Consider the following 142,909-nt stretch of genomic DNA (forward strand, 5'->3'; position numbering starts at 1 on the left):
TAATAAAGTCAGGTCAGTTTTGGCTAGGCACGCTGAGAAATATCACGAGGTGAAAGCCATTGACTCCATGATTTTTTTTTTTTTGTGTGTGTGTGTGTGGTTTTTGGGTCACACCCGGCAGTGCTCAGGGGATACTCCTGGCTCAATGCTCAGAAATTGCTCCTGGCAGTCACGGGGGACCATATGGGACCCCGGGATTCAAACTGATGACCTTCTGCATGAAAGGCAAGCGCCTTACCTCCTCTCCTGCCCCCATGATTCTTTCCTGACTGGCTTGGTTTATTAATTCTTCATGACTACACTACCTGCATCAGATCCTTCAGTCTGGGGTTGGAAATAAGGTATGTGGGGTGATCTCACAACTCGTGTAATTTATTTCACAGGGAGTGACACCTGCATATGGCTATGCTAGGAGAGATTTGGCCCCTGAGTGTACCAGCACTAGGAGGGCTAGGGGGCCGGGGAAGGAGAGGCACCTGTGTGCAATGTTTCGCTAAGAAGCAAAATGACTATGGTCTCCCTCCGGGAACAATCTGGGTAGTATTGGGCTGTGCTGAGGAGAGGGATGGAGATGCCAGCTTGGGCAGTGAGGAGTGGAGATCCAGGTGACAGGATGACATTGCAGACCTGACTAGTTTGGTGTGAAGATCAGCAGGGGACCACTGTAAATCTCTGCATGAAGGCCTTGTGAGACCTGTGATTGCCTTTTCAAGTGTTTCCAAACAGGAGGCAGATGTGGCTCACACAGTGAAACATGCACAGCATGTGAGGCTTGTATGAGGTTCTGGGCCAGGCTCAGCTCCATGACCAGGAACAAAGATCTCCAGGTGTGACCAACCCCCCAGACACACACAGTACACAGACACACACTTCCAGGCACACATGCACATAGTCACCTGCACACAGGTTAAAAACAAAGTTTTCATATTTAAGAGTTCCTTTATGGACAGGAAACAAAAGGTAACTAACTGCCCAATGACATTAGAGCTTTTGTCCAATGAGCCATGAAGATCTGTGGACACACAGTACAGCCAGGGAGAGTCTTGATGTCAGCAGTTTCCGTGCCTACTGGAGCAATAACCACATGTGGGGAGACAACTACAGGGAATGAATGTGATGTGGGAGGCACCAGTGAGCCCACTACCGCACCCCCTGGTGATAGGAAAAACATGCCAAGGTCATGCGACTGACCACAAAGTCAAGCACCTTTTCTGCAAATCCCGTGTCTGCCAGGGTAACTGCAGGCTTTAAAACAAAGCTTAGACAGCTGGTTCAGTTATTCCCACCCTGGCCCCAGCCTGGACCACAGACCCAGTCTGCCCAGTGCCCACAAAGAAGAATAGTTAATATGTTTCCTAAGAGTTAAAATCGAGAGGAGAGAGGGCCCAGAGAGATAGCACAGTGGTGTTTGCCTTGCAAGCAGCCGATCCAGGACCTAAGGTGGTTGGTTAGAATCCCGGTGTCCCATATGGTCCCCCGTGCCTGTCAGGAGTTATTTCTGAGCAGACAGCCACGAGTAACCCCTGAGCACCGCCGGGTGTGGCCCCCCAAAAAAAATCGAGAGGAGAGAATTTTATAACATGTGGATGCTGAATGATGCCCAAATGGAAGGGCCCCAGAGGCAATTTAGTTGGAACACAGCGCAGCAGGAGGCAGAGAGATGGATGCCCTTTGACTCTTGACAGAAGATGCTAGAAGCACCAGTGGAGCCTGCTGGTCTGTCATTCAGGACTGTGAGGGAGGGAGAGACGAGCTAAGGCCAGAGCTGAGGGTGGTGAAGGCCCAGGTCTGCTTTCAAGTGGCAGTGAATGGAGCGGGGGGGGGGGGGGGGGGGTGGGGGGGGGACGGGACGGGGACTCACCTGTCCAGCCACTGCAACCTTGAGTGCAGGTGGCTTGGGACCCACGCCAACACCTGCAGATTTTTGACCAGCTGAGATGTGTGGCTTCCCCTCCCAGAAAATCATGGGTCTAAGTGGTTCTTCTCTTTCTACTTGCAGCACCACTGTACTTGGCGGTATATCTAGTGGTACGAGTCACAAATCACCCTCTGTCTTCTGCCTGAACTCGGGTGGAAATGCCTCCTCAGGTCCTGGCTCCATGTCCCTCCCTGTGGGGTCTACTGTGTGATCCCCAGTCCCAGAGCTTATTTCTGCCAACTTTCTTGGTTTCTGTGTGTCCCGCATCAGGCACAAACCTGGGATCTGTGCCCTCTTTCTTTCCTAGTGGGTGGCACACAGTGGTACTCAGAATTGCACTTGGTGCCTGGGACTCAAAGTCAGGGCCAGTGTTCTGCTGCTGAGTAACCTCAGTGTGGTGCTGGGGTGGGGGTGGGGGGTTGTTCCCAGCTGTGTTCAGGGATTGAGCAGGCTCCACTGCTGCCTGTTTCGATCTCTGGTGTCTTGATCTTCCAGCCCACAGCACTATCAGAGCTAACACTGAACAGTTGACTGTGTGTATAAACCATATGTTTGTTGGCCTCCCCAGCAGTGCTTGGGATCCCAGGGCCTCTTCCAGTGTTACCCTGACAGTAGGGTTCAAGTACCACCAGACTCACCCCTGCAGTGCTCAAAGGGTTCCAAGGCCACACCCAGTGATGCTTGGAAAAGGCAGGAATTTCGGGGGATCAAACTGGGGTTGGGGCAATCTCTGTACTGATTCCCTGGCCCTAGTCCAGCTCTCCTTCCCTGCCATCTGCTGTTGGGCATTGGGACTATTCTCAGTCAGTATACAGGGGCTTTCAGCTCTTCTGCCACTGCTTTGTCTTTCAGGGCATACCCAGAGCAGGATATGCAGATTGGCAGCAATTTCTGTTGTGTTTTGAGGACTCTTCTCACTGCCTGTATATGGTTTTCTGTAGTAGAGGCAGCTTTGGGGCTGCCCTGGGCATCTCTGCAGGTGGTCAAGAATCTGCAGGTGTTGGGGGGTAGAGAGAAGAGAGGCTCAGGTTTGGTTTGGGGGTTGCAGGACACTGTTTGCTGTGCTCTTTCCAGTGCAATCAGGGAAGGTTTGGGAGAGACCCCAGGTTCACTGTGGGGGGCCAGCTGCTGTAGTGTTCTGACTGTGGATCAACTTTGTTCTGAAAACCAGTTTATCAGGACCAAAGCCTAATGACCGAGGGTGGTTCCTCTGGGGAAAAACAAAGCCATTAGCAATAGTTACCATATTAATTGCAGAAAGTGCCTCTTGAAGTTTCTGTTGGCAGCAAGTTAGGACTCCTAGAGTAAGTGAAGTGTATCCAGGCTCCATTTCATACCTGGCAGGGCTGGGGCAGTCTTCCCGCCTTCGTTGTGCCTATTACCGCTGCCAAAAGCCAAGCTTGTAATTTACCGTCACACCTACGTGCTGAGCAGTGGAGAGTGAACCCCAGACAGAAGGGGAGGCCCAGGAAAACAGCTGTGGAGTGAGTCCAGGTCATGCAGGGCTGTCATCCAGAACATTCCCAGGCATGGAAGAGACTACCCCACCACCATGCCACCCCCAGAGTACACCCACATTCAGAATCTCGTACTCTCTGGTGCTGCCTCAAATCTGTGTGTTTACTGAGGGACACTGGAGGGAGGGTTAGGATGTGAGTGTGGTTCATTGTGCAGCTTCACTTGGACTTTGGGGGGATGAGTTTGGTTTCTAGGGCCTTGTGCAGGAAGAACATAACAGGTGAGGTGACACTGGGAGTATCATCAGTACAAGAACAATTTTATCCTGATCTAGAGGTTCCTAGAAGGTCCCAACAAAAGATTTGAAGCACAAAAGTAGGTTTCCCAGAAGGACATCTTTCCTTCTGGGGCTGGGGAGAGTAATAGAGGGGAGCACAATTGTCTTGTACATAATTGACCTGAGTTCCATCCCCTGGGCATCACTGAGTATGGCCCCAAACAAAAACAAAAGGCATAGTTCTACCTCAAGATGCCAAGGCGGCCTGTTTTGTGCATGATTCTGTATGATTCCACATTATTTGCATGATTTTTCATGATAATTCTGTGATGATTCTGCATGGTTCCATGTGATACACAATATTCTACAGAATTCCTTGTGAGTTCAAGCACCAGTCTTCCTGACCTTTCATTATCTGACCTGCTCGTTACACTGATGGTTTAACAAGCCCCTTCCCAGATATCTGCTCCACAGCAGGCAGGTATAGACATGCATCTTACAACCAGATCTGGCTTTTTGGAGAACTCTGGCAGATGGATATTGACACCATCTCCAACTGGCATCTTTATTTTGCTTTGTGTTTTTTGTTTTTGGCATCTTTATTTTGTTTTGTGTTTTTTGGTGGGGACATTTAATCAACAGGGATTTCCAGTTGATGCAAGGATCTTATGGTGGAGGACCTTCAGGGCCACACAAATAGGTGCTTTGGGAATGGTGTGGTGTCAGGGACTGAACCTGAGCTGGGCCCTGTGCAAAGTCTGTACCTTTAACCCTGGTGTAATGACAATGCTTATTTCTGTGAAACTTTCAGCACAACCAATACCCATCAAGATCTCTAGATTCTTTGGGAAAGAATTTCAGCCATACTAATCAGCATTCAGGGCTGACTTCTGACTCTGAACTCAGGGATCCTTCCTGGAGGTATTACTGGGGCCTATGTATATTAGTTATGGGATCAAACTCAGGTCAGCCACATGCAAGGTAAGTGTTCACATCTCTGTCCTGTCTCTGGCTCCAAATTCTGCAAGTTAGTATAAAGGATGGAAAAAGAATGAAGATAGAGGTAATACAGGAGTTAAGGTACTTGCCTTACACTCAGAAGACTCCAGTTTGATCTCTGGCACCGCATATGTTCCCCTGAGTCCTTATTAAGCCCTAAGCACTGCTGGGTATAACCCAACAAAAAAAAGGAACTACAAAGAAATGTGAAACATCATCTAATATCATACATATATACACATAAACATTGGTTTTGTCACATCATGCAAATGCCTGTCTGGCTAAGAGGAAGCTATATGGAAGAAAATGAGTCTCCCTGAAGGGCAATTTCTCTGAAATTCCATAAAATGGTAAGTCCTGTCCAGCCACATTCCTGCTGTGACCACTCAACTCCTTCCCAGCTTGAGGAAATCATGTTTTATCAAAAGCTGTCAGCAGGGTCAGTTCCATTTTCTTTTTACACATCCAGGAGAGTTGGGGAGCACCAAGACAAACTCTTTTATTATTATATGGGTAGGTTGATCTCCACCAGAAATGCTCAGGGGTATGTGTCGCTATCATGGTGGGATAAATGTGGTGCCAGGGATCTAACCCTGTGTGCAAGGCAAGTAATCCCTTTGCCATATCTCTAGGGCACTCTGGAAACATGAAGAATTTCCCAAGGTAAATTTCATTTTTCCAAAAAAAAAAAAAAAACCCTTCATTTTTCCAGATCACTGTCCACTTTGCTCTGTAATTGTTCAATAAGGGTTCCTTTCAAAGAAGGGGGAGACGGAGATCTGAGAAAGATAATGAGGGGCCTGAGGGGTGAGCTGAGAATCCTGTGCTGTTTCCAGGTTGTGTCTCTTGTAGCACAGCAGGTCTAGACAAATGTCTGTCCAGGAGCCCTCATGGTCTTCCCTCATTCTGAGCTCACACCCAGGCTCCCACAGCACCACAGGCCTGATCTTAGCACTTTTCTTCTCTAGAGATTCTGATTCCACTTCTGAACTCAGAAACCTCACGATGTGAGCAGTGTTGTAAGTATTAGAAGATGTTTGGTACTTGTAAAGTGCTGTGGAAATCCCAAGAATCAGGTGTGGGAGAACCAAGCTGTGCTGGACTCTCACTGTATTTTACAATGAGCTGACAACCACTTTCTCTCTTTGCACTGAGACAGTTTCACTTGCATAAATTCTGTTTCTATTGGTCCATGGTATGGCAGTGGCTTTTTTACTTTGGTGTTTTGCTTATTTGGGGGCCACACCCATGGTCCTCAGAGCCTTCTCCTGGCTTTAGGGTTGCTCCCAGCAGTGCTCACGAAACATGAGGGTCTGGGATTCAACATGGGTGGGGCTCCTGCATACAAAGCACCTGCTACAGCACCTTGGGTTCTCTCCTAAGTCCTTGACATGATGTCTTTGATTTTACTTTATTTCCTTATAGACTTATTGATTCTTGGATCACATCCAGTGGTGCTTGGGCCTTACTCCTGTTTCTGAATGCGGGGATCCTTCCTAGCATGATTTGGGAGATCACATGTGTTCTGGAGATTAAACCCAGGTTAGCCATGTACAATATAAGCGCCTTAGCTCCCTGTACTATCTCTCCAGCCTCTAGTAGGACATATTTTAAAATTTTGGGTGGTTTTTCTGTTGGTGCTAACATCATAAGCTGTGCTCACACAGACTGATACCACAGCCCATGGTACCAATGAGTGGTATGGCCTACTTTCTGTTAGGACTGCCCTTCTATGTCTGTGAGATGGAGACTTACAGCATCTCTGGCTGTTGTCAGACATACAAAGTCAGAAAAACCATGGCAGGACATGATCCCCTCTAAATGCAGCTGTAAAAATCCTTAACAAAATCCCAATAGACCAAAAATGTGGCACCAAAATACAAGGATGGTTTACCATAGACCAGTAGAGTGTAGCCCTGGAAAGCAAGCAGGGCTCAATACACAGGAAAACAGATACACGTGTTCTTATTTACTATTTTATCAGTGCCAGGGGTTCAAATCAAGGCCTCACACAGGCAAGACTCTAGTGCTAAGTCATCTCCCGATGATCATCTTTAACCTATGCAGAAGTAAAATATGAAAAAAATTCACTATTCTCGGGGCTGGAGAGATAGTAGAATAGGTAAGGCACTTACTCTGTTTCTGGAAATTGTATCTGAATCTGAATGATTCCTGAACACAGAGGCAGGACTAAGCCCTCAGTACCAGCTGTGTGTGTGTGACAGACAGACAGATGGTTCCCAGAGCACTGCCAGGAGTAATCCTTGAGCATAGAGCCAGTGTGTGTGTGTGTGTGTGTGTGTGTGTGTGTGTGTGTGTGTGTGTGTGTCAGACAGACAGATGGTTCCCAGAGCACTGCCAGGAGTAATCCTTCAGCATAGAGCTTGAACATAGCAGGGTATGAATTAACTTCTCCCTCATATAATGACTGTATGATTCGGCAATTTTTCTTCTGGGTATATGCCCCCAATAATCTAAAGTACTATCTTGCACAGGTATGTGTGTTCATAGGTTCATATCTCTGTTCATAGGTATTCTCTGTGCCTGAAATGTGGAAGCTGCCCACGTGTCCACCAGTCATGAAGGGATAAATCAAACGTGACATGTGTGTGTACAATTGACAAACCCATTATGGAGAAGTGGGGATAGTTTGCAGCCAGCTTCACAGTAGAGGAGCCTGGAAGGAATATTTCATAAATGGAGCTTCACAAGGGTGGTCTGGGTTCATCATTGTGGAGGCTGAGATAGTTAGTTTACCCTGAAATGGAATTGGAGCAGAGATCAGGGGGTGCTATCACACCCTTCTGGGCAGCAAAGGCTTGGGTCTAGAGTTCGTGAACACTTCTCACGTGGACACTTGTCAGACCCAGTATGTACAGGAGCCAAAGTCCAGGGAGGATGTGGAGGAAGGGAGGAAGATTGGAAGGGCTCAGATGGGGGTGGAGGCAGGTTACTGTGGGAGACAGCAAGAAGAAACCTGGGGGCATGTTTTACCCTGGACATGCCCTGTGCCCTCACTCACACCTGCTCCTATTTCCATATGTCAGAGAAAGTCTCTGTCACTGAGGGACCGAGATGACCCTGTCCCCAAGGAGAGGCACACTAGGACCAGAACCCAGGCTACATGAAGCTGGTCCTGAGAGGGGGGTCTAGAAGAAAACGGGTGCTCAGCTGTGCAGTTGCATGGCAGGAACATCACTGCCACCTTCGGGCACACATGCTGCCAGACCAGATGGGTAGGGAGCCCCAGGAGCAGCTCAGCATACACATTCACCCAAATCCAGCTCTGCGACTTGTCTCTTAGCGCTGCCTGGGGCCTGGCAGGTGCTTTTCTTAGTCTTGTAACGTATTTATATAAGTTTATAGAGTAGCTTTTCTAAAAAAATTATACTCAGGGGGCCGGAGAGGTGGCGCAAGCGGTAGGGCATTTGTCTTGCTACGCGCTAACCTAGGATGGACTGCAGTTTGATCCCATATGGTCCCCCAAGCCAGGAGCGATTTCTAAGTGCAGAGCAAGGAGTAACCCTGAGCATCACCGGGTGTGGCCCAAAAACAAACAAAAAAAATTTATATTCAGGGTCATAGCACAGCAGGGAGGGCATTTGCCTTACAGGTGGCCAGCCTGGGTTCAATCCCCAGCATCCCATATGGTCCCCCTAGCACACCAGGAGCCAAGAGTAACCCCTGAGCACTGACTGTCAGGTGCAGTGCCCAAACAAACAAAACACTAAAACAAATAAAATCCCACTGATGCTAAGGAAATTAAAAAATAAACAAAAGTACCCTTAGACTCAAAGACTTAAGGAGGTCAAAATATACAAACACATTGAGAGAGTAATATCCTTGACTTTCATTCTTTTTTTGTTTTGTTTTGTTTTGTTTTTGTGTCACACCCAGCATTGCTCAGGGGTTACTCCTGGCTCTATGCTCAGAAATTGCTCCTGGCAGGCTCAGGGGACCATATGGGATGCCGGGATTCGAACTACCAACCTTCTGTATGAAAGGCAAACACCTTACCTCCATACTATCTCTCTAGCCCCAACTTTCATTCTTATGTGTGATTTATTTTTGTTTTGGGGTCATACCCAGAAGTGCTAGGGTGCCCAGGGATGACTCCTGGCTCTTCAATCAGGAATTACTCTTGGCAGTGTGTAGGGGACTGAGAATCAATCCTCAAGCTCCAAAACCAGGACACCCAAGTGCTACTGGGGGAGGCCCCAACCCCAAATTAATAATAGCAGTAACAACAACAATAATGATATTATTATTATTATTATTATTATTATTATTATTATCAACCCAAGTTCAATCCCTGGTACTCCATATGTTTCTTAGAGCACTGCCAGGCATGACCCTTGAGCACAGAGCCAGGACTTAGCCCTAAGCACTACTGGATGTCATTCTATAAAGGTTAACTGTTGGGCTAGAGCGATAGCACAGCAGTAAGGCATTTGCCTCGCATGCGGCCAATACAGGATGGACCCCTCTTTGAATCCCAGCATTCTATATTGTCCTCCAAGCCTGCCAGAGTGCCTTCTGAGCGTAGAGCCAGGAGTAACTTGAGCATCGCCGGGTGTGACCCAAAACAAACAAACAAAAAAAGGTTAACTAGAACTTATTTATCTTATTGTTTGGGGGCCACACCCAAACCTAGAACTTATTTTGTTTATATTCTGTTTACCATGCCAGGAAGATATGCTGCAATGCTCAGAAACTGAGCCAGAAATGCTCAAGTTACTTAATATCTGAAATTCATCCTAACATGCCTGGCACTGTTCTGATTGAAGAAACACAGAAACGTTTTCTGAAAAATGTGTTTTTCAACAATAGTTACAAAGTCCTCAGCCCTCACAAATTACTTGAATTAGATCAGAGATTCTTCCTAGAAGCTACCCTATTATTAACAGGGAGATTATTTTCTTACTCACATTTAGGATAAAAGGTCACAGAAGCAGTATGTATTCTTGAAACTGATCTTAATCTATTCAGAGGCTGTCTCTGCGACCATTCTGTTCTCCACTTCAGATCGAGGGGCTCAGCCTTGATTTTCTCTGGTACCTGGTGCCTGTTTGCAGGAGCAGAGAGGAAGTGGTGGTGGTGGTGGTTCCCACCTCAAGACATGCCAAGGCCACACAACTGTATCTTGAGCATCTGGTCCTGATACGGCCCACTTAGTGTCCCTCCTGCTCTTCAACCAGCACCTAATCCTGCTGGCACTGTCTTTCACCCCCACCCCAGAGCTTCTTCTATCTACAGGTGACAGAATCCTGCTTTAGAAGCCTCTTGCTTTTCTTTTTCATTGTTCGTAAGTCTATTTGTGTCATCTGGGGGGAAAGTCTCCCTTTGGAATCCCATGATTCTCTCTACCTCACTTATCATTAGATGCTCACAGTCTGGCAATTAGGACAGACTGGTATTTGTCTAGTGAATAGAAAAATGCATGAAATGCATGAATAAATTCAAATTCAATACTCTCTATTTTTTTGTTTATTTTTGGGTTACACCAGGCGGTGCCCAGGAGTTACTCCTGGCTTCACGCTCAGAAATCACCCCCTGGCAGGCTCGGGGGACCATAAAGGATGCTAGGAATCAGACCACTGTCTGTCCTGGGTTGGTTGTGTGCAAGGCAAACACCCTACTGCTGTGCTATCACTCCAGCTCCATAAATTCCATACTCTCTAAAAAGTCCTTGCTAACTTCTCCTCCCAACTAGTCACAAATCCTCCTTCTAAACACGAGGTACTGGGGGCTGGAGCAATAATATCACAAGTGCTATTAGGTACTGATAGGATAGCAAGTCTTAAACACCTAACCTACAGCATCTCCTATGGTCTCCTGAACCCACCAGGAATGATCCTTGAGCAAAGAGTCAGGAGTAAGCCATCAATGACATTGGGTATGCTTCCAAAACCAAATAAATAACTAACTTAAAAAGTAAACATGAAGGGATGGAGAGATAGCATAGCAGAAGGGCATTTGCCTTGCACTCAGTGGACCCAGGATAGATGGTGGTTTGAATTTGAATTACAGCATCCCATATGGTCCCCAGAGTGAGCCAGGAGCGATTTCTAAGCATAGAGCCAGGAGTAGCCAGGTGTGACTCAAAAATAAATAAATTCTTTAGTGGACAGAGTAATAACACAGCGGGTAGGGCATATTTGCTTTGCAAGCAGTTGACCTGGATTCAATCTTCTTCATCCCATATGGTTCCCCAAGCACCACCAGGAATGACCCTCAGCTTAGAACCAAGAGTAAACCCTGAGCACCACCGGCTGTGACTCCAATGAATCCTACTCCCAAAAGATTCTTTCACTGAATCACTGTGAAATAAATATTTACAAAGTTGTTCATGACTTTCAGTCTTATAATGTACAACTCTTCAGTAATGCACATTTCTCTCTAAGAATGTCCCCAGTTTATTCCCTCTCATCCTCTCCCCTGCCTGTCTCTGTAGTCCTTTTCTCTCTCTTCTCAAGGGGACATTAGAGGTAGCAGGTTTGAAATGCATTTTGAAATGATATGATTCATTGAAACAAAATTATTTTACTTTTTAGAATAAAAATTGTTTTGCTTATTTGCAGTTCTGGGGATTGAACACAGGCACCATGTGTGCAGGTGCAGAGTAAATCCAGTCCCTGGAACATAATCACTGACTTGTTTTTTTTTAATAACCATGGCAGGTGGTGCCAGGGCTTGAACCTGGGGCTAAACCTGCACTCCAGCCCTTTGAGTCATCTCCCCAGACCCTTGACAATTTTATTTTTTTTAATTATCTTTATTTAAACACTGTGATTACAAATATTATTATAGTTGTATGATTACAGTCATGAAAAGAACACCCCTCTTCACCAGTGCAACATTCCCACCACCAATTTCCCAGATCTATCTAATCCCCACCCCACCCCCACACCTGTACTCGAGACAGGCTTTCTACTTCCCTCATTCATTCACATTGTTATGATAGTTTTCAGTGTAGTCATCTCTCCAACTGCACTCATCACTCTATGTGATGAGCTTCATGTCATGAGCTGCTCCTACCAGCCCTCATCTCTCGTCTCTGAGATACTGTTAAAAATGTCTTTCATTTTTTTTAAACCCATAGATGAGTGAAACCATTCTGCGTTTTTCTCTCTCCCTCTGACTTACTTCACTCAGCATAATAGATTCCATGTACATCCATGTATAGGAAAATTTCATGACTTCATCTCTCCTGACGGCTGCATAGTATTCCATTGTGTATATGTACCACACTTTCTTTAGCCACTCTTCTGTTGAAGGGCATCTTGGTTGTTTCCAGAGTCTGGCTATTGTAAATAGCACTGCAATGAATATAGGTGTGAGGAAGGGATTTTTGTATTGAATTTTTGTGTTCCTCGGGTATATTCCTAGGAGTGGTATAGCTGGATCATATGGTAGCTCAATTTTCAGTTTGTGGAGGAATCTCCATATCGCTTTCCATAAAGGTTGGACTAGACGGCATTCCCACCAGCAGTGAAAAAGAGTTCCTTTCTCTCCACATCCCTGCCAGCACTGCTTGTTTTCCTTCTTTGTGATGTGTGCCAATCTCAGTGGCGTGAGGTGCTACCTCATAGCAGTTTTGATTTGCATCTCCCTGACAATTAGTGATGTTCAGCATCTTTTCATGTGCCTTTTGGCCATTTGCATTTTTTCTTTTCTTTTTTTTTTTTTTTGGTTTTTGGGCCACACCCGGTAATGCTCAGGGGTTACTCCTGGCTATGCGCTCAGAAGTCGCTCCTGGCTTGGGGGACCATATGGGACGCCGGGGGATCGAACTGCGGTCCGTCCGAGGCTAGCGCAGGCAAGGCAGGCACCTTACCTTTAGCACCACCGCCTGGCCCCTTGCATTTTTTCTTTTACAAAGTGTCTGTTCATTTCTTCTCCCCATTTTTGATGGGGTTAGACGTTTTTTTTCTTGTATAGTTCTGTCAATACCTTGTATATTTTGGATATTAGTCCTTTATCTGATGAGTATTGGGTGAATAATTTCTCCCACTCAGTGGGTGGCTTTTGTATTCTGGGCACTATCTCCTTTGAGATGCAGAAGCTTCTCAGCTTAATATAGTCCCATCTGTTTATCTCTTCTTTCACTGGTTTGGAGAGTGCTGTTTTCTCCTTAAAGATGCCTTTAGTCTCAATGTCCTGAAGTGTTTTACCTACAGTTGTTCTATATACCTTATAGTTTCAGATCTGATATCAAGGTCTTTTATCCATTTGGATTTTACCTTCGTACATGGTGTTAGCTGGGAGTCTGAGTTTGCTTTTTTGCAAGTGGCTAACCAGTTGTGCCAACACCACTTGTTGAATAGGCTTTCTTTACTCCATTTAGGATTTCTTGCTCCTTTATCAAAAACTAGGTGGTTTTATGTCTGAGGAACATTCTCTGAGTACTCAAGCCTATTCCACTTATCTGAAGGTCTGTCTTTATTCCAATACCATGCTGTTTTTATAACTATTGCTTTGTAATACAGCTTAAAATTGGGGAAAGTAATGCCTCCCACATTCCTTTTCACAAGGAGTGCTTTAGCTATTCAAGGTTGTTTATTGTTCCAAATGAATTTCAGAAGTGTTTGATCCACTTCTTTGAAGAATGGCATGGGTATCCCTAGAGGAACTGCGTTAAATCTGTACAATGCTTTTGGAAGTATTGCCATTTTTTTTTTTTTTTTTTTTTTGGTATTTGGGTCACACCCGGAGGTGCTCAGGGGTTACTCCTGGCTGTCTGCTCAGAAATAGCTCCTGACAGGCACGGGGGACCATGTGGAACACCAGGATTCGAACCAATCACCTTTGGTCCTGGATTGGCTGCTTGCAAGGCAAATGCCGCTGTACTATCTCTCCGAGCCCGGAAGTATTGCCATTTTAATGATGTTGATCCTGCCAATCCATGAGCAGGGTATGTGTTTCCATTTCCGCGTGTCCTCTCTTATTTCTTGGAGCAGTGTTTTATAGTTTTCTTTGTATAGATCCTTCATATCTTTAGTCAGGTTGACTCCAAGATATTTGAGTTTGTGTGGCACTAATGTAAATGGGATTGTTCTCTTATTGTTCATTTCTTCCCTATCATTATTGGTATATAAAAAGGCCTTTGATTTTTGTGTGTTAATTTTGTAGCCTGCCACTTTGCTATATAAATCTATTATTTCTAGAAGCTTTTTGGTAGAGTCTTTAGGGTTTTCTAAGTAGAGTATCGTGTCATCTGCAAACAGGGAGAGCTTGACTTCTTCCTTTCCTATCTGGATTCCCTTGATATCTTTTTCTTGCCTAATCACTATAGCAAGTACTTCCAGTACTATGTTGAATAGGAGTGGTGAGAGAGGACAGCCTTGTCTTGTACCAGAATGTAGAGGGAAGGCTTTTAGTTTTTCTCTATTGAGGATAATATTTGCCATTGGCTTGTGGTAGATGGCCTTAACTATATTGAGAAAGGTTCCTTTTATTCCTATCTTGCTGAGAGTTTTCATCAAGAATGGGTGTTGAACCTTATCAAATGCTTTTTCTGCGTCTATTGATATGACCATGTGATTTTAATTTTTCTTGTTGTTGATGTTGTGTATTATGTTGATAGATTTACGGATGTTAAACCATCCTTGCATTCCTGGGATGAAACCTACTTGATCGTACTTGATGAGGCATTGGATCCTGTTTGCCAGGATTTTGTTGAGGATCTTTGCATCTGTATTCATCAGGGATACTGGTTTGTAATTTTCTTTTTTGGCAGCATCTCTATCTGGTTTTGGTATTAAGATGATGTTGGCTTCATAAAAGCTATTTGGAAGTGTTCCTGTTTTTTCAATTTCATAAAAGAGCCTGGCCAGGATTGGTAGTTGTTCCTCTTGAAAGGTTTGAAAGAATTCATTTGTGAATCCATCAGGGCCTGGGCTTTTGTTTTGGGGCAAATTTTTTATTATGGTTTTAATTTCCTCGATAGTGATGGGGGTGTTTAGATATGCTACATATTCTTTATTCAACTGTGGAAGGTTATATGAGTTCAGAAATTTATCCATTTCTTCCAGGTTCTCATATTTAGTGGCATAGAGTTTCTCAAACTATTCTCTGAATACCCTTTGAATCTCTGCAGTATCTGTAGTGATCTCCCCTTTTTCATTTCTAATACGCGTTATCAAGTCTCTTTTTCTTTGTGAGTTTTGCCAATGGTCTATCAATCTTGTTTATTTTTTCAAAGAACCAACTTCTGCTTTCATTGATCTTTTGGATTGTTTTTTGGGTTTCCATTTCATTGATTTCTGCTCTCAACTTTGTTATTTCCTTCTGTCTCCCTATTTTTGTTTCCTTTTGTTGATCATTTTCTAAATCTATAAGCTATTTCATTAAGCTATTCACGTATGCTCCTTCTTCCTTCCTGATGTGTGCTTGCAAAGCTATAAATTTTCCTCTCAGTACCATTTTTGCTGTGTCCCATAGGTTCTGATAGTTTGTGTTTTCATTGTCGTTTGTTTCCAGGAAATTTTTGATTTCTTCTTTGATTTCATCTCGGACCCACTGGTTGTTCAATAGTAGACTATTTAATTTCCAGGTGTTAAATTTTTTCTTCTGTATCCCTTTGTAGTTCACATCTAACTTCAGAGCCTTGTGGTCAGCAAAGGTAGCCTGCAAAATTTCTATCTTCTTGATATTATGGAGGTATGTTTTATGTGCCAGCATGTGGTCTATCCTGGAGAATGACCCGTGTATGTTAGAAAAGAATGTGTGTCCAGGTTTCTGAGAATGAAGTGTCATATATATATATTAGGAAGGAAGGAAGGAAAGGAGGGAGGGAGAAAAGGAGGGAGGGAAGAATAAAAGAGAGAGGGGAAGGAAGAAAGAAGGGAGGAAAGAAGAAAGGAAGAAGGAAAGAAGGAAGGGAGGGAGGGAAGAAAGAAAAGTGTGATGATGTTTTTGACTGTTGATTCTTCCTGGAGATTTTCTTCTTGAGTCTCTGGGACTCCAATGATTCTTAGGTTGTTTCTGTTGAGCTTATCAAAGACTTCTATTTTCATTTGCTCATATTTTTTGAGTAACTTTTCCATTGTCTGATCATTTGATTTAAAGCTTTTTTTCCAATCTCTTCTGCTGTGTGGAGTTGTTATGCATCTCATCTTCCAGCGCACTAATTCAATCCTCAGCTGCTGTTAACCTGTTGGAATGCTCATCCATTATGTTCTTCAATTCGTCTACTGAGTTTTTCAGACCAGTTATTTGACCTGATATTTCAGTTTGGAGTTTTCTGATTTCTATCTTCATATTCTCTTGATTCTTATTAGTGTTCTGATTTATACTTCGAGTTCTGTGAGCATCCTCCATATTTCTTCTCTAAACTCCATATCTGAAAGACTACCTAGGTGGTTGGCTGTTGTTGGGTCATCAGTGTTTCCATCTTCATTCTCTATGCCTGATGTTGGTTTGCGTAGTTTCCCCATTGTCATGCTTGTGTTGTTGGTTTTTCTATGTGTTGTGGTGGTATTCATTGGCTAGGTAGAGTGCGAGGCCGCGAAGTGAACGCTCCTCTGCTTTGATCCCTTAAGAGGTGAGCTTAAGGAGTCAGCTTTATCCGCAACTCCGGCCCAGAAACACCTCAGCCAAGGCAAGTCATCAGGGGATGAATGCCAGAGATCAAAGTTTCCAGGTTGAAGCAAGCCGGGGGAAGCCTCAAAATGTCTGCCGAGCCTAAGGGGCCCAGCAGAGTCTGACAATTTTCTTAAGTTTTGCAGAATCTATGTTCTTATGATTCTCAGTCTAATTAGGTCTAATATAGGAGCTACTTTAGCACAGTCCAAACATAGGCCCTCCTTCAGCCTTTACTCCGTGGTTCCCAGTCTCCATCTATCTGTGAACTCAGTCCAGTTTGTCCTTCTTAGAAAGTTACCATGATATTACTTTTCTATCTGGAAAGGTTGTTTTTTTTTTTTTTTTTTTTTGGTCACACACAGAGCACTCAGGGGTTCCTCCTGGCTCTACGCTCAGAAATCATTCCTGGCAGGCTTAGGGCATCAGATGGGATGCCAAGATTCAAACCACCATCCTTCTGCATGCAAGAAACACCCTACCTCCATGCTATCTCTCCAGCCCCATCTACCTGGAAAGGTTTTATGTAAGTTACTCAAGTATCATAAAATAGTGATATAAAACAAATTTCCATGAGTCAAGAGATTACTCTAAGAATAAACCTACGAGAAGTTCAGAAATTTCAAAAGTTGATTTTTGTTTTTGGCCACACCTGGTGATGCTGAGGTTACTCCTGGCTTTGTGCTCAGGAATTACTTCTGGCAGTGCAGGGGGCAGGGGGAACATAGGAGATGCCAGGGATAAAATCTGGTTCAGATGTGTACAATGCAAGAGCTCCTGCTGTCCTATTTTTCTAGTTGATTTTTATTGAGTAACATATCTTCTTCTGGCAGCTATAAACAATATCTGGAGTTTTTTTCTTCCATCAAATAGCCAATTCTGTTCCTCAGAGCTTAAAATTTCCTGACTACTCTGACCATTTGCTATTTGAACTTCAAAAGGATTTAAACAAATTAGTAACAATTATGGTACTTGATTCAATGTGATGCAGGTTTAGTCTTTTAGGTTTTTTTGTTTGTTTGTTTTTTTACTCTCCCCTCCCCTCCTTTTAGGTACTTTTTTTTTATCCACTGAGGAACCTAACCCTATGCTAAATACTAATATATAACTTTCCTGAGCTCAGGAAAAATGTTTTAAGCAGACTAGGTCTGCTGAGATTATCAGCCTTGATTATTCTAAATTTCTTTATTTTAGACACTATTGTTTATAGAGTTGTTTATAAATAGTTATTTCTGGCATTCAATATTCCCACACCAATCCTACCACCAGTGTAACATTCTCTCCAACTTTGTCACCAGTTCCCAACCTCCCAAAGCCTGCCTCTTGGCAGGTATGAATATTACTTGATATTGCTTGGTACAACTAAATGGTAATGTAATTATTGAAAATAACTTCTTGAAAAAGATCTGTGAGAATTGTCATATGTCGCAATGGGGATAATTATGTCACTGTCTTAAGGTCTACTAAGCTATATTTTGTTAGTTGAGAGTTCTATTACTGGCTTTGTTTGTTGAGCTTATGTGGCTTCTATGATAGTTTGGCATCTAATTTGGTGTATTCCTGCTGGGAAATCAGTATTTCAAATTATGGTGGTGTTGTACAGCTGATGCGGCTGCACAATCTATGTCTGAGGATCTGTGCAGTTGGGCTGATGAGCTCATATAGAGACAACAGTTTGTGGAGGTCCTCCAAAGGGTATCAGTGCAACCAAGGTCAGTATGCCAGTAATCAAGGCCACACTGCAAGGCCAGTCTGTCCATGAGCTATTCCTGTTAGCTGGGCCTCTTTTTTGAAAGTTAGATGAGGCTGGCATTGGCAGCTTGCACAGACCTCAAAGGCTCTGGATCTTGAGCATGGCTGCTGGGACTTCTGGAAGGACAGAAGCATGGTGGGCAGGGGGAAAGATGGCCTGCCTTGGCTCCAAACCATCCCTGGAGATGTTCATTAGCCTTGGTTTTTAAAAACAATCACGAATTTGAGTTATCCTTACAAACATCACTAAGTTGCTAATAACATTTTTCATCAAGGATTCTCCTTCTTAAGGGGCTCAGTGATAGCATAGCAGGTAGGGCATTTGCCTGCAAGTGGCAGACCAGGATTCTATTCCTAGCATCTCATATGGTCCCCCAAGCCTACCTGGAGCGATTTTTTTTTTTTTTGGTTTTATGGGCTACACCCAGTGATGCTCAGGGGTTACTCCTGGCTGTCTGCCCAGAAATAGCTCCTGGCAGGCACGGGGGACCATATGGGACACTGGGATTCGAACCAACCACCTTTGGTCCTGGATCGGCTGCTTGCAAGGCAAACACCGCTGTGTTATCTCTCTGGGCCCATGATTTCTAAGTGCATAGACAAACGTCTCCAGAGTGCTGCCAGGTGTGGCCCAAAATCCAAAAAACAAAAAAATAAAAACAAAGAAAAAAGAATTCTTCTCCAATTGGCCAGAACAATATAGGGTATTTGCCTTGCATACAGTTGACTGAGGTTTGATCCTCAGGATCTCGTGGTTTCCTAAATTCCACAAGGAGTAACCCCTGAGCATTTCCCAGTTTAAAAAAAAAAACAAAACAAAAACAAAATCTTCTCTTAAGTCCTTTATCCCAAGAATATAATAAAGTATAAAATAGTTGGTGATAATTAAGGTTTTGTGTGTGTGTGATTTTTCTTTTTTTTTTCCCACACCCATTGGTGCTCAGGAATTACTCCTGGCAGGCTCAAGGGACCATAATGAGATGCTGAGAATTGAATCCAGGTCTGCCTCGGCTTGGTGAGGTGCAAGGCAAAAGCCCTGCTGCTCTACTATTGCTCCGGCCCCCAATAGTTAAGATTTAAAGGTGGTAAATGGCATGCAAGAAAAATTTAGCATATAAAATAGAATCATGTAGAAATTAGAATTGGTGAGGTGGCTTTAACTTCCCTTGTTCTCAGATGCTCACAATTAGGATCATTATGTGCAAAACGAATAAAACCTGCTAAGGGTGAGATATAACTTTAAACCGTAAAGCAAGACATGTGTATTCACCAGACTAGCAACTTATTTTCAAGATTTACTGTATTTTTCATTTTATTTTATTTTTGTTTTGGGACTACACCCTCAGGGCTTACTCCTGACTTTGCACACAGGGATCACTCCTGTTGGGCTCAAGGGGGCTTTATATGGTGCCAGGGATAGACCCCAGGTCTGCAATGTGTAAAGGTCCCTTAGGAGGAAAATTGTTGTGGTGCCCTTACTAGTGATGGCTCCTGAACAGAGCAAGGCCAAATGACAAAGATGCATGGGGGGGTTCCTTGGGGTCATGCCTCTGGTTATTGGAGGACCAGGGGTGGCTTAAAAGAGGAAGAGGGAACTGGGTTTCCCTGCAGGATTTGGGCTTTACCTTTCCCACAAGGAGACATGCATGCAGCCTTGGGAGGGGAGAGACTTACTCTGGAACCTCTTTCAGAACTCTCTGTAGTAAACACCACCTCCTGGCCACAGGTGACCAAGGATATTCTGAGCCTTCTCCCCACTTACAAGCTGTATTTTTTTTATTATAGATGTTTACATTACCTATTAACACACAATGAAACCTACAAACTAGAAATTATTGCTGGAAGTTCTGTTATAAACTAGTGTCACATTTGAGAGAAGGACAGCTCTTCAAGTACTCTTCAAAAACAAAAAGGTGGGTCCGGAGAGATAGCACAGCGGTGTTTGCCTTGCAAGCAGCCGATCCAGGACCAAAGGTGGTTGGTTCGAATCCCGGTGTCCCATATGGTCCCCCGTGCTTGCCAGGAGCTATTTCTGAGCAGACAGCCAGGAGTAACCCCTGAGCACCGCCGGGTGTGGCACAAAAACAAAACAAAACAAAAACAAAAAAACAAAAAAGGTAAGAATTTACACCCAGGGTCCAGTAGGTACCCAAGAGAAGGCCACAATTGAATGATCAAGCCAGTTCCTTATTCACATAAGTACAGGCAGCTTCAGGAAACAGACAAGTGTAATATCCAAAATCATTTTACTTAAATACCTACAGGAATTGCCAGCTAAAATTAAGCTGTTGTGATCTGAGATAAAAGATTTGAAGATGTCTCCGGACTTGTAATTTTACAGGTAATTACTGAGTATCCATCTCGGACAGGTACATGGACACGCACCGACGTGCTCAGCGACACTGTTGAGGCCAACTTCTCCGCAGGGAGAAGACCGTTTCATGCCCTATTACAAGGATGTGGCTTCGAGATCCTCAAGAAGAAATAAGGGTATCATTAGCGGAAGGCTTCAGAAACAGCCTGCACCCTGCTCCGACCTGTACAACACCCCTGTTCTACTAAAATGGGGACTGGGGCTATTGAAAAGAAGGGTCACGGGGCGTTAGTCTGTGTCACATGTTCCATTTCTCTGCATTGCAAACAAATGAGAAAATTGGTCCTCGGGATCCTGTCAGCTTCAGGTTAGGTGCTAACCAGTCCACACTCCCCTCTGGTAGCACACACATGGAGACTTTTGCAGAACACACACAGGGGACTTCTGTAGAACACACAGACACACATACACTCCTCTGTTGTGACATGGGGGCTTCTGTAGCACACACCCCCCTCTGCAGCTTGTTGCGACCTGGGGACGTCTATAGAACACACACACCCTTCTGCGGCTTGGACTTCTGTAAAACACAACACACACACCCTCACCCTGCAGCTTGTTGTGACATGGGGACTCTGTACAACACACATATACCTCTCTGCAGCTTGGACTTCTGTAGCACACACACACACACACACACACACACACACACACACACACACACACACCCTCTGCAGCTTGAACTTCGGACTTCCGTAGAACACACACACACCCCTCTGCAGCTTGTTGCAACAGGGGGACTTTTGTGGAACACACACACCTCTGCAGCTTGGACTTCTGCAGAACACACACCCCCCTCTGCAGCTTGTGCATGTTGTGTCCTTGGTCCCCCCACTTCTCTCGTCCCCTGTAGAACACACACGCCCCTCTGCAGCTTGTTGCAACAGGCGGACTTTTGTAGAACGAACACACACACACATCCCTCTGCAGCTTGGACTTTGGACTTCCGTAGAAAACACACACAGCCCTCTGCAGCTTGTTGCAACAGGGGGACTTTTGTGGAACGCACACCCCCCTTTGCAGCTTACACTCACACAGACAGACACACACCCCTCTGCAGCTTGGACTTCTGCAGAACACACACCCCGCTCTGCAGCTTGTGCGTGTTGTGTCCTTAGTCCCTGTAGCACACCCCCTCTGCAGCTTGTTGCGTGTTGTGTCCTTAGTCCCCACTGCTGTCCCCTAGAGCGGGCATCGCAGCGCGCCCGTCCCGACGTCCTGCGTTCCCACTGCGAGTGCAGCAGCAGCAGCAGCAGCGACAGCGACAGCGGGCCGGGCAGCCAGCCAGCCAGCCAGCCAGGCGGGGAGGCAGCGCGGGGCCCGCTCGGAGCCCGCGTGGGCCGGCCGGCCGGGACTGCCCAGACCGCGCGGGGGCGGGTGGAGGCGCGTGCTCGCGGCAGGCGGGGCCCCCGATGCACGTGCACGTGTCCGAGCCGGCCCGGAGCGGCACGAACCGGCGAATGCCCGCGGCGAACCGCCACCAACCGTCACTCGGCTCGTGGGGGGCGGGCAGCGCGCGCTCCGAGCGTCCGCCTCTTTGCAAACCTTTACACTCCCGAGAGGATGAGAAACGAACCCCAGAAAGTCGAACCCCAGAAACTCCCGAATCTGGGGGGGACGGTGCCACCTCGGTATCCCCTAAAACCCGCGCAGGTGCGCGCGGCGCGGCGCGACGCGACGCAACCACAGGTTCCCTCAGCACCGTTTCCTCCTCACCTCAGCGGAGCCCACGCCCACCCTCAAGACCACGCCCCATTCTGATGAAACCACGCCCCATTTACGGGCCGATCCTCTTTAAGACCACGCCGCACCCTACGAGACCACGCCCCTTCTGCGGCCCCGTTGGCGTTTGTTTACGTGACGTCACGCTAGTAATCAAGCCCCGCCCCCGGGGGGCCGCTCCGCGGCGCGTTTTTCCCGCTCGGCGCTCGCCGCGTCTCCCTTAAAAGGACAATAGAAGCCGTCGGGAGCGCGCGCGCGGACGGCCGGGCCCCGCCCCGTCCCGCCGCGAGGCGCGCGGCCGTATGCAAATGAGCTCGATTGAGAAGCGAGCCGCTTGGCCGCGGGCGGCGGGCGAGCGCGGCGCGCGTGCGCAGTGGCGCGCCCGAGCGGAGCGACACCTTCCCGGCCGCGGTGGCGAGTCAACTGCGAGCGAGCGAGTGTGAGGTGAGAGCGAGCGGCGTGGAAGTGGCGGCGGCGGCGCGGGGTAAGCGCGGGACAGCCCGGGAGGGGAGGGCCGCCTCGCGGGGACGGGGGCGGCGGCGCGTGCGGGGGCCTCTCGAGACGCGGCCGGGCCGTCCCGCGCGGGGCCTCGGCTCACTCAAGCTCGCCTCGCCTCCCGCGTCGCGAGGCTCCCACGTGGACGGCGACTGCGGCTGCGGGGCGCGGGCGGCCGCTCACCTGTGGCCACTTCCGGCTCGGGCGCGGCGGCGGCGGCGGCGGCGGCGCCCCTGCAGCCCCCGGGCGGGCGGGCGGGTGGACCGGCCGAGCACGTGCGCGGCGGGCCCGGGACAATGACGCGATGGCGGCGGCGCTGCAGCCCGGCTGTCGTCCTCCTCTCCCCCGGGGATCTGCCCCATCCCCGCGCGGGGCTCGCCATCGGGAGACAAAGAGCAGCCAGCCGCGTGCGGGCGGCCCTGCCCAGCCCTGCCCAGCCCTGCCCGGCCCGGCCCGGCCCATGGGGGTCCTGCCTGGGCTTTGTTCCAAGTCCCCCGCCGGGCCGGCTCTGCTGGGTCTGTCTGGCTTTGTGCGTCCCGAAGGGAATTCGGGGCTCCGCTTCTGTTGGGGTGCACGGCTCCCCAAACTGCTTCTTCACTTCACTTCAGCAGCAGCGGCAGCTTGCAAGGAAACTCGGGGCGCCGCGGAAGGCAGCCCCGAACCCACGAGTGAAGGCAACGCGACGAACCAACGAAGCACCTGTTTGGGGGCTGCATTTGCAAGCGCTTGCTTTTGCACTTTGGGGGGCGCTTGCTTCTTTGCACTTTGGAGGCGCGCGCGCACACACACACACACACACACACACACACACACACACCACGGCTAGGAAGTTTTTGTTTTTGTTTTTAGGGCGAGTGGCTGACTCTGGGTGTTTTGGGGGGGAACCCACCCACCCCGCAATCCGGCGGGGTCGGGACCTTGGTTGGCGGCGCCCATCTCGAGCTGCTCGGGTGTATATTTATTATTTATCTCCGAGCGTTTGGAAATCTGGCGGATCTGATCTTCTCCCACGACTCTTTTTCTTTCCCCGACCGGCTTGGCTTGGCTTTGCAGACTTTTTTTATGGCCCCCCCGATGCCCGGTTGACACATGCCACGGATGGTATTTGGGGTTTGGTATTTTGGGGTTTGCCCGCAGGCTAGAGCAGACACCCAAGAACCCGCTGCTGCTGCTGCTGCTACTACTACTACTACTACTACGTGTGTCCCGTGGGTGGCATCATGGGGACTCAACGGACAGAAAAGATGCCACTCCTGTATGGGCTCTCCCCTTCTTCACCTCCCCAGCCTTCCATCATCGCAGTGTCTTCCTTCTCCCTCTCCCCTTTATGTGTCTCCTTAGTCGTAGTGTGTTTCCTTAGACACGTTTCTGTATCCAGTTTTGCTTGACCGAGTTTCAAATATCTACCCAAAGGCGGACCACTGTCAGTGACAGTCCTGTCCTCTTCCACAACGACTCTAGGACGACTTTGAATGGAATACTGGAGGACGGATAGATAGCTTTTATTCCGGCAATTTGACTGGACCTTGCATTCATTCAAATCGCCGACGAGGTGCTTTGCAAATACACTCTGCATTCCTTCATTTGCTTTTCTAATTAGTATTTTCAGAGCCGAGTTCCTGCTAGAATTTTCAAATATCTATGTCGTGGTTGTTTTGAAGCGATTACTCGCAGAGACTGGTTTATCACGGTGAGTTGAGGCGTTCGTGCAGTCCGGAGTCTTTGCTTACCTGTTGAATTTGGTTTGTGACAGGCTGGAGTTGAACGGTTGGTCGGAGCATTCTAGAATGTTGGTGGCCTAGGCCTCCAGGCTGCAGCAGCAGCCTCTGGATTCTGTAACTTTTCCTTGGTCTTATCGGAAGGAGGAAAACCTGGGTCATGGGGCTCCGACTCAGGCGGATTTTGAGTCAGGAAAGCGATTTGAGACTGATTTTCCATGTGACTCGGTTTCTGGTGGAGAAAGTTTAAACTGGAAATCTGAGGCTCACTCTTGAGGACAGCCACTTAACACACACAGTAGCTTTTAGTACAAACTCACGCCTGTGTGTGTGTGTGTGTGTGTGTGTGTGTGTGTGTGCTTGTTTGTGTTTGCTTGTGTTCTAAAGAGATGGAAGGCATCAAGTTGTCTGCACAGCAGGTTGATCGGATGCCAGTTGTTAAGAAGAATCTGGGGTTGAAAAGCCTAGATTCTGGAGCTCGCTCACTCATCCCAGATCAATAGGCTTGTTCCAACTGTGGACTGTGCTAAGTGTGCTCGTCTGTAAAATAGTAATCCTGCCTCGTTGGTAGGTTATAAATAATTAAACGTGTAGTGTGCTTGGTAATTCTTGGCCGCCGTTGTCCTGACAACTCTGCAAAGTGGACGGACATTCATTCCCCAGGCCTTGGGAGAGTGGGTCGGTTACCTGGTGCGGAGGCCTCAGTAATCTGCCGCGGAAAGAATGAGCGCCGCCCCGCCTCCTCCACCTCCAGAAACCGGTTCTGGGAAGACACGGCCTGTCCCTGCTCATTCAGTTATTTACATCCAAAGGTCTGGTGGGAATCTCGAAAATGTCGCTTGCTTGCTTGCTTCCTGGTTTCTCTTCTCCACGGGGGTGTCCTGGCTCTTTCTTTCCCAGGCTTGGTTTTGGCTCTGGGGGAGGATGGGGATATATTCACTAAAGATCTTCTTTGGATTCTGTACCCATCCCTCCTCCCTCCCTTCCTCTTTCACCTCTTCCTCCCTTTCTCTTGTTTTGTTTTGGGACCAAACTCTGGGGTGCTCAGGGGTTATTCTGGCTCTGCACAATCATTCCTGGCTGGCTCAGGGGACCATAGGGGATGTTGGGAATTGAAATCGGGTCAGCCGGGTGGAAGGCACAGACCTTACTCTCTACTGTCGCTCCCACCCCTATTTTTAAAACTTGCGTTTACAGCTGAGATTTTCTGTAATACTGACTCTATATAGAAATGTATCTAGTCCAGAAGCAGTGCTTTCTTTTTGATTAGAAATACAGAAGTCGGGGCTGGAGAGATAGCATGGAGGTAAGGCATTTGTCTTGTGTGCAGAAGGTCGGTGGTTCGAATCCCGGCATCCCACATGGTCCCCTGAGCGCTGCCGGGTGTGACCCAAAAACCAAAAGAAATACAGAAGTCAGTTCTGCTATTACATATTAAGGACAAAAGTTACCCTAGAACCAATTTCTTTTTTTTAGCCTTTTATTTCTTCTTCTTCCAGTTTCTGGGCCATACCTGGCTGGTTTTAGGGATAGCTCCTGGTGGACTTGGGGGGGGGTTTATATGGGATGTCGGATATCAAACCCAGGTAAGACAATGAAAGGCCAGTGTCCTACTTCCCTACTCACTCTGGCCCCCTCCCTGCTTTTTAGCGTTGAAGTGAATATTTCTGCATTTCTTGGTTGGTGTTACCAGTATGCTGAATTTAAGTAGCTCATTCTGATATTATTCAAGCCCATTTGATTCTCAGTATCCCTTCCCTTCTCCCTCCATGCTTGTTTGACATAAGCAAGGACTATTTCTTCTGACAGTGACTATGAAAGCTTTCGATTGTTTTTGTTAGTGACCTCTAAGGAAATGTATTTAGTTTACATTTTATACTAAATATTAAGGAAAGGTTACTCATTTTAAAACATCAGTTTTTTGCTTTTGAAAAAATTCTTGAGCCACACCTGGTGGTGCTCAGAGATCACACCCTACCACTGTGCTATCATTGCTCTGACCCCCTAAATACAGGTTTCAATATGTGTCTCTGTTGGTGGACACCATTTCCCATTTCCTGCCCTTTAAGATACCAAAGGTCTAGCTCTGTGTGGGTGGAGTAGTTGGCAGTGCCCATCCTTTGTGTTCGCAGTTAGTCCCTGCTTGTGTGGCCAGACGTGCATGTTCCTTTGCATGGCTGACGCCATGTAGAGATCACACTAACTACATTAGTGTGAGTGATCGTCTGTGCTGAGTATTTTAATAAAGCCATGCGAGTGCTTTCTGTGGTGAAGTGATTCTGAAAGGATTTGAGCTCAATGGGTTGAAGGGGAAGCCAGCTTAGACAGAGGAGGGGTAGAGATGGAGTTGACTGTTAAAGCTGGTTTGACACTCCTGGAGTATCACAATTCTAGTTCCTGAAAAGCTTTTTGTTTCTGTCAAAGGAGTTGAGATGGCATTTAAGCTGGAAAGTACCACCTGATGGAAGGGCATTGGGGAGAGGGGGTTGGTGGTGACTCTAGCTGGAGGGAGACCAGAGGTCAGGGAGTGGTGGTGGTGGCGGCACAGAACTGAGTTCCTGCTGAAAGGCACAGCCTTAAATTCCGTTACCTAGCAGGTAGTGTTTGTGTGAGAGTGACAGGCAAGACAGGTGAAACACAAAAGGAAGGTGTGCAGGGGAGCATGTGAGCATGTCAGGTTTTCCTTGGAAGGGGTGATTACTCCTACCTGATGGTGCTCATGAAATCATACCTGATTATTAGGAACCTGATGGTTTCCAAGGGCTCTGGGGTGCAGGGGATTGGATCTGGGTCAGCCAAGTGCAAGGCAAGTGCCTGTTCTGTCCTGGCTTCAGACTTCCTTCATGAGCATTGCTGCTGCTCCAACATATTCAGAGAAGGAGCTTTATCGTAAACAAGGAAGACAGGTGTAAGCTAGTATAGCCCTTTGGGGGACAGTGAAGCCTCCCACAGCAGGGGCTACTTTTCCTGACCTTACAATGAGCTCCCTCAAAAATCTAAGTTCCTCTTCCCACATGCTTGAGTTTCTAGTAAAACTTGGGAGATGATGATTCTGCAGCTGCTGTTAGCTGTACCCAGGACACACACAGAGCCTTGCTCTTAGAAATCCAGAGAAGTCCAGGGCATGCGCGGATCTTCTTCAGAGCTTCCCTGGGGAAGTAGGAGTGAGGTGGCACCCCCGCATCACAGGGGAGGTGAAGTGAGAAGTGACTTCCTGTTCCTGTGTAGAGAGATGGCACTGGAATAAGACTTCAGAGTTGAGCTGGCTTCAGGCCACCTTTTTCATGACTCCCCAGGATAATCTTGTCTGAGACACTCGCCTAGTGGTGTTTTTAAATCATCTGCAATTCAGAGACGGCATTTGTGCTCGTTGTAAATGTTCGTTGAAGGCCGGTCTGACCCCTTTCCTGTAGGATGAATTCCGAGCTGTGGCTTCTCAGGAGGCCAGAAGTGATCAGACACGAAGGTCCTTAGACCCTTCTCTCTGTTGTCTGTAGGGAGATTTTTGCTCATTGTGGTGGCAGCGAGGAAGCAACTACTTGTCCCCAGCTCTCCTGAGTGCCGAGGACACTGGCGCCTAGCCTATTCCCTTTCCCCTGCCGGCAGCCTTTGTTTCTGAGCCTCCCTTTCCTCCCCACTGGTCTCTGCTCTTTCCTTCCCGCTTCCCGTTCTGGACTGTCCTCGTGTGTTTGTGTGTCTCCATGTATGGAGCCCTGAGGAAGTTTGTCTTGGGTTCTAGATTCTTCAGAATCCTCTTTATTTCCACGGGTACTGTGAGGTGCTCTCTGAAGGAGGAAAGTGAAAGTAAGCTCTGGGCACCCTCCACACCCTCACCGGCCTCTGCCATGTGCTTCTCAAAGTCGCTCTGTCCAGAGGTCTCCTTGCTTCTCTCAGCCCCACGAGGACATTCCACCCCAAGGCCTCGGTTTGAAAACTTGTCCCAGGGCTTCAGGCTCTCTGGAAGGGGTCACACCCAGACTTCTGCACATCAACTTGTGTTCTCTGTGATCACGCTACATCATTGCTTCATCCTGACAAATCTGTAATAAGTAATGTGAACCTTATATCACAAATGTATGAGAGATTATTAGAAGCTGAGGGTAGGGTTTGGGCTTATTAATAACAAGGACCTTTCACTTTGGAGCATCTCTGCTAGGAGGCTTCACCCTGTCTCATCAGCTCCCAAATGGACAAGATACCAAGTGAACTGGGAAGCTCACTGGCCACCTTGTCTTTCTTTGTCTTCTGCCCTCTATTACATCCAGTGGCCTTTTCCATTGTAAAAATATAAGATAAAATAGTGATTAATATAAAAAATCTTTACAGAGAAAAATAAAGAATGAAAATGCGGAAGTTATTCTTTATTATGGTGGAATATTAGTGTTCTTTGTTTCATTTACTTTTGAGGGGCGTATCCGGTGGTGCTCAGGGATTATTCCTGCCTCTGCACTCAGGGATCACTTCTGGGGGGGATTCTTGGGGAATCATATGTGGCATTTGTACCTGGGTCCGCCACACTTCACTGTACTATGACTCTGGTGTTCTTAAAAGCATGCTGATAAGTTGTGTCTAACAAATCTTTGCTTAGCATAGTAAAGACCTTTTTCTATTTTCCTACATGACAGCCTCTTAAAAGATTACTAAAGGGGCAATGGAAATGGTAGTAGCTCAAAGGTAGGCTGTTTGTCATTGAGCTGAATTTTTTCCTTCCCTGCCATTTGCCCTTCTAATTTAATGGAGTGTGTGTGTGTGTGTGTGTTGTGTCAGTCAGTCAGTCAGTCAGCCCGGAAACCTACATTTTGTCAAGTATACTCTGTCATTCCAAGCCATCTCAGGCCCACTTTGATTAGTCTTAAACTGTTTTTAAAAACTTGAAACTTTGGCTCACATAGCCAAAGAAATAATGTAAATGCTTTTGTAGTATAAAAGTATTGTGGGATTTGGGGTCGGAGAGATAGCATGGAGGTAAGGCGTTTGCCTCTCATGCAGAAGGTCAGTGGTTCGAATACCGGCGTCCCATATGGTTCCCTGAGCACTGCCGGGTGTGACCAAAAAACAAAACAAAACAATATAAAAGTATTGTGGGATTGCTTTAAATGTTATTGTTACTGGGACATAGTTCTTTTTTTTTTTTTGAGACATAGTTCTGATAGTGTAGTTTCTGCCTCTCCACCAATGCCGAAGTACTGAGGTCAGTTCTGCACGGCACACGTTTCTCTTTGAGGACAGCTCTGCCACCCAGTCAGTGAGCCCTGTTCTAGTTTATTGCAGTACCTGCTAATTCTTAACCACTCTTCCTAAGAGCAAGCTTATTGAGACTTAATTCCCAAATCATAAGACTCACTCTTACAGTGTGCATATCACTGGCTCTGGTTATATACAAAAGTTTCGCAGTCTTCACCACTAGTTTATTCTAGAAGACAAATTAGAGTTTTTAATCAGCATTTTGGTAAATTTCCCCTGATTTTTGGCTTTATCTCAAGCCTTCATTTTCTTCTGCTCTCAGATGCTACTGAATGAGAGATATCTGGGTTTCCCTCTCATCTGTAACCCTTCACCAATTAGGGAGCAGATGGTCTTGCTTCTGTTACAGCCCAGTGCTGAGTGATGTGTGATGTCTATGAGAATAGACTCAAAAGTCAGAAATAGTTTAATGGTTGAGTGCTATCTGAACAAGAAAAATAGATTGTTCCAGAGGAACCATTTAATAACAGACAAATGTGGAACTAGGAACAGCTAAAGACTTCTGAAGAAGTGCCAGGTTTGTGGGAGTAACAGAAACCTCCGGTTTATATCAGGCTATGCTCCACTCATCCGCCACCATCTCAGTGTATCCAGTAACTTAACTGGATTTCAGAGACCTTATGTGTCCTTATTTTTCCTCTAGAGATAAGGCAGATTTTTTTTTTTAATTGGTGGGCTTGCAGATTTTTGTGTGAAAACTTCTAGTTTATCTCTGGCTTCCCAAAAGCTCAAAATGGTTAAGCACTAATTACTGCTTAACTGGGTTGCTGTAAACAAAGCCCAAAATGAACCTCCTGTGTATCCCCTGCAGATCCCCAGGTGCCTCTGCAGTGCAGGAATGGCTCAGAAAGACTTCACGGGTTTCTGAAATAATCATCTGCCACCAGGTTCTTTGGGTGGGAGAGAAGCTTCAGGTCCCAAGCCTGAAGAGGGTTGTACGGCGAGGGTTCCTGTTACAGGCTCTGGGTGAGAGGCCGTTTAGCCATTAGAGGCTTATCACAGAGCAGAGACACTGTCCTGGAGCCTGGGAACAAAACCAAAAAAGAAGCATCTGCCTTTTTGGCTGTTTTATATTTCTTAATGTCTTGGTTTTTTTTTTTTTGGGGGGGGGGGCCCACACCCGGCGGTGCTCAGGGGTTAGTCCTGGCTGTCTGCTCAGAAATAGCTCCTGGCAGGCACGGGGGACCATATGGGACACCGGGATTCGAACCAACCATCTTTGGTCCTGGATCGGCTGCTTGCAAGGCAAACACCGCTGTGCTATCTCTCCGGGCCCATATTTCTTAATGTCTTAAAAACTATTCTTTACACATTGGAGAGGGGCTGTCTTTGGGAACAGTTGACTTAAGTTTTGTGGAGATTTTTGCTACCTCCCCCACTCCTACAAAGGCTGCTGCTGGAGACAGTGGGTTTCTGGTAGCTGCGGAGCAGAAGTTTTGGCTTGGGGTTTATTGGTAGTCATAGCGCTTTTTGGTTTTATGTTTAGTGGTAGCCATAGAGTCTTAAATGCTGGTCACAGAGCGACGCCCAGTCCAGGGACTGCTAAACTGTTGTCCAGGTCCTGATTTGCATGGAGCCTTGCTGCTGCTTCCTATCAGGAAGGTACTGCGACTGGTTTTGCTGGGGTGCTTGTTGGAGGCAGGGGGCTGGGCTCTGTTGAGGCCCACTGGACTGTGTGGCCTTTGTCCTTGCCCAGCAGGGAGACTGAAAAGCCATTAATGAAGGGGAGGGTGATGAGAACCACTGGGGACTTGTGACCTGGTTGTGTGGCTTTGGGGTGGGGGGTGTTAAGGGAGTTCTGAGAGCCACAGATAGTTCAGATGCTTTAAGCCTTTTCCCCAGGTCAGGCCTGTGGATCCTCAAGAAAAAGTCGTATAAATGGGCTGTGACAGAGAGAAGGGCCACATTGTGGGAAGGAGGAGAAGCACTCAGGGAGTGTCTGTTGTTCACATTGTTCTTTCTAAAGCTGTGGCCTTTCTTCTTTTTGGTTTTTGGGTTGCACCCAGCAGTGCTCAATGGTTACTTCTGGCTCTAGGCTCAGAACTTGCTCCTGGCAGGCTCGGGGGACCATATGGGATGCTGGGATTTGAACCACCTTCCTTCTGTGTCTAAGGCAAAAAGCTCTACTGCTGTGCTATCTCTCCAGCCCCAAACTTTGTTTAAAAGGAGAGTTCCAGTGTTTAAATAAAACGTTTACTGTTTGTTTTGTTTATGGGCCACACTTGGCGGTTCTCTGGGGATTATTCCTGGCTCTGTACTCAGAAATCATTCCAGGCAGTTTCGGGGGACCATATGGGATACTGGGGATTGAACCCAGGTCTATCCCGGGCCAGCTGCATGCAAGGCAAATGCCCTACCACTGCTATTGCTCCGGCCCTAATAAAATATTTTCTTAAAAAGCAAATTATAACTAATCTGTCTTTCCTAATCTTTCAATTTGAAACACACACACAGTCTGATAACTTCTGAATCACTTTTCATAAATGCTTGCTCTGTTAAATTAACTGGGATTGGAATGAATTATGCAAGAAATCATCCAAAGAAGGGCACTGAAGTTTTAAGTTTTGGTTTCTCTCATATTTGTGGGTCGCTAAAACAGCTTGAACCGTTGATTCTCTGAAGTTTTAACTTGTAAAACTCTGGGCGCATGTTTAATTGGTGTCAGTATGTTATACTCTTTGCTTGGTGTTGGAACTGATGAAGTGCTTAGGTGGATGGAGCTGCACATAACATTGAGGATTTTTCTGTTTGTCACCATTTCATTGCCTCTTAGCCTACGTGCTCTGGGACTGCTGGACTTGGACGGTCCAGCCCCATTCAGTGCTGTGCAGCCCATAGCTGTTTTTGAGGCTGGAAGTGGGGAGGGATTTGGGGGCTTGTAATGGCCCATTATCTAGTTCTTCTTTAGTGGTTGCTTGCCCTGTCGATTCTTTAAGCCTAATGGACAGGGTCTAATGGACAGGCCTGCATATTTGTGAATTTATTTATAGCCTCTTTATGGTGCTTCAATCCAGGACCAACTTTGTGCTCAGGTGCATTTATTCCAAAAAAAAAAAAAAAAAAAAAACCTTCGAATTTCCCATAGGCCAAGAAGTGTAGGGGTTACTAGTGCCCGAGTTTCTTGTTCTTCCAGAATGTCTCCAGTGAGAACCCACACTTGTGTAAAGGTGCCCAGTAGGAGTACCTCACCTTAAATTTCAGATTGTGCTTCTTTGCTATATGTATGACTTTCATCATTTTCATGAGGTTATGGGGAGAGTTTGGTTATCTGCTGCCTTGCCCTGATCATGGAGGGTAACCAGGGAGAAACTGAGTGCCAAATGGGGATCATGGAGCCCAGAATGCCCTGGGGCAGGAGGCGGGAGGTGGAGGTGAGACTGTCTAACTGAACCTTTACAGAGCTCTTGGCCTTCCTTTGGCTTCGCAGATTGCTGTCCAGAAGGAAAAATGTTCGGTTTCCACAAGCCAAAGATGTACCGGAGTTTAGAGGGCTGCTGCATCTGCAGGGCTAAGTCTTCCAGCTCTCGGTTCACAGACAGCAAGCGCTATGAGAAGGACTTCCAGAGCTGTTTCGGGTAAGTGTGTGACAGCTGTTGAAATGTTCCTAGGCAGGGTGTTCCAAGTACTGTGACCATCGAGGTCATTCACATTCTCATCACTGCTATTTTGAGCTTTTTTTTAGTTGCCCCTTTTTTAGTAGCTTCCTCCAATGGCTTTATCTCTTTTTGGTTTCCCCATCTATAGAAGTATATGTTTACCCAACCTGTTGGGAATAATATAAAGGCTTAATATAAATATTAAATCTGAAACCTGTGGGCCCGGAGAGATAGCACAGCGGTGTTTGCCTTGCAAGCAGCCGATCCAGGACCAAAGGTGGTTGGTTCGAATCCCGGTGTCCCATATGGTCCCCCGTGCCTGCCAGGAGCTATTTCTGAGCAGACAGCCAGGAGTAACCCCTGAGCAACGCTGGGTGTGGCCCAAAAACAAACAAACAAACAAAAAAAAATCTGAAACCTGTGAGGGGGTTTTCATTTTATAGTCACATTCTTCTTTTCACAGTAAACCTCATACAAAATCGAGTTTACTATCCAAATAATACTTGCCTGAAGTAAAATACCACATTTGACCACTATTGTCCTTCATTTTACAATATTTTTGAAGGTTACCAAAATTTCCATCAACCTACTTTTCTTGTATTTTGTTTGGTTTTGGGCCATACCCGCTGTGCTCAGGGCTTACTCCTGGCTCAGTATTCAGATCACACCTGGAAGTGCTCAGGGGCCATAAGGTGTACCTGAGATTGAACCCTTTTCTTCCAAGTGCATTAAAGTTACCCTGTTTATTTAGTTTTATCATTGTGGAACTATGGTCTCATGTATGGCATTTTGTTGCTTATGAAGTTATTGTTTAAATCATAGGGATTAAGATCTCTTCTATGCCTTTTGTTTGTTTATATTTTTGTTTTGGGTTTGTTTGTTTATGTTTTTTGTTTGGGGGCCACACCCAGCAGTTTGCTCTTGGCTCTTCACTCAGGATTACTTCTGGCTTGGGGGACCATATAGGATACTGGAGATTGAGCCCCTGTCAACTTTGTGTAAGGCACACATCCTACCTGTTGTACTGTCACTCTGGTCCTATATTCTTGATCTTTATGCTATTTTATTTTAATGGTTTTGGGCCACACCTGGCGATGCTTAAGAGTTACTCCTGGCTCTTCACTCAGAAATCTTATCTGGCAGGCTCAGGGGACCTTAGGGATTCTGGGGATCGAACTTGTGTTCATCTTGGGTCATCTGTGTGCAAGGCAAATGCCCTACTGCTGTGCTATCACTACGGCTCCTACTCCTGATCTTTAAATGACTAAGTAGTGGTACAAATTGAATCTAGAAGTAACTTGTTTCTGAAATGTATATACCACATAGAACTGGCCTGTCTAAGAACTAGACTGTGGGGTATATAGACCACCAGGCTTCCCGGAACAGTTTGGTGCCTTGGATTGATTCCCCGTGCCCAGGAACCAGCTAACTCACACTCTCTTATCAGGTTGCATGAAACTCGTTCAGGAGATATCTGCAATGCCTGTGTCCTGCTTGTGAAGAGATGGAAGAAACTGCCTGCAGGATCCAAAAAAAACTGGAATCATGTTAGTGCATCTTTCTTCTCTATCTCAGTCACACTTCTGTTATGTGGAGGTATCATTTGTGTTCCCTATTTGAAGCAGTACCATGTTCCTGGGGGTGGAAGCATCTGGGAGAAAGCCAGCTCACTGCTACTCAATGGAGGGAGGCCTAATGTTTGGCCTGTCTGAGACAGTAGCTTGCTGTATCCCGTGTCCCATTTCAGAGATTATCATCTTGTCCCTCCTGCCTTTTGAGACCTAATTCAGCAAGTCCTAACCATTTAGTTGGCGGCAAGACTCTGGCTTCCAGCCCAAAGGATGACATTTATGTTGGTGCTGATGAGCCCCAGGATTTGAACCCTGCCTTTACAAACCTCCGAGTTTTGGGGCTTTGGGCCAGCTACATTTGCTAATAAAACACCAAGTTCATAGCTCCTGGAAAGGCTCTTGTGGAAACCGGGTGATGCCTACAGTCACACACAGGGGTTAGAATGATAGTGTGTAGGTACTTGCCTTACATGTGGCTGACCTGGATTCAGTCCCTGGCACTTCATAATGGATTAAACCCCAAGCCTCACCAGGTCTGACCCTGAAAAACAGCCAGGAGTAAACACTGAGTACCCATCAGATGTGGCCCCAAAACAAAGAGTCCATCCCAGCAACCAATAGATTAGATAGACGCTATTCTGGATTTGATTTAATTTAATTTGGTTTTTTGGGTCACACCCGGCAGCACTCGGGTTACTCCTGACTCTATACTCAGAAATTGCTCCTGACAGGCTTGGGGGGACCATATGGGATGCTGGGAATTGAGCCACCATCTGTCCTGCATTGTCTGTGGGCAAGGCAAATGCCCTACTGCTGTGCTATCTCTCCGGTCTCCTGGGTTTATACTTTAGATGAAACCAAACCAGAGTGTAAATGTGTGTTTTCTCTGTCTTTACACCACTAGAATTTCTTTTTCCTTTTTTTTTTTTTTTTTTTTGGTGTTTGGGTCACACCTGGCAGTGCTCAGGGGTTACTCCCTATCTCTGTGCTCAGTGCTCCTATGCTCTGTGCTCTGCTCCTGGCAGGCTCAGGGGACCATATGGAATGCCAGAATTTGAACCACTGTCCTGCATGCAAGGCAAACGCCTTATTTCCATGCTATCTCTTCGGCTCTTCCACTAGAATTTCATGTGAAAAAAACTTTTTTGATTTATTTTTTGGAGCTATACCTGACAGTATCCGAGGATCACTCCTGACAAGTTCAGGGTACCATGATAGGGCACTGTGGATCAAGTCCAAACCAGAGGCTGATTGCAAGGCAAGTGCTCTACCTGCTCTATTGTTTCTTTAGCCCTATTTGTGAAACATTTTTGAGGACCCCCCCCCCCCCAGGCTGAGTTCAGGGAGGCCTCAAGGACAACTTGTACTTTTGAGTCAACTGGATTAGAGAAGTTTGTGTTTTTGGATCCCAAGACCACACACATCCTGATGTGCTTTAGTGGCCAAGTGGTTCCCTGGCTAGAACCTGGTGCTTGGGAGTGGCCCATGGTTACTTGGTATTCACATACTTGTCTTGCCTCTCCTGAGAGCTGACTCAGTTGCTGTCCACAGGAAGCGTTACTTCATCTTTGGCTTACCCACCTGCCCTCATGAAGCGAGTTATTATGTTGGCTTACCTGGAGAAGAGTCTAATTGCAACATTTGTGTTGTTTATTTTTCTTCTTGGATGCTGGTGGCTTTGTTTTACATCAAGGCAGAACTCTTCAACTAGTAAAGGTGAATGAATAAGAACATAGGCTCTAGGGTGCTAGTGCAAGGTAGCTTATGGCTGACCTCAGGGCTAAAGGTGTGTGGTGAGGGGTAGGTCTATAGCACAGGGGTGGAGTCCATGCTGTCCCCTGGCTCTGGGATTCTTAGCCAGTCTCCTTAGCTCATTCACTAGGTAAATGAAAAATGGTCAGATACGTCATTTTCTCTTTGTATTGTATTTCTTTACTTTAAATAGTTCCTTAGGGAAAAAAATAGTCCCTTAGAGTTAGCAAAGGTCAAATGAAAGTATGTGGAAACTTTCTGTAAATCAAAAACATCATGTAGATACAAATACTAGCTGCTGCTGATAAGGCTTGATTTTTCTTGACCTTAAGTTGGATCCTTTTTACCATTTGAGTCATTCAGAGTGCCCTGCCCAGTGATGGCCTACTTCAGGAGACAACACAAGGCTGTTGTTTGCCAATGCTCATGGTATCCCTGGGCATGCTTTCTCCCTGGGCCCCTTCAAACAGGACTCATTCGTGCCCAGGGAATGCAGGACATCTATTTCTTCAGTTGTATTAACTGGAGTATTTTCTTCCAGGTGGTAGATGCAAGGGCAGGACCCAGTTTGAAGACTACCTTGAAACCAAAGAAAGTGAAGGCGCTATCTGGGAACAGGATGAAAAGCAGTCAGATCAGTAAACTCCAGAAGGAGTTCAAGCGCCACAGTAAGTTGGACATTAAAGGGTTGGTCTGGCAGAGTGTTATAGCCTTTCTACATTTGCAGGGGTTGAAAACCACTGATTTCTGGGAGGTTTATAGTTTACAACTTTTTACTTTCTCAAAATCCTAAGAGTATTTGTTTCAGTGGGATCTTGAAACTATCTTTGGCTTGACTAAAACACTCCCAGGGGCTGGAGAGATCACTCAGTAGGTTGAGCTCATGCTTTCCCTGGGGGAGCCCCAGTTTTGACTTTGGATGCCCCCATGACCCTCCAGGTCTTGCTGGGAGTGGCTTCTGAGCACCATCAAGTGTGACCCCCACAAACAAACAAAACAAGAAAAACTTTCTTTCATTAGTCACTTCTGCAGATCACAGATCGTGCCAAGGCTGCTTTGATCTCTCTTATCTTCATTCCCTAGACATGCATTTTCTTTTTCTGTTTGGTTTTGGGCTTGTACCTGGCGGTGCTTAGGACTGATTCCTGACTCTGCACTCAGGGATTACTCCTGGAAGGAATCAGGGACCATATGTAGTACCTGGGGATTAAATCTAGGTTGGCCAAGTATAAGGCAAGTGCCCTACTTGCTATTCTCTTTGACTTTTTTTTTCCCCCATAAGGAAAGTAAGACTCAGTGATGGGAGACAGATCTGACTAATCAGAGATACAGGCCCCAAAGCCATGTTTCCTGGGAAACAAGGCCTTCTGACGCTACTGGGAGCTTAGCTTTGACCTGTCAGAGTGAAAGGGGGTGGGTGGTGTGTGATGGGAGGTGATGCAACCGAAAAGTGATATGATGGAGAGCAGTTGGTGAGTTTGGGAGTTATGTGTGTGTTTGTGTGTGTGCCAAGCTCAATTCTGTTTCAGAGATGAGGACTGGAAGGGTCATGATGAACCTGCCCCCATACTCCCTCAGAAAGTCATGTCCTGCACAAGGCTTTCTGTTGCTCACTCTGCTCCTGAGAAAGTCACTTTAATGGTATTATTGATCTCTGACTGAAATACCTTAATGTACTCATAATGTCACTTAGAATCTGTTCTAGTGATACATGTTCCTTTTGTAGCCTGCAGTCATGAAGGGGGATTGGAGAGACAAGGCAATATTTCTTCCTCACTGGCTGTTTAATGACCATCTGGGAAACAGCGATTTTCCTGTTTCTGAAGGCTAGAGATTGATCATATTTGTATTCTTAGCTCCTGCTAATTATAGGGAAAGTGGTAATTAACTTAGTTTTTCCTTACCTGAAGGAGTCTGCCCTGTATAATTTTGAGATTCTGGGATAAGCTATGTGGGGAAGTCAGTTACCGACCTGATCAGGTGTGCATGTTTCAGGGTCTCAGGCTGCAAGGCTTGTCCAGGTCCTTTGAGTTTTTTAGCATTTTGTGCAGCCAGCATTTGAGGAACCTGCATTTTTATGACACCAGCTCTCTGCCTCTGTGTGTTTTTGTGCTCTATCCAGTCCTCTCCTGACACTGTCTTGCTGTGTTGCTGTCCAACAGAGCGCGAAGGTGTGGGTACGTTAATTCCTGCACACACAGTGGTATAGTCCAAGTATCCTCTTGCCCTAGAAAGCCCAGAAAGTAAGTGACTAGACTGGGAGCTCTGTGGTCAGTGAAGTTTGGTCCAGAAGGATGCCCCCTAATCTGGCTGGAGAACAACTTCTTAAGAGGAGGGTTTGGAGGGTCTGGCCTTAGGCCCAGCAGAGGTAGTGTAATGTGACGACTTTCAGCAATTTTAATACTTTTCCAGAAAACTCAAACATGACTGTGTGCAAACAAGGAATGTACAAAGAACATGTTGCATGTACGTAAAATGGGGAAGAAACGACTTGAGTGTGGGAGTTGAGTGTGAAGGATACCAGAGGTTGGTGCTGGTTCTGTGCAGTCAGCACTGGCCCAGAGTGACTGCTTAGACCCAGGGCCTCTGAGAAAGTAGTAAGGGGATTCCTCTTTCTAATAGGAAGCCTCTGTTTCAGCTCTCTCTGACCTCAGGTGAAAGAGAAGGGACAAACTCAAAAGAAACGTGCATACATTTGACATTGATAGATCCCGTATTTGTGCCATGCACTCGCACCATTGAGTTGTCTTTTCCAGCCTGCCCACTGTGGCTTCTGTTGTCAAAGATGCATTTGGGCTCTGTTGCCCATGCAATTATGACTCCCTGCTGTGTTATTGGCATTGAGGCTATTTTGCCCAGTGGTCTGGGGCTGGTGGGGGCATTCCTACCAGCAGAGAAATGTTCTAAAGCTTCCATAGTAGCTTTCCCTCTGTCTGACAAGTGAGTGTCCCAGGTGAGGACCCTCTCCTTGTGCTTGCGGGGTTCTCTGTGCAAGGGCTGTGTCTGGTGGGCCCTTTGGGCTTTGCTGGGCTTCTTGGTCTTTGAGTCTTTAAGGATCTCTGCTGCCTTGCCCTCTTTCACCCTGCAGGGCACATTGCAGATGTGTGCTACTGTCCTGCAATTCAGACCTGAAGTCTGGATGTTGCCTGGCTGTGCCTTCTCCCTCCACTGAGTCTCCTGTTACATTTATTGCAGGGGTGGCCATGGGCCTTTTGAATCTGCTCCTGGTTTGTTTGTTTGTTTTTTTTCCTTTCCCGACTGACAACTGCTTCCCAGCACTTTGTTTTTCACATTTCTTTCTTTTTTTTAATTATTTTTTTTAAGTTTTTGGTCACACCCGGTGTTTGCTCAGGGGTGACTCCTGGCTGTCTGCTCAGAAATAGCTCCTGGCAGGCACGGGGGACCATATGGGACACCGGGATTCGAACCAACCACCTTGGTCCTGGATCGGCTGCTTGCAAGGCAAACACGCTGTGCTATCTCTCCGGGCCCTGTTTTTCACATTCAAGATGTTTTCAAGTTTGAATACACCTTGAAACAATGTCAGCAACTTTATTTCACAAGAGAAAGAGGGAAATGTGTCTCTTCTTTTGAGTTCCTGAAAGTTGTTATCAATTGTTTTTAGTCCAGGCCAGGACTAATGGCTCAAAGGTAAAGCATTTATCTTACATATGTGAGGTCCTGGATCCATACCTGGCATCACAAAAAGGGAGAGAGATAGATTCCTTAGGCTTCATTGGAATAGAAAGGGGTTCTGGCCTGTTTGGTTTCCAGTCACTGTGGTTTTAGTACTGAGGCAACTGTCAACTGTCTTCTCTCCTGCAGACTCTGATGCTCACAGCACCACCTCCAGTGTCTCCCCCGCCCAGTCTCCATGTTACAGTAATCAGTCGGATGAAGGCTCTGACACAGAGATGGCTTCTGGCTCCAGCAGGACACCCGAGTTCTCCTTCCTCGATCTCACCTACTGGAAACGGTGAGCAAAAGTGTCCGCAGGCCTGTATGAACTCCACGCGGTGTGGGTTGATGGAGTTTGGTGAAGAGTTTTGCTTTTGGTTGTGTTTTGGGGTCACAGTGGCAGTCCTCAGGGATTACTCTTGGCTTTGCACTTACTCCTGCTGTGTTCAGAGGACCATATGGGGTACTGAGTATCAAGCGTGGATCAGCTGCATGCAAGACAGCACCCTACCTGCTGTATTATCATTCTGGCCCATAGGATTTGGTGTTTTTCTTACTAAATCTCATATAGAATAGATCTTTAAGTCAAGAGACCCGGAATCTCCTATCATGTGAAGTTGTTATTCTATTTTGTTACTCAGCTTTTTTTGTTGTTATTCAACTTTTCTATGATAAAACGGAAGGTAGGGCATGGTTTTATTTATTCATACAACAAGTATTTACAGGGACTGTAGAATAGGCTCAGGGCTGAAGGTTAGTTTGTGTGTGGGGTTATTGGGTTCCTTCCACAGCAATTGTGTGCTCTCCCTCCCTTTTGTTAAGAATGAGACCAGGGTCAGAGTGATACTACTTGGGGTTGGGTATTTGCTTTTGCACAACAGCCGACCTGGATTCAGTTTCTGGTGTCCTCTGGTCTCCCGAGCCTGCCAGGAGTAATTTCTGAGCGCCACCATGTATGGCCCCCAAACAAAAAGAATAGAGACCATGCATGCCCAGTGGTACCTAAGGGTACCTAAGGGCCCCAAGAACTACACTGGGTATTGTGCTGCCTCAGGATTTGCTGGGGTGGGAGAGGGGAGAGGTAGTGTGTATGTGTTAGATTTAAAAATGCTAAATAAACTCAGAAAATGTTTTAAAAGAAATGGGTGAGGGGCCAGAGAGGTTGGCACTATAGGTAAGGCCTTGCAAGCACTGGCCTAGAACGACTGTAGTTTGATACCCCTAGTGTCCCATATGGTCCCCTGGAGCCAGGGTCGATTTCTGAGCACAGAGCCAGGGTAGTAACCCCTGAGCGTCAAATGAATGTGGCCCAAAAACCAAAAAAAAAAAAAAAAGTATGTAGTACATTTGAGCCCGAGAGATAGCATGGAGTTAAGGGTATTTGCCTTGCATGCAGAAGGACGTTTCGAATCCCAGCATCCCATTTAGTCCCCATGAGCCCTGCTGCTTGTGACCCAAAACCAAAAAAAAAAAAAAAAGGAAGGAAGGGGAGGGGAGGGAGGAAATGGGTGAGGTTTTTTTTCTTCAAAGTTGAAGTCTCAGTGTGAACAGCGGCCAAGAGATAAAACTCAGCCTAGAAGCCATATGTGTAGGCCAAAAGTCAGAATGAGGGTACAAACATTGCAGCTAGGAAAGAAACACTGCTGAACTAGTCTTACTGACAAAACTACTACAGGCAAAAGAGATCCCAGACTGGAATTTTTGAAGATAAATTGTTTTTGTTGTTGTTTGTTTAAGGGCCACAACTGGTGTTGTTCAGGGGTGTTTACTCATGGGCTCTGCAATCCTGGGCAGGCCCGGGGTATCATGGAATACCATGAATACACAGGGGTCGGCTGGTGTACAAGGCAAACGCCCTACCCACTGAAGTTATGACTCCAGCCCTATTTTTGGTTTTTTTTTAAGGCCATACCCTGTCACCACATATGGTCCCATGAACATTGCCTAAGAGTGATCCCTGGAGTGCAGAGGCCAGGAATAAGCCCTGAGCAACGCCGTAGCTCAAAACTCAAAATAAATGAAAATTAAAATTCAGCAAATAGGGGGGCCGGAGAGATAGCATGGAGGTAAGGTGTTTTGCCTTTCATGCAGAAGGTCATCCGGTTTCGAGATCCCGGCGTCCCATATGGTCCCCCGTGCCTTGCCCAGGAGCAATTTCTGAGCACAGAGCCAGGAATAACCCCTGAGCACTGCCGGGTGTGACCCAAAAACCACAAAAAAAAAAAAAAAAAAAAAAAAAAATTCAGCAAATAATAGATACAACACAATAATAATGGGGGCCCAGGGGTAGTATAAAGGCTAAGGCACTTGTGTACAGTTGACCCTATTTGAGCCCCAGTATTGCATGCGATCTTCCAAATACCCGCTGTCAAAAAGAAGCACTACCTGGTCTGACCACACAACTAAAAGAAGAAAACAATGACAAGGAAAACAATTTTTTTTATTTCCCCTGGTGGGTGGGTGAGGTGCACTATTCCTGGAGGTACTGCAGTATCAGGTTGATGTGCGGAATGAATGGAGTAAGCTCCTGTCCCTATTCCAAAAATCCATTTAATATATTGCCCTCGGATAGAGGACATATCCGATATTAAACTGATAAGAATAGATACAACACTTGATCTTAGACAAAAGGATTTTTTCTTATCTGGATAATAGACATCTGCAAAAACCACAACAAAACTCCTTAGTATTGTACTTGTGTGATACTGCAGAAAGTACTTTCTCTCAAATCAGGGATAATAAACCAGGTGCTTGATTGTCCTTTGTTTTGGTGGTTCAGGCATGTGAAATAAAGGTGACCTAGGTACTGGGAGAGGCCAAAGGGACTTTTAGTTTCATTTTTGTGTTGGTGGACCATACCTGGCTTGTGTTCATGGGGTTTTCCTGATGGTACTTTCTTGGACAATATAGGTGCCGGAGATTGAACTTGAATTGGCTGCATGTAAAACAAGTGCCCTACCTGCTTGCACTATTCCCATCACAAGGGGAAGGATTTCCTAGTGACATTGTACTCTAAAAGGTGTAAATAGAGTAGAGATCAAGCTTTGACTAGATACCTACTTTTTTCTTTGGGGGCCACTCTCAACTTGAGTATTAAGAGTCAAACCTAATCACGAGTCACTTCAGCCTCTTGAACGCATTAGAAGTCAGGTCACAAAAGTGACGATGTAGTGGTGCTGAATGGAGAGGTAGTAGAAATGCCTGTAATGTTTGGAAGAAAGAGGATGGCACTAGAGTGTAGATGTGGAATCCACTGGGGATGGGCCCCTCTCAGACACCCTCCTGATTCACGAAGCAGAACTTGTCTCTTGTGCTGGAGACAGGCTTTTGGTTTGGAAATGCTGCTGGTTAGCTATAGGTGGCTTTCACTGCATTGGGAAGTCACTGGCTTAGCTTAATGCTGAAAGAAGACCTGACTCAAACAGTAATACCTGCCTGAATCACACTGTGTGTGTAGTCACACAGATTGTCTATCGGAGATGAGTACTTCATGGAATATCTTCATGTATACACTTCAAATATTGCTCCCACAAATGGCCAATGTGATTGTGTGTGGTGTGTGTGTGTGTGTGTGTATATATATATATATATATATATATATATATATATACATACACACACACACATTTATTGTCTGTTGGGGATGTCAGTCACTGAAATCTAAATTTCAAGGCTTCAGTTTAGGTATGTGTATATACCTAATGTATGTATACACTTCAAATACATGTATACAATTCAATACATGTATACACTTCAAATATTGCTCCCACAAATGGCCAATGTGATTGTGTGTGTTGTGTGTGTGTGTGTGTGTATATATATATATATATATACATATACATATACATATATACACATTTATTGTCTGTTGGGGATGTCAGTCACTGAAATCTAAATTTCAAGGCTTCAGTTTAGGTATGTGTATATAAGATAACTTGGAGAAACGCAGAAGCCATGAAGTGGTTTTCTTTTGGTTTTAGTCTATTCCTGGCAGTGCTCAGGGTTATTACTGATTCCTAGCAAGCTTAGGTGACCATATGGAATACCAGGGATAGAATCTGAGTCAGCCACACACAATGCAAATGCTCTACTGCTGTGCTATCATTCCTCCCCCACCCCCCCTTTCTTTTAGAAAAGGAGTGGTCAACCTAAGATTTATTTATAAGGTGGTGTAAGAGATATAATGGAGAGGATTGTATGAAACTGTATAGGAAAAATTGTCCCTCTTGGACAACGTGTTCATGGTTTTGATTCTTTGTGCTATAATATCTATTTGATAATTTTTTTTTTTGATCTTGTTTTTGTTTTATCTGGGAGCCAATACTGGTCCTTTCTTTAGAGTGAAACCAGTCTCAGCACTCAGATGTTTGGGGATCCTACACAGTGTTGAGGATTGAACTTGTGTCAGCCGTGTGCCACCTTCAGACTGTTGTGCATGGACTTTTTCCTGCGCAGTGTGTAGTTAAAGCCATTGCATCAGACAGTTCTGGTGGCTGATTCTCCCACACAGGGAACTGCACACTTTGCCCGCATATTCCCTACTACAGTGAAGCTTTAGGCTTCTGGTCATCTGCTCCTCCTTTATTTAGGACATTTGCTGGTGTAGTGGTCATTATTAAGTCTTTCTCTTTTCTGTTCTGCCTTACTCATGTACTGCACTATTTGTCCTTTCAGGCAGAAAATCTGTTGTGGGATCATCTATAAAGGCCGTTTTGGGGAAGTTCTTATCGACACCCACCTCTTCAAGCCATGCTGCAGCAACAAGAAAACTGTTGCCGAGAAGCCAGAGATGCCAGGGCCTGAGCCCCTGCCCAGCCCCCCTCAGGAGTGGTGACGGGCTGTTGTGGGGGACAAGAACAGCAACAAAACCGGCCCCCATTTCCAACTCACACCTGCTATTCTGCCAAAAGACAATTCTAGAATAGTTGAATGGGTTGTCATTCCTCCAGCTCCGCAGACCTTGAAGCCAGTGTCTGGCTCACTAAAAGAAGAGGTGTACATAATATTTAAGACGCCGAGTATCTCATAGGAAGCTGAATGCTGCTGTAAAGTGCTCTTTAAGTCTTTTGGGTTTTTTTTTTTTTTTAACTCCCCTTCTAATGAACGAAATGAGGGGAATTTCAGGGGACAGATGGGACCTGTTGTATGTATGATAAGCGTATGTAGTTTTAGTTTTTCTTTATTGAAGTGGTGTTGGGGCATTTGTAAGATGGCTGGCTACCTTGTTTCCTCCATTACTCAGTGACCAGCACGGACTATGGAAGAGCAGCAGGGACAAACCCAGCTTGTCCAGCTCCCTTGAAAGGTCTTACGGGGTCTTTTCTTGGTGGCATGTCCCTGTCTCCTCCTGCAGATGACGTGGGCCAAGTTGTAATCTCTATGAAATTCCTAAAGTAGATGTGAAGCCCCTTTTGGGGAGACAGTGGGTGTTGAGCAGCATTTCCTCCGTGAGTAGTACCAAAGCAAAACCATAGGGTTCATATGAGACTTCAAATGCTCTCTTGTCCACCTGGCTAACCGCCAGACCTCTGAAGAGCAGTGGCCAGAGACCCAGCCCACACCATCAGTCTGGGCTCCACTGACCTTTGTGAGGGTTTTATCTATGTTGTGTGTGTGTCTGACTTGCTCGTAGTCTCTTAGGGTTGGGGTTTTTCATTCTTGAAAGGACAGTTCTAAAAGGAAGGAGGTGTGTGTTGGTGCTATGTGGGTTGGCTTCGGTTTGGCTTTTCTGAGCTCGGCAGCTGAACACGAGGTTGGTTGGTCCTCAGCAAGGAGCTCAGTTCCAGAATCTTCTGTGAGAAGTTTCTGGCTTGAAACCAAACCAAAGTACTCTCATTGCCTCTTTTCTAAAACTTCAGGAAAAATATATCGCCAGTTAAGACTTTTTAGATGATATCATTTGTCTACCTTATAGAAACATGACTGACTTAGTGCTTATTTTTTAAACTGGATTTTAAAAAACTTGGATAGTATAAATAACAGTATGGAGTAAGCCACTTTTTATGGGCACCCTATAGTTTTATAGTTGTTGATCTAAACTTAAATTTTTATATTTTTTCCTTTTGGAGAAAAGTACAAACCACCATATGCACAGACTGGTGGGCAGGTTGGCTCCCCACGGTCCTGACTCCCAGCCATAATCTCTTCCTGAGTTACTTTGAAAAGGTGTTTTTTTTTTTTCTGTACATTTTGGCTGCAGTATTGGTGGTAGAATATACTATGATACGGATCATCTCGACTTCTGTATTTATTTATTTATTACTAGACCTCAACCACAGCCTCTTCCCTCACCTCTGCCCGTAGGATGTACTGTATGTAGTCATGCACTTTGTATTAATATAGTAGAAATCTACACCTGTTTTGTACTTTTTATACTGTTGGATACTTATAATCAAAACTTTTACTAGGGTATTGAATAAATTTAGTCTTAATAGAAAAATAAAAGATATGGTCTGTGGCTTTATTTGAAATTTATTAGGAAATGTAAATATTTTTGGTCCTCAGGTGATCCACATAAATCCTTAATATAGAGGAAATAGGAAGAAGCATTTTTTCATGTTAGAAGGGTCATGCGCCGACGTCATAACAAGGTTGAAGGGAGGCACATATCACACAGGTGTGTGAAAACCCAATCATCATGCTTATGAACCGGAATAGGAAAAAGCTTTAAGTGATGGAGCTGATAGATGCAGTAGTTGAGTTGAATTTAAGAGTGAAGAGCCGGGGCCTGGAGAGATAGCACAGCAGCGTTTGCCTTGCAAGCAGCCGATCCAGGACCAAAGGTGGTTGGTTCGAATCCTGGTGTCCCATATGGTCCCCTGTGCCTGCCAGGAGCTATTTCTGAGCAGACAGCAAGGAGTTCCCATGAACATCGCCGGGTGTGGCCCAAAAAACAAAAAACAAAAAAAAAAAGAGTGAAGAGCCATCATATGTCTTATTCGAGTCTGTGATGTGGTTTGATGAATCTGGACACATAGAGGCAAAACAACTGGAGGATGGGGGTTTTGGTTAGGGAGTGGATCTAGCTATGCACCAGGCGTCTTTCACCCTTACTGTGGCTCCACACACGAGCCATTCATTGGGAACCAGGAGGACTGGTTAGCCCAGTGCTCCCAATTTAAGTTCAGTAAGGGAGGAGGCTGGGCAAAGGTGGGCCCTGAGCATCCCTGTCTTATGCTGTTATGCCCCTTGCCAGCCTCTCATCTCTTTTTCCATAGAAAGTACTTTGCTTGCATGTGGCCAACCACCCAGGTCGATTCTTCTTGGCATCCCATAGGTCCCCTGAGCCTCTCCAGGTGTGACCACAGGAAAAAAAACTTTGGTCCCTGCGTTCTAGAGATGGAGTCTGATGGAAGTAGCCGTCTGCCTTGAGCGGAGGCACCAGTGTGGGCAGGAATCACTTCCCGTGGCCTCAGGAGGGAGAGCATAGGCCTGAGGGAAGGGCCCTTAAGGCTTCCCCTCTGCCTTCCTCCCCACATCTCTGTAGGGCCCTTGACTAGTAGGTTGTCTTGGGCCCAGTGCTGGCAGGATGGGGTCCCACTGAAGCCTGCAGCACTGGGGAGACCTACTCAAGGGGCTACACTGAATAGAGGGGTTCTGAGTTGTGAGCTGCTTAGATAGCACCCTGTTTTCCTTAGGGTTCTGGGTATATTAGAACAGGAACTCCCAATGTGTTCAGAATGGGTGATTGAGACCTTGGCTTTTCTGTTTGGACGGGAGAGCAATTGCCTTGCATGCAGCCGATGAACCAGGTTCAATCCCCAGCAACCTGTATGGTCCCTAGAGCCTACCAGGAGTAATCCAATAGCACTACCAGGTTTGGTCCAAAACAAAAGAGCCAAGGCCTGCTAGAGCAGCAGGCACTTGGAACAGGGCCCAAGCTGCCAGTTACTCTGCCCCTTCTTGACAGGAGATGTGTTTCCTAGGGGAACACACCTAATAGTGCTTGAGTTACTCCTAGAGGAATTTGCAGGCCATATGGAATGCTGGGCACTGAACCCGTTTGACTACATGAAGGCACGTGAGTGGGTACTGCTTTATGTAAGGTCCTAGAAGCTGCACAACTTGAGCTCGGGGACCTCATACCTAGTGTGAGGGGGAAAAAAATGGGTGTCCATTGCCTCAGTGACAGTCACTGGTGAGAGGGAATTCAATACCTCTGTATCCTGCTCCACCTTACTGGGTGGAGGTGACATAGTGCTACTACGAGTGACCCCTGAGACAGCTGGACATGGCCTCAAATACCAACAAGTTAAGCTGGAAGGAGTAGATGTGTCCTCTTCTCTTTTATTTATTTATTTATTTATTTATTTGGTTTTTGGGCCACACCCAGTGTTGTTCAGGGGTTACTCCTGGCTGTCTGCTCAAATAGCTCCTGGCAGGCACGGGGGACCGTAACACGGGGATTCAAACCAACCACCTTTGGTCCTGGATCTGCTGCTTGCAAGGCAAACGCCGCTGTGCTATCTCTCTGGGCCCTTCTCTCTCTCTCTCTCTCTCTCCTCCTCTCCTCTCTCCTCTCCTCTCCTCTCCTTCCTCTCTCTCTCTCTCCTCTCCCTCCTCCTCTCCTCTCCTCTCCTCTCCTCTCCTCCCCTCTCCTCCCTCTCCTCTCCTCTCCTCCCTCCCTCCCCTCCCCTCCTCCCTCCCCTCCTCCCCCCCCTCCCTCCCCTCCCCTCCTCCTCCCTCCCCTCCCCTCCTCCCCTCCCCTCCCTCCCCTCTCTCCTCCCCTCCCTCCCCTCCTCCTCTAAAACCTGTCTCGCTTTGTTGCAGGCCCTCCCTCCCCTCCCCTCCCTCCCCTCCCCTCTCTCCCCTCCCCTCCCCTCCCCTCCCCTCCCCTCCTCTAAAACCTGTCTCGCTTTGTTGCAGGCCCTGTGCTCTGCTGCCCATGTGATCAGTGCACTGGCAGTGCCCTATGGCCAGCCCCCTGGGAACAATGTCCTCACGCCCCACAGGCAGCTTTGTGCAGCGCTGGCAGTTCTGTGTGGTGTTCGGTGAACTGGAAAGGAAGAGAAAGCGCCATTGGATCAAAGGCAGATAATTTCACAGGCTCCTGTTCTCAGAAAGGATATGACGTCTGCCCAGCAGTCTCAAGCTGGGTCTGGTTACGGACTGTGGCCAGGGCAGCTGTCCAGGTGTCAGGTGTCTCCATCCCTCCTGGAAACTGCTTGTGTTGAGGAGGGGCCTTGTTAGGCTCCCTCCGTCATGGGGGAGCTTAAACTTCAGCCAGGGACCCCAGAGGCTGCTCCATCTCCTGTCGAGAAGGGGCAGAGTAACTGGCAGCTTGGGCCCTGCTCTAGCAGGCCTTGGCTCTTTTGTTTTGGACCAAACCTGGTGGTGCTCATGGATTACTCTTGGTAGGCTCTAGGGACCATACAGGTTGCTGGGGATTGAACCTGGTTCATTGGCTGCATGCAAGGCAATTGCTCTCCCTACTGTCCTCTATCATGCTGGCCCAATTCTGGCTCCATTCTCTTCCCCTTCTCATTTCAGAACTGGCACAGGTGGCAGAAGATGTTGTCTGTGATTCCATTTCTGCCAGGACTACTGAAGGATTCAACCCTGTTTACAGTATCACGCATCTCTACCAGCTTCTGTTTTGAATAGATCTCACTTGGGGGGCCCACAGTGATTAAATAGGCTTGAGATGTCACTGCATTCACCTCGTACTGCGTCCCTTTGAGGACTCAGCATGACGACTTTGAACCTGTGCCCCTGTGCATGCATACGCCAAGTCCAGCAGTTGTTCTTCCTTTGAGGTCTGTTTCACAGAAGGGAGCCCAGAGCAATTGTTTCCCATTTCCCAAGGCTCCATGCAGCTCCACTGTGGCTGTAGAGACTGTTCCCAATGCCACTTGAGGCTTCCTTTCTGTGAATCCTGGTGTTTTTCTTAGTGGGGGATCATGTCCTGTATTGCTGGAAGGCACCTCCTGACTCTGTTTGGGGGTCTTTGCAGTGCTTGGGGGGACACTGGCCTATGGAATGAACCCAGAGCTCCTGTATACAAAGAATGTATACTTAGCTCTGCGGCCACAGCTGGCCCTACACCTCTCCTGTCCTTTCCCTCTGGCCAATGCTGGAGAGCTAGAAGCCCACAGTGGTTTACTTGCATTTCCCCAGAAATAGGAGATGGTGAGCATTTTACAGGCCCTTGGGACATTTGTAGCTCTTGGGAAATGTTTATTAAAGCCTCCTGTATGCTTTCTAATAGGATTTATTTTTTGCCACTGTATTATGTGAATTCTTTATACATTTTATGTATTGACCCTTTTTGGGGGGGTTGGGTATTTGTTGTTGTTGTTGTTTTTTGGGCCACACCCGGTAGTGCTCAGGGGTTACTCCTGGCTCTGTGCTCAGAAATCCTTCCTGGCAGGCTCAGGGGACCATATAGGATGCTGGGATTCAAACCACTGTCCTGGTCAGCTGCGTACAAAGCAAATGCCCTACTGTTGTGGTATCTCTCTGGCCAAGAGCCTTTTATTTTTTTAAGTTTTGGATCTCACCTGGCTTTGCTCAGGACTATTCTCCACCCCCACCCCCAGGGCTTGTTCTTGGCCCTGCATCAGGAATCTTCTAGTGCTCTCAGGGAACCATATGGGGCCGGGGGATCAGACCTGGCAAGTGTCCTAACTACTGTAGTATCTCTCCAGTCCCTATTGAGCCTTACCAGCAGTTGTGGTTTCATTTTGGATGATTTGTGATCGCTCAGTCATGTCTGATCTGTGGCACCTGGAACAAGCTGCACCTGCTCTCCCAATGTCTTAGAGCTGTTCCCTCATCTGACAATCTTGTGGCAGTTTCTATACAATTGTCCTCTTGGTCTTCAGGAAGACTCACATTTTTTTTCCCCGATGGCACTCTGGTTTTGGGGCTATACCTGGCAATGTTTGCGACTTAATGGCTTTAATGATCTGACATGTCTCTTGGTGCTCATTTCTTGCTCTGCGAATGGTGGTAAATGAAATGGGACCTTGTGTCAATGGTCTCAGGCCTGCCTGCCTAGCATACCACAGTCTACTCTGGCAGTGAGTGCAGGGATCCAGGGCAATGTTGTTCATCTGTGGCTCTATCACCCAGGGCCTGTCCAGGCACCTCGCTGATTATATCCTGCACCAGGCCCAGAGATAGTTCAAGGGGTAAGATGCTTGCGTTGCATGCAGCTGACTTGTGTTCTAGCCCTGGTACTACATATGGTGCACATATACCTTGATCTTGCCAGCACAGTCAGGAATAAGCCCTGAGCAGTGCTAAGTGCACTGCACAATTTTACCAAACAAACAAATCTGCAAAGTGTCAGTGCTTAAAGGAGAGAGTGTTTCCAGGACCACAGAAATGGGTGCATGCAGAGTACCCAGTTTAGTCATAGAATCATTTGATGTCCTCTCCCAGCCCCAGCACCAAGCTTGAGTGTCTAAGGCAGCCCTGGTGCCCCTGGGAAAACCTGGAGTTCTCAGGCCTGCTCCCGCCTCACTACTCAAGATAGTTCAATTCCTCTGCTTCTGACTTACGTTATCTTTTTCTATATTGTCTACCTGACTGACTTGTAAATTGTTGGTGTGTTTTGTTTTGTTTGGAGGGGGCAATCTAGCAGTGCTCAGTGCTCTGTGCTCAGAAATCACTCCTAGTAGGCTCAGGAGACCACATAGGGTACTGGAAAATGGAACTGGGATGACTGCTGCAAAGCAAGTGCCCCATCCACTATACTATAGCTCTAGCCTCTTGTTGTTTTCTATTTTATTTTATTAAGGGGTCACACATCAAGGTGATAGGAAACTACTTCTCCCAGCTCAGTGCTCAGGATACCATGTAGTGCTGGGGATCAAACCTGGGTCTACCACCTTAAACAATGTTCATTCCTTTGAGCCATCAGGTCCTGAAAGGGGTATGTATGCAACAAATATAAGACCTGGGGCAACACTGGTATCAAAGCCCCAACTCTGTGATGCTTTATAGATCTTGGTGCTGGTCTTTGAGCAATGTTCTTTACCTTCATGTACATAAATTCATCCCTTTCCTCTTACGCATGCTTTATCTTCTGTTAGACAGTCAGTAGACTATCTGTGGAGAAAAGGAGTTTCCTGGTTTGTGCGTAGCTGAAGGGCAGGAAATGGAGCAAAAAGGCTTGGATCTGAGGTCAAGAAAGCTTTCTTTTTTGGGGTGGGGGATCACACCCGGCAGCGCTCAGGAGTTACTCCTGGCTTTACACTCAGAAATCGCTCCTGGCAAGCTCGGGGGACCCTATGGGATGTTGGGATTCGAACCGCTGTCCTTCTGCATGCAAGGCAAATGCCACACCTCCATGCTATCTCTCTGACTCCAAGAAAGCGCCTTTCTTAGTGGACTAGGATTGCCAGCTGCCAGCTGTGTTTTTTTTTTGCAAGTTCTTGGTGGTTCCCCTCTCCCCACATCATTTTTTTAGAAGGATCTGGGACTCACTTGCCATTGGGCCATCGGGGCACAGTGCCAGCAAGAAGGATGCAGGTAGAGGGGCCTGCTCAGGGTCTTCAAGTCCCTGTTTTTTTTCACAGTTTTACAGACGTTGGCTAGGTTGTGGCAGGGAGTGGAATTAAAAACCTATCTTTGTGTTTAAAGAAAGGATTGCATGGGGCTGGAGATGTACAAAGTAGAAACTGAAAATTGTTTCAAGGTTTAGCTACACAGAAGAATGAATTTAAACCTTTACTGCCTCCCACCACATGCACCTATTAACCAGGATCAAAGACCTGAATGTCAGAACTAAAACTATGAAACTCTAAGGAAGCGGAGGTGTGAGTGGGTTAGGCAGGAGATTCTTAACTCAGATCCAAAGAATAAGTAAAGTAGCCACAGTAGAGAGCACAAGTCATCGGAAGTTAAAAGCAGTGCTGACCAGAGCTGTAATACAGCAGGAGGGTGTGTTTATGTTGCATGTAACCAACCTAGGTTTGATCCTCAGGAACCCAGAGTCTTCTGTGCCCCTACCCAGCCACCCTACAATTAGGCTCTGAGTACTGCCTGGTGTGACAGTCCCTAAAAAAAAGATCCCAGTAGAGGAAGCCACTGCAACAGCACAGCGGTGGGGCATTTGCCTTGTACGTGATGGTTCCAGTTTTGGTCCTCAGCCTGCCAGGAGAATTTCTGAGCACAGAACCAGGAGTAACCACTGAATGCTGCTGGATGTGGCCCCTTCCTCACCCCCCCCAAAAAAAAAAACACAAACAAAAATCCCAGTAGGAACGATACAAAACAGACTTGGATTTTAGCAGGATGGAGCGCTTTATCAGTCTTCTTGTTTTGTTTTGTTTTTTTGAACCACACTGGCGGTGCTTGGGGTACTCCTGGCTCTGTGCTCAGAAATTTTTCCTGGCAGGCTCTGGGGACCATAAGGGATGCCAGGGATCTAAATTGGCCGCATGCAGGGCAAACGCCTTACAGTGCTATTGCTCCAGCCCCCACTTGACCAGTTTTCACTGGAGTGGTTTGTGAGGATTTGAAACATCGTGGTGGTTTTGTTTGTGGTTCTGGGAAATGGGAGTGTTATTCATAGACTGTAGTGGACACTGGGGGTACTGAATGATTGTCCAGAGGAAGGAGGGTGCAGACAGGTGGCCCCTGCTGTCCTACCATGGCTTCTCCCAGAACCAATCTCTGTTATCACCTATTCTCTTTTTTGTTTGTTTTGTTTTGTGGCTCAAGGGTTACTCCTGACTGTGGGCTCAGAAATCGCTCCTTGCAGGCTCGTTCTACCATATGGAATCTCGGGAATCGAACCGGTGTCCATCCTGTGTTGGCCGTGTGCAAGACAAATGTCCTGCCACTGTGCATTGTTCCAGCCCTAATGTCACCTATTTTTCCTGAGTGGTGGAGTAAACCTGAGTTTACTGTCGTCTACCAGGCTCTTCCCTGGGTTCACATACTGTGTGGCCCCAACACTCAGAACCATTGCTGTTGGTGTTGACCCGAGAAAACACAAAGGCAAAGCATGGCACAGAAGTTGAAGATGCCCGTGTGATCTTGCAAGGAGTGAGAAGCCATGTTGACCCATGCAACATTCTCCTGATGGGTGGGTCTGGTGCACAGGGGCCCTCACAGTTAACTCTCAGGCTTCCTTAATGCACACAGGGATGGTGGGGGCATCTGTTACAGTTACAAAACCCTACAGGGACTGTTGCCAGGGCAGCATGTCCCTTAGGGGAGCTAGCCCACCTGCAGCAGAAGAGCTTAGCTCTCCCTCAGGAAGCCCCCCAGAGGGCTAGAACAAGAGCCCTGGGGGGTTCTGCTCAGTGAAGGTGATTGGGGGCCCCTCCCCCTGCATCTCACTTGTCTCTGAGGAACACTCAGGTCCATAGTCAGTGAGGAAGGGGCTGAGCCGTGGCCACTGCAGCCTAGGTAGGAGCCTGGACATGTCTCTTGGTCTCTGAGACCAAGGGGACACTTTTTTTTTGGGGGGGGGTCACACCCGGCAGCACTCAGGGGTTAGTCCTGGCGCTATGCTCAGAAATCACTCCTGGGCCCGGAGAAATAGCACAGCAGCGTTTGCCTTGCAAGCAGCCGATCCAGGACCAAAGTGGTTGGTTCGAATCCTGTGTCCCATATGGTCCCCTCGTGCCTGCCAGGAGCTGTTTCGAGCAGACAGCCAGGAGTAACCCCTGAGCATCACCGAGTGTGGCCCAAAAACCAAAAAAAAAAAAAAAAAAAAAGAAAAAAGAAATCACTCCTGAAGGTTCGGGGGACCATATGGGATGCTGAGATTTGAACCACTGTCCTTCTGCTTGCAAGGCAAATCCTTGCTTCCATGCTATTCTCCAGCCCCAACGGGAACACTTTTGTACCCTCAGAACTGTGTGAGCGCTAGAGAGAAGCATGGAGGTAGGGTGTTTGCCTTGCATGCAGAAGGACGGTGGTTCAAATCCCGGCATCCCAATGTCCTCTGAGCCTTTCAGAGCGATTTCTGAGCTTAGAGTCAGGAGTAACTCCTGAGCGCTGCCGAGTGTGACCCAAAGACCCCGTCCAAAAAAAAAAAAAAAAAAAAACCCAACAATGTATGAAATAAATTTGAGGCCCCTGCCCTGGTCTGAGAACTTTCCCACCCCCCCTGCTGCAGATGAGGTTAAAGAAGGCTCTGTGTCCATTCCCCAGCTGGCCACTCCGGAAGAAACCCCTTTAGGGCTAGAGGCAGGGCAGCAGGAAGGACAAGCCTTGCACATACTCACTTCCACCTCAGCACCTCTTCATTGCATGGAGACCTCACAACACCTTTACCCTTAAACAATAAATAACCTTGTTAGCATCAGAAGAGTCCCAAGGGGCTGGTTAGTTTTGTCCTTGAAAACTAGACCTGATGGGGGCCAGAGAGAGCGTGGAGATAAAATATTTGCCTTGCATGCAGAAGGTTGGTGGTTCGAATCCTGGCATCCCATATGGTCCCCTGAGCTTGCCAGGAGCAATTTCTGAGTGTAGAGCCAGGAGTAACTCCTGAGTGCTGCCTGGTGTGACCCAAAAACCAAAAAAAAAAAGGTCTGTATTTGTGAATTGGTGGGGACAAAAAATAAAGAGGAAGAAAGAAAACTAGGCCTGAATTGCCTTTAATTATTCCCGGAGGAGGGCAGTCATACTGTTTCCCCAATTTTTCAGGTCAGATGTATTCTGACCATCTCAGCCCCCTGGCTCACTGGCCCGTAGGTGTCAGTCCTGTGTGAGGATTTCTTTCTTTCTTTTTATTTTATTTTATTTTTGTGGCTTTTGGGTCACACCCGGCAGTGCTCAGGGGTTTTTCCTGGCTCCGTGCTCAGAAATTGCTCCTGGCAGGCACGGGGACCATATGAGACGCAGGGATTTGAACCAATGATCTTCTGCATGAAAGGTAAATGCCTTACCTCCAGGCTATCTCTCCGCCCGAAGATTTCTGACAGGTCTTGCCCGTCAGCATACAGGTGAAGTTGCTGCTTAGGATTTCTCCTGCACTTGGGCACGTCAGCACAGTGAGGATGACAAGCAGCTGCTGCTTGCCCTGAGGGTGCACCCCAGAGCCTGTCTCTGAGGATGCCCGGACATGCCCTTGTGAGGTTCCCCCGCCACTCCACCCCCCCAGTTTCGTGCTGAGAATTAGGTCAGGTAGCTATTGCCTCAAACACTTTAAGCTTGACTTAAAAAATTCTGGGGCCGGAGAGATAGCATGGAGGTTAAGGCGTTTGCCTTGCTTGCAGAAGGACGGTGGTTCCAATCCCGGCATCCCATAAGGTCCCCTAAGCCTGCCAGGGGTGATTTCTGAGCGTAGAGCCAGGAGTAACCCCTGAGTGCTGCCGGGTGTGACCCAAAAACCAAAAACCAAACCAAAACAAAACAACCCTAACTATGGAGCCAGAGAGAGGCTCATAGGCTGAAGCACTGGCTGGAGAGGGATGTGGAGGAAACTTGAGTTTTCCTGACATCATATGTGGTTGCCCAGCGCTGCCTGGAGCAGGCCCCAAACAAAAATCAGCAAAATCCCACAACTTCATCAGAAATATTATCACATCCTTCATGGGGCTGGAGTGATAGTGCATAGCCACTATCTGAGTGTAGCCATTGAAGATTTTCAGAAAGTAATTCGCTACCATTAGAGTTCAGAGAGATAGCACAGTAAGTAGATGGGGTGCTTACTTTGCATGTGGCCAACTCGGATTTGATCCCTGGTATCCCACATGATTCCTTGAGTTTATCATGTGTGATTCCTGAGCACAGTCAGAAGTAACTCCTGTCCATCACCGGTGTGGCCCAAAAGCAAAAATTTAAGTGGGACCAGAGTGACAGTACAGTAGTATATAATAAAATATAGTAAAATATAGTACAGTATAGTTTGGTATAGTATAGTGTAGTGTAGTACCTTGCACCTAGATGACACAGCCAGGTTCAATCCCCAGTGTCCCTGAGGATATGGTCCCCCAAGCAACATAGAGTGATCCCTGAGCACAGAGCCAAGAGTAATCCTTCAGCACTGCAGGATGTAGCCCCAAAACAATCTAAGAGTATGATGGCCCTTTGTCTATGGAAAGCAAGTGCTTATTAAAATCCAAGATCCACCAGTTGGCCAGAAAGAACATTTTCACCCTTCAGAGGTGGAGAAATGAATGTGCAGTCCTCCCTCGGGGCGGGGCTTGGTGGGAAGCATTTACCTGACCCTTTGGAAGTTCTGACTCATGGGAGACTGGCCCAGGCTCCATCCCTAATACTGCAGCCTGCCTTGGGGCCGGTGCAGCCACAGGTTAGGGACTGAAGTTCTGACGTCTCAACCTTCTGCTCGGCATCCAGCAGTCAGTCTCTAAGTTTCAGGGTCTCAACATTTGTGACGTATTTGTGAGATATTGATTTTTTTTAATTTATTATTATTATTATTATTTTTTTTTTTTTTTTTTGGTTTTTGGGCCACATCCGGCATTGCTCAGGGGTCACTCCTGGCTGTCTGCTCAGAAATAGCTCCTGGCAGGCACGGGGGGGGGGGGGGGAGGACCATATGGGACACCGGGATTCGAACCAACCACCTTAGGTTCTGGATCGGCTGCTTGCAAGGCAAACACTGCTGTGCTATCTCTCCGGGCCCGACACCGGGATTCGAACCAACCACCTTAGGTTCTGGATCGGCTGCTTGCAAGGCAAGCACCACTGTGCTAGCTCTCCGGGCCCTATTTTTTTTTTTAAATTTAAGCACCGTGGTTACAAAGTTGTTTGTGATTAAGTTTCAGTCATACAGTGTACACCACCAGTGCATGTTTCCTCTACCAATGTCTTCAGTTTTCCTCACACCCTCCCCCTGTCTGCCTTTGGGGCAGATGTTCTCTCTCTCTCTGTGTCTCTCTCTCTGTCTCTCTCTTTGTCTCTCTTCTCTCTGTGTGTCTCTCTGTGTCTCCTCTCTGTCTCTCTCTGTCTCTGTCTCTGTCTCTGTCTCTGTCTCTCTCTCTCTCTCTCTCTCTCTCTCTCTCTCTTCTCCCCCCCTTTCTCTCTTCCTTTTTGACACAGTGGTTTGCACTATTGTTAATGAAATGGTACCATGCACATGTCACTTTATCCTTTCAGCACCCATGGATTAGTTTTTGTCACTCTAATTTCCCTGTTAATTACCCATTGTCACTAAGATAGCTCTTACCCTTGTAAACAGCCTGTGGTGTTTCTAGTAAAAGTTTCTGCACTTGGCACCTTAGTTCTTGTTTGCTTTTCTTTCCTGTGTCTCTGAGTGGTTTGTATTTGACTCAGGAAAATACTTATTGTCTCTACTCCACCTGCACTGACATCTGCTATTGGTTTTGCTAATTTTAATTTTCTTACAATTATGTCTATTTTCTTCCTCTTTTTCATGTATGTTTTTGTGTGACACCTAATGGTGCTCAAGGCTTAGTCCTGGATGTGTGTTCGGGGATTACTCCTAGCAGGCTTGGGGGACCTAATGGGGTACCAGAGATTGAACCTGGATCAGCTGAATGTAAGGCAAGCACCTTATTCACTGGGTTATCTCTTTGGCCCTATTTTCTCTTAGATTTATTATGTTTTCATTTTGTGTATGAAACTTTATTTAAATACTGATTTACAAAGGTGTTCACAATACGGTTGTTTCACATATTCAGGGTTCCAACACCAATCCCACCAACAATGTGACCAGTTTCTACAGTTTTCCATCCACTTCCTCAAGCCTGTCCCCAAAGCAGACACAAAATTTGCTTTATTTATTATTATTATTATCATTATTATTATTATTATCATTATTATTATTATTATTATTTTGGGTTTGGGGCCATACCCAGCGGTGCTCAGGGGTTACTCATGGCTTTCACTCAGAAATTGCTCCTGGCAAGCTTGGTGGACCATTTGAGATGCCAAGGATCAAACCTGGGTTGGCTAATGCCCTACCTGCTGTGTTATCCACTCCAGCCCCTGATTTGGTTCTTTTAATAGGGTCAACAAGGCCAACACTCAACATTTAGGGGTTCAGGTGGTACTGGGATCAAACCCCAAGCCTCACACAAGTGGGACAACGTTTTTTTAAGGAAGGAAAGGGGTAAGGAATTTCAACACTTAAAACTTCCACTCCCAAGAAGCAGATAGGTCAGTGGAGGAAAGCTGGAAATGCATGAGTGTTTTCCTAAGATCCAAGGTTTTTCTTTTGTTTTGTTTTGGTTTTTTTTTTCCTTGGGCCACACCCGGCATTGCTCAGGGGTTACTCCTGGCTGTCTGCTCAGAAATAGCTCCTGGCAGGCATGGGGGGCCATATGGGACGCCGGGATTTGAACCAACCACCTTTGGTCCTGGATTGGTTGCTTGCAAGGCAAACACAGCTGTGCTATCTCTCCGGGCCCAAGATCCAAGGTTTTTATTAGGAAAAATTCAGACTACACCCTGGGGTGGAGAATAGGGAGGGACCTAGTTAAACTAACAACTTCCCCTAAATGACTATAGAAAAATGCAGAAATATGAGGTAAAACCAAGTAATTTGCATCCCAATGTTCTAAGAAAAGGGAGGATGCCTCTAACTTAAAGATAAAAAAGGTTGATAAAATCTTTGCATTGGCACAGCAAAAGTTGGAAAAGTAGAAAGAAAAATCTTTTGGCTTAAAAACAGAGTGTCCCTACCCATGAAGCATCCTCCTATAAGACCAGTTACAGGCTCCAGGCATACTAATTTGTCTAACCCCAAAGTCTTTCTTTGAAATCTCAGACAAAGTCCTGGAACTTCCGTACTAAATAGCGTTTAAATAGTCAAATCATGGTTTTTGCTGTCAGGAATCAGTAATTGGAGATCTTGGTGTTAGCACATATCCTATGTCAAAGTCAGGATGACCTGAGGTCTTCTGATTTCATCTCACTGTTATGTGTAGTCAGGTTAGTGTGAGAGCTCACCCTGGGACAAGTATTTACCAAAACAGTTCCAGGATCCGTCCTGGCAGAAGCTGGCAGCAGTGGCGTTGTTGGCATCCTGGGCAGCCCCATCATTCCGGAAAGTTCTGAGGAAGTGAGTCCCCAGGCGCTGCCTTGTGCAGTGTCCAGTCACCTCCTTAGCTGCTGGGAAGTGAACTCTGAGCATCTCTTGCTGCAAACGCTCTGGATGTCATTCCTGCGAAAGCTGGGTCCTCGGCTCCCAATCTTCCCCTTCCTATTAGTTGTTTGTGTTCTGGGCATATATAAGCAGTCACATTCACTCAAGCTGGGTAATCCAGTAGAAGGTCGATTTCTGGTTGCAGATGCAGAAAACTATACTGGATACTAAGATGAGACCCAAGGTTCCGGGGTGATTGCCGATGCCCAAGCCACTGAAGCCTAGGTCAAGTCACTATGGAAAATGTTTAGGGTGGAAGGACCCCTGTAACAAAAATTTCTCTTTCTCTTCCCTAATGAATAATAACTCCTCTTAGTATCTAATATTTTCCAATGCACCCATGCAAAAAGAATGGTGCCACAGGTTTCTATTGGAGCCTAAGGGAAAAATAACAAACCAAACAATCCCTATAATCTAGTTCTATCAAAATCACAAAACTCCAACAGTTCTATCTATACTATCTTCTAAGAATTCCTACTTGCAAATCTAAAGAGAAGGGGTAAGGGCTGGAGAGATAGCGTTTGCCTTTCATGCAGGACAGTGGTTCGAATCTCACCATCCCATATGGTCCCTGAGCCTGCCAGGGGCGATTTCTAAGTGTAGAGCCAGGAGTGACCCCTGAGTGCTGCGGGGGGTGGCCCAAACCCCCCCCCAAAAAAAAGAGAGAGAAAGGGTAAAATGGCACCATCAGCCTCAGTGTGGCCGCTGTGGCAATGGTGGCATGGTGGCATCTTCTTTCCAGGAGAAAGAAATGGCCATATACAAGAAGGAAGGGCTATATACAATATAGACAAGATTTCATGTACAATACAGATGAACATTAAACAGACATAGAGGTGACCATCACACACATAATCACACACACACACACACACACACACACACACACACACACACACACACACACACGACCAAAATGATTGATCTATATGTTGCATTTGGAAAAGTGATTCTGGTGAAACGGGTCAAAGCACTTCAAAATAAAAAGCTGGCATGCAAGTGAAAAAGTTTTCCAATTCCTTGGCGTAATCAACGTTGATGGAGGAGAACTTTGCTGAAAAAGACTTCATTCTTAATCATAATATTTAAGGCTAGAATACTAAGTTCTATTGTGATGAGCCCTGTAAAAAGACTCTACACCTTGGAGTATATATATATACTATATATATACTATAATATATATATATATATATATATATAATTTTTGGTTTATGGGCCACACCCAGAGGCACTTAGGGTTTACTCCTGGCCCTACACTCAGAAATCTCTCCTGGCAGGCTCCATCCTGCCATATGGGATGCCGGTATTCGAACCACCATCCTTCTGGATGCAAGGTAAAGGCCCTACCTCCATTCTATCTCACCGGCCCCCACCTTGGAGTATTTTATCAGATGTTTTGAACATCCAGGTTCCTTTCCTGAAAGCAAACTGAGAAAAAAGGCATCTGCTGTAGTCGAAAACTAGTATGAGGGCCAGAGAGGTAGCATGGAGGTAAGGCATTTGCCTTGCATGCAGAAGGATAGTGGTTTGAATCCCGGCATCCCATATGGTCCCCTGAGACTGCCAGGAGCGACTTTTGAGTGTAGAGCCAAAAGTAACCACTGAGCGCTGCCAGGTGTGACCCAAAACCAAACAGAACTAACAAGCAAAAAAGAAAACTAGCATGAATTAAAAATAAATTGCAAAAACATACCCAATGACTGAGCACTGTAGCAAGAGTTCATGACAAATGCCTTGTCCAAGGATATCTGTGCAGAGAGGCATTAGAGCATGCAAGCAGGCAAAATCAAATAGAAAATGAATGATTTAAAGTATTAAGACAGTATCATAATGAGCATTGTATTAGGAGTCCGATGGAATATATCACTGTAATGTGAAAGTAGGGTCTCCAAACTATATCTCCAAGGGTCATTGCAAACTTGCCTCTCTGCAGCATCTCCAGGGCTCCTCCTTCTAATCAGATCAGTGCAGGCTTCCACCCGCAATGCCCTGGCGAGTCCTGCAACCCCAGGGCACTCAGAGCAGTTCTTTGAGAGGCCCCTGTGCCTGGGGGAGCTGATTGGCGCTTCAGCTCAGTGTCTCACCTGGGTCAACATTTTTCAACGTGGATTGTGTAAAACAGGCCATAGAGGAATTTCCAGGTATTCCATAGGAGTCACAGCTTGGGAGCCCTTTAGTTCTCCTTCTGGCATTGTCACATAGTCCCACTCACAAGATCTGTGCTGGAGAGTCACCTGTGCCATCTAATGCTGAGGAAAGATCTAATGAGAAGGTGAGGGAGGGGCGAGTTGGTTTGTTTGGTTGCTGTTGTTGCTTTTTTGTCTTTAGATGATTAAATTTCAGCCAACATCGAGACCCAGGATCCAGATGCAGAGAAGAGTTCTTCATGGTGAACAGAGGCAGAGGGTGAGGTTGCCAGAGGATGCCAAAGGAAGGACCTAGACCATCCATCACCTTGGAAGGTGATGTTTAAGTGCAAGTCCCTATGGATCAGACTGATGGGACAGAACCAACACACCTGTGTGGAACCGGATCCAAGAATTTCTTTGTAATCTGTCTTGAGGAGACTATATCAAACTGCAGTCCTCTTCTGATATTTGGGGAGGCACACCTGTTTGACGCTCAGGGGTTACTCCTGGCTTGGGAGACCATATGGGACACTGAGATGCTGGAACTATGGTCCATCCTAGGTTAGCGCGTAGCAAAGAAAGTGCCACCGCTCCTCCAGGAGCAATTTTTGAGAGCAGAGCCAGGAGTAACCCCTGAGCACCGCCTAGCAGGTGTGGCCTAAACCCCCCCCCCAAAAGAATATTTTGTAATATAGGCTAATAAACTCACTCACTAAACTCATAGAACGTTCCATCAACATTGTGTAACACATTAGGCCTGGAATGAATTGTATTATTCCAATTAGTTCTTGTTAAGAGCCTGATAATGACACAGTGACTTCCAGGAAACACTGATCCATATTAAGTAGTCAATCTTGCAGCCTGCAAGGTTTTCAGTGTGACAGGCTACTAAACTGTTTATCTCTGTACATTTAATCAGTAATTAGGAGGAACCTTCTTGCATTCACAAGGAGGAATGGTTCATTCTCTTTTTAGGGTCTTAGGTAGAAAACCCTAAAAGTTCATGTTTTTTTGTTTTTGTTTTGTTTTGAGGCCACACGGTGGTGGCACTTAGGAGTTACTCCTGGATCTGTGCTCAGAAATAGCTCCTGGCAGACTGGGGGACCACATGAGATGCCAGGAATTTAACCTGGGTCCTTCCTGTGTTGGCCTCATGCAAGGCAAACTCTCTACTGCTGTGCTATCTCTCCAGCCCCATGTTCCGACCTTTTTAAGGTAAGTTCTTTTCTGCGTAGGCACCTCCCTCATACATTAGTCTTTTTTCCTTTCTGGATTTTTTGTTTTGTTTTGTTTTTGGACTACACTGGGCAGTGTTCAGGGCTTACTCCTGGTGTTGTGCTCCGAGATCATTCCTGGCAGTGCTCAGGGCACCATATGTGATGGTGGTGATCTGGATGTCCACATGCAAAGCAAGCATCCTCCCCAATGTGTAACGCTCTGGCCCCATCCTTATAGGATTATTTTTCCTTTTTGTTTGGTGACCCAAAATGGTTCTACTGGCAGCTCTCATATGCATACACATAAACCAGGCAGAACTTGGCCATGCACCCACATATACACATGGCCCAGATGTCCACACACACATCCATATAGGGTCCAGCTATGTACACACATACACACAGAGCCTAGTCACGCACACGCACACACACTCCAGGGTCTGGCCATGTACACACACATGCACATGGTGTCCAAACATGCACACACAGAGAGGCAGGGCTGGGCTGTGTACAGTCACACACGTATGCAGGTTCAGACGGTACTCACAAAATGAATGTATGCATGCAGGACCAGTAGAATCTTCCAGGATGCTCAGTGGAGCCAGGTGGGTCCCTCTGTTTGGTTGCTTCAGCCAGTTCTGGTGCCTCATGGTTGGGACTTTAAGGTCATGTGTGTGCTTCTGTGTGCTTGTTGACTAGGCCGTTGGACTTAACAGTTACTCATCAAAGGTCCCCCTGACTTTGCACACATGATTGTCAGCTGAATGTTTGAAGGTGCAGTCTGGGGACAGTGAGGAAAATCTTACTTATTTTACTTGGAAATTGCTGATTCCTTTGTCATTGTGTTTGTAAATTTGGGTGGTTATTTTTTTTTCACTTTAAAGTCCAACCCACACATTAGCCAGTCATCTTTTGGGTGGGTTGAAAGCATCATTTCATTTAAAGATTCTTTGTTGGAATGCAAGACAAAAACAAACAAAGCCCCCAAACCCAGCTGATGCTTTTGCTCAATTTATTTGGTTTAAGCAGCTTGATGATGCTTCAAGATGGAAGCCGAGCCAGGTCAGACCAGGCCAGTTATGGAACCTGGTTTCTGAGCACTGGGTTACCACAATTCCTGGGGCAGACCCAGATCTGAGGGGTTTGCTGTTCAGGGCCAGATGAGGGTAGGAGTGGAGCTGGGATCCTGTCTCATCTCTTCCCCTTTCTCTTTGACTTCCTATAGCTACTGAATACTCAGAAGAGGGCTCAGAGGAAGGAACAGGCACTGAGGCTGGGTGCAGAAAGGAAGCGGTTGTATGCAGTCCTCCTTATCCAATACATTCTGCAGAGCCTATATCACAGCCAGGTGCAGTGGAAGCTCTGTAGGGCCTGCACAGGGCCTTGTACTTGCTGGCCCATGAGCTCAACTGCCTTGTGTGCTTCTCCAGACTAACCTACCCTGAGCAGAGCTGGGCTCTGAAATAAGGGGCATCCCTGTAGGAAAGCACATGGATCTTGAGGGGGTCCTTCTAATGGTCATGGGTGGTGTGTCTTATAGCAAGGTCTGACTGGATGGATTTGTTTAGAAGGGAATCTGTGTTAGAGGGAAGGAAGCCTCAGTGATGTTCAGGAAGTCAAAGGTTCCCTTCTGCCATCATCAGCCAAGAGATCAGCCCAGTGGTAAGAGTGGTGCTGCTCCTCCTGTCTGTGTTGTCATCATTCCTGACCCCCCCAACCCCCAAATATGGCAATGCTTGGGACCTCAAAGGCTGTCCCCAGAAACAGGACCTTGTGGGACTGGGATCAAACTCTAACCCTTGTATTTCTCCAGTCCAGGAAAGTGAATTTGTACAAGCAAATTAATATGCTCTTAAATGAACCACTGATTTTAAAAGTATTTAAAATGTCAGGGCCAGAATGATAGTACAGTTGGAAGGGCACTTGCCTAGTATGTGACCTAGCTGTATTCATCTCTGGCTGTTAGATTATACCCTGGTTCCTTTGTATCTGTTTGTTTACAACTTGGTTTTACCCGAAAAACAGAGATTGTCTTACATGTAAATCTGGGCAAGATTGGCTCAGGATAGCCTGAGCAATTTATCCTTAATCTGACTTTACTCCTCCACCTAGGGGTGGTCTTTGTACTCAGTAAAAATGACAGTGCTGGCAGGCAGCTCGCTCTTGATATGAGGTAGAAGATAGCCAGACTACATGTGTTTCTCCCTCAGCCTGGTTTGGATTATTTCATGTGCAACCCTGCTTCAGACCCATTCACCCAGGGTTAGAAATATGGCACCACAGAGTATTTTCTGAACCCCACAAGGGGTGATCTCTAAATCCCATCAGCTGTGGAAACAAAACAAAACATCAAGTTTTACCCATCTATAAGAATTAACCATAATGTGCATTTTATATGTTCTTAACCATTTTTGGACCACAATCTTGGATTGATGTGTTACCTGAAAGTCTTGCACTTTTCTGAGACTTAAGTGGATTTAACTTGGACAGTATTTTTAAATATCAAGGGGGGGGGGCCATAGAATTAATATAGTAGGTCAGCCATGTGTTGGATTGCTGGTCCCACCCTAATCAATATTCATACTCAACCTTAGGATGTGATCTGGTGATGGGATTATTGGATTATTCCCTACTGGTATTCCTCTCTCACCCTAGGATATGGCCTGGTTCTTGTGAATATAAGCAGGGATCTGAGGAAGCCAAGCACTCAATCTTTGTTCTTCCTCTACTAAACTGCTTTCCTTCTTAGGAGCAGGAGGCTTGTGTACTGGGATTCCGTTCTTGAATGCCACATTTCCTGAACTCGTTCTTGTTCTTTTCACTGTGTGGATTATTTTCTGTGTCAACGTTTGCTTCCAGACCTGCATCTCACCAGATTATTTTGTTTTTTTGTTTTTTTTTTGTTTTTGTTTTTGTTTTGGTTTTTGGGCCACACCCGTTTGACGCTCAGGGGTTACTCCTGGCTATGTGCTCAGAAATTGCCCCTGGCTTGGGGGGACCATATGGGACGCCGGGGGATCAAACCACGGTCCGTTCCTTGGCTAGCGCTTGTAAGGCAGACACCTTACCTCTAGCGCCACCTTCCTGGCCCCACCAGATTATTTTGTTACATGGATGCTGCTTGCAGCCTTGCATGCAGCAGACCAGGTTTGGCCCCCAGCATCCCATATGGTTCTCTGAGCCTATAAAGATATTTTATTTCTAAATTGATTGTCTCCATCACTGTTGCCTGTTTGCTCCTACTTTGTTGTGAGGGTTCAGGGAATATAAATTACTTGTTAGAGGCTGGAGTGATAGCATAGTGGTAGGGCGTTTGCCTTACACATGGCCAGCCTCAGATGGACTCCGGTTTGATTCCCGGCATCCCATATGGTCCCCTGAGCCTGCCAGGAGCGACTTCAGAGCGCAGAACCAGGAGTAAACCCTGAGTACCCCTGGGTGTGACCCCCCAAAAAACAAAAAAAAAAAACCTTTGTTATGAAAATATGATTACAGGTAAATGGAAAAAATAATCTGTCTCTCGAACACAATGATGTGCTCGCGCTGAGATTCATGTTAGTTAAGCTGAACTTGGTGTGTGCTGGAAAACTATGCTGCATCCCCGTGATAGTCTGCAGCCTTCACAGTCATGCTTGTTCTTCATGACAGGCTTGACAGCAACTTTTACTGCAGTGGTGACCTCAGACTCTTCTTTGGTATATGATGCTGTCGCTGTTTTTGGTAAACATTTTTTTGGTTACATCTGGCAGCACTGGGGGGGACTTGGGGGGCTTGCACAGAGCCTTTGTTCAGTCTCCTGGCTTAGCAAAATTCTTGTTGCTTTAGGATCACTTGCTTATATGTGACAACCTATTGGGCATGGATCATGTTCCATAAAATCACAGAAAGGTAGGAATCATAGCTGGTCACATCCCTGCAGTTTCTGCTCTGGTACATTTCCTCCTCAGCATCCAGGACCAGATGGAGCAATCATCCCTGTACTTCTGGGAACTTCTGGAAGGTGATGAGAAAGAGTGGCTGAAACCACCTGTGAGTCTTCTTCTCTACCCCAACTCCTGCAGTTAGCGCAGCACTGGGCGTTTCCAGGTTATGTGAAGGTCAGAGAGGTAGAACTGTGACACCCCTTTGATGTTGGTTCTATATATATATATCCTTTATATATATACATATATAAAGGATATATATATATATATAAAGGGTATATATATATATATATGTATGTATATCCTTTTCTTCTGGGGAGAAGTCTCCCCAGATCCAGTGTGGGAATCACATTTTCAGGACAGAGAAGCAGTTTATGTGCATGCTTACAATAGCTTATGAAGTCATCCCACCAGGGGGCGCTGTTCAGAGGACGTGCCCTAGCTTGAGCTCAGTCTGAGCCATGGAATTTTGTGGGACTCAGGGGCTCAATCTGAACCATGGAATGCTGTGGTTTCCAAATCCCTCAGATTTTTTTTCTCTCTTTGAGAGTTTTTTTTTTCCAGGGCTGTGTTTGAGGGAACCATCTTGTTCTCCTAGAGCCCTAATTACCCGGGGAATTGGAAGCAGTAATTGCTAGTTGGGATGGTGGCAGCAGGTGGGCAAAAGGATGCAGGAGGATTTCCTCATGCCATTTGAGACTTTGATTCACAGTTGAGGGAGCCCAGAGGAATTAAGTGGCTGGCTGAATGTTGGGGTTCTGGCTCATCAGGCCCATTAACTAGGGGTTGTGTATTTAATTCCCCCAGATTCTCCTTGCTTGAATTTGGTAGTGATAGAGCATAGCCAGAACAAACCTATCTTAGGATCTTCATTCTGTGCAATTGCCCTGAGCTCTTAGGTTGTGTGATACTTAAAATTTTCTCTTGCTTAGACAAACACATAAAAAGATCTGCTATCTAAATTGCTACTTGGAAAGTTTCCCATCTCCAGAAATTGCTAAGGAAAAATAAGTGTGATTGAGGAAGAAACAATCATCTGGCTGGAGAAGAGAATGAGAGTTAAAGGTTGAATCTGCTGAAGAGCCAAGTCAGCTGTGACTCCAAGGAGCCAGGTCGGCTGGGAAAAGGTTAGCCAGGAGGATTCAGGTCAGTAGTGAGCCCTGGTCAGCCACGTTAGTCAGAAGCCCTGAAACCCTCACAGGTTTCTGACCCCTAAATAGGCATCTCAGTGGGACATAAATACCCAGGCTCACCTTGTCAGGCCTGGTTCATTGTCTATCTGGGTATGGGAAACTGATCCAGGCTTCATTGCTGCCATCCCCAGAAGGAGAGCATATACAATGTGTGAGTGTATGCATCTGTATATGTGTATGAACCGAGTTGTGATTGACCTTGAAAGGAGTCAGGCTTATGGGTACGAAGACGGGGACTTAGTTTCAAGCAGGAATCCAGTTGAGAGGAGCTGGGCTCTAGAAAAGAATTGTTTTCAAGCAGCTGCAGTCCCACTGGCCCAGTGGGTGTCATTCTTGCCCTAAATATGTGGCACGGGGGAACCATGGCTGTGTTCAGCTTGAGGTTACAATTTGTTATCTTCCAGAATCTTTCATGGGCCTTTCCTAGTCTGAGATAAAAAATCTCAAAAGGGTAAGTTACATGGCAAAATGCAGTCTTTAGGGAAATGTTGTGGGGCCATGATTCTGGGACCCAGTCTGCCTTGAGGGAACCCTTGTTTTGCCCAGGATCTTCTGGCTGGAGAACTCCCCACTGTGTTTTCTAGTCATGCCTCCTCTGGACTTTAAGATGGTCACTGAAAACCTAAGGACTCTGGGTTTGGTCTTGTGCCACTATAACTGCTCAGGTATTAACCAATGTTTGTTGGGCCTCTGCTAGAACTTGAATATGGGTAGATTTTGCTGTCCCCAAACTTATGGATCAAAGAAGAGGCAGTTGTCATCTTTGTCAGTTGACATTTACATTCATGGCAGGCAAAGAGGCTAGACTAGCATATGATTGTCATGTGGGAGAGAAGCTGACGCTGGAGGTACAAGACTTCCAGCTGACTGGAGACTTGGGGGGCCCACATGGAGATGACAAAACCATCATAGCTGCTCATAAGGCCTCAGCACTCTGCCTGAGTCAAATGTAGGTAGCAGCTTTGGACTTTCTCATTGTGGGAAGAGACTGAGGGGGTAATTCTAGTCAGGGTGGCTCTGGACAGGGCTGGGGACTTGGGCATCCCAGCTGTGACTCCAACTGCTCTTGGATCCAATTTTTCAACAGATGCTAGTATGCTAGTTGCAGGTGATCCCAACCAGCAGAAAAAGTTGACATGGGCCATGGGTCTCATCGAGATCTGAGGTGTCATGTGCTCTTGCCACTGGCTGCTTGGAAGAAGAGACAGGATCCCTTCAGCCCCTAGGAGCTGAATGCCTCCTCCATGTCCCTGAAGAAGAGTAAGCCAGAAGCCTCTGGGCTGGGAGAGCAGGAGTCTCAATATTCCCCTATATCTAGGTTCACTCCCAGCCTGGGGAGGCTGAAATGCCACCTGTGTACAGAGGGGACAGAGGAGACCATGTTCCAGGCCTGTTGCCTGATCAGAACTCCACTACTAAGTGGAGTCATGGAGAGCAAGGCCTGAGGAGGCTGGCAGTTGGATCTTGGACACTTCTGGACATGACATCCAGAAAGAAACCTTGACCTGAACCCCTATAGTAGATGAAGAATAGGGCTCAAAGGGGGGGGGGGTCAGAGTGCTGAAGTCCAGCTCCAAATGGATGTCTTCATATTCAACACCAGAAACCTCAAAATACATGGAGAGCCAAGATTCCCTATTAGCACCAATGTCCCAGGTATCCCCCAAAGGACTGGGGAAGAGCTTCTGCAGATTTTGATTTGGCAAGGCAGGGCCACACCTTGAGTGCTGTGAGTGCTGGGAGACTGGACATGGATGGGAAGGAGCATCAAACCATGCCTCTCACCGCACTGCTTGTCTTTTGTTTCTAGGTCAGACCCAACCATGCTCAGACCTTACTCCTGGATTTGTGCTCAGAGATCACCCTGGTGGAGTACCAGGGATCAAACCTGGGTTGGTTGATGCAGACAAACACCCTCCTCCTTATACTGTCCCTCTGGCCCCTCACCTCACTTTTACTTTTTTTGTTGTTGTTTGCTTTTGGGTCACAACCAGCAGCACTCAGGAGTTAATCCTGGCTCTGTACTCAGAAATTGCTCCTGGGAGGCTTGGGGGACCATATGGGATACTTGGGATCGAACCCAGGCCTGACCTGGGTTGGCCATGCACAAGGCAAATGCCCTCATTATGCTGTCACTCTACGACACATCACCTCACTTTTTCATTGTGACTGATGTTAATGCAGTGAGTCTCTGGCCTTTGATAGCAGAACATGAGTGACCACTCTCTCTTACTAAGAAAGGTGAATGGTGGGCCCAGAGAGATAGCACAGTGGCGTTTGCCTTGCAAGCAGCCGATCCAGGACCAAAGGTGGTTGGTTCAAATCCCGGTGTCCCATATGGTCCCCCGTGCCTGCCAGGAGCTATTTCTGAGCAGACAGCCAGGAGTAACCCCTGAGCACCGCTGGGTGTGGCCCAAAAACCAAAAACAACAACAACAACAACAACAAAAAACAAACAAAAAAAAAAAAACAAGAAAGGTGAATGGGTCTGAAACAGGGTGGTCATGAAGAGTTAATAATCCAAGCCAATCAGGAGAGAATCATGGAGTCACTTTTGTCCTGGGCAAAAGCACAGTGTAAACTAATAATTCACCCTTTTCTGTTCAAAAAATTGAGAAGGGGGTCCGGAGAGATAGCATGGAGGTAGGGCATTTGCCTTGCATGCAGAAGGACGGTGGTTCAAATCCAGACATTCCATATGATCCCCTAGCCTGCCAGGAGCGATTTCTGAGCATAGAGCCAGGAGAAACCCCTGTGCGCTGCTGGGTGTGATGCCCCCCTCAAAAAAAAAAAGAAATTGATAAGGGCTATGAATTGATAAGGGCTATGATCTCTGCTAAAGGTAGGAACCCCCAGAAAGGAGCTAGAGGCTGTTAATTTTCATAAGCATGATAAAATCTGTGTAAATTAAAAAATTATTTTATGGGCCAGAGAGACAGTACTGCCGAGTGTGACCCAAAAACAAAAACAAAAAAAAAAAAATTTTTTTTTTACAACAAGTAAGGTGGTGAGGAAAATTTCTAATTCCTAGAAATTACTGCTAGTGAGGGTAGACTTGGCTTTAAAGAATCATAAGCTAGATTATCTATATTTAAACCCTCATAGTTTGGAGCGTGATTGTTTTTCAAATAGGGGAAATTGGTTTTTGATTATTAGTGACAATTGCTTTAAAAACTAGCCACTGTGATTATTTTTCCCTATGGGGAGACTTTGTTTCTGATTCTGAACTAATACCAATTTCTCTAAGAACTAGTCATTGTGGTATATAGTTATCTTGGTGGGGAAAACTTAATTCTATTCTGTATTTATGCCAATTTCTCTAATAGGTATTCGATTTTTTTGGGGGGGGGGAAGAGGACCTGTTCAACACTCTCTAAAGAGCTGCTGTGGAGGGTGGGGGTTGGGTGATAATCTTACAGATCCACTCTCTGATTTAGCTGATTACATTAGTTTCATTTATGAGATCAAAATTTTCGGGTAAAACATATAGAGGCTCTGGGGCCGGAGAGATAGCACAGCGGTAAGGCATTTGCCTTAGTCACAGAAGGACGGTGGTTCGAATCCCGGCATCCTATATAATCCCCCAAACCTGCCAGGAGCGGTTTCTGAGCATAGAGCCAGGAGTAACCCCTGAGCACTGCCCGGTGTGACCCAAAAACAAAACAAAACAAAACAACAAAAACTAAAAAAATAAAAACACTTAGAGGCTCTTCTGGTTTATTGTCAGTAGAGGGCGACAGAATACCAACCTTAGAGTTTTTGGCTTGACCAGTTTTGTATTGACTGAAAAAAAACCCGTATATTCCATCTTTAATGTCTTTCAGAAACAATTGAAAACACGTCAGACAATTTTTGTGACAAGTCAGAATATTTTGAAAGCACTTCAGACATTTATTGTGATAACTCAGAGTATTTTACTCACATTTTTGCATCTCACAATTCTTGTAAACTAACATAACAAGTAAAACCAACATTGAAGCCCCCATTGCATACATTATCATATCAGTATGTTCTATCTTGACTGATAGAAGAAAGAAGGTAGCAATCTGTATAAGGAAAAGCCAAGGTCCTTTAATTAAAAACCAAATCCTGGTCATATCTTTAAACCAAATAGCTTAAAAACTCAGACTGGTGAAATCCACTTAAGAAATCATCAGCTTAATGCCTCACCAGTTGTCAGTTGAGTCCCCAGTTCCTGCGCCATCTGTTAGAATCAGGCCTCAAGTTTCAAAACCAGGACACTGGAGAGATGGGATCTGGAAGCAAACATTGATGTAGGAAATAATCCACATACACTAAAGAGGGTTAAATGGGTTCAGGGCATCCAAAACGTAAACCTTCTGCTCCTAAAAAGCAGGAAATTCGGGCCCGGAGAGATAGCACAGAGGCGTTTGCCTTGCAAGCAGCCCATCCAGGACCAAAGGTGGTTGGTCCGAATCCCGGTGTCCCAAATGGTCCCCCGTGCCTGCCAGGAGCTATTTCTGAGCAGACAGCCAGGAGTAACCCCTGAGCACCGCTGAGTGTGACCCAAAAACTAAAAAAAAAAAAAAAAAAAGGCAGGAAATTCAGCAGGAAGTCCAAAAATGCAAGAGTGCATTTTTCTGAGACCCAAGGTATTTATTAGGAAGGAGAGACCACAGTCGGAGGTGGGATTAGGTGATTTAAACACCAATTCCAGTAACACCAATCCAAGGTACTACATTCAAAGATGTTTCCAGCCAATGAATAACAAGGTATATACAAGTGGGAATGGCTTCCAGTTAATCCCACAGGGCTCAGTACCTGTAACTTTGCCAGTTTATTTGTTATGACTGGTAAGTGTTCTTCATAGAACCCTGTGTGAAAACTACAGTGACTTTGAAAAGCCGAGTTTCTCTTAAATACCAGAATCAAACATGAACTGATTTGAATGCTTCTGCATGGTATAGTCCCTTTGGCTTAGTCCTATTTTTAGAAGCGATGGCCAGGCAGTTGCCGGAAGGCGCAGTTCTGGTTCTTAAACTTGAATGAACTCATTTCTGAGATGGGATGTATTCTGTTGCTGGGATCCAGAACCACTCTCCTGTTTGTGGTTTATTTCAGGTTATCAAGTCAAGGCTTGTTTCAGACTGAGGGTTGAGAAAGCAAAAAGCCCTGCCTCTTGCTAGTGCAGGCCTATGGTGTAGCTGCTTCAACATGGCTTGGCCACTTTCTTACACACTGCCCTGTTCTAGAATTTCACCCCAGACCCTCAGGCTCAGAATTTCCAGCCGTGTTTTCTGGGGTCTCTGTGTTCAGTAAACTCTGGTGAAGTGCATATCTTTTCATGAAGACCTCCTTAGTCTGAGCCAACTGCCCCTAACTGGTTGATTTTGGCAGAACTGGAGAATTTGGAAGGAAATATCAGCATCAGGTATTTTCCTTTCCTCTGGATTCTGACACATAGTTCTGCATGCCCTTCTATTTGTAGGTCTTTGATGCCAATGTGACTCTGCCTCCAAGGAAGGAGCCAGAAGTGGCTGACTGCCCTCAGAGCTTTGCCACAGCCAGCACATAGACAACCCCATCGTGCCAGCTCCCTTAGCACGATCTGCACCAGCTGACCTGCCATGGGTAAAGCCTGGCACCCAGGCAGAGAGGCCCCAAGCTTCCAGTTCTACTTACTCAGATTCATTCACTGGCATGAGCATGATTGAGGTCTGCCACCATATGTAGCAAAACACACTAGCTGCTCAAACCTAGGAGCAAGAACTGATATAAAGGGGTCAGAGTAATAGCACAGCAGTAGGGCATTTGCTTTGCATGCTACTGATCCAGGACAAACCCTGGTTCAATCTCCAGCATCCCATATGGTCCCCGAGCCTACCAGTGGCAATTTCTGAGTGCAGAGCCAGGAGTAATCCCTGAGCACCTCCAGGTGTAGCTCCCAAACCAAAACCAAACCAAAAAAGAACAGGCATAAAAACAGGGTTATGCTAATGTGCAAGTAAGACTCTGGGTCCTAGCCTCATTTCTGCTTTTTGCAGCAGACTGGAGATGTTTTTGAAGCCAGTGTTTGGAGAGGTGGGAACCAGATGAGCACACACACAGAGATTCTCTCTCTCTCTCTCTCTCTCTCTCTCTCTCTCTCTCTCTCTCTCTCTCTCTCTCTCTCTCTCTCTCTCTCTCTCTCTCTCTCTCAATTGAAGCCTTCAAATCTGCTCAGCCCTGACCTAAAGTGTCAATTTACCTTCTGGGTAACAGAGACACCTCCCAAATCAACTCTCTGTCAAACCGGAGAGATAGCATGGAGGTAGGGCGTTTGCCTTGCATACAGAAGGACTTTGGTTTCAATCCTGGCACCCCATATGGTCCCCCGTGCCTGCCAGGAGCTATTTCTGAGTGTAGAGCCAGGAGTAACTCCTGAGCGCCACCAGGTATGATCCAAAAACCAAATAAAAGAAAGAAAGAAATGGGCCGGAGAGATAACATGGAGGTAAGTCATTTGCCTTTCATGCTAGGAGGTCATCAGTTCAAATCCCGGCATCCCATATGGTCCCCCGTGCCTGCCAGGAGCAATTTCTGAGCCTGGAGCCAGGAATAACCCCTGAGCACTGCCGGGTGTGACCCAAAAATCACCAAAAAAAAAAAAGAAAGAAAGGAAGAAAGAAAGAAAGAAAGAAAGAGAAGGAAGAAAGAAAGAAAGAAAGAAAGAAAGAGAAGAAAGAAAGAAAGAGAAGAAAGAAAGGAGAAAGAAAGAAAGAAGGAAGGAAGAAAGAAAGAAAGGAAAGAAAGAAAGAGCGAAAGAAGAAAAGAAAGAAGAAAGGAAAGAAAGAAAGAAGGAAGGAAAGAAAGAAAGAGCGAAAGAAGAAAAGAAAGAAAAAGAAGGAAAGAAAGAAAGAAAGGAAAGAAAGAAAGGAAAGAAAGAAAGAAAGAAAGAAAAAAGGAAAGAAAGAAAGAAAGAAAGAAAGGAAAGAAAGAAAGAAAGGAAAGAAAGAAAGAAAGAAAGGAAAGAGAGAGAAAGAAAAGAGAGAAAGAAAGAAAGAAAGAGGGGCTGGAGAGATAGCATGGAGGTAAGGCGTTTGCCTTTCATGCAAGAGGTCATCGGTTCGAATCCCAGCGTCCCATATGGTCCCCCGTGCCTGCCAGGAGCAATTTCTGAGCATGGAGCCAGGAGTAACCCTGAGCACTGCCGGGTGTGACCCAAAAACCACAAAAAAAAAAAAAAAAAAAAAAAAAAAAGAAAGAAAGAAAGAAAGAAAGAAAGAAAGAAAGAAAGAAAGAAAGAAAGAAAAGAAAGAAAGAAAGAAAGAAAGAAAGAAAGAAAGAAAGAAAGAAAGAAAGAAAGAAAGAAAGAAAGAAAGAAAGAAAGAAAGAAAGAAAGAAAGAAAGAAAGAAAGAAAGAAAGAAAGAAAGAAAAAGAAAAACACAGAACAAACAAGGCCACTGCGAGAACATCCCAGCTTCCCATCTTCAGGGACTGAGGTGTTCCAGGTAACTCTCTCGTTGGCCACTGCAGCTATCTTTTGCTGGAGACTGAAGGAAGTCTTCTGTAAACATCAAATCCTGAAACACACAAAACTCACTATGTCTGTTTTGCTTTTAGGGTACACCTGATGGTGCTGGTGCCTCCACCCATTTTGATTCTTTTTTTGTTTGTTTGTTTTTGTTTTTGGGCCACACCCGTTTGACGCTCAGGGGTTATTCCTGGCTATGCACTCAGAAATCGCCGCTGGCTTGGGGACCATATGGGACGCCGGGGGATCGAACCGCGATCCGTCCTACGCTAGCGCTTGCAAGGCAGACACCTTACCTCTAGCGCCACCTTCCCGGCCCTGACCCATTTTGATTCTTAAGGAGCCACCCCAGGTCTCTAGGTGGTATTGAATGGAGGCCAATCTCCCTCTGGGGAACCATCTCCTGGGCTCATTATTCTTGTTTTTTATTTTTATTTATTTATTTTTATGTTTTGGGGCCACACCCAGTGATGCTCAGGGGTTACTCCTGGCTCTGGGCTCAGAAATTGCTCCTGGCTCAAGGGACCATATGGGACGCTGGGGCTTGAACCCAGGTTTGTCCTGGGTCAGCCGCTATGCTAACACTCGGGCCCTCATTGTTCTTGTTAAATGAATCCTACAAGAACTGAAGTTTCATAAGAACTCTGTGTTCCTCTGAGATGGTCTGTGAAAGAGGCGAGTGTTAAAGCAGGGATAATTTGTGAGTGTTGGTCACAACACTCACTCATTTGCTGTACAATTATCTCCCACTTATCCTTGTCTGGTTTAGCACTCTCAGTTCTATTCTGTATTATAATCCCCGTATTCTCACGGTGCTCATAGGACCATATAGGATGCTGGGGATCATCCCCAGGTCAACTATACTAGGCAAGCACCCTCCCGACTGTCCTATTGCTGCAGCCTTCAACTCCCTAGTTGTTCTTTTTTTTAAATATAATTTTTATTTTAATCATAGTGGCTTACATATCGTTCACAGAAATATTCCAGGTACATATTTACATTGAATCAAGGGAGTTCCCACCACCAAATTGTCCTCCTCCCACATCCACTCCCATCCTGCCTCCCATATCCTCCACTCTCCCTCCAGGGGCTGCTAGAATGCATGGTCCCCTCTATGTCTAGTTGTTACTTAGTGGTCTTGTAATTGTTTGGTCTTGGTGACTCCATTACTGCCCCCCCCCAATTGGGAGGCGGGACTAGAAAGTTCAAGTTTTATGGTTTTGTTTGAGGAAGAGAAAAGTAATAAAATGGGGTAAAAATCAACTACGCCGACTATGAGCAGAATCATTCTAGAGGATATCTCCTCCTTATCAACTCCTTAGTTTTAATGACTGATATTCCTTCCCCATTCGTGGTCACTGATGCCACTATCTTTTGGGTGGCATCATTGTTGGAACAGATGTATTAGTTTCCCAGAGGAATTGCACACAGCCCTGGCACCGAATATGTTATTTTGGTGAAAGTGTTTATATATATATATATATATATATATATACATATACATTCTTGCTAAGTTGTCTTCTGCTTGCTGGTCTCTCTGAGGGATTCTTGTTTTATTTTGTTTTGGGGTCCTATACAATGTTGCTCAGGGAAAATATTAGTTTTGTAGTCAAGAGTAATTCTCACCATCCTTCCAACTTTTTTGTTCTCATTTCTTTTTTTTTTTTTTTTTTTTTTTTGGTTTTTGGGTCACACCCGGCGGTGCTCAGGGGTTACTCCTGGCTGTCTGCTCAGAAATAGCTCCTGGCAGGCACGGGGGACCATATGGGACACCGGGATTTGAACCAACTACCTTTGGTCCTGGATCGGCTGCTTGCAAGGCAAACAGCTGTACTATCTCTCCGGGTCCCATTGTTCTCATTTCTTATTTGTTTTGTTACATCAGAATCTTGGGATACGATGGTTATTTATATTTAACAATCAGGCATCAAAGTTTATTGGAAGTTTTAAAGGTAGAAGTAGGGGCTGGAGCAATGGTATAGTGGTTAAAATGTTTGCCTTGCACACAACCAGTCTGGGTTCAAACCCTGGATCCCATATAGTCCCCCGAGTGTACCTGGAGTGATCCCTGAGCACAGTGCAGCGCCAGGAGTAAGCCCTAAGTACTGCCCAGTATGCCCCCAAGCCCCCAAAATTCAAAATCAAGGTGAGTTTGGAGTCTGGAGCTTTGTGGTGTGGGAATGTGCAGAAGAACAACAACTGACTGTATGGCAGAGCTTTCTATGAGGACACATACATAACCCAGAAGCCAGTGTTGGGTTCGTGCTATCAGCCAGTGATAAGACAAAGAGACCACCCAGCAACGCAAGTCACCAAGCAGGGTTTTATTTGCTTAGCTAGCTAAGGGTCCAAGACTTCTACCTGGGAACAGGCTTCCAGTCAAAGACCCCGAGTCTAGGGCATATATAAATATATATATGCCATGGCCAAGCATGCCCATGAGTCAGAACTGAATATACGGCCTCAGGAAGCAGATAAAAGGGATACACCATTCAAATGCCACAAAATACTTAATTCAGAGGTTACAAGGCTGATCTGTTAAGGTCCATCTTGAGTGCAGGGACATGGGTGCCGTGTTCCTTTGTCTTCAACTCTTATCTGAAGGCCACATTCCCATAAGCCAGTGGTTCTCAAATAGTGGGGCGCGCCTCCCAGGGGGGCGCAAGGCTCTATAAAGGGGGGCTCATTTGACCTCAGCACACACTGTCAGAACAAGCTAAGCCCCGTGTTTATGTCTCTGTATGTCTCTGGAGCTGAGAATTGCTGTGTCCTGCTTCAAACCCCGCTTCAAAAAGCTATGCATTGCAAAACGTGCTCATTGTAGCCATTAATCCAGACATCCCCTCTGATTAAAAAATAAACTCAAATTATTTTATATATTTTTGTTTTGTAGGTTAATTTTTGTTTTGTTTCGTTTTGTTTTTGTTTTTGGGCCACACCCGGTGGTGCTCAGGGGTTACTCCTGGCTGTCTGCTCAGAAATAGCTCCTGGCAGGCACGGGGGACCATATGGGACACCGGGATTCAAACCAACCACCTTAGGTCCTGGATTGGCTGCTTGCAAGGCAAACGCCGCTGTGCTATCTCTCCAGGCCCAGGCTAAAAATTTTTTTTAATAAAGATACCATTTACAGTTGCATGGGGGGGGCACGAAAAATGTTTTCTTCTTCCTAAGGAGGCATGACTGACAGAGAATAATTGAGAAGCACTGCCCATAAACAACAAAGCTTAAAGTGTATAATTAAAATAACAGCCTTTTTCATAAACAGAACTTTTCTGTAAATACACTTGTAGTTTAAAATTCTTAATGCTGGGGCCGGCGAGGTGGCACTAGAGGTAAGGTGTCTTCCTTGCAAGCACTAGCCAAGGAAGGACCTCGGTTCAATCCCCCCACCCCGCGTCCCATATGGTTCCCCTCAAGCCAGGGGCAATTTCTGAGCGCTTAGCCAGGAGTAACCCCTGAGTATCAAATGGGTATGGCCCGAAAAACCAAAAAAGAAAAAAAATTCTTAATGCTAATTAACTAAGCATTTCTATACTGGAACATCCTTAGTTCCTTTCCATACTTTCCTAAACAAAATTACAAGAACATTTCTACAGAAAATACAGTTTGAAAACAGACTGCTACATAAATGTACACAATAAAACATCATAGCAATTGAGAAAATATTAGGAAAACTATAAAACACATTTAAACTAGTAAGACAATGATGCAACTAGGATTAAGAGATAACCTGAGGGCCCGGAGAGATAGCACAGTGGCGTTTGCCTTGCAAGCTGCCGATCCAGGACCAAAGGTGGTTGGTTCGAATCCCGGTGTCCCATATGGTCCCCCGTGCCTGCCAGGAGCTATTTCTGAGCAGACAGCCAGGAGTAACCCCTGAGCATCGCTGGGTGTGGCCCCCCCCCAAAAAAAAAAGAGATAACCTGAGGGGCCAGAGAGATAGCATGAAGGTAAGGCATTTGCCTTTCTTGCAGGACGGTGGTTCAAATCCCGGCATCCCATATGCCATATGGTGCCCGGAGCCTGCCAGGAGCGATTTCTGAGCCAGGAGTAAGCTGCCGGGTGTGACCCAAAAACCAAAAACCAAAAAAAAAAAAAAAAAAAAAAAAAGAGAGAGAGAGAGATATCCTGAAAACAATTCAAATGCAGGAGGTTTTAAAAACCAGATATTCAGTTGGGCTTCACTGGGCTATTTTCTCTCCTTTGTCTTCTTTTTTTCCCATCACCATCACCATCACCATTGTTGTTCAGAGGAGGATAAGCTGTGGGTAGCTGCTCAGGGTGCATGAGCTGGCCACATGGCTTTGGCTCTGCAGAACCCCAGACCCTGAGGGCTGGAGCTACATGCACCATTCCACTTACCTTCTTGGGAACTACCCCCACCACTGCTGCTGCCTCTCTGCACCTTGGGGTATCTTGTATTGGAGCACAGTGCCTGTCTGCAGGGAGGCAACTCTTTGCTGCTGCAGCTGTGTGTCTGGGAGTTTAAAGCAATTAAGGTAGTTTGAGCCTGAAAGTCCAAAATTTCCAAAGCTGAAATCCATGTTGGGGGTTATAGGTCTCATCCAGATACCAGTCTACCATCAATGAAGCCTTTTCTCTCTGGTCTTTTTCCAATCAGTTGCTTCTATTAGTTTCTGCAAATTGTGAGACCAAGGTCCTTAGAAAAAGCACTTTTGGTAGAAGAAAAGTCGAGTGCCTGAGCCTTTGGGAAGCTGCTCCAAGATTTCAGCTACCCCCTTTTCAAAACTACTCTCTCTGCTGCCAGAAGGAGTCTCTGCCATGTTTAGATTAGGCACCACATGGTCCAACATTCTGGGCTCTCCAGTCTCATTCCAGCTGAAAAGAGCCAAGATTAAGCACAAGACCAGGAATATCACCATCATTGAGGTCTTCTAGGGTCCAGAGTTCAAGTCCATGTCCAGACGCTAATATGTTGTATTAATTACTAATTACCATATTTTCCAACGTATAGACAATTTTTTAACCCATGAAAAACTTCTTAAAAGTCGGGGGTCGGAGGGGCCGGCGAGGTGGCGCTAGAGGTAAGGTGTCTGCCTTGCAAGTGCTAGCCAAGGAAGGACCACGGTTCGATCCCCCGGTGTCCCATATGGTCCCCCCCAAGCCAGGGGCAATTTCTGAGTGCTTAGCCAGGAGTAACCCCTGAGCATCAAACAGGTGTGGCCCGAAAAACAAACAAACAAACAAACAAAAAGTCGAGGGTTGGGACCGGAGTTATAGCATGGAGGTAAGGCGTTTGCCTCTCATGCAGAAGGTCAGTGGTTCAAATCCTGGCGTCCCATATGATCCCCTGAGCCTGCCAGGAGTGATTGCTGAGCATAGAGCCAGGAGTAACCCCTGAGCACTGCTGGGTGTGACCCAAAAACCAAAAAAAAAAAAAAAGAGTCGGGAGTCATCTTATACGCCAGTAAACGGCATGCTAAAATGTACTCCAGGGGTCTCAAACTCGCGGCCCTCCATACAACATTTTGTGGCCCGCGGCCGGCCTTCAGATACCGCAGTATTCGCGATTATTTGCTTACCGAAAAATCGCAATAAAAATTGCATTAGTAAGAAAAAATCGCATTAAACTCACATACCCCGAGCAGTTTCTTTCGGGGTAGGCAAATGTTTAATGCGGTTTTTTGTGATTTTTTTCTTACTAATGCGATTTTTTATTGTGAATATTCGGTAAGCGAATAATCGCGAATACTTTGCGCCTAGCGCAGACATCATTTCTGCTGCTCCTGCCCGCTGTCCCTTGCATTATCAGAGGCCTAAGGGAGAGAAGGGAGAGAAGTTTATTACAGAATTACATTTTGTCATGCCTTCATCATGACTTCATCAAAGCCTGCAGTGAAGAGAAAGATTGATGACGAGCACAGACAATTTCAGGAAAAGTGGGAGACACAGTATTTCTTTGTTGAGCACAGGGGCATCCCCACATGTCTTATTTGCTCAGAGAAAGTTGCAGTGCACAAGGAATACAACTTGAAACTCCATTATTCAACTAAACATGCTGAGGAATGTGCAAAATATCAAGGAAATGAGACAGACAAGTGGGTTGCCAATCTTAAAGCATGTCTAATGAGGCAACAAGATTTCTTCAAGAAAGCAACCAAAGAGGGGCCGGGCGATGGCGCTAGAGGTAAGGTGCCTGCCTTGCCTGCGCTAGCCTTGGATGGACCACGGTTCGATCCCCCGGCGTCCCATATGGTCCCCCAAGCCAGGAGCGACTTCTGAGCGCATAGCCAGGAGTAACACCTGAGCGTCACCGGGTGTGACCCAAAACCCACAAAAAAAAAAAAAAAAAAAAAAAAAAAGAAAGCAACCAAAGAGAATGTTGCACCAGTCGAAGCTAGTTACATGGTTAGTGAGATGATTTCTAAGGCAGGGAAACCATTCACAGAAGGAGAGTTTGTTAAAAAATGCATCTTACAGGCTGCAAGTATTATCTGTCCGGAAAAGAAAGGTCAGTTTAGCAAAATCAGCCTTTCTGCCAACACTGTGGTAGAGCGCATTTCTGACATGTCAAGTGACATTTATCATCAACTGTGTGAGAAAGCCAAATGTTTTGATGCATACTCAGTTGCTCTTGACGAGGGCACAGATAGAACAGACACTGCACAGCTCACAATTTATGTCCGTGGTGTTGATTGCAATTTTGAATTGACAGAGGAGCTGCTCACAATAATTCCAATGCATGGCCAGACCACCACTAATGAGATATTTCGGCATCTGTGTGATGCCATTGAGAATGCAGGTTTGCCATGGAAGAGGTTTGTTGGAATAATAACCGATGGAGCACCATCGATGACAGGGAGGAAAAATGGACTGGTGGCACTTGTTCAAAAAAAAAACTTGAAGAGGAGGGTGTAGAGAAGGCCATTGCTCTTCACTGCATTATCCATCAGCAGGCCCTTTGCAGTAAATGCCTGCTGTGTGACAATGTGATGTCTGTTGTTGTGAAATGCATACACCAAATCAGATCCAGGGGCTTAAAGCACAGGAGGTTCCGTGCTTTTTTAGAGGAAATGGAGTCAGACTATGGAGATGTGCTCTATTTCACTGAGGTACGTTGGCTCAGCAGGGGAAATGTCCTGAAAAGATTTTTTGAATTGAGAGAAGAAGTGAAAGACTTCATGGAGAAGGATGGGAATGCTGTTTTTGAGTTGAGTGATCACAGATGGCTCATGGACTTAGCTTTTCTTGTTGACATCACACATAAGCTGAAAGTACTAAACAAGATGTTACAAGGCCCGGGGCAGCTTCTCAGTGCTGCCTATGACAATGTGAGAGCATTCTCTACAAAACTTGTGTTATGGAAATCTCAGCTCTCTCAGACAAACCTTTGCCATTTCCCAGCATGCAAGGAACTTGTGGATGCAGGCATACCATTCAGTGGTGAGAAATATGTTGATGCTATTTTTAAGCTAGAGAAAAAAATTTGATCACAGATTTGCAGACTTCAAAAAGCACAGAGCCACTTTCCAAATTCTTGTGGACCCCTTTTCCTTTGGTGTCCAAGATGCCCCTCCTGTGCTTCAAATGGAGCTCTTTGACCTGCAATGCAACTCTGATCTCAAAGCCAAGTTCAGAGAGATTAGTGGAAAAGCAGACATGCATGGGCAATTTTTGAGAGAATTGCCCCCCAGCTTCCCTGAGCTTTCTTGAATGTTCAAGCACACCATGTGCCTTTTTGGGAGCACATATTTGTGTGAAAAGTTATTCTCCACATTGAACTTCAACAAGTCAAAGTATAGGTCTAGACTTAATGCTGATCATCTTCAAGCCATACTGAGGGTCTCAACTGCTTCCTCTCTAAAGCCAAATGTGGTTCAGATTTGTGAGAAGAAGCGCTGTCAAGTCTCTGGCAGCAAGGAATAGGCAAAAGATGCCATGTTCAGAAGAACTGTTCATGATCTTCACTCAATGTTCTATTCATGTTCAGAAGAAATAATTAAAACTGTTAATAACGATGTTTGAGGACTTTTTTTTTTTTTTTTGTGAAATCCCTTATGCAACCCTGCCTCACCCTGACTTTGCCTCCTGTGGCCCGCAGGTAAATTAAGTTTGAGACCCTTGACATACTCCAACTTTAGGGACGAGTATCCATCTCCTCTTACTGCCTCATTCCATCCAGCTGCCAGGCATCGTCACTCAGTCTTCTCCTTGTCCTGATTAATCTTTCAGGGCACACAGAGGAACTAAGTTACCAAGCACTGCATTCTATCCAGCCACCTGGTATGTGGCTTTCCAGTGCTCAGTCCTCTGTTCAGCTTTTATGGGACACAGAGGAGGCACTCTGTCTCCATCTATCTGTCCTATTAATCACTGCACCCCAGCCAGCTGCTCTTGGAGGAGCCCCCTCTCCCTGCTCTCAGTGTAGATCACAATTAAAAAAATCACAGTCACTCACTACAAATGACAAATGTAAAATGATTGTTGGTACTCCAAAGTCTAGCTTTATTAAACATATATTGTTAACCTTTGAGGGTTCTACTCTTTTTCTCTCTCTCTCTTTTTTTTTTTTTGGTTTTTGGGCCACACCCGGTAATGCTCAGGGGTTACTCCTGGCTATGTGCTCAGAAGTTGCTCCTGGCTTGGGGGACCATATGGGACACCGGGGGATCGAACCGCGGTCCGTCCAAGGCTAGCGCAGGCAAGGCAGGCACCTTACCTTTAGCGCCACCGCCCGGCCCAATTTTTTTTAATTTCCATTTGCTGTGCATTAAAAGAAAGGTAGTCTTATATGGTGAATATATATATATATTTTTTTTTTTTTTTTTTTTTGGTTTTTGAGGCCACACCCATTTGATGCTCAGGGGTTACTCCTGGCTAAGCACTCAGAAATTGCCCCTGGCTTGGGGGGACCATATGGGACACTGGGGGATCGAACCACGGTCCTTCCTTGGCTAGAGCTTTTTGGCAGACATCTTATCTCTAGCGCCACCTCACTGGCCCCTCAAATCCTATATTTTAATAGGAAAGTAGGGAGTCATCTTACACGCCCAGTCATTTTATATACTGGAAAATATGGTATATAGTCCTAGTGATATATAGTCCTAGTGGCCTTTCTCAGCCCAGCCGGCGCCTGCAGCCCTTACAGCCTGGTGGGTCTGTAGATATCAGGGTAACAGTGAAGAAATAATTCACAGTTAGTAAGATGAAGTTTCAGGAGAGTGAGCTTTATTACAAGGCCCTAACCACCACGTGCATATTCCTCAAATGGCCTTTAAATTAAGCAGCCGCTTTCCTGCTCCTGTATCTAGCCTGTCTCTCATCTCTCCATGCTGTGGCTGTCCTTCCTGCTGCTACTCCTCTCACTCCTCCCCAAGGCCACTTTATTTACCAACCACAGACCCCGTCCAGCTGTGGCGGGTCTGATCATTCGGGTAAGATTAGCATTTGGCCTTGGGGAGGGGTAACATCCCACAGCCATAGCACAGTGGATAGGGTTTTGTCTTGCATGTGGCCAATCCGTGTTCATTCTCTGACATCCCATAGGGCTCCTTTCCCAGCCTGCCAGGAGTAATTTCTTTGCACAGAGACAGGAGAAACCACTGAGTGCTACTGGGTGTGGCCCAATCTTTCCAAATTAAATTAAAGTGAGGGTCAGGTCAGAGAGGGTATAGGGGTAAAGGCTCTTGTCTCACATGTGTTGCCAACCCTGTTTTGAGTCTCTTTGCACACATTGTCCATTAACACAGTCAGGAATAAGCCTTGAGTAGTGTTGAGTATGGTCTAACATTTATTTATTTATTTATTTATTTATTTATTTATTTATTTATTTACTTTTGGTTTTTGGGCCACAACTGGCAGTGCTCAGGGGTTACTCCTGGCTGTCTGCTCAGAAATAGCAGTCACAGGGGACTGGCAGTCACAGGGGACCATATGGGACACCGGGATTTGAACCAACCACCTTTGGTCCTGGATCAGCTGCTTGTAAGGCAAACGCCGCTGTGCTATCTCTTTGGGCCCCAACATTTATTTATTTTTAAATAATATATTTAAACAATGTGATTTCAAATATGATTGTAGTTGGGTTTCAGTCATAAATAGAACACACCCCTTCACCAGTGCCATATTCCCATCACCAATGCTCCCCATTTTCCTCCTCCCCCCATGTGTACTGGAGACAGGTTTTCTTTTCTTTTTTTTTTTTTAATTTTTTTTCTGAACATAAACATAAAAATAAAACACATTTATTAATAGTAAAAAAATCTAAGCTTATAGTACAATGTATTAAATATTACATAGTAACACTCAGCCAGAGCATTAGAAATTCACTCACTGCCGGATAGTCTGAACGGATTATCCTGAAAACATACAAAGCATGGCATTTATTCATTTCACAAGGGATAAATTTGATCACAAAACAGATTTACTGGATTTCAGCTCTGATTAAGTTTGAGATATTAAAAAAAGAACAAGATTCACCCTATTTATTTTTATTCTGGGGCCACATGGGGTGCCGAGGATCTAACCCAGGTCAACCAGGTCAACTGTGTGCAAGGCAAATGCCCTACTTTGGCCTCAAGATTCACCTTAAATGAAAAGGCCTAATGCATTATTATTCTTTATGCTCTTACAATGTAAAATATTTAGAAAAGTGGATTCTAGAAATTTTGACCAATCAACCTCTTTGATCTTAACATCTACTAAGCTCCTGTTTGAGAGTCACATTGTTTTCAGTCCATCTGTTCAATATGGATGCAGTAATTCTATTTCTTTTTCTTCTTCCTCGGTGGCTCATCTTCTGAGCTGCTATCTGTGCTGGTGCTACTACTGCTACTACTAGAAGAGCTGGAATCCGAATCTGAATCAGAGGAAGAGGAAGAGCTTATGGAGGATGCTGATGCGGAGGAACTGGAAGAGCTCTCGTCGGTGTCACTGCGGTGTCACTGTCGTCTGAAGACGATGAGGTAGACGTCTCTCCACTCTCAGATGAAGAGTCGCTGTCTGAACTGTCACTGCTGCTGCTACTGGAACTGGTAATACTCTTAGACCTTTTTTTCTTGGGCTTTCTTTCTACGTTAGTTTCTCCATTGCTTTGTTGTAATAGTAATCTATTCTCTCTTTCTTTTAAAGCTTTCTTAAGTTCTGCTGTTCTGGAAGGTCGGTGCAGGTATTTTCTTTTTCCTGTGCATTCATATGTCCAGTGTCCAAATTCCAAGCACTTCTGACATCTTACATGTTGCTTGTTTGCTTCAGCTTGTCTCCGAGCAATGAGCCGGTGCATGGGAGTCGCCATCTTGGCGGGCCGGGAGCCGGTTGCCGAGACAGGTTTTCTACTTCCTTCACTCGTTGACATTGTTATGATAGTTCTCAGGGTAGTTATTTCTCTAACTGCACTCATCACTCTAAAAAAACATTTAAAGGGAAAAATCAACTCTCACTGTGTTCCTTACCCTTCTTTATCCTTCCCCAGATTATTTACACACCCACTTGCTGGTTGCAGGCCACAACTTGCTGGTGGTGGATCTAGGCCACACTACATCCTAACTTGAACAGGAACAAGATCTCTGAGTAGGAAACAGTGAAGACAGTGGGGACAGTATGCCCACAGCATCCCTTCTTTACAACAAACCTTTATTTTGTTTGTTTTTGTTTCTATTTTTTTGGGGGGGTCACACCTAGTGATGTTCAGGGTATACTCCTGGCTCTGCACTCATAAATCACTCCTGGCAGGTTTGGGGGAACATATGGGATGCTGGGGATCAAACTTGGGTTGGCCGCATGCGAGGCAAACACCTACCTGCTGTGCTTTTCCTTTGGCTCCTTTACAACAATTTTTGGAATAGGAAGTGGGTATACAGGTACCTTCACAGGAGAGGAACCATCAGTACAACCTCTTGTTGGCTAAAGAATCAAGAACAAGGCCTATAGAAGGTAAACAAGATGTACATAGAGAATACTTTTTGGGTGGGGACACTCCTGGCTGTGCACTCAGGGATCACTCCAGAGGTAGTGATGGTAGGGTTCAGAGGAGCATATGTTGTGGTGGGGAGCAAACCTGGGCCAGGTTTATACTATCTTTCTGCTGGGGATAGTTATTTTAACACGTGCAGAAAATTCAAGAGCAGAGATAAATTGCCTCTGCTGTGTATTGAAAGAAATAAGCAGATAGATTTGAATATCAGCTACCCCATTTTCTGCAGTGGTGTTACCTTGTAGACTGATGGTATATATTTTTTTTGTTTTTGGTTTTTTTTTTTTGTTTGTTTGTTTTTTGTTTTTTGGCCATACCTGGCGGTGCTCAGGGGTTACTCCTGGCTGTCTGCTCAGAAATAGCTCCTGGCAGGCACGGGGGACCATATGGGACACTGGGATTCCAACCAACCACCTTTGGTCCTGGATCAGCTGCTTGCAAGGCAATCATTGCTGTGCTATCTCTCCGGGCCCCTATGGTATTTTATTATAACAGGGTACTGAAACAAGAACAAAACAATTATCTTTTTATTTATTTATTTATTTATTTATTTATTTATTTATTTATTTATTGAAGCTACATCTGGTGGCACTCAATGTTTACTCCTTGGCTTTGAGCTCAGAAATCAGTCCTGGCAAGCTTGGGGCCCCATATAGGATGCAGGGATTAAACTCCCAGTCAGTCACATGCAAGGCAAACATCCTACTGGGAGGACCCAACATTTATGTCTTACTGAGCTCTCGTGTAAGTAATGTCTATGAACCTGAAAAGCAAGGGAGATCCAAGAATTTGTATTTTATCCTGAAATGGGTGGTAACAGAGGTATGGGTTGAGATGCACAAGTAGGACGTGTGTGGGGAGAGCTTTCAGCAGTTGCGTTTCTGCCTCATCCCATCTGGAAATTGCACCCAATTCCGTCTGTGTTGTGTGGCTGGTTTGCTCCTGGAACTGCCACTACTATCACCTTGCATTTACCCCCAGCTCTCATGGTCACTGGCCTACACTACACTGGCAAGACCAGTCCAAACAGGAGTCATGGAAGGTCTGGTAGGTAGTTGTGTGGGTGGGAGCAGTGGGGACTTTCTCAGTGCCTTATGATCACACCATTTCTGAAAGGCTCTGGGAATTTTCCAGCAGCTCTGGGTGCAGGTTCTATGCCGTGTGCCTTCCCCATGGCCCGTGTGCATGCATGTTCCTCCCATCACATTGTAAGTTCTGTTGTAGCAACCTGTCTAGAAGTCACAGAACACTAGTGTGTGCCCAGAATTCTCCAAGTAAAGAAAAGTTTACTTTTGCTTCCTTCGGAAAGGGCTGTCTGAGACAACCTAGCAACTCCTTTCTGTGCTGGGAGAAGGCAGGAGGTCGCTGTCCCAACCTCCCAACCGAACCTAAGCATGAAGGGACGCGTGAAGGACTTTGGCCTTTGCTAGTTGTCTAGCTGGAGGGCTCCTCTAACTTTCCGTACGATAGCATGGCGGCCTCCGGAGAACCGGGGCTGCTTCCAGTCCCTGCTTTTTCCTAGCTGGAGGGCTCAATGTGCTTTCCGTACGACAGCATGGCGGCCTCCAGAGAAACGGCAGGTTCCAGCCCCTACCTTTTCCTAGCTGGAAGGCTCATGTGCTTTCCGTACAACAGCATGGCGGCCTCCAGAGAGACGAGGCTGGTTCCAGCCCCTGACTTTTCCTAGCTGAAAGGCTCGTGCAGTTCCCGTACAACAATATGGCGGCCACCAGTGTGCGCGGCCATCGCTTTACGCCCCCGGAGCCGTAAATCACAGCAGCTGCCGCTTCCTCCAGTGACTTCTCCCGCCTCCCACCGATGGTCGTAAAAGGGTGAATGGAGAGCGAGTTGTTGGGGGGAGCGCGGGAGGACCGGGGCCGCGGAGCCCGAGTGGCGCAGCAAGTGGCTGCAGGGGGCGACGGTGGCGGGGAGTGGGGAGTGAGGTAGCTTTGGGGGGGTTATTGCAGCAGTGGCCGCCGGGGGGGGGGGTCCTGCAGGAAGTCAAGCTGCGGCCTGGTGGACGGGGCAGGGGCCCGGGGAGCCCCAAGGTGGGGTGCAGATGGATCTCAACCGCATCATCCAGGCGCTCAAGGGCACCATCGACCCCAAGCTGCGCATCGCGGCCGAGAACGAGCTCAACCAGGTGCGGGAAGGACCGTGCAAGGCTGTGAGGTTCTGCCTGCCCCTGCCCCTGCTGGCCCGACTCTCCACGCCCTCCCCCTGCAGGCCTCCTCCTCCTCCTCCTCCTGGCCTGCCTCTCCCCCTGCAGGCCTGCTCTCTTCCTTGCACCCCCACCCCCAAATCCCTCCTTCTCTTCCCCTGCAGTTCCAGCCCTTCCCCTAGACTCTCTACCCCACCCCCTAGCTTCTTCTGGACCACCTCCCCCAGGATCTCCCAACCCCCCCATCCAGTAACTCCCACCCCTCCCCTGCTGCTTGGGGTTTCCCCGTTTTCTCTCCACCCATTCTGGTCTCCCCCATCTGTGACTGCCTCCTGATAGACGTGTGTATACATGTGTCCATGCATATGGGTGTCCTCACTTTAGGGATTGGGTTGGGAGGCATGACTTGAGTCAGCTCAGGTTCTTGGGCCCCCTAGGGTGTGGTGGGGGGGACCCCCCCCCCAGGATTGCAGCCTGTGGCTCACTGGGGGTGGGACATGGGTGAGCTGGGATTGGGGACATTCCAGGGGCTGCAGGAAGGACTATGGCAGGTTGCAGTCTGTTCTTAGGGTTCGTAGGCCCTAAAGGGGTTTGGGTAAGTGTGAGGCGGGTGATACCTACTCTTGGAATGTCTTCCTATGGTGGAGATGAGCCCTGAAAGTGGGTGTCAGGAGTAAGTCTTGCTGTTGCAAGACATTGACTTGGCCTGTTGCCTCCTTTTCAGAAAGAGGCTTGGTGCCCTCTCCCCTAGACATGCCATCTTCTTCTAAAGAAAGGCCTTCCTCATCACCTTCGTGGGAGTGGCCCTGGGACATTGGCTGGAATGGCCTCCTCATGGGATGGCTCTGTCAGCGTATCCCTCTCCTTTGCCCTTTGTGCCTTGTCAGCCCTGTACATGGGAAGTGGAGTGCGGTGGGTAGGTGGATGTGCCGCAGGCAGAGCTTCCCATTTTTCTTCAGGGTCTCTCAGGTCAAGTCTTTTGGGGTATATGCTCAGCATGTAGAACTCTGGTCAGTGCCCCCTGGCTCTCAAGCTCTCGCCATGTGACCACCAGCCCTGTGGCTTCTTCCTGGTAGCAAGGCCGCTGCCTGAGCCATGAGTTGTGTATACACTTGCTAAGCTTCCTTTTTCACCAGCAACCACCCCAAGCATGGTGTGCCGTGACTCAGAGTAGATCTGGTTGTACTTTCGGGTCCTGAGTGGGGTACCAGGGACCAGTGGTGACCAGTTTGCACCTTGAGATCTAGAGCTTGACATTATACCAGTCCTCTGCATGACAGTCCTCTTTCTAGCCTTGGTTCCAGCAGGTTCCCAACTTCCGTTTGTCAGTAGAGACCTGTGGCATGGTGCAGGGATTGGCCTGCCCCATCTCACCCAGAACAGGTTTTTGGGATCCCGACCATTTACTCTGTGGATGCTGGCAGGCTGGAAGGAAGATCTTTCTCCTCATTGTCATCTCCATGCATCTGGTTCTTCCATTTTCTGGCTTCTTGAAGCACCTACCTGGGCCATATGCAGGAGCTGATTCAGGACTCGGTTCCCTTAGTGCTTATGCCAGTGGGGAACAGACAACACAAATAGTCACAGTGGGGATACAGCAGTGGTGTAGGGCTCTGTGGAAAGTGACCCTAGGAACGAACAGAGGAACCAGAGTCCAGGGCTGAGTTCTGCAGGTATGGGGAAGTGGGCCATGGCAGAGATCGGGTCACGTTTCAAGGGTCCCTGCGAATTATGGCCACAGCTCAAAAAGTGAGTCTGTCCTAGAAAAGCCTCACATAAGTGAGTGGCCTCAGGGGTTCAGTGGCAGGTGCCATCGAATGGCTTTTGTTGGAAACTTGAAGTCCCATATAGGCACAGTGTTGATGAGTGCTGAGGAAGTCAGGTGTAACAGCATCAGAGATCCCTGAGAGACTGAACTGGAAGACCGAGTGACTCAGAGTTCACAAAGAGACAAGAGGAGGCAGAGGGGTGAGAGAAGCAGACAGTCACGAAAGGAGAATTTCCTAGAGGTGTGTGATGGGAGCTGTGAGCAAAGAGAAGCAGGACCAGATCTACTCCTTCCCAGCGGAAGGAGTTGGGGCTGTGAACCTGGAGTTAGTCCCTGGCCGTTGCACTGTATAGGCTGTGGCCCTGGAAGCCCCGAGTACCAAGTACTTGGGTTCCTAGTATTTTGAGCCCCATGAGCACTGTCTGGGAATCCCCCTCTCCACCATTAGAGGTCGGAGTCTAAACACAAAGTTATTTAGTATTTACCCAAAGAAAGGGTCTGAAAGAAGTGATTTGCCAGTCTTATTAGAACTAGACATGGAAATTGCCTTCCATCCCTGTCCATGGCTCCGGGCTGGCCCATATATGGGAAGGTTCGTCTCAACAGTTACGAACTTGAGTTAATTTGTAAGTCTGCTGTAGATTGATTTAAGGTTTGGGTGAGATCCAGGGACTTTTTTTGTTTTGTTTTAGTCACCCCCAATACTTGGGGTGTCTTCTGGAGGTGCCTTGGGGAGGGCGTGCAGAGGGCATTGCCCGGGAAACCTTGTCATAGCAAAGAGCAAGATTGCTTAGAATTTCGCAGAGGTTTTGGGGGGGCTGAGGCTCCATCTCTGCATGCCTTGGTGCAGGAATCAAGCTTAGATCTCATGTGGAGGAAGCCTGTGTTCTGCCTCTGTGCCATCTTCCTAGCCCCTACCCATGTGGAATGAAAAAATCCTTAGAGCGGACTTGCACGCTCGGGTTCCTGGGAGGAGGCAAGGCCGCAGGCTGGGCTTCAAGAATGTTACAAATATTTCTGGGCTTATTTGCCAGCATAGTACAGTGTAAGCTCTGCCGTGAGATAGGCCCAGTGCAAGATAGTGCATCTTGAGGAGACACAGCAATTTGGGGGCCTTTCTTAGCCCCTCAAGTATGTCTGCAGGGTAGAAGGAGTGTCTAGGCAGCAGGTAGGCCCGAAATTCCTAACTGTGCTCCTGGAACTTACTAAGCGTAAAACAGGTAATTGACTTGCAAAGGACTATGGAATAAGAGTTTGTGGAAGAAAGCAAAGAGCCAAAACCTGGAAAATGGTCCTTTTATTTTGCCTGGCAGATTTCACTTTAAAAGTTTTTCTTTTCTTTGAACAGTTAAGCGTTCAGTAATGGGTGACAACAGTTGCCTTATTTTATGGAATATTTTTTTTGTAATTTCAGTCCTACAAGATAATCAATTTTGCTCCCAGTTTACTTCGGATCATAGTCTCTGACCATGTGGAATTCCCAGTTCGCCAGGCAGGTGAGTTGTTTTATAACTATCCTATATGACATATAGCTATACATTTTTTGATCTGGGGACCACACTGGGCGATGCGCTTGTCTCACTCCTAGTTCTGTGTGCAGAGGTTATTACTGGTGGTGCTCAACTCTGGAATGGTAGGGATTGAATTGGGATCAGCCACATGCAAGGCAAGATCCTTGTTCTTTGTAGCATTTCGCTAGCCACTGAGCTGTCCTTGGACTGATGTAAGACCATTTAATGAAAGATGGTTTCTAATTTTCTGATTTCTATCAGTTACCTGCTTTTGTTTCTGCCTGGCTGTCTTCCTTCCTTCTTTTTAAAAATTTATTTATTTTCTCTAAGAGTTGGAAAGAGAGAGGAAGTGAACTTCAGGGTTATAGTCCAGTTCTTTGTAGGATTTTGAGATTAACTCCAGCTTCCTAGAGTACTTTGAGGAAGCTCATCTGGTAAAACATTGGAATTCTTCTGTTTTTGTTTTGGGGGACACACCTGCCATGCTCTGGGATTATTTCTGTCTCTGCACTCAAGAATTATTCTGGCGATGTTTGGGTGCTGGAATTGAACCCCAGTCAGCCATGCGCAAGGCAAGCACCCTACCTACTATACTAGCTTTCTGCCCTCCATTATTTTGTTTTTGTTTTTGTTTATTTTGGGGATTACTCCTGGCGATATGTAGAGTTTACTCTTGACTCACCATTCCCCTTCCTAACACAAGAGAACAGTCTCAATATATTAAAATTACACTCTGGAACTACTCCTGACAGTGCTCAGGGAACCATGAAGATGCTGAAGGTTGAACTTAGGTCAGCCATGTGCAAGGCAAGCACCTTAGCTACTATATTATTGCTCTAGCTTTGGAGTTCTATTTAAGGAATTCCTTGTCTTATGCTCAGAACCAGGAATTCATATACAGGTATCTGGCTTTTCTTGAGGGGTGGGGGATTAGGCCACACCCAGCTGCACTCGGGTTATTCAGAAATTGTTCCTGGCAGGCTCAGGGGACCATATGGGATGCCAGGAATTGAACTTGGACTGGCCGAGTGCAAGATAGGTAGGAAACCCTACCTGCTGTGCTTTCACACTGGCTCCTGATATGTGACTTTTTTTTTTTTTTTTTTTTTGGTTTTTGGGCCACATCCGGTGACGCTCAGGGGTTACTCCTGGCTATGCGCTCAGAAGTCGCTCCTGGCTTGGGGGACCATATGGGATGCTGGGGGATCGAACCGCAGTCCATCCAAGGCTAGCGCAGGCAAGGCAGGCACCTTACCTCTAATGCCACCGCCCGGCCCCCGTATGTGACTTCTTGACCTTTCCCAGGTCTGAGTAATGACGAGAAGGCCCCCCCCCCTGCTTTAGGTGAAACAGTACCACTTGGGAATACTGTTCTGACTTCATGGCATGGAGCCTCCATGAGTCAAGACTGGTGTTTTCTCTCTGCGGTGGGACAACCCCACTTTGGTTCTGGGTTCAGAGTATACCAGGAGCGAGGCCCCCTCTTGGGAACCATGTGCTCTGCCACTCCTTCTGAACATGCTGGTGCTGGTAGCTTTGAGTGGTGAGCCATGGCTTTGCTACTGAACGTGACTTTCCTGGGGAGAATTCAAATGCTTTTGGGGTATGATCCAGTTGATTGTTTCTGCAAAGAACTCCCTTCCTGACCTGCAGACCTTAGGAGAGGTTTCTTGTGTAGGCTCTGTGCTGGGAGCTTGAGGAGCTCTGACCCCTGTCCCCAATAGTCTGTACTATGGGGCCAGTGTCACATGATGCTCATGACAGGGTTCAATCTCCCTGTGCTGCTCCATTCTCTTGCTTTCTGCTCCCCAGCCGCCATCTACCTGAAGAACATGGTGACGCAGTACTGGCCAGACCGTGAGCCACCCCCAGGAGAAGTGCTGTTTCCCTTCAACATCCATGAGAACGACCGCCAACAGATACGGGACAACATTGTGGAGGGCATCATCCGCTCACCCGACCTGGTGAGGTACGGCCTGGGGCCTCATGTGGTGGCTTATGAAATGGAGGTCGGGGGCGGGCAGGGTGCAGACTCTGGGTACAGGGTAGTGCTGCTTTATGGTTTGGCCTTGGTCTCACCATACTCCTTCTTCACTCATGGTTTTCCTCCTGACTATGCTAGGTAGCCCCGGCCCTTTCCTGCCACCCTAGCCTGGCAGCCAGCAGAGCCACCTGCAGTGCTTGAGGGGCCATGTGGTAGCTCTGTGCTGGAAAAGGGGACATTTGGCAGGGTGGGAGTTCCTGCAACATGCGAGGCAAGTGCCTCAGCCCTGTGCTGTCTCTTTAACTCTGTCTTTTCACATCTGTCTTTGGAAATGGCCCCTGGCTTCCTTCTCACACTCAGCACAGCTCAAGTGTTTTAGGAGCCTTTGGCAGGTCAAGTCAGGTCAGGGTTTGGCTGTGGGAAACGCTCCCCCATGGGGAAGGCCCCTCGACCTCGCTTTAGCCCCATCCTGCTTATTGTCCAATTGAAACGGTGCAGGATTTCATTAGAGGTACTCTGAGAACCCACACACAGAATAAATACAGCAAGTTGGGATCTTGGATGCTCTGAGACTCTTCACTGTCTGGACTTTGGAGAACTTTTCTTTCTTTTTTTTTTAATTTGTCACCACACTCGGTGACAGGCTATGCACTCAGAAATTGCTCCTGGCTTGCGGGACCATATGGGACGCCGGGGATCGAACCAGGTCTGTCCTGGGTTAGCTGCATGCAAGGCAAAGACCCTATCACTAGTGCCACCACACGGGCCCTTCTCACTGATTCTTTTTTCTTTGGGTATTTTGGGTCACACCTGGTAATGCTTGGGTTATTTCTGGCTCTGTGCTTAGAAATCGCTCCTGGCTTGGGGGACCATATGGGACACTGGGGGATCGAACTGTGGCCCATCCTGGGTCAGCCGCATGCAAGGCCAACACCGTACTGCTGTGCCATTGCTCCGTCCCCTGGAGAACTTTTCTATATTTCACAGAGTGGTGTTGAGGCTGAGGTTTTATTCATTGTAGGTCAGGAGACTTCTTGGTGACACTGCTTTCTTGCTTCTGACATAGCTGAATTGGGGGGTAAGGGGGAGGTCAGTGCTTGCGGCAGCTCCAGCCCTTTCAAGGACGGTGTTAGCAGTCTCTTAAATGCAAATGTGTCTCTAGATTTTGGACCTTTCCCTCTGCCTTGTAGAGTCCAGCTGACAATGTGCCTCCGTGCCATCATCAAACACGATTTCCCTGGCCACTGGCCGGCAGTTGTGGACAAAATCGACTATTACTTGCAGTCCCAGAGCAGTGGGAGCTGGCTTGGCAGTCTGCTGTGCCTCTACCAGCTGGTAAAGACATATGAGTAAGTGTCGCTGCTGGTTGCAGGGAATCCCATGTCACCAGGGCCTGCACATCAGCTCAGTGTGGGAAATACTGAGTTAAATACAATTAGATGTACCTGTTCTGTTCACTTTGTTTTATAGAGTTTTAAAACATACTTTTTTTTAAAATTTACTGTTGGACTCTTCCCTGGAGAGCAATGACTTTTTTTTTCCTGTGCATTTGCTCACGTAGATATAAAAAAGCAGAGGAGAGGGAGCCTCTGATAGCAGCCATGCAGATATTCCTGCCTCGGATTCAGCAACAGATTGTGCAGCTTCTGCCCGATTCCTCTCATTATTCTGTGTTACTGCAGAAGCAGATTCTGAAAATCTTTTATGCACTTGTTCAGGTGAGTGTTGATTGCTGAAAGCATACAAGGATCTTCATTTCTTCCTGATACATGCAAAGTGCTCAGTAAAATCAGTTGTTGTAAAATGCTAGTATGTATTTTCCATACATATCAGTTCTAGAGAGAGGGTCAGTGCCTGGCATTGAATGCTTCTTACGTGTGTGTGCTGTCACTCAGCAGGGTTTGCTAGTGCCCATGAGTAGGCCTGACCATTGAGTCCTCTTGCCTGGACAGCCATATCTCCCTGGGTGGGCCTGAGGCCTTCTGAGTACTGCTTGAGAGGCCTCCAACCCCCAGAAATCCTCACGAAGAGAGCAGCTTCCAGAAATAACCTGGTCATTCTCAGAGCAGTCTTGCATAGCTCAGCTGCAGGCTACCATTTGTCTACCATTTTCATGCTTGTGTTTGAGCAAAACCATCTCTTCTCAGTGTGTCTCCATCCCACCCTCCTGCAGAGGTGCCTCTCAGTGTAGCTTCACCCCTTTCCCTCTCACCTCTGAAGCTTCCACCTCGCTTTTCTCCACCTCACCTCTGCAGTCTCGCCCCATATCTGCTCCCTTCACTTCTGCAGCCTCACCCTGCATCTACCTCCTCTCACCTCTTGTAGCTTCCCCCTGTGCCTACTTTCTTTCCTCTGCAGTGATCCCTCAGACGACTTTGCTGAGCCATACCCCTAGTCTGGTCTCATTATGCATGCCACTTCTCCAGAACTTTCCTCAACACCCCTAGCTCAGAGACCAGCTTCTTGGGTGCTTTGTGGGTGGGGCCCATCTTATCCCCACTGGCAATTCTGGATTTGGTGTCTTTGTCCAGCATGGGGTTTTTTTTTTCAAGCCGTAATGTACGCTCTAGGAGGACAGAGACAATCACTTGCCATTCTATGATAGTATGAGGCAGTTTGGGTCCTTGGTGCAGGGGTTATGAGTAGTGTGGGCACCAGAGTGGAATGGGGCAGTGTCCTTACACTGGTGCTGAGGGGATATTGGACAAAGGCTGTGAGATGGAGGTGTCTGGAATAGCCCCCTGAATGCTCACTACAAGCCAGGTGGGTTCTGTGAGGCTGGGAGCTGTTTTCTCAGCTGGCTACAAGGCTGTGGAGAGGTTTGTCAGCTCATGTTATGGCTGCAAACGTAGGTCACCTAGATCAGACTTTGGTTGTTTTGTTTTTGTTTTGGGGCCATACTATTGGTGCTCAGGGTTTATTTCTGCTCCTCTGCTCAGGTATCACTCCTGGTGGGGGGCTGTATGGGATGCCAGGGATTGAACCTGAATTAGCCATGTGCCAGGCAAATGCCTTGCCTACTGTACTATCTCTCCAGCCCCTATATTAATTTCTTTAGAGGCCACTTCCAGCAGTGTTACATTTGCTGCATGGGGACCATGCAGCGCTAGGAAATAGATCAGGTCCTCTGCTGGTGAAACATATTTTGATGCTCAGAAGGGTGAATGGCAGCAGCCACAGTTGTTCTCTGAAAGCTCCTGATGGAGAAAGCTGACCTTACAGCAGAACTGGGAAGCAGCCCCAAGCATGTGTGCAGTTGGATGGGAGAGGTGAGGTTCCAGGCTGGGTCAGAAGAAATGGCTACTTTGTCGGTGCAGCATTAGCCGTACCCTCTGACCTGGAACCCGAAGCAGGCACGGGCAGGCACTGACACCGCTGTTTCTGTTTCCAGTATGCTCTGCCTCTGCAGCTGGTGAGTAACCAGACCATGACTGCGTGGATGGAGATCTTCCGCACCATCATCGACAGGACGGTCCCTCCTGTAAGACAGGGCTTCTGTTCCCGAGAGACTGGGGAAACGGGTCTGGATTGACAAAGAATCATGATTCCATTCTGCTGTCTGGGGAAAAAAATATTCGACTGAAAAGAAAAAAAACCAAGTATATTTTATTCAAAGCATGTACTCCGGCCTGTGGGGCTATTGGCTCTCTTGGATCCCCTGATTTATATGGGAACATGCTATCCTTTTTTTTTGGTGTATAACTTGGACAGTGAAATTGAGGCTTAGTTTCATATACAAAAGTTTCATATACAACTTAGTGTACAGTTTAGTAAACTGGACAGACATACTTTGTAATGTCCTCAGATCAAAATGAAATCTCTGCCTTTCCAGAAAATTTTTCCAGGAAATGTGGTGGTTGGGATTCTGACATTCTCTTCTCTTCTCTGTGATTTTTGGAGCTGGGAGGTGCACACGAGGGTGGGGTGACACGCAGGGTCCACAGGATCTATTCTGCTCTCCGAGCTCTACGTCATGGCTCCAGGGAGTGAGCATGACCGGGTTTCACATGCCTGTATATCCGGCCTAGGCTCCTTGCGGCCACCCTCTTCTAGGTCATCACTGAGTGTTGTGTTTGTCCTTGCAGGAGACGCTGCAGCTAGATGAGGATGACCGGCCTGAGCTGGTCTGGTGGAAGTGTAAGAAGTGGGCCTTGCACATCGCAGCTCGCCTTTTTGAACGGTAACTGCTTGCGCTGCCGTGGCCATGGGCGGGCTGTGCTGTCTGTCACCCACTCTTCTTGGGGCCCCTCAGCCTGATAGCAGGTTCCCTGGGATTCAGCTTTGAGATCATAAACGGAGAGACACTCTCTGAATTTGCTTTGCCCCTCATAAAGGAAAGGGTAGACGGTATACTTTAGGGAAGGATATGAGTTTATGAGAAAGCGGGTAGCTGCATGTCACCTTAGAAGAGTCAGATTGATTTAGGCTGAAGAGATACCACAATAGTAGGATGTTTGCTTTGCATGCAGCCAACCTGGGATGGACCTGGGTTCAATTCCTGGCATCCCATAGGGTCCTCCGAGCCTGCCAGGAGCGATTTCCTAGCACAGAGCCAGGAATAATCTCTGAGCACCAGTGGTGTGGACCCCCCCAAAAAAGAAATTCAGATTGAATTTTATAGGCATTAGTGAGACAGTAGTCTCACATTAGATGAAGGGACCTTTGTAATATTTTCCTGTGGTAGTTAAGTACTGGAAACTGAGCTGCTCCCAGTGGCCTCAGATCTCGGGCAGGTCCTGGTACCCTGTGCTCAGACTGGGTGTGTGAATGCTGCTGCCTCTTGGTCACCTGCGTTCTGGAGCCACACTTGGGCCCTTTTGAATGCCAGGCACATGCTCCAGTCTTTGGTGTTCTTTGACACTTTGAATTTTTCCCTTTGATATTCTTTTTTTTTGGGAACACACCCAGCGTATTTATTGACTTTGGGGCCACAGCAGCAGTGTCCAGGGACCTTTTCAGTGCATTGCAGGGTTGGGGGTGGTTGATTTTTGGTGTTGGGGAACCATGTTTCACCAGGATCAAATTTGTGTCTCCTGCATGCAAAGCAGGTGTTCTGGCTGTCTCCCTGACCACTATGTATTTTTTTTTATTTCTGTATTTTTATTTTAGTGCTCTGCATTAACCTTTCTGTATTTTTTGTTTTATTTAAAAACTTTTTTCTTTTCTTTTTTTTTTTTTTTGGTTTTTGGGTCACACCCGGCAACGCTCAGGGGCTACTCCTGGCTCCACACTCAGAAATCACTTCTGGCAGGCTCAGGGGACCATATGGGATGCCGGGATTTGAACCACCGTCCTTCTGCATGCAAGGCAAACGCCCTATCTCCATGCTATCTCTCCGGCCCCATTTTTTGTTTTATTTCATCTCACTTGTCCTGTTAGGAAATCCTGCAGCTGGATGAGGATGACCAGCTCAGGCTGGTTTTCTCTTATTTTATCTTACTTAATTTTTCCAAGTTTTATCCTTCATTTATTTCATTTTGATTATCTAAATGATAAGAGAATATTCTATATTCAATTTTATTTATTTATTTATTTATTGGGCCACACCCGGCGGTGCTTAGGGGTTACTCTTGGCTATCTGCTCAGAAATTGCTCCTGGCAGGCACGGGGGAGCATTTGGGATGCTGGGATTTGAACCACCATCTATCTGCATGCAAGGCAAATGCCCTACTGCTGTGCTATCTCTCTGGCCCTTTGATTTTATTTTTAATATTTTTTGTATTTTTTTGTTTTTTGGGTCACACCTGGCAGCGCTCAGTCCTGGCTCTTTAGTCAGATATCACTCCTGGCAGGGTCAGGGGACCATATGGGATTTTGGGAATCGAACTGGGTTTTGGTGTTGGCTGCATGCAAGGCAGATGCCCTACCGCTGTGCTATTGCTCCAGCCCCTATTTTTTTGTTTTTGGGTCACACCCGGCAGCGCTCAGGGGTTATTCCTGGCTCTACACTTAGAAATTGCTCCTGGAAGGCTCAGGGGACCATATGGGGATGCCAGGATTAAAACCACCATCCTTCTGCATGCAAGGCAAATGTCCTGCCTCCGTGCTATCTCTTCCACCCATTCAACTCCTATTTTTTTTTTTTTTTTGCTTTTTGGGCCACACCCGGTGACGCTCAGGGGTTACTCCTGGCTATGCGCTCAGAAGTCGCTCCTGGCTTGGGGGACCATATGGGACGCCGGGGGATTGAACCACGGTCTGTCCAAGGCTAGCGCAGGCAGACAGACACCTTACCTCTAGCGCCACCGCCCGGCCCCCCATCTCCTATTTTTAATAATTAAATGTTAGTGGATATGGAGTACATGAGAGTCTAGCTCCCAGGCTCAGGGACCCCTGGGACCCTTTATCCGAAGTTCTGTGTTTCCAGGCAGTGGTGAAAGTACTGAGCCAGATGCCCTTTTGTGCCTAAGGCCAGTGTCCCTGGGCCTGGAGCCAGTGCTATGGGCATGGAGTCTGAGCTCTCTGAGGCTCAGGAATAGGGGCATGGATATCTTATTTTATTTTATTTTACTTTATTTTACTTTTTGCCGGGATGGGGGGCATCCCTGGCAATGCTCAGAAGTTACTCCTGGGGCCGGAGAGATAGCATGGAGGTAAGGCGTTTGCCTTTCATGCAGGAGGTCATCGGTTCGAATTCCGGCACCCCATATGGTCCCCCGTGCCTGCCAGGAGCAATTTCTGAGCCTGGAGCCAGGAATAACCCCTGCGCACTGCTGTGTGTGACCCAAAAACAAAAAAAAAAACAAAAAAAAAAACAAAAAAAAAGAAGTTACTTCTGGCTCTTTGCTCAGGAGTTACTTTTGGCAGTGCTTGGGGGACCATATGGGATGTTACGGATTGAAGTCAGCTTGGCCATATGCAAGGCAAGTGCCCTTCCCACTGTACTACCACTGGCCCTGGAGATGTGGTCAGCTCCAATGGAGATAGTTTTTTTTAAAGCCCCTCCACTTTGCTTTTGAACCTTACAATGTTTCTCTTTGTGTTTTAAGATATGGAAGCCCAGGAAATGTCACAAAAGAATACTTTGAATTTTCTGAATTCTTCTTGAAAACTTACGCTGTTGGGATTCAGCAGGTAATAAACTTAATGCTTTGTAAATAGAAGCCTGGTTGCCATTGAAAGTCACTATCATTTCTGTCTATTTAAAAATGACCTCTTAGGATTCTATGATAATATTTCTTTGGGCCTGTCTAAGGTTTCTTAAAGTTTTGTTTTGTTTTGGTCCACACCTGGCTGTGCTCAGGACTTAATTCTGGCTCTGTGCTCCAGGATCACTCCTGGAAGGGCTTAGGGGATCATATGGGGTACCAGGGATCAAACCTGGGTCAGCTGTGCAGGGTAAAAGCTCTAACTGATGTACTCTAACCGTTTCTTTGGCCCTTGCTTAAGCATTTATGTCAATGATTTATGTAATATGAGATGATTGGTTTCAAGATGAGATGAGTTTACAAGTTGAGATTAAGGGATAAGAATATGGCTCAGTGACTGAGTAATTATTTTGCATTTGTGAGGTCTTAGGTTCCATTCCTAGCAAAATGTGTAGCAAATACATACGCACACAAAATACATGATGGCAAATATATATACACACACACAAAATACATGTATGGCAGACACACACACCAAGAAGTTAGGAGTTTTACCTGAGAATTTACATATTTGGAGACTATTCTGTGTAGTGAAAATTAGGGTTTCTTTGTTTATTTTATTTTATTTTTGGGTTTTTGGGTCATATCACATTTCAGGGTTATTCCTGGTATTCCTGGCTCTACACTCAGAAATCGTTCCTGGCAGGCTCAGGGGACCATATGGGATGCCGGGATTCAAATCACTGTCCTTCTGCATGCATGGCAAATGCTTTACCTTCATGCTATCTCTTCAGCCCCCTGATTATTTTGTTTTTGGGCCATACTCGGTGATGCTCAGGGGTTACTCCTGGCTTTGCACTCAGAAATAGCTCCTAGGTCATCCTAGTCAGCCGATACTGCTGAGTCATTGCTCCGGCCCCCAAATTAGGGGTTTTTGAAAGATAGTCCCAAGTTTGTGTTACTGTTTGAAAACTACAAAGGGGAGGAGCCAGAGTGATAGCACAGTGGGTAGGGGATTTAAATGCCTTGTATGCGGCCAATCTGGGTTCAATCCATGATGTCCCCTATGGTTCCCTGAAGACCTGCCAGGAGTAATTTCTGAGCTCAGAGCCAGAAGTCATGCAGTAATGCCTGAACACTGTCAGGTGTGACCCTAAAACCAAATCCCTCCTCCCCAAAAAAGCTACAAAGGGGCAGAGAGATAGTACATGTTGGACAGGTAGTGTATTGGCTTTGCAGGCCACCAACTTGGGTTCAGTCCCAGCACTCTAGATGGTTTCATGAGCCCAACTGGGTCTGAACCCTCAGCATTGAGCAAGAAGTGTGCCCCCCAAACCAGACCAAACAACAAAAACCCCAAAACAAATTCCTATAAAGATAGTAAAGGATGAAGTATTTGCCTTTCATGAGGCCGACCCCAGATTAATCCCTGGCACTGTGTATGGTCCCCTGAATACTGCCAAGGTTCACTTCTGAGCAAGAGTCAGTAATAGTCCCTGAACACTGTTGAGTGTGGCCCAACAACCACATTGGGAGTTGTTTACTGTGCATTGTGGATTGACACCTGAATCTTTTTTATTTCATCAAGTAGCATTTATAATGACTTAGCCGTGGTCCTCTGACGTCCTCATTGCAACAGAGTTCAGTCAGATATACTAAACGATCATGATCAGAGATTGGTTCTAGGTGTTTTTGTAATTAAAAATTTATTTTTATTTTTTTAATTCTTTTCTTTTTTCTTTTTCTTTTTTCTTTTTCTTTTTTTTTTTTGGGGGACACACCCAGCGGTGCTCAGGGGTTACTCCTGGCTGTCTGCTCAGAAATAGCTCCTGGCAGGCACAGGGGACCATATGGGACACCGGGATTCGAACCAACCACCTTTGGTCCTGGATCGGCTGCTCGCAAGGCAAACGCCGCTGTGCTATCTCTCCGAGCCTTATTATTATTATTTTTTTAATTCTTTATGGGGTCATGCCTATTAATGCTTATGGGGGTGGAAACCCAGGACCTTATTATACATACAATTTGAGCTGCATACCCTGCCTTGGGTGTTTCTAGATCTTTCTAAATCTACTCATGGTAGTCTTTATTTTAATAATCACAGTTAAGTGCATTGGGTATGTCTTATTTGATGAGATACCTTCTTTTCTGGGTTGGGTTATTATTTGTCAGTTGTCACTTCTAAAAAGTACCTTGCAAGAATCCAGGAAAAGTTGGGCCAGAGACATAGTAAGTGGGGAAGGTGCTTTCTTTACACATATCTTGCCTGGGTTTGATTCCCTGGCACTGCATGTGGTCCTGTGAGTACCCTGGGTGTGACCCAACAACTAAAGCATACAGGAAAAGTATGGTTTCTAATTTTTATGATTATTCTGTTGGCCAGGAGGTATCCTAGAGGATGCTAGTGAGTAATGAATAAAATAAACTCTGAGCTGCTCCCTATGGGCTGGGACGAATCCTTTGCGCATGAATACATGTCTCTGTACACATTGAAATATTGTACCATGTCCCATTTGAGCCTTGGTGGTTTCACATGTGTTCCTGGGGATCATTAATTCTCTTTCCCCCCTATTCTGGGGACACAATTCCTACTGCAGTGCCGTGTGTTCCTGAACTCACATGTCCTGACCTGAGCTTGTGTTCAGGGTTTCTGAACTGCATGTTTAAGAACCATGGGGTTGATTTAGCAGTGTAGCTTGGAGCTTGGCACAGTGCAGGTCTGTGGAACTTTATGGCTGTACTCTCTGCTGTCCTTATAACCCTTTTCTGTCCTTCTCTGGCTGTCATTGGCCCAGTGACTAGGACCTGTGTTGATTACTCATGTCCAGAGCTTCTGTAGACTGAATCCTGGCCACATGCTCTGTGTCTCTTCACCCACCCTTACTGCTTTAAACAGATCTTGACTCTGTGGAGACTGGAATGGAGCAGGATGGAGCAGAGATTTCTGTGGGCTGCTCCCATGGTGGGACCCAGAGTTCTAGTCTGCATAGGTTTCACTCCCACATGGGCTCTGTGTCTAGATTGTGGGTCAGGGCGATGCCACCTGCACCTCTCACTGTGTCTCTGTCACCCACAGGTTCTGTTGAAGATCCTGGACCAGTACAGACAGAAGGAATATGTGGCCCCCCGCGTGCTCCAGCAGGCGCTCAACTTCCTCAACCAGGGTGTGGTGCACCCTGTGACCTGGAAGCACATGAAGCCACACATGCAGGCAGGTTGTGGGTCAGATGTGCTCTGCCTTACAGAGCATCAGTTTCTCCTTTGGCATCAACTTTGTCCCCCAGGCTTTCTCAACTTATCTGGAGCCAGAGCTTTGGGGATAGGCACAAAGCCTGGCAGCTGGCTTTTAGCTGAATGAGCAAGCAGGGTTTGTTTGTTTGTTTATTTATTTATTCAATCATTCATTTATTTGGTTTTTGAATCACACCTGGCAGGGCTTACTCCTAGCTTTATACACAGGAATCACTCCTGGTGGGCTCGGTGGACTGTAGTAAGGTATGCCAGGGATCAAATCTGGGTGTGTAAAGCAAGCATCCTACCTATTGTATTAATACTCTGGCCCTGCAAGCAGGGTTTTAATGCTTTGATTATTTATTTATTTATTTATTTATTTATTTATTTATTTATTTATTTATTTATTGTTTTTTTCCTGCCACACCGGTGATGTACAGGGGTTACTCCTGGCTATGCGCTCAGAAATCGCTCCTGGCTTGGGGGATCATATGGAACGTTGGGGGAATCGACCCCCGTCCTAGGCTAGCGCATGTAAGGCCAATAGATACCTTACAGATCTCGCCACCACTCCGGCCTCTTTTGATTATTTTTTGATTGTTAAGTTCTGTGGTATAAGCTGACTTTTTCCTTATTAAACACTTGTTTTCTAAAGAGTCAAATTTTGCATTGTTACTTAAATACACAGGAGAATGGGAACTTATGAGTCATTAAGTTTGGGATACATATAGTATCTTGCATATAGTTTGGGATTGTTCGAAGGGATTGCCAATGACAGCTTATTTTCAAATAGTGAATTTGAAATTCCATAAATTCCAAGATGGTATCTAAAAAGGAAGATGAGTTCTTGCATTTTCTGCTTGGCATCTAGATGGATCTATTTCACTCTGGTTCAAGTCATCATAGCCTAGTCGAACTCTGGGGCCTTCTACTTGGTCCATTAGCATTTGCTAGTATTCACTGAGTCACCTCTGAATCAGATAGTGATCACAGCTGCGTATGGGCAGGTACTTATTTCATGGACTGTTCCTGTGATCGCAGTTGTTTTGTTTGAGGCTCTTGGCCTTATTTTTATGACTGTAGGAACTAGATTACAGTCTTGTCCAACCCTTTCTCTGACAACAATAATATGATTTGCAAAAGCTAGAAGGGGCGAGCATCCTTTCCCCACCCGTTAGTAGCAGAACCAGTGCTCATGGAGCATTAGCATTGGGTACAGAGGCTCTTAGAAGGGATCCCCCACCCAGGTACAGACAGGGACATTAGGTTCTAAAAGGTGGAGGAAGAAAAGAATATTATTGTTACATTGACAAAGTGGAAAGCTAAAGTGTTGGCATTAAGAAATAAAATAGCCAGTGTTGGACTTGATACTTTTTTCTCTCTTGTTGAGAATCCAGGATTTCACTGACTGTTGATAAAAAACTTCCCTGGCTCCAAGTGGCCGCTGAGCATGGCATTCTTAGATCACTGCCATGCTGCTGTCAGCCTCTCCGGGGCTGTACCATCATGTGCCATCATTGTGCATACCCAAATGATGTTCCTGCCATCATAAGGGGGAGCGCCTATGCCCACTTGTGTCTGCTTTCTTGTCTTAGAGCATCTCCGAGGATGTGATCTTCTCCGTGATGTGTTATAAAGATGAGGACGAAGAGCTATGGCAGGAAGACCCCTACGAGTACATCCGGATGAAATTCGGTAATGGAGCATGTGTGCATGGGGGAAGCCATGCTCTGGCCTGAGTTCCGGGGCCCTGGGCAAGAGCCTTGGAGTGGGGAGAAGGAAGGTTGGGGCTTGGTCCCGCCGTGTCTCTTCAGGGTGGGTTCTGCCCTTTTGGTCTTTGGGGCTCCACTAGAGTGGATGGTCCAGGTAGGGGTGAGTAGACCTGCACATTCAAGCAATCTCTGGTTCAGATTGCTCCTCATCTGAGGACTGTTTGGGGTCCCTGTTCTGTTTTCATATGGGGACTTAGTGTTCTCGGGAACCCCATCTCTGGTCCCCTTTTATCTGGGCTCCCGTGGCAACATTGTAGTGGGAAGGTCCCCCTAAGATTATTCCCTGCATCCCCAATCTGAGAGAATCACTTTCTGACCTTTTAAGCCCAGTCAGGTGTCATTTGTATGTCTGCATTTCTCTGTCTTGTCTTCTTTCCTGTTTGCTTTGCTTTGAAATCATGTTTTAGCACCTCTGCAACCTGGCCTCGCCCATATCTGCTTTCCACAGATGTTGAGGTGAATATTAGAGGAACATGGAGCCTGGCGAATTGTTTTGGCCCCCTTTGCCCCTTGGGTGCTGGTGTGTGTGGGTTTTGGGTCTTCGTGGTCAGGGTGTAATGCAGGAGGTAGGTAAGGATCTCCTAGGCATGCAGTGCAGGGAATGCAAATGCACATGGAATCCCGTCTCTCAGGTTTCACTGCTGTGTCTACCCAGCAGTTCTGCTCCCGGCACAGCTGGTCATTTTGCTGTGGCTTGGACAGCAGTAGGGTTAACCCATCTAACTCCTTCCTCAGCTTTCAGCTCATCTGTGAGAGATGAGGCTTTTTGAAGCCTGTGGTTTCACTTCTTTAGTCTCAGTAAGATTGTGCCTGAGTTTTTAGTATCATTTATAGCTGTGCCAGTCTCTTGTTAGAATTTATATCTCGGGCCGAAGTGGTAGCACGGAGATACGCTGTTTGCCTTGCACACGGCCATCCTGGGACCAACCCAGGTTCAATCCCTGGCATCCCATATGTCCCCCGAGCCTGCCAGGAGCAATTTCTGAGCACAGAGCCAGGAGTATCCCCTGAGCACTGCCACTGGGTGTGCCCCCCAAAAGAATTTATTTCTCACTTCTTTGAAGGGCATTTTATTAGCTTCTGACTCCAACCCACAAAGACCAGCAGAGATGAGTTAGTAATGCAAGAACAGGGAAGTTAATAACCAGCATGCTGGGGCCGCAACTCTCCCAGGTGGCGACTCCTCAGATGGGAGTTGCAAGCCCTTTCAGAGGGTCTAGGGCTTCAAGCCAGGGGTAAAACTACATTCTTAGTACATGTTGCATCAGCCAGGTTTAAACTGTTTGGCTGAAGTAGTAGTGGAGGGGCTCGGTGCCCGCTGGATACCCACAACCTTGGTGTGCAGTTATAAGATTTATTGCCCTCAGGCCCCATGTGCTTCTATTTTATCTAACTCCTGATACATGACCTTGAAGTTCCTGGAACTGGCTGTCTGGGCCTAGTCCCTCTTTTGTCAGGCCAAGCCTGATATGGCAGTCCTTATGTCTAAAGCAGAAACAAAACGGCAGCAGTTAATTCTTTTTTTTTTTTTTTTTTTTTTTTTTTTTTTTTGGTTTTTGGGCCACACCCGGCGTCGCTCAGGGGTTACTCCTGGCTGTCTGCTCAGAAATAGCTCCTGGCAGGCACGGGGGACCATATGGGACACCGGGGTTTGAACCAACCACCTTTGGTCCTGGATCGGCTGCTTGCAAGGCAAACGCCGCTGTGCTATCTCCGAAATTCTAAACTTACATTCCCTTCTAACAGTTTTATATGGTAAGATCTTTTTCTGTCATGGTCTGTCTCCTATGTAAAAGGAGCAGGGCTTCCACCTGTGTCTCACCTAAGGTGATTGCAGGAGAGAGGCAGGTGCTTCCATTGCTCACATTGTCTGTCTCTGGGGACAGAACGTTTCTATCAGATGGCTTGGCCTGACCTGGTGGTCATGTTTCTGTCTGTGCTGAGATGCTGAGTGTGCCGGTTGAGTGAGGATAAGTACCCGGCTGCTGATTCATCACTCAGCCTCCCTGAAACAGAGAGAAGGAAGTAGAAAGTCTAAACAGGCCAATCACAAGTAAGAAAGTTGAAACAGTAATTAAGAATCTCCCTAAGAACAAAATTCCTGCTCTGGATAAGTTCACTTTTTTTTTTTTTCGTTGGGTCACACCCAATGTTGCTCAGGGGTTATTCCTGACTCTGTGCTCAAAAGTCTCTCCTTGGGGGACTTGGGGCCATATGGGATGCTGGAATTTGAACCGGGGATTTTCCTGTGTTGGCCTCGTGCAAGGCAAACATCTTACTGCCGGAGTCATAGGACAGCAGTAGGCCGTTTGCCTTGCATGCAGCTGACTGAGGACAAACAATGGTTCGAATCCCTGCATCGTATATGGTCCTCTGAGCCTGCCAGGAGCGATTTCTGAGCCAGGAGTAATCCCTGAATGCCGCTGTGTGTGACCCAAAAACCAAATATCGAAAGAAATTTTTTTTTAACTTTTGTTTTGGAGGGGCTAGAGCAATAGTACAGTGGATAAGGCAGTTGCCTTGCATACAAGTGACCCCTGTTCAATCCCTTGCACCCCCAGTACTCCCCAGAGCCTGCTAGGAATAATTTCTGAGCACAGAGTCAGGAGTAAGTCCAGACTATCACATGTGTGACCCCAAAACAACAAAAAGATAAACTTTTTTTGAAGTAAAACAAATTTATTTGGAATAAAGGGAGGGAAGGAGAGAGGTCGATAGAGATCTGTGTTCATGAGCAAACATGGGCTTCTCTTGGAAAAAAGGGAAGTCTGCATCCCAGAATGAGTAAGTACACCCTCAAGTAAGAAAATTTCAGTTGCAGGTGGAGACAGCCAAGTGCCCTGGTATGAGGTAAAACACTTCCAGTTATCTGTATAGCAGGTCCCTCTCACACAGATGGCTTTTGTGAATGTCTTGTGAAGGATCTACCTTGAGACAAGGGAGCCTATATCATTGTGGTTGCTATGACGTCTGGCTGGGAACTCGAGTGTTGGTGCTTCACTCACAGGCCTCTCCTCTCACTGCAGATATTTTTGAAGATTATGCTTCCCCCACCACTGCTGCCCAGACTCTCCTCTACACGGCTGCAAAGAAGAGGAAAGAGGTGACTCAGGAATATGCGAGACCCATGGGCTGGGCCGGGTCCATGTGTTGTGATCCCCTAATACTGGAGGACTTTCTGTTATTGATCAGTTAATCTGACTGATCTTGTCAGGGAAGAGGGGCACTGGCTTTCTTCATTATAAATGCTCAGTAAAACTTTACATGGAGCAAGGACTCAAACAATTCTTTTGCTTCTTTAGGTGTTGCCGAAAATGATGGCATTCTGCTACCAAATTCTCACTGACCCAAACTTTGACCCAAGGAAGAAAGATGGGGCCTTGCACGTGATTGGCTCCCTAGCGGATATTTTATTGAAGGTGAAGCTCCTCAGATTTTATTCTGGTTAATAAAACTGCAGCTCCAGCTGCAGGAACGTAAGACAAGAAGCTGCAATTGAGCCAGGACTAGGGGCTGTTTTGAATATGTGTGTCCACTGTAATTGCTTTTTTGTTTCATTTGCTTTTGGGCCATACCTGGTGGTACTTAGGACTTACTACTAGTTCAGTGCTCAAGGATTACTCCTGGTAATCCTTGGAGGATTGGGTGTGCCAGGGATTGAATCTGGTTGGCCACATGCAAAGCAAGTGCTATACCTGCTGTGCTCAATCACTCCGGGCACTATAACCACTCTTTGGCATGGCCAGGTTTGGAGCCCAGACCTACCTCATGAGTGCAGGATATTCTCTTCCAGCAAAGTCATCCTAGCCCAGACATTAGGCTCTGCTGGTTATTTTCTTGGCTTTTGGGTCACACCCCATTGTGCTGGGGCATTGCCTGTGGATGTTCGGTACACCCAGTTGTTTTCAGGGTACGGTTCACTGGTACTTGGTATTTTTTTTTTTTTGGTTTTTGGTTTTTGGTCACACCCAGCAGCGCTCAGGGGTTACTCTTGGCTCTACGCTCAGAAATCGCTCCTGGCAGGCTTGGGGGACCATATGGGATGCCGGGGATTCGAACCACCATCCTTCTGCATGCAAGGCAAACACTCTACCTCCATGCTATCTCTCTGCCGCAGTACTTGGTGTTCTTAGCTCTTCTCTGGGGTACTGCTTGCTGATGTTTGTTGTTCTTAGCTGTATTTGGAAGTACTGCTCCTATATGCAGGGTATTCCCAGCTGTACTCAGGAGACATTGTGCAGTACCTGGATTGACCCCAGGGCTCCCACATCCTTCCCCTCCTTGAGCTATTTCCTTAGCCCTTGAATGTCCAACTGTTTAAAGAAAAGATTCACTGAGCTGATACCATCATGAAAGATGCCAGCATTCCTCCTCTGGCCACAGAAGATTTTTCGTCTGTCCCTTTGTTCGTGTGGAATTGACTATCACCCGTGTCTGTTTCTCTTGTCAATATGGAGCTGAGTGAGTATCTTCAGCTCCTTTTTATTTTTTTATTTATTTTTTATTTTTGGATCACACCTGGTGGTGCTCAGGGTTACTCCTGGCTCTGTGCTCAGAAATGCTCCTGTCTGGCTCTGGGAACCATATGGGATGCTGGGGTTCGAACAACCTTTTGTCTTGGGTCGGCTGTGTGCAAGGCAAATGCCCTATCACTGTACTCTCTCTCTGGCTCCATCAGCTCCTTTTTATTTGTAAGTCTGCAGCTGACTGTCATCCATGTCTGTTCCTTTGTCAGTACGGTACTGACCGTCCAGAAAGACATGGAATGATGCAGTGTTTTATCCCTTATGGTACTCAGGGAGTCTGGGTGCCACTCCTGGTGGTGTTTGGCCAACCAGCTGGGGAGTTCCATGCTCAAACCAGACAGTGCTGGATGTCTTCAGTGCTATACCTGGTGGTGTTGCCCCCAAACATCTTGTGATGCCTGGAATGGAATCTGGGTCTTGGTGCAAGTAAAGCCTCTACCCTGACTCCTGCTCTATCTCTCTGACCCTCTTTTAGTTTCTTCTTGTTTTTTTTTTTTTTTAATTAAAAAATTATTTATGGGGCCGGCGTGGTGGCGCTAGAGGTAAGGTGTCTGCCTTGCCAGCGCTAGCCTAGAACGGCGGTTTGATCCCCCGGCGTCCCATATGGTCCCCCAAGCCAGGAGCGACTTCTGAGCGCATAGACAGGAGTAACCCCTGAGCGTCACCGGGTGTGGCCCAAAAAAAACACACACACACAAAAAAAATTATTTATTTAAAGAGCATGTATTACATAGCTAATCTAGTTGATCCATAATACATTTGAGGGCCCGGAGAGATAGCACAGCGGCGTTTGCCTTGCAAGCAGCCGCTCCAGGACCTAAGGTGGTTGGTTCGAATCCCGGTGTCCCATATGGTCCCCCGTGCCTGCCAGGAGCTATTTCTGAGCAGACAGCCAGGAGTAACCCCTGAGCGACGCCGGGTGTGGCCCAAAAACAAAAAAAACCAAAACAAACAAACAAAAAAAAACCAACAAAAAAACATAATACATTTGTTTCCAGGTAGTGTGAGCTAAATTATGAAAAAGAAAATAAAAGGAAAGAAAGAAAAAAGAAGGAAGAAAAAGGAAGTACAGTAACAAGAAAATTTGTGAAAATTATTGTGTCTCCAATGAGGTCATTAAGTCATTGTCAGAAGGTTTAGTAATTTTTTTTTGTTTGTTTGTTTTTTGGGTCAGACCCAGCAGTGCTCAGGGGTTACTCCTGGCTCCACACTCAGAAATCACCCTGGCAGGCTCTGGGGACCATATGGGATGCTGGGATTCAAACCAATGACCTTTGCATGAAAGGCAAATGCCTTACCTCCATGCTATCTCTCCAGCCCCAGGTTTAGTAATTTTTATTGCTAGTTGGCCATTCTGTTATTTCATTTGTTTTTGAATATTAGGTTGCTTTAGATACACATTGGCATCTAAATTGGTGTGTTTCTATGGAATCGACTATTAAAAATGGAGTTGTCATGTGGCTGCAAATGTGTTCACTTAGTCCAGGAATTTCAAGCACTATTGCTGAAACCGCGACTCTAAAAAGGGTCTTGGTGATACCAGTCCAAATATCAGTATACTTGGAATTTGGTCAGATTGATATTCCTGCAGAGAACCTTAGAGCAGTGGTGAAGCAGGGCCATTGGAGAAGCATTAATTGTGAGTGGTGGGTGCAGCAGACATGCCTTTGGCAGGGCAGGGACTTGGCATGCTTTCTCCCCCAAGATTGCCAGCTTTCAGCTGTGCGGCCTGTATACCCATAATTTTTTTACATCTTGGTTTACATTTTTTTTGAGAGTAGAGTGGGTCTATGGAGTTGACTGGCCAGGTGCAGACATGGCAATTATATATGTGGGTATGGTTTCAGCTGCCTTGATTTTTGGGGAGGGGGGCACATCCAGTGAAGCTTAAGGACTACTTCTGACTCTGCACAGGGATCTCACTTCCTTTTTTTGGTGGTGGTGGTGGTGGTGGTGGTGGTAGGTTTATGCCTGGCGGCACTCGGGTTACTCTTGGCTCTGTGCTCAGAAGTCACTCCTGGCAGGCTCTGGAGACTATATGGGATGCTGGGAATTGAACCAGAGTTCATCCGGGATTGGCTATGTGCAAAGCAAACACCCTACCACTGTGCTATTGCTCCGGCCCCTCAGAGATCACTTCTTTTTTTTTGGGTCACACCCAGCTCTATGCTCAGAAAACGCTTCTGGCAGGCTCAGGGGACCATATGGGACGCTGGGATTCGAACCACTGACATTCTGCATGAAAGGCAAACGCCTTACCTTTATGCTATCTCTCTGGCCCCAGAGATCACTTCTGATGGTGCACGGGAACCTTATAGGATGTCAGGGATCAAACCAGTCAGTTGTGTGCAAAGCAGACATACTAATGTACTATACTATTGCTCTGGCCTCTGACTTGTTGCTTGTTTCTGTTTTGGGGCCATATGAGGTAGTATTCAGGGCTAGACCTTGTGTAATGGTCAGGGGTCACTTCCGGCAGTGATTGCCGTCTGAGAAGGTGCCAGGCATCAAACCTGGGCTCTTGTGTGCAATGTCTGCACACAAGATACCTAGGCTATCTTCCTAGCTCTTGCTTAATATGATTTGAGACATGCAGTTATATCACTGAGTTGTTAATACAAAGTTATTGAGTGTGAGTCTTGGAAACTGCTGGTAGGAGTGATTTGTGCATATAAATGACACACTAACACTGAATTTCTGTTTCTTCACAGAAGAGTTTATTCAAGGACCAGATGGAGCTGCTCCTGCAGAATCACGTCTTCCCATTAGTGTTGTCTGACCTGGGCTATCTTAGAGCTAGAGTGAGTTTTCCAGGATACATTTTTTTCTGTTTGCTTGGTTTTGTTTTGGGGCCACACCCAACAATACCAGGGCTTACTCCTGGCTCTGTGCTCAGGGATCACTCCTGGTTAGAATCAGGACCATATGGGGTGCTAAGGATTGAGCCTGAGTCAGCTGCATGCAGGGCAAGTACCTCCCTTTTGTACTCGCATTCCAACTCAGCTATGTGACTTATTATCATCCATTTGTAAAGTACATATTGCATAAATGTCTTTGAATAAGTTGACCTTTTATCTTATATTGGGGGGTTATGAATGAAATTTAAATGTCCCTTCTGGTTCCATAAATTGAATTAAAATAAAAGAAAACAGTCATGGGTCAGAGCTGGCTTAGTGAGCTGCCACTCAGGCTTTCATGCAGGGTGCCTGGCCTGGGCCCTTAGCACAGCAGCATCCTTGAACACCACACTGGGAGTGACCCTTGAGCAGCGCCAGATGTAGCCACAAAAGGGAGCAAAGACATCTTCCTAACTTAGATGAGTTTAAGGAGGAAGTTTGCTAAGTGGAAAGGGAAATTATGTTTCATTTGTTCTCCCCAAAGGCGAGTGAGTTTCACACACTGGTTTATAAGTTAATCATGGATCATAATGTTTATTAAAAACATGAAAAGGGGGGCCAGAGAGGTGGCGCTAGAGGTAAGGTGTCTGCCTTGCAAGCACTAGCCAAGGAAGGACCACGGTTCTATCCCCCAGCATCCCATATGGTCCCCCCAAGCCTGGGGCAATTTCTGAGCACTTAGCCAGGAGTAAACCCTGAGCATCAAACGGGTGTGATCCAAAAAATAAAAAAACAAAACAAAACACGAAAAGGATCTTGTTTTCTCAGAAGCACTTAAATATGGACTGTTTTCTGTAGTGAAAAATGTTACTGCAGATAGGCAATATAGAACAGATCCAACTTGATTTCCTGGGAAACAGTGGAAAATTCAGAGATAGAAACTAAGATTAACTAACCTCTAAAAAGAAAAAACTAAAAGCCAACTAATACCCATCCTACTTTCAGTGACTGGCAGGTCTTATAGGGTTCCAGTGCTCAGGAGTACAGGAACATGTACCCCAGTTCCCACACTGGGAACTGGCTCACACCAGGGCCTGTTTTCTCATCCCCTAGTCCTGTTGGGTGCTGCATGCGTTCAGCTCTTTGAAGTTTCATAATGAGCTCAACCTCCGGAACGCGGTGGAACTCGCCAAGAAGGGTCTTACTGAAGACAAAGAGATGCCTGTGAAGGTGGAGGCTGCCCTGGCCCTTCGCTCGCTCATCTCCAACCAGCCCCAAGGTAAAGCCAGGTGCATTTCTGGAACAGCTCTGCACTTTACTATAGGTCTCACGTCCTTCCCAGACAAAGACGATTGATTCTCTTGAAGTTTATAGTTCAGTGCCACCAAGTATTTTTTCTTTGTTTGATTTTGAACTATACCCAGCAGTGCTCAGGAATTATTCTTGCTGGATTGAATCTTGAAGATTGAACCCAGGTTGACCAGGTACAACGTCAGCATTTCTGCCCTTCACCCCCTTGGATGTTGAGAGTTTATTCCTGTTGTCTCAGGACTAGTTGCTGACCGGTTTGCAGGACAGTGTTGGGTCAGAAGATTGTCGGTGGCTGTAGCCCTTGTGTGGCTGTGCTTCCCACTTTCCTTATGAACCTACAGCAGTATAGGCTATGACGAGACATTTTCTTCCCGGTCCCTTCAGGCATCAAGATACCTTTCTAGAATTCAGTTCTAGAATTTATGATTTGGCTGGTTTGAAAATAATTTTAGTACCTTGTGGACACCTCATTTTTTTCTTTTTGTTTGTTTTTGGGTTACACGGACAGTGCTCAGGGGTTACTCCTGGCGCTCTATGCTCAGAAATTGCTTCTGGCAGGCTTAGGGGACCATATGGGATGCCGGGATTTGAACCACCTTCCTTCTGCATGCAAGGCAAACGCTTTACCTCCATGCTATCTCTCCAGCCCTGGAGACCTCATTTGTTTGATGAGAAAAATAATATGGTTCAGGTCCATCCTGAGGAATAGAGCTGTTGGGTTTTGGGTTTTGAGTTACACCCTGCAGCACTCAGGGGTTACTCCTGGCTCTGTGCTCAGAAACCTCTCCTGGCAGGCATGGGGACCATATGGGATGCCAGAATTCAAACCACTGTCTGTCCTGAATTGGCTGTGTATAAGGCACAGCTCTACTGCTGTGTTATCTCTCCAGCCTTGAGCGTTGGTTTTATAGGGAGCATGTAACCCTCCCCCCCCACTCCCTGCCTAGCAGAGCTCTGGAAAGATTGACTGCCGTGGTTCAGGTGAGAGGGGAGAGACAGATGGGGCATAGGGAGAGGGGTCCATATAGTGGAGTGTTTGTATGAATTTGATGCCTATATTCATGTTGGCAGAGGCATACCCATGACAGAGCTCCTGTGCTATTAGAATTTCTTAGGGACACACTTGAAATCCATCAGGATGGCCTGTGTGGGGAAGACATCTTCCTCTGTTGCAGGGAGACTAGGGCCCATTGCTGGGCTGCTTTGTGGAAGTGCAGATGTCTATTCACCCCTGTGTTGTCTCACTTGACCCACAGCCCCTCTTTCCCCATTTGGCCTGCCTGTCTGCTCTCACCAGCTTTGTGTGTCATTACAGCAAAGGACTACATGAAGCCACATGTGAGGCCAGTCATGCAGGAACTACTGCACATTGTCCGAGAGACGGAGAATGATGATGTGACCAATGTCATCCAGAAGATGATCTGTGAATACAGCCAGGAGGTGGCCTCCATTGCTGTGGACATGACCCAGCACCTGGTGAGTAGGATGTGCCGGAGTCGTGGCAGGGGGTCGTAGCTTAGTGGTCTGTTTGAGGAACTCACTTTTTTTTTTTATAAATAAATTCTTGAAAAACCATGAGATAAGACAGTTACAAAATTGCTCATGATTGAGTTTTAGTCATACAATGTACAACATCCTTCACCAGTGTACATTTTCTACCACCAGTGTCCCCAGTTCTCCCCCACCCCCTGCCTGCCCGCTCCTTGAGGAACTCACTTTCTGATGTCAAAATGTTTGGTAAATGTGATAGTCACATGCTTGTATAGTCACATTGAAATCTAATAGCATTTAGGATCGTCCTTAAGATTATGTAATTTTCAGTGATTTCCAAATGATGTTAGTGTTTCAATTTTCCTTTTTTAGGTCTCAGATGCCCTCAGTCTGGCCTCCTCTAATCCCCTTTTGTTTTTGTTTTCATTTTTTTTGTTTGTTTTTTTGGGCCACACCCAGTGGCATTCAGGCATTGTTCTCTGTGCTCTGTGCTCAGATATTACTTCCAGTAGTCTTCAGGGAACCATGTGGGATGTAGAGGATTGAACCCAAGACAGCCACATGCAAGGCAAATGCCTTACCCATTGAGCTATTGCTTGGCTCCCTCTTAACCCCTCTTAGAGCTCTTTGCCTCTGCTTTTTCTTTTTCTTTTTTTCTTTTTTGGTTTTTGGGCCACACCCGGCGATGCTCAGGGGTTACTCCTGGCTGTCTGCTCAGAAATAGCTCCTGGCAGGCACGGGGACCATATGGGACACCGGGATTTGAACCAACCACCTTTGGTCCTGGATTGGCTACTTGCAAGGCAAACGCCGCTGTGCTATCTCTCCGGGCCCTACCTCTGCTTTTTTTTTTTGTTTTGGTACTGATGTGGATATGGCCTAGGACGGTCTTATTTCCTGCCCCTTCCCCCCATGTCCTGCCCTCTGTTTCTGTTCTTTGTTTGACTTTTAAAGCCGTTCCTTGACTTTTGTCTTCTTTTTGGGCAATGCTCAGGGGTTACTTCTGGCTTAGCATCCTGGAGATGCTCAGGAGACTATAAGGGATGTCAGGGATCGAACCCAGGGTGGCTGTTTGCAGGGCAAACACTCTACCTAGTATACTGGATTCTCAAATTTTTAGTTTTTACATTAGTGTATTTGATTTTAGTGTCTGAGATTTTGGGTTTTTGTAATTACAAAGTTAAATACTTATGCCCAATTGCATGAGCAAATACATATTCCATTATAGTGACTAAATGTTTTAACAGTGGCTTACGTGAGACATGACACTTCCAAGATTCCTTCCCTATCTAGAACTATGGCAGCAAGTAGTAGTGAGGAATAGGTCACTGTGAGACATTGCTGACTTTTATTGAATATATTTTTTCCGAAAACAGGCTGAGATATTTGGCAAAGTTCTTCAAAGTGATGAATATGAAGAAATCGAAGACAAGACAGTAATGGCCATGGGGATCCTTCACACCATCGACACCATCTTGACAGTTGTAGAGGATCATAAAGAGGTGGTTTCATTGGTTTATTTGGTTGTATCTGTCTTTCTTATTGACATTTATGTGATTACTGGACACAAAGTTGTTCCTTACTTATGATGCTAGATTTAGAATTTTGCTGCCAGATTTAAAAGAAAAAAAAACAACGTGCTTCTAAGGTATTTAGTGACCCTATGGAATGTCTGTCTTGCGTACAGGCACATACAGGCACGAAATCGGGGAGGAGGAAGATGGGGGGGCATTGGTGGTGGGAATATTGTACTATTGTACTAGTGAAGGGTGTGTGTGTTCTTTTTTTTTTTTTTTTTTGGTTTTTGGGCTACACCCGGTGGTGCTCAGGGGTTACTCCTGGCTGTCTGCTCAGAAATAGCTCCTGGCAGGCACGAGGGACTATATGGGACACAACCACCTTTGGTCCTGGATCGGCTGCTTGCAAGGCAAACGCCGCTGTGCTATCTCTCCGGGCCCGTGTGTGTTTTTTTGGTTTTTTGGGCCACACCTGGCGGTGCTCAGGGGTCACTCCTGGCTGTCTGCTCAGAAATAGCTCCTGGCAGGCATGGGGGACCATATGGGACACCGGGATTCGAACCAACCACCATTGGTCCTGAATCGGCTGCTTGCAAGGCAAACGCCACTGTGCTATCTCTCCAGGCCCATGTGTGTTCTTTTTTTTATAACTGAATCCCAACTGCAAACTGTTAGTAATCATGGTGCTTAAATAAAATTATTAATTTTTAAAAAAGATTAAGATAAAATAAAAATGAAATAAAAAATAGAATAAAAATAAAATCTTGTTCATGATGTGTGCTCTGAGCCAGGCGAAACTTGAGGAATACCAAATTGCATAGGACTTGAGCCTTTTGACTTTTTAAATTAATAGCCCACTAAACACAATACCTACCACTACTATTTATTTATTATAATTTGTTGTTTACCTGAATAACATTGGAAGAAGGCTAGATTCTTTAAAAAAAATAAATTGAAGGTTTTTTTTTTTTTTTTTTTTTTTGTAGTGGAGGTACATCTGGTGGTCAGGGCTTAATCCTGGCTCTGTACTTAGGAATTGCTCCTGAAGAGGCTCAGGGTATTATATTAGATTTTGGGGACCAAACCAGGGTCAGCCATGTCAGCAAGTCAAGTACCTTAACTTGTACTTTAACTTGTAAGTTAAGTAACTTAACTTGATCTAATCTAAGATCAAATGATGGTAGTGATGATGAAGATGATGATTGTTTTGTGGGCTGTACCCTGCTGTGCTCAGGGGTCACTTCTGGTGGACTCAGAAGATCATTTGGGGTGCCAGGGAATTGAACCTTCATGCAAGACAAGTGCCTTACCCACTGTACTACCTCACTGGCTCCCCAGAATAATTACAGTGGCTTGATTGGCTTCTCTGGAGCAAGCTTACTGTTCCTTGAATGGCGTAGTGTGAAATTTTGTTTCCATGTTTATGATTTCACTTTTGTGCCCTGGTTGAAACTGGATGGGTTTCTCAGTAATAAGTGAGAGCTGTTCCCATTGAGCGACACAATCAATGTTTTTGTATTATTCTTCCACCTCACACTGAATTTTTCATTTGTAGAGACCTTAGAAAGTGACCAGCTGACCCACTCTTCCCTATGCATGTATATTCAGGGAGGCTGGTCAGCGGCAGAATGGCAGTAAAACAAATCAGAATCTTGGCTAGTTATTGAATCTGTTTACTCCAGCCATTAAACTTATGTTGAATTTCAAATCCTGGCGCCTCTGCACTGACTGGTTCTGGGTGTGGGTTGGGAGCAGGTCCTTTGACTTCTTCCCCTACAGGTGGGAAGTGAAGTCTCCTCAGATGGATCTGCCAGAGGTAGAGGTGCAGCAGGCCCTCTTTCCCAAGTCCCAGCTACCCATTCTTTGTCCGCCTTCCCAAGAACACACTATGCCAACAGCAATTCCCTCATCAGTGGCCCTCCACAGCCACCAGTCTGCCAGGCGCAGGAAGCACTTGTTGGTTTGTGTGTTCTGCGGGTGAAAGGTGTGATCCCCTATAGCTCTTTTTTTGTTTTGTTTTGTTTTTTGGGCCACACCTGGTGGTGCTCAGGGGTTACTCCTGGCTGTCTGCTCAGAAATAGCTCTTGGCAGGCACGGGGGACCATTTGGGACACCGGGATTTGAACCAACCACCTTAGGTCCTGGATCGGCTGCTTGCAAGGCAAATGCTGCTGTGCTATCTCTCCGGGCCCAACTCTTAAAATGAGCAGCATTCTGCGCTCAAGATAATCTTTCAATCTCCTTTCTTCAACATCTGCCCTCTATCCTTCAGATTGAATTTCATCCACCAAGGGGAATTTGATCTTTTCTATGAAATCATTTGAAAACATTTCACTGAGTTCCCACTTATCTTTGATTGCCATCTGAACTGTTTAATGTTGGAACTATCCTGAACTATCCTGAACTGTTTAATGTTGGAAAGCAAATGAAGTGACTCCAGGGTTTTTTTTTTTTTTTTTTTCCTGATTACAGAACTTTGAGTCCTTTTAAAACTCTGGGGATACATATAAACTCTTTTTATGTCTTGCATTTTTTTTATGGCTGAGGTCTTACATGGAAATCTTTGATCTGATAGCATTTTATCTTGGCATGATACAAATTGAGGTGAAAATGTAATATGTGGTATTTTCTGGCATTCTTGTGTGTTTTAATTCCTCATATGAGGCTTAGATTTAACCGGTTTCTCCTCAAAGAAGTCTGGTTTCTGTTTTCCTTAGAATGATTTTAAATTTACAGATTAAGGGTCAGATGTTGAATTTTAAACTCGGTGCTTTTGGTCTGTCTTTAGGTGACTCAGCAGCTTGAGAATATCTGCCTTCGTATCATCGATCTGGTTTTACAGAAGCATGTCATTGGTAAGTTCAAGGTCGCGTAAAAAGGTATAGTAAGAATTCTTTATTTGGAAACTACTATGCTGAGTGAAATAAGTCAGAGGAAGAAGAGAGATAGACACAGAATAATCTCACTCATTTAAGGGTTTTTTTTTGTTTGTTTGTTTTTGTTTTGTTTTTTTTGGGTCACACCTGGCATCGCTCAGGGGTACTCCTGGCTCTATGCTCAGAAATCTCTCCTGGCAGGCTCGGGGGACCATATGGGACGCCGGGATTTGAACCGATTACCTTCTGCATGAAAAGCAAACGCCTTACCCTCCATGCTATCTCTCCGGCCCCTCATTTAAGGGTTTTAAGAAAAACAAAAGACATTGTAATAATACACAGAGACAATAGAGATGAGGGTTGGAAGGACTAGCCCAGGGTATGAAGCTTACCACAGAGTGGCGAGTTCAGTTAGAGAAATAACTACACTGACAACTATCATGACAGTGGTAGTGAGTGAGAGAAATAGAATGTCTGTCTTGAATACAGGCAGGGGGTAGGGGAGGAGGAAAATGGGGGCATTGGTGGTGGGAATATTGCACTAGTGAAGGGTATGTGTATTCCTTTTTATAACTGAATCCCTACTATAGACTCTTAGTAATCATGATGCTTAAATAAAGATATTAATTTGAAAAAAAGATTAAGATAAAATAACCTGACACATTAGTAAAGTATAATAAATCAGTTTTAGAATTAAAACAAATTCTTTATTTTTTGCTTGTTTGTTTCTGGGTCACATTTGGTTGTGCTCAGAGTTACTCCTAGCTCCTACTTAGGGATCATTCACGGCAGTGCTTGTTATGTGCCAAGCAAGTGCTTCATCCACTGTACCATCTCTGTCCATGAAAGTTTAGAAATCTTACTAGTATCAGAAACATTGTCAAACTTGGGAGGATCAAGAAAAAAATAAATTTACTTAGGTCTTTCATGGAAGAGATTGTTGCTGAAAAGTCCCCATTTTCATCTTAAGGAAATGGGGTGTGTGGAATAAGGAGAGAAAGAATAGCTTATGGTGCCCCTTTAGATGGGAATGTTGATGGGAGAGATGAAATCCTGCTGCATGGGCAGAGTGCAGGGGTCACCCCTCAGACACCAACCTCTTCCTCAGACACTCAGAGTGCAAGCTCTAGCCCTTAGTTACCCATCCTCATCCCTCAGATGCCCAGTCTCCATCCCTCAGCCACCAGAGTGCAGGTCCTGCCCAAGAGCCATCTCTCCTGGCTCTTCTCTGTGAGTGGCCTCTCAGGAGCTCTGACAGATTCTGTGCTGGATGCTTTACTTGGCCCTCTGAATGTTCTGGTGGTTTCTCCTCTCCCACTGCCTGTGGTCATGGTTGTTAGTCCCTTCGCATGGTTGTTAGTTCCTTTCTGAGGTCAGCAACAGTCATGGCTGTAGCTTTCTATGCAGGGTACCAAGCTGGAGGTGCCGCCACCCTTTGCAGCTGTTCTGGTTGAGAGAGGAATGGAATTGAGTGGACAGAGAGCAGGTGGAGGCCAGTTATGGGGTGTTGTATCTAGCCAGGCTCTAGGAATGAACTGCAGGAGGGGACTTCTGTGTCCTCAGTCAGTCCACGGTGCTCTGTCATCAGTTTGGCCTGCTCTTTGTCCATCCTGTCCTCAGCCCTCCCTGTCTTTAGCTCTAGCCCATCCTGTTTTCAGCCTGTCTTGCACTTAAGCTGGATTTACCTGCCACCCGCTGCAGGCTCAGTCCCCCTACTTGCCTCTGGGCCCAGGGCTTTTCCTGCCATTTATGGTAGCTGTGGGAGTGTTGTGGAAAATGGAGCCCCTCCAGCCTGGGGTTAGAGACCTGTGTCCTCCTCAGCTTTGTGAGTAGAGCTTTCAGGAGTTTGGATGCACATAATTTATTGTTTTCCAAGGGATTGACTTACGTATTTATAAATGATTTCTTTATCACTATCTATGTTTTACTTTATGACAGATATTACTAGTTTTTGAATGTATTAAGTTCTCAACATTACCATACAAAACTTCATTCCTTTTCATGAGAGAAAAATCTGAAGTTAGACTGCTCGGTGGTGTAAGAGGAGGTCATTGAAACTTCTGTATTGAGGTTTTTGCTTTTGAGGATTGCATGTTTAGGTCCAATTTTCTTTTCATTGAGGGCAGTAATAGTAAATATATGTATGAGCCACATGAAGGTATTCTTTGGACTCTTCTATAGTGGGTCATCCTTACAGTAAGTAGAAAATTGTGTACAGGTTTTCAGAATTGACAAAATGCTGTGGAGTATATAGTTTACTAAGATGGCTTCAGGTCAGGGTAATAATGCAAAGGATTGGAGCACCAAAGGATTGGTCTGCACACGAGAGGGCCAATTGTGATCCTGGCACTTCATAGTCTTCTGAATACCATTAGTGGTAGCCCAAAGACAAACACCAATAGCGGGTAGTGCATTTGCCTTGCATATAGCTGACCCAAATTCAGTCCCCAGAACCCCATAAAGTCCTTAAACACTGCCAGGAATGCTTCCCAAGCCAGAGCTTGGAGGCATCACCAGTGCTGGAAAAGCAGTACCAGAGGGATGGCACCTGCCTTTCATGAGACTGAACTTGCGTGAGTCCCTGCTACCACAATAACCAGTTCCATAAGCGCTGCCAAGTTATACTCCTGAGCACAGAATAGCCCCTGAGTGCTGTGTGGGCCAGTCCCGTCCCACTGAAGGGAACTAGGAAGTCAGAATCTTAGTCTCATTTGGGGCCAAAGTGGTGGTGCAGTGGTAGGGCATTTACCTTGCATGCAGCTGACCTCGGATGGACCACCATTCGATCTCCCTTCTCCCTGTATCTCATATGGTCCCCCCCCCCCCACCCCCGCCAAGCCAGTAGCGATTTCTGAGCACATAGCATAATCCTCGAGTGTCACTGGTGTGGCCCAAAAACCAAAAAATAAAAAGAGAATCCTGGGGAATATTATTTATTAAATAAAGTCTTGTGCACAAAGGAGATAAACTATTTCTTTTGTATGTTTTTTCAGCATTGTGGAGTTAGTAAAAGACATTTTTATCTTGTCATGTCTTGTCTTGGGGTGAGATCTTGGGGAGCAGAGGTAGATGGTAGGCAGGTGAGGTACTCATGGGTGGTGCTGAGGGCACCTGGATGGACCGTGGGCAGCCATGTTCTCTGCCTCCACTTTGGCCCCTGACCCAGTCCCTCTCGTCCTGACCCTGCATTTCTTCCTTCTAGAATTCTATGAAGAGATCCTCTCTCTGGCCTACAGTCTGACCTGCCACGGCATCTCCCCCCAGATGTGGCAGCTTCTAGGTATCTTCTATGAGGTTTTCCAGCAGGACTGTTTTGAGTACTTTACAGGTACGCCTCTGCCCATGCCCCACTTGGAGTTTTCTGTGTCTGTCTGTCCTTTGCTTGGTCATTTATACTTTTAGCACTCACTAGACGCTCCTCAGGTACCTCTGGAGGAAGGGACTGTGGGGGGCTGCATCTCACCATAGAGTAGAGGCTGCAGACAAAGAAGTTTCAGTTTCTTTTTTTGTTTGTTTTTGGTTTTTGGGTCACATCCAGCATCGCTCAGGGGTTCCTCCTGGCTCTACGCTCAAAAATCGCTCCTGCCAGGCTCCGGGGATCATATGGGATGCTGGGATTTGAACCACCGTCCTTCTGCATATCTCTCCGGCCCCAGAAGTTTCAGTTTCTTAATAGGCAGAGCAGCACTCTGTTCCAGGTGTGGCACCTATGATGCCTCCTTCGGGGGACAGTGGAGGGGGTAGGCTTGTGTGCCCCATGGAGAAGGTCCCTGCAGTGAGAGGTGACCCTTTCAACCTTCTCCTATATTTCCTTGTCTGTGACCGGGAGACTGCAGCATTTCATTGGTAGCTTAGGCAGCACCCAGAATATGGTTTGGGGAATAACTTATTTCTACCTCATAACTCATAACTCATGGGGGTGATTGAAATTTTTTTTTTTTGTAGACATGATGCCTCTCCTGCATAACTATGTCACAATAGATACCAATACTCTACTCTCAAACCCGAAGCATTTAGAAATACTTTTTACAATGTGCAGGAAGGTAAGTGTGTCTAAAAGAGCTGCTGAAGAGATTCTTGAAGGGCACTTTTCCACGGGGTTCTCACATTGAGTTCTGAAATGCTTTCATCAGCACAGCTTTCATTTTGTATTTTCAAGTGGAGCTGGGAATAGCTATTTGGAGATGTCACATTGTATGTAGTGTTTGAGTGTGTTTGCTATTTCTGCGGATCTGCTCTTGGTAATAGTGGTTTTCAATCTCATTCCCAGCCCATGGAAAACCACTGTTGGGTATGTTCAGAAGAAGGATTTTCCTTAATTTCTGACAGTTCATTTTGGGTTTTTTTTGTTTGTTTGTTTTTTGGGCCACACCCGGCGATGCTCGGGGGTTACTCCTGGCTGTCTGCTCAGAAATAGCTCCTGGCAGGCACGGGGGACCATATGGGACACCGGGATTCGAACCAAACACCTTTGGTCCTGGATCGGCTGCTTGCAAGGCAAACACCGCTGTGCTATCTCTCCGGGACCTGACAGTTCATTTTGCTACTTGATTAAAGAGAAGCACTAGAAAATTAACCATGCAGTCTAGTGTTCAGTGATTTTTTTTTAAGTGAATGTCTATAGTGGAAGTCATTAGATGTGGGTTATTTGAATACAAGTAAGTTAGGGCCCCAAATGGAAACTGTTGGAAAAATTGCATCATGTAATTCCACACAAGGTGATTTATAATCCTATTCCTGACTACTGTTGTAGGGTGATTACACCCTGCCTGCTTGACTCTCATTTTGGACTCTAAAGGCTCATTGGAGTTATGATGCCACCTTGTTAAATCATAATTATTTAAGAGTCCTGGATGTTTGTAACATTCATGAAAATATACCTTGGAAAGGCCACCTAGAGAAGGAAAATATTTGCAGTGTGAAAAGGGGTGCATGTGGCCAAGAACTCAGAAGACATACAAAGGCAATGCTTGCTTCATTGTTTAAAAGGTTGTTTTGTTTTCTTCTGCTTTCATTTACTGCTCTGATATTTTGGTGTCTTTAGAGGGAGGTCAGGCTTATCTGGATCTATTTTAATCATTTGTCTCATTAACATGTTTGAATCAGTGCTGCAATTTGTGTTAATTAAGCCACAGCCACATGTTAGCCACTAGTGGGATATGCTGGTATCAGCTTTATTCCAAAGTTAGTCCGTGAATTATTCCTTATTATGAATTAGAGTTGGTGGGAGGAGGCGGCTGAGAAATAGTGCCTTTCATGCTACTGAGCTGGGTTTGTCCCTGAAACAATTAGTTCCCTGTTAGGAGTGATCCCTGAGCACAGAGACAGTAATAAGCCCTGACTCCTGGATGTGGTCCCAAAACCAAACTCCAAACAAAACACAAATGAAATTAGAGTAGGGAATTGGAGGGATGGCACAGGGGTTAGTGTACTTGTACTTGTACTTGACATGCACAATAACTGGAATTTATGGTTCCCTGAGCACAGAGCTGGTAGAAGCTCCTGAGCACTGCTAGTTGTGCTCCCAACTCTGAGAAAAAGAAATTAAGAGTGGGCCCGGAGAGATAGCACAGCGGTGTTTGCCTTGCAAGCAGCCGATCCAGGACCAAAGGTGGTTGGTTCGAATCCCGGTGTCCCATATGGTCCCCCCGTGCCTGCCAGGAGCTATTTCTGAGCAGACAGCCAGGAGTAACCCCTGAGCACCTCCGGGTGTGGCCCAAAAAACAAAACAAAACAAAAAAAAAGAAAATAAAAAAAAAAAGAAATTAAGAGTGGAGAGATTTGAAAAAAAAAAAAAAGAGTGGAGAGATTTGATAGCCTTTTTGTTTGGACCTTTCCCTCCATGGGTTAGCAAGGCAACTACACATGTGGCAAGCAGAGGTGTGATTCTAATGGTCAAGTGTTGATGGGGGATTTGCCTCATGTGGCTCAGCTCCCGTCTCTGCTGTGCTCCAGCACTGAGCCACAATGGGATGATTGCAGGTTTTGAGTGGAGATGCCGGAGAAGATGCAGAATGCCATGCAGCCAAGCTTCTTGAAGTCATCATTCTTCAGTGCAAAGGAAGGGGTATCGACCAGGTAATGCATCGGTGGGATTGATGCTTTCAGTCGCCTGGCCTCGAGAGCTGTTGCTTTATATTATAATGGAAAATATCAAAGATAGCCAGTTTATGCCTGCTGTGCTAATCCTGCTGGAATGAGAAAATTACACATGTGGTTTGGAAATTGTATCTTGTGTTTCCGTGAGAAAGACATAGGAAAATATGTGGTCATCTATTATATATATATATCACATATATCAGGCAGACCATGGAGTACATAAATGTGGAAATTTTATATATTTCTAGAGGTTTGCATTTTCATTTTCACTGTGAGCATGAAATTTAAACAGTCCAGGTATTTTAACCAGCGATGAAGAAGCTATGCAAAAAAAGGGAGGAAAAGTTTCTCATGACCAATCTTTAAAATATAATGAAGGAGGGGTGTAGCTCAAAGGTACACAAACCATATACTTAACTTCATATGTGTGAGTTCCATCTAGTGTTGTGGAAAAGCCCCCACCCCCACTTCAGAGTATTGTCAACATAGTTCATTCTTTGAAACTATTGTACTATGATACTCATTTACTGAGAAAGACGTTTTGAAGTGATCAGATAAAAATCTGTGTGCCACAGCTTTACTGTGATGGATTTCAGACACTTCACAGTCGAATGAACCATTTCAATTAAGTTCATTTCAGTTCAATTCAGGGTTGGTTGGTCTATTCAGAGGTTTCCAGTTTTGGAGCATTTCCTCACTGTTTGTTAGATAGCTTAGAGGCTTTGCCTTCTTCCCCTTCTCCCTGCCTCTCCAAGGCCTCCATCTCTCTTTTTCCTTTCTCTGTGTTTCTGGCCTTGGAATACAGGCATACAAAACAGAAGTGAGCACAAGTCCATTTCTCTCTGTGCTGCTCTGTAGGGTTATACCACACAGAGTTGACTGTCAGTACTACATTTCCTTTGCTCAGTATTGCATCAAGTTGTCTGGTTTCATATAGATTTTAGGTGTATTTGCTCCATATCCTTGAAAAATGCTGTGGGGATTTTGATGGTATCTGTGAACCACTGAGGTTAGATGGTCAGTTAGTGATGTCTACCCTTCCAGTCCACAAGCAAGGAATGTTTTCTTGTTTCTGATAATCAGAAGTGAATTGTAATTTTAGCTTAGTAGGTCTCTTAACTCCTTTGTTAAATTGGTTCCTAGTGACTTGAAGGTTTTTAGTTTTTTTTCCCCGGTTTTTAGTTTTTTCACATGATCATAAATGGAGTAGTTTTTATCTGGTGATACAAGACTTATTCCTTGCTCTGTGCTCAGGAATCACTCCTGGTGGGCTTTCTAAGGGCCATATGTTATGCTTGGGATTAAACTTGTCACTTGCTGGCCACTTGTAAGACAAGTCCCCTACCCACTGTACTGTCTTGTTCTGGTTCTGAGGTATTTTTAACTTTGTTTATATATAAGATTGCAGCCAATTCCTGTGCATTGATTTTTGTAGCCTGCTACTTAACTGAGTACTTTTAATTCCCAGGAGGTTTTATTATTATTATTATTATTATTATTATTATTAATTTTTATGGAGAACTGACTGCATGGAAGAGGCATTGACTAGGGCACTTACAGTCACCTGGCTTTCTATATATATGATCATGTCATCTGCAAATAGTGAGAGTTTGATTTCTTCTTTACAATTTGGATTCCTCATGTTCTCTTTCTTATCTAATTGCAGGGGTTTCCAGTACTATGCTAAATATAGTGCCCTAGTCTTATGTGTGACCTCAGATGAAAGGGTTTCTGTTTTTTTTCTGTTCTTTTCTTTTTTTTTTGGTTTTTCAGGCCACACCCATTTGATGTTCAGGGGTTACTCCTGGCTAAGCGCTCAGAAATTGCCCCTGGCTTGGGGGGACCATATGGGACACCGGGGGATCGAACCGAGGTCTGTCCTAGGCTAGCACTGGCAAGGCAGACACCTTACCTCTAGCGCCACTGTGCAGGCCCCTATCCTGAATTTCTTATCATTTTCTATCCTTATCTCAAACAGGATCCTTAACATTTCTCTATTTTTTCCCCTAGAGTTTCCATCTTGTGGCAGAAATTATTCATAGTAATCTCTTAGGACATTTTATACTCCTGAAGTATCTATTGCAATTTCTCCTCATTTGTTTCTGACTTGGTTTATCAGGGCTTTCTCTCTTTGTCAATCTAGCTGGGCTATTAAATTCTCTCTTTTTTTTTTTTTTTTTTTTTGTGGTTTTTGGGTCACACCCGGCAGTGCTCAGGGTTTTTCCTGGCTTGTGCTCAGAAATTGCTCCTGGCAGGCACGGGGGACCTTATGGGAAACCGAACCTATGACTTTCTGCATGAAAGGTAAAACGCCTTACCTCCATGCTATCTCTCTGGCCCCAAGCTATTACAATTCTTGCTGATTCTTTCAAAACAACTTTTGCTTCCACTGATCTTTTATTTTTACTTTTGGTTTTTGGGCCACACCCGGCAGCGCTCAGGGGTTACTCCTGGCTCTACGCTCAGAAATCGCTCCTGGCAGGCTCCGGGGGGATTTGAACCACCGACCTTCTGCATGCAAGGCAAACGCCTTACCCCCATGCATTCTCTCTGGCCCTTTCACTGATCTTTTACACTATGTTTTTGATATCTAGTTCTATTTTATTTGTGCTCAGATTTTATTATTTCCCTCCTCTGCTTTACTCTGGGCTTCCTTTGTTCTTTTCCTAGATGATGCTTTATTGATAAATGGTTTATTGATCCAAAGCTCCAAAAGAGCTTTTTGAACTTGGCTTACATTTTCTTGTGCCATGCATGGTTTATGGTACTTGTTCAGAGTAACAGTGTTTGATGGGGCTCTGTGCTCACTTCTCTGTGGTCACTTCTGGTGTGGCATTGGGAACCCTATATGATGTTAGGGAATGAATTTGGGTCATCTGCCTGCATGGTAAGTGCCTTAGTCCCTGTGCTGTTTCTTGGCCCCGTAGAGAACCCTGTTCAGCAGCCATCATTTCTCCAAGTACTTGTTTGTCTCCAGGTACAGCTCACTCCTCTCCTTCTCTTCTAGTGCATCCCACTCTTTGTGCAGCTGGTTCTGGAACGTCTGACCCGCGGGGTGAAGACCAGTGAGCTGCGCACCATGTGTCTCCAGGTGGCCATCGCTGCTCTGTACTATGACCCCGACTTGCTGCTGCTCACCTTGGAGCGGATCCAACTGCCTCACAACCCTGGGCCCATCACCGTCCAGTTTATAAACCAGTGGATGAGCGACACAGATTGTTTTCTCGGGTACGTGCCTCTGGATCTTGCACTACATTTCCCTTTTGCATAGCTGACTTTATTTGGAGGCAGAGGGTTTGGACAACATGTGGGGATGCTCAAGGCTTATTTCTGGCAGGGCTCGGGGGACCATAGGCAGTACCCAAGATGGAACCATATGCAATGCTAGTGCCTTACTCTGTACAATCCCTCTGGCCCTACATAGGCAATTTAACATTCTTATTTAAAAATTAAAAAAAATTGAATCCGTGTTGATTACAAAGTGAATCTTAGGCATAATGTTCCAACACCACTTCCTTTACCAGTGTCCATTTCCCTACACTACTGTTCCCTTTTGACCCCAGCTTGCCTTTAGGATAGGCATTTCTTTTCTTCTTTAGAAACTATATTTCTGGCTTTTTAATAATATACATTTTTATATATTTATATTTTACATAATATATAATACATAAATAAATAATATTATATATTATATAATCCATATATTATATATAATTAATATAATATAAATATATTTTATATTTTTATATTTATTTTAATTTGTATTATATTTATGTATATTTTATATATTTTATATTTTTTAATACTTTTATAGTATTTTTATATTTTTTCTGGCTTTTATAGTTTTTTAAAACTATAATTCTGGCTTTTTTTTTTGTATAGCAAGTACAAGGAGTTCTGATTCTTTTTTTTTTTTTTTTTTTTTTTTTTTGGTTTTTGGGTCACACCCAGCATTGCTCAGGGCTTACTCCTGGCTCTATGCTCAGAAATCGCGCCTGGCAGGCTCAGGGGACCATATGGGATGCCGGGATTCGAACCAATGAGGCCTTACTTTCATGCTATCTCTCCAGCCCCGAGTTCTGATTCTTTTTTTTTTTTTTTGGTTTTTGGTTTTTGGGCCATACCCGGCATTGCTCAGGGGTTACTCCTGGCTGTCTGCTCAGAAATAGCTCCTGGCAGGCATGGGGACCATATGGGACACCGGGATTCGAACCAACCACCTTTGGTTCTGGATCGGCTGCTTGCAAGGCAAACGCCACTGTGCTATCTCTCCGGGCCCCGAGTTCTGATTCTTAAGAACTACTTATGCTAATGATTTTAGAAGTAAAGGTTGGGGCTCAGTAGTATCTAGTGGGAAGATCAGAATGAGAAACTTGGTCTAGCCACTCCCCGCTTGATGGTTCATAGTGATAGGGATGGAAGCCTCCTGGGATTTTGAGGCCAGCGTTTCCTCGTGGAGCCACCTCTGTAGCCTTCTCTGTCCTGCACTCAGGTCTGTCCACTTTTTTGGCCATGTTACATCTCATGTCCCTGACTATCAGGTGTGAGTAGTAACTTTCTGCTGGTGTCAGCTTCTGGGGCAGTCCTGGGGTGTGAAGAAAACTGTACTGTCTCTATCCCTGAACTCTGGACTCAGGAATTGAGTCAGAGGGCGTTGTAGCTGAGGTGCTGGTGGGCAGGCACCTCCTTTGTCTTCATCTCCGAGTTTCAGACATGGATGCAGAAGTGGCTGACACAGGAGGGATGTGTCCTGTTGGTTGTGGGTTTCCATCCTATTCAGGATAAGCTTTATCACTCATTGGATGGCAACACTTTTGGATTAAAGCACCATTTGGATTGGTGCCTTAGACAACCTTTTCTTTTATATGCTTGTTACTCATTGAATGGAAGCACCTTTGGGTTGAAGCACCTTTTGGATTGGTACCTCAGAGTACTTGCTCTTCTCTGGTTGTGGTCTTTGGGCTCCCAGTAAAGCTCTCAGACTCTCAGGAAGTAGGCTTATGGTTTTGGTTTTCTACTACTGAACTTTCTGCTTGCTGGCCTTAGGGATAGTGAACGGAAGGCTTGCAGTGGAAAACCAAAACTGTAAGCAGCTTCTCCCTGAGACCCTGAGGTTTTATTGGGAACCCAAAAACCACACCCAGAGAAGGAGAACAGGTGGTCTAAGGCACTAATCCAAAGGTGCTTTCATTCAATGAGTAGTAACAAGCATATCCTGAATAGGATGCAAACTGGTTATTCCAACATCTCCCCTTTTTTTTAACTTTATAGAAAAATGCAGAAATATGAGGTAAAACAAAGTAATTCATGTCCTAAGGCTCTAAGAAAAAGACAGATGCATCTATCTAAAAGATAAAAGGGATGGCAGCTTTTTGCATAGGCACAGCAAAAGTTGGGGTAAAGAAAAAGAAAAAACTGGGCTGGACCGATAGTATAGTGGTAGGGCATTTGTCTTGCATGTGGGGCTTCCTGATTCCCTGCATGAGGCAGCTGAGAATGACCTCTGCAAACTTAATCCTATCAAGGCTTCCCGGCCAGGTAGGCGGTTCCAGCCCACAAGAGTGGTACCAGTCTCCTGCCAGGTACTTTTTTTTTTTTTTGGTTTTTGGGCCACACCCGGTGCTGCTCAGGGATTACTCCTGGCTGTCTGCTCAGAAATAGCTCCTGGCAGGCACGGGGGACCATATGGGACACTGGGATTCGAACCAAACACCTTTGGTCCTGGATCGGCTGCTTGCAAGGCAAACGCCGCTGTGCTATCTCTCCGGGCCCCTGCCAGGTACTTTTAAAAAGCCTCTGCATTCCTTCATTTTTAGCTTCCTGATTAGGGAGGTGTGAGGTGGCTGAGAATGACCTCAGCAAACTTAATCCCATAAAGGCCCCCCAGCCAGGTAGACTGCCCTAGTCTACAAGGGCCAATTCCACAACTACACATAGAAAAAAACAACACTACAAGTGAGACAATGGTGAAACAACACAGACCAAATGCATGCATAGAGAAAGAGAGGACAGTTCTGATGACCCAAGAAGAGCCAACCACCTAGTTAGCCTCTCAGATAAGGAGTTTAGAGAAGAAATATGGAGGATGTTCATAGAATTCAAAGAAAGAATAGATCAAGTTGAATGGGATGCAAATAAGAATCAAGAGGATATGAAGATAGAAATCAGAAAACTTCAAACTGAAATAACAGGTCTGAAAAACTCAGTGGAAAGCCTCTCCAAGAGACTGTCCAGCAGCTGGGGACAGAATTGTGAGCTGGAAGATGAAATGCATAACAACTCATTACAACAGAAGAGATTGGAAAAGAGCCTTAAAGCAAATGATCAGACAATGGAAAAAATACTCAAAGAATGTGAACAGATGAAAATAAATGTCTTTGATAAACTCAACAGAAACAACATAAGAATCATTGGAGTCCCAGAGACACAGGAAGAAAAGCCCCAGGAAGAATCAACAATCAAGGACATCTTGGTAGAGAAATTTCCGGAGCTAAATACTGCATGCAAATAAATTCTGCATGCCCGAAGAGTACCATCTAGAAAAGACCCAAAGAAAAGCACCCTGAGACACATCCTAGTCACAATGATGAATCCCATAGATAGGGACAGAATACTGAAAGCACGATCAAAAAGGGAAATTACATTCAAAGGAGCATCCTTAAGATTTACAGTAGACCTTTCACAACAAACCCTCAAGGCCAGAAGGCAGTGGTGGAATATAGTGACAAAACTCAATGAAATGAATGAATGCTTTGCCTAGAATACTGCATCCAGCCAGACTCACTTTCAGGTTTGAAGGAAGTATACATAGCTTCATGGATAAACAACAGCTTAGAAACTTTACAGACTCAGAACCAGCCTTAAAAGAAAAACTGAAAGGTTTACTGTAAGACAAGACAGACCAACAGACAGATGACACTAAATCCCATGACAATTATCTCTCTCAACATCAATGGACTAAATGTACTTATTAAGAGACACACAGAGTGGCAAAATGGATCAAAAAGCTGAATCCAACATTCTGCTACCTACAAGAAATACACCTGAATAGTCAGAACAAATTTAGACTCAAAAGGTTGGAGGAAAATCACCTAAGCAAACAACTCTCTTAAAAAAGCTGGAGTGGGGGCCTGGAGAGATAGCACAGCAGCGTTTGCCTTGCAAGCAGCCGATCCAGGACCAAAGGTTGTTGGTTCGAATCCCGGTGTCCCATATGGTCCCCCGTGCCTGCCAGGAGCTATTTCTGAGCAGACAGCCAGGAGTAACCCCTGAGCAACGCCGGGTGTGGCCCAAAACCCCCCCCCCCCCAAAAAAAAAAAAGCTGGAGTGGCCATTATCAATATTAGATGACACCAACTTTAGATTCAGAAAAGTTATTAGTACTTCGTACTAATCAAAGGATATCTGCAACAGGAAGAAATCACACTTGCACGCCTTGCATGCGGCCAACCCCAGACAAACTCTGGTTCGATTCCTGGCATCCCATATGGTCCCCCGAGCCTGCCAGGAGAGCAATTTCTGAGTGCAGAGCCAGGAGTAATCCCTAATTGGCACTGGGTGTGACCCAAAAACCAAAAAAAAAAAAGAAAAAACCTTTGACCTAAAAACAGGGTGTCCCTACCCACAAAGTATCCTGCCATAAGACAAACTACAAGCTCCAAGCGCACTAATTTGTCTAACTCTGAAGTCTTTCTTCATGGTTCCAGGAAAGTTTCTCTTCAATCATGGTTATCACAGCCATACTTCAGCTATTAGAGACCTTGGTGTTTGCACAGATCCTATGTCGAAGTAAAGTTGGTGTCATGAAGCGTATCCTGGTATCATCTCACTGTTAGTTGGCAAGGCAGGGAAATCCACCTTGAAAGCAAGTCGTTGTTGACTTCCAAGTTGTTTTCAGGGTGGCATATAGCCAATCCTCGGGCCAGAAGGTAGGTACCCAGGCAGTTCTAGGGCCTGTCCTGGTAAAAGGTCGATTCCTGGTGTTGAAGCAGAAAGCTGTGCCAGATCTAAAGATGGGGCCTAAGATTCATGGGTGATCGGCCAATTTTCAAGCAGCAGAAGCCTAAGTCAAGTCACTATGGTAAATGTTCAGGGTGGAATTTATTTGTTGATGCCATTACAAAAACTGATTACATTGGCAACCAAAAAAGTGTTTTCTTGAGTTGAAGTTGCAGTTACTCCTTAAAATGTTAAGTAAAACAGTATTAAAATGTTATAGTTTCCATTGTCTTTACCACTTTTGATCTTCTGAGCAATTTTATTGAACAAAGTAAGATGAAAGATTACATATTTTATCTTCAGGAATGTAAAGGTCCAAATTAGTCAAACAGTTTTTTATTATAAAACTAAACTCTGAAGGTGTCTACACCAACTCTACAGGGCTTGGCTTTTTTTCACTCTTTAAATAAGTAACCTAACAAGGATTAGAAAAGACAAACAGTGTTTCTGACAAAGTAGAAAGGGAGAAAAAAATAAGTAAGGCTTTAATTTGGCAAAATCTAGTACTATGCCTTCTGTTATCCTTGAATAATTTGCCAATTCGCTCTGAGCCCTGTTAGGGTTTCATCTCCTTTGTGAGTTGTTGGTTTACTTCCGGAAGCAACTGCTGTTAACTGTGTAACAGTCTGATTTAGACTTATGGACATTGTCTCCTCAGTAGATTCTATTTCAGGGCAAATGTCACTATTCTCAATAACACTGGTGTCTCCAATAGCTTTAACTATTTTTAACTGGATAAGATCCAGTGACTTGTTGAGCTTTATGCAAGTCACCAGCTACCTTCTGTCTTTCACACTGTTCAGTTCTAAGTTTTGTGAGTGTTTCATTTAACTGTCTCTCTAAATTTAGCTCTTTATTCTCTTACTGATTTCGAATATGAATCAAGTTTTTCTGCAATGCAGTCAACAGATCTTTCAGCTCTCTGACTTCTGTAATATAGGTAGATCTTTTAATTTCTGCTTTCTCAGGTTCTATTTCCAAATGTTCTCATTCTCTTCTCAGATTTTCAGTATCTATTTTTTTCTTTTCTTAACCATTCAAGCTCTTGTTCTGAATGTTCTGTGAATGACAGCTGCATCTGTTTAATAGTTCTTTATGATTCATCGACCTTAACTTTCCATTTATTTTCTTCTTGCTCCACACTTCTTGTGTCATTCCTGTAAAATTCCCTCTCTTTCTTCAAGGACAGATTTGTATTCTGAGCTTCTAGCTGTAACAATGTGTGTATTTCATCAGCCTCTTTGAACTTGTACTCTAAAACCTTAACTTCTTCTCAATCTGAAATTGTAGCCATATATATATTTTTTTGCTTGCTTTTCAGATCCATGTAACCATTCACTATAATTCAAATTAGAAGGAACAGACACCTTAGGAAATATTTTATTTTGTTTTGTTTTGTGTATAGGCCACACCTGGTGACGCTTAGGGGTTACTCCTGACTGTGCGCTCAGAAATTGCTCCTAACTTGGGAGACCATATGGAATACTGGGGGATTGAACCAAACCAAGGTCCACCTTAGGTCAGCACATGCAAGGCAAATGCCCCAGGAAATAATTCTTTGAGAACTTCTTTAGCTTCCAACTCAATAGCTTCCATCTACTGTTTTTTTTTTTTTTTAATTGTTCTTTTTCCTTCAAAGGATCATACTCATTCTGAAGATCAGTTATTTTTTTTTTTGTTCCTTTCTGAAATTACATTTAACCGTTCTTCATGAGAGGGAGAAGATACTTGTTATTATTCTTAAACTGCTTGATTTTGGATTTAAATAATTTGTTTTTCTCCTGTGCCACCTGTAACAGCTTTGCTTTGCTAGAAGGATCACGCTCCCTCTCTTTTAGTATTGTTTCTATTCTCCTTTTTTTTTTTTTTTTCTTTTTCTTTTAACACAGGCTCAATTTCTTCAAATCATGTTACTGGTCTTCATCCTATTCAGGATATGTTTGTTACTCATTGGATGGAAGCAATTTTGGATTGTCGAAGCACCTTTTGGATTGGTGCCTCTCTTCTCCTGGATGTGGTCTTTCGGTTCCCAATAAAGCCCCATGGTCTCTGGAAGAAGTTGCTTATAGTTTTGGTTTTCCACTGCAAGCATTCCTCTCACTACCCCTAAGACCAGCAAGCAGAAAGTTCAGTAGTGGAAAATCAAAACCACAAGCCTTCTTCCTGAGACCCCCGGGGGTTTTATTGGGAACTCAAAGACCACACCCAGGAGAGAACAGGTGATCTAAGGCACCAATCCAAAAGTGCTTCCATCCAGTATGTGACAAGCTTATCTTGAATGGGATGGAAACTCACATCCAACAGTGTCCCTGTTCATGGAAATCAGCAGAGGCAAGACATATCATAACTGATTGGCTTAAGACAGCAATGACCAGGAGACTGGCATGATGGGATGGTGGGTAGGAGGTTTGTATCACATTTGCCAGGCCTGGGTTCCATCTCCAGTGCCATCAGTTCCATCTCCATCAAGAAACATATTCCTTGCACTCTACTCGAAATGATCTCTAAGCACAGAGCTAGGATTCAGCCTTGAACACCACAGGTGACTCAAGCCCAGAAACAATGATTATAAAAGCCAACACAGTATAGTGAATAACCATTTCTTTAGGCTGTATGAGGTGCCTTTTAGAAGGAAGCAGGTTGGCTTGCACTGATGGTGGGGAGGCGTTGTAGGTTGATCTAGAGATTGAGACTGGTAGGACTGGCTTGGGGTGGGTGCCAGCCCCTGAGTGTACTATGGGGGTTCTTCTCAGGACCTGCACTCTGCCTGAGCGAGCTGCCATAGCTCATTTAGGCCTGGAAGGAAAGAACAAACTTTGATAATAAACTGGATTTAGGCTTTGGGACTCATTGCTGGCCAGCTGGTACACTTGTATCTCTCTTAGCACCAAGCAGCTGTACGGAGTTGGATGCTTTGTCTGCAGTTGCATCCTGCACAGGCTGGGATTATGCATGATTGCTCTGGGCCACCTGTTGCTGTGACCCATTTATAGCTGGCCTGTACCACTGTGGAGAGGGCATGTGGATGAGGATGCTTCAGGCTCAGGCCTTTCTGAGGCTCTCTCATCCTTTGATGCTTGTATTGTAACCATCAGGCGTGAAAAATTATAGGCCCCTAACAGATTCATTGCTGGATTCTCATTTTAACTCTTTCTTTTCTTTCTTTTTTCCTGATGTGGGGCCATAACTGGCAGTGCTTGGCAAGCTAGTGCTGCTGGCCATGGAATACTGGGTCTTGCCCACATAAGGCCTACGTTCTGCTGCTTGAGTCACTTCTTTGGCTCCTGTTTCTCTAATTTTTAAACAAAATGAATCATTGCAAATAAAACAGTTTTTCCTGGTATTTTTTTTTTTAAATTTAAACACCATGGTGACAAGATTGCTCATAATGCAGTTTTTTTAGATAAACTTGTTCATGATTGAATTACAGTCATACAATGTACAGCAACCTTCACCAGTGCTCATTTCCCACCACCAATGTCAACAGTTTCCCTCTGCAAATAAAATTTTTATTTATTCCTGCAATTTTAAAATCATTGCATCAGTATAGTAGGGCTTTATTTTTGATATTTTAGTTGCTTAAAAATATACATTTAGTTTTGAATAAGTACTTTATTATTTATTTATTAGTATTATTTATTGTTTATTTAGTATTTATTTCTACTATAGAAAATATGTGTCGGGGCTGAAGAGATAGCATAGCAGAAGGGCGTTTGCCTTGCATGCAGATGGGCAGTGGTTTGAATCCCGGCATCCCATATGATCCCCTGAGCCTGCCAGGAGCGATTTCTGAGCACAGAGCCAGGAGTAACCCCTGAGCACCGGAAGTGACCCCCCCAAAAAAAAACAAAAACAAACAAAAAGAAAAATGTGTCATGTTTACTGGTTAAATTTCCTTCTTCAGAATTAAATTTTCTTTATCTTTACTTAGAATAGAGAACATTTGATGGCTTTACTGGAAGTCAATAGCTTCAACTGACGAAATGCTGAGTTTCTGAAATTGCTTCTGACCCCTGGGGCTGGAGTAGGCCTCAGAATAAACAAAAGCTTTTCCCACTTATGGGAGCATGGTGCTGTTCAGGTCAGCAGCATATTTCTAGCCATTGTATGCTGAGAGCATAATCAACCCTGCCAGATTGATGTTCTCAGGCCTTTGATGTGGAGGTTTGACTTAGAGAACTTGGCTGGCACCATATGGCATGGAACATGGCTGTGAGACAGTGGTGGGTGAGCCCTGTGTCCCTCTGTGCTGAGTCCTTCATGTACAGAGTTTCTGCAGATGTGCCTGCATCACAGCACTGTCTCTTCCTTGGGCCTGCAGGCATCATGACCGGAAGATGTGCATCATTGGGCTGAGCATCCTCCTGGAGCTACAGAACAGGCCTCCGGCGGTGGATGCAGTGGTGGCACAGATTGTTCCCTCAGTACTTTTCCTCTTCCTGGGCCTGAAGCAGGTGTGTGCCACCCGGCAGTTGGGCAGCCGGGACGAGGACTCCAAAGCTGAGAAAGCAGACGTGGAAGAGAATGGTGAGACTCCCCTGGGTGAAGGGGTTTGTCTTTCTGCAGGCACCAGCCTAGTACACGTGTGTGTCCGTGCACTGGAGTATCTCCAGCAGCTAAGTTGAGCTCTGCTGATGATTTCCATGTTGGTGAAATCAATTTAGATTTGTTCTACTCTTGATGCTGGAATTATTTGTCCTGAATTACATCAGTGTCCTCACCCCCATGAATCACAGGGACACACTCACCTGGTATTTCATTGCCTTGTGTGTGACGGTGGATGAAGGATTGAATCGGCTGCTAGATTGACAACAGAAGTATCAGCAGAATGGGGTGCTCTGCACTCATTAATGGCTCTAGTGACTCCTCAAAAACTAATTGAAAGACATTTGTGGCTTCCATAAAATAATTTAGAGTAAAGTACATAAGTGAAATATTTTTTCTATAAGCAAGAACCAGGATTAGAAAAGTGGCATCATAAACATTAGATATTTGTTTTATCATTTTTTTCCTCTTGTGAGTGGTCCCAGGAATGGACCCCAGGGGTTCGTGCATGTGAGGCACGTACTGTCTTGCCAGGCATGTCCCTGGCCTCTGATCGCTCTTTAGTGTTGTTGTAGAATTACTTAAAAGGTCATCCCAATAGATGTTTTCTTTTGAATAATAGAAATCTCAGACTTTTACTGAAAAAACGAGCCACTTTCCCAGAAAATACATAGCTGTCTTTCATCTGATTCTGTGACCTTGCCTCTTTCTGTGTAGATTCTACTGTCGCATGTAATGGGCTGTGCAGTCCAGGCACGGTGCTTGCCGCCCAGTACCCAGCAGTAATGTGTGCAATAATGCTCCTTTGCTAAGCAGAGACCAGCGCTGCAAGTTCCTTTAGTGCCCCTTCTCTCCTCCTCTGATTTGCTGCTTTGCTTGTTCTTTGTTGGCAGGACTTTAGGGTGCTTCTAGTTCTGCCCCCAACTTCTCTGCTTAAGTTATACCCACTGCAGTGCTGCCTGGCTGAAGGTCCATAGTACTGCTGGTTGTCTCTTGTGCTGTCCTGTCTGTCACAGCACTCATCATCATGACATCGCCTGAGTCTGTCCTGCTAGATCATGACATTTGGTGGTGGCTGAGTTTGGTTGCAGGGACCAGCTCTACACCCAAGAGAGAAATGGAACCCGTGGTCATGAACAGTGTGGCTTTGACCTTCTAGGCCTTGTGTCACAGACCCTTCTAATTTCTCTTTATTTCAGTATGTTTTTTTTTTTAAAGTTAGTAGAAGTGACCTCTTAATGGAGCATTTCTGAGCAGTTAATGTTTCACTCAGCTAATTGCTGAGAATGCGGGATTCTCCGAAGGGAGGCATCGCCATTTAAAACGTAAGTGCTGACTGCACAAACCGTATATGGCCTTCATTTCTAATAATAAAGGTGATTTGGAAATCAAACCAGAGAGAGTCATGAGCAGCTATATACTGTAGTAGTAACACTAAGCAGAGTACTTGGCCCCCAGGGGAACTTTCAGGCAAGGGAAAGGTCCTTTTCCAGTAAAAAGAACATTTATATCTGAAACCATGCAGTTACTTTTCCATTCCCAGAAGGCCATTGTATCATTTTTGTTCTCTTCATGAACTTTGATGTTTTTCTTTTTTTTTTTTTGTCCTGTGTTTTCTGTTATCTTTGACCTAACTGACGATGCAGAAGAGATTTCCAGTGATGAGGAGGAGACCACAGTCAGTGCTCAGGCCATGCAGTCCAGTAATGGGAGAGGGGAAGATGAGGAAGAAGATGATGACGACTGGGACGAGGAAGTGCTGGAAGAGACGGCCCTGGAGAGCTTCAGCACTCCGCTGGACCTGGATGGCAGCGTGGATGAGTACCAGTTCTTCACACAAGCCCTGCTGGGTAAGCCTGCCCTGGCCAGCCCTGGCCAACCACGTCCTGAGTCACCTCTCCAGACACTGCCCCTTTCAGGATCTGTTTCCAAGGCACAGCCTCTCTAGGCCCCACTCTTTTCAAGTCTCATCCCTCCAAACCTACCTCTCCTGGCCAGCGCCTTAGGCCCCGCTCTCCAGGCATGGCCCCTTTTAGCTACCTTCCTTTCAACCTGGCAGCTGTGTTTTATAGGAACCAGAACATGGTGCTGGCCTTTGTGGCTTCAACTCTGGCTTCGAAACTTGCAGCATTCATAGTGCACTTGGGAAG

At 45.8% G+C, this 142,909-nt stretch overlaps 3 protein-coding genes, 1 non-coding gene and 1 pseudogene across 4 annotated transcripts in view; 2 read left to right on the forward strand and 3 right to left on the reverse strand.

The window, feature by feature from the left end:
• The first annotated feature begins 247 nt into the window (after positions 1–247).
• On the forward strand, positions 248–45,004 carry SINHCAF (SIN3-HDAC complex associated factor). Its single transcript, XM_049783850.1, has 6 exons — positions 248–341; positions 32,965–33,112; positions 34,581–34,680; positions 36,998–37,124; positions 40,282–40,432; positions 44,809–45,004. Exons 2-6 carry the CDS (start codon positions 32,985–32,987, stop codon positions 44,966–44,968), a joined length of 666 nt encoding a protein of 221 aa, XP_049639807.1. The 5' UTR covers positions 248–341; positions 32,965–32,984; the 3' UTR covers positions 44,969–45,004.
• Positions 42,595–42,770, reverse strand: LOC126023326 (uncharacterized; annotated as a pseudogene).
• Positions 45,005–46,690: 1,686 nt separating the features above from the next.
• On the reverse strand, positions 46,691–46,794 carry LOC126023289 (small nucleolar RNA U13). Its single transcript, XR_007500464.1, has one exon. It is a non-coding gene; the product is annotated as a small nucleolar RNA U13 (small nucleolar RNA).
• Positions 46,795–86,708: 39,914 nt separating this feature from the next.
• LOC126022826 (zinc finger CCHC domain-containing protein 10-like) lies at positions 86,709–87,372 on the reverse strand. The gene is given in 2 exon segments (XM_049783861.1): positions 86,709–87,007; positions 87,010–87,372. Coding segments are annotated over 2 exon segments (528 nt in total). The 5' UTR covers positions 87,367–87,372; the 3' UTR covers positions 86,709–86,836.
• A 2,634-nt stretch (positions 87,373–90,006) lies between these two features.
• Positions 90,007–142,909, forward strand: part of IPO8 (importin 8) — a 57,078-nt gene continuing 4,175 nt past the window's right edge. Inside the window, exons 1-23 of the mRNA XM_049783880.1 lie at positions 90,007–90,187; positions 93,388–93,469; positions 95,297–95,453; positions 96,659–96,817; positions 97,030–97,186; positions 98,860–98,949; positions 99,554–99,648; positions 102,458–102,542; positions 105,633–105,767; positions 107,383–107,482; positions 110,586–110,662; positions 110,862–110,978; positions 114,797–114,886; positions 116,036–116,201; positions 117,549–117,709; positions 119,101–119,226; positions 122,030–122,096; positions 125,320–125,445; positions 126,063–126,160; positions 128,100–128,195; positions 131,224–131,444; positions 140,536–140,741; positions 142,406–142,609. Coding sequence (XP_049639837.1) covers positions 90,104–90,187; positions 93,388–93,469; positions 95,297–95,453; positions 96,659–96,817; positions 97,030–97,186; positions 98,860–98,949; positions 99,554–99,648; positions 102,458–102,542; positions 105,633–105,767; positions 107,383–107,482; positions 110,586–110,662; positions 110,862–110,978; positions 114,797–114,886; positions 116,036–116,201; positions 117,549–117,709; positions 119,101–119,226; positions 122,030–122,096; positions 125,320–125,445; positions 126,063–126,160; positions 128,100–128,195; positions 131,224–131,444; positions 140,536–140,741; positions 142,406–142,609 — 2,899 coding nt within the window. The 5' untranslated portion in view covers positions 90,007–90,103. The remainder of the gene's footprint in view (positions 90,188–93,387; positions 93,470–95,296; positions 95,454–96,658; positions 96,818–97,029; positions 97,187–98,859; positions 98,950–99,553; positions 99,649–102,457; positions 102,543–105,632; positions 105,768–107,382; positions 107,483–110,585; positions 110,663–110,861; positions 110,979–114,796; positions 114,887–116,035; positions 116,202–117,548; positions 117,710–119,100; positions 119,227–122,029; positions 122,097–125,319; positions 125,446–126,062; positions 126,161–128,099; positions 128,196–131,223; positions 131,445–140,535; positions 140,742–142,405; positions 142,610–142,909) is intronic.

This window comes from Suncus etruscus, chromosome 11 (genome assembly GCF_024139225.1).
Source record: "Suncus etruscus isolate mSunEtr1 chromosome 11, mSunEtr1.pri.cur, whole genome shotgun sequence".
Taxonomy (NCBI): Eukaryota; Metazoa; Chordata; class Mammalia; order Eulipotyphla; family Soricidae; genus Suncus; species Suncus etruscus.

Excerpts from the sequence above, each read along its gene's own strand:
- SINHCAF (XM_049783850.1), top strand. The coding sequence starts at position 32,985 with ATGTTCGGTTTCCACAAGCCAAAGATGTACCGGAGTTTAGAGGGCTGC. Across the intron at positions 33,113-34,580 it reads GACTTCCAGAGCTGTTTCGG|GTTGCATGAAACTCGTTCAG; the intron begins GTAAGTGTGTGA and ends CTCTCTTATCAG. Across the intron at positions 37,125-40,281 it reads GAAGGAGTTCAAGCGCCACA|ACTCTGATGCTCACAGCACC; the intron begins GTAAGTTGGACA and ends TCTCTCCTGCAG.